Source organism: Colletotrichum lupini, chromosome 8 (assembly GCF_023278565.1).
Source record: "Colletotrichum lupini chromosome 8, complete sequence".
Taxonomy (NCBI): Eukaryota; Fungi; Ascomycota; class Sordariomycetes; order Glomerellales; family Glomerellaceae; genus Colletotrichum; species Colletotrichum lupini.
In genome coordinates, this window is record NC_064681.1 from 1,234,046 (window position 1) to 1,337,299 (window position 103,254).

At 47.4% G+C, this 103,254-nt stretch overlaps 22 protein-coding genes across 22 annotated transcripts; 12 read left to right on the forward strand and 10 right to left on the reverse strand.

Annotated features, from left to right (window-relative positions):
* Positions 1-7,954: 7,954 nt before the first annotated feature.
* CLUP02_14853 (uncharacterized protein) lies at positions 7,955-10,492 on the reverse strand (the record flags this gene model as incomplete). The annotated part of the gene is made up of 1 exon (XM_049293779.1): positions 7,955-10,492. The coding sequence occupies one exon, from the start codon at positions 10,490-10,492 to the stop codon at positions 7,955-7,957; it is 2,538 nt and encodes an 845-aa protein (XP_049150925.1).
* Positions 10,493-11,399: 907 nt separating this feature from the next.
* On the reverse strand, positions 11,400-13,247 carry CLUP02_14854 (uncharacterized protein; the record flags this gene model as incomplete). Its single annotated transcript, XM_049293780.1, has 10 exons — positions 11,400-11,488; positions 11,572-11,679; positions 11,744-11,803; positions 11,857-11,978; positions 12,036-12,073; positions 12,125-12,350; positions 12,507-12,586; positions 12,655-12,798; positions 12,828-12,916; positions 12,989-13,247. 10 exons carry the CDS (start codon positions 13,245-13,247, stop codon positions 11,400-11,402), a joined length of 1,215 nt encoding a protein of 404 aa, XP_049150926.1.
* A 2,024-nt stretch (positions 13,248-15,271) lies between these two features.
* On the forward strand, positions 15,272-15,946 carry CLUP02_14855 (uncharacterized protein; the record flags this gene model as incomplete). The annotated part of the gene is made up of 2 exons (XM_049293781.1): positions 15,272-15,483; positions 15,547-15,946. 2 exons carry the CDS (start codon positions 15,272-15,274, stop codon positions 15,944-15,946), a joined length of 612 nt encoding a protein of 203 aa, XP_049150927.1.
* A 1,329-nt stretch (positions 15,947-17,275) lies between these two features.
* Positions 17,276-18,532, forward strand: CLUP02_14856 (uncharacterized protein; the record flags this gene model as incomplete). The annotated part of the gene is made up of 3 exons (XM_049293782.1): positions 17,276-17,909; positions 17,981-18,273; positions 18,368-18,532. The coding sequence occupies 3 exons, from the start codon at positions 17,276-17,278 to the stop codon at positions 18,530-18,532; spliced, it is 1,092 nt and encodes a 363-aa protein (XP_049150928.1).
* Positions 18,533-19,940: 1,408 nt separating this feature from the next.
* CLUP02_14857 (endonuclease/Exonuclease/phosphatase) lies at positions 19,941-23,663 on the forward strand (the record flags this gene model as incomplete). The annotated part of the gene is made up of 3 exons (XM_049293783.1): positions 19,941-21,109; positions 21,169-22,850; positions 22,915-23,663. 3 exons carry the CDS (start codon positions 19,941-19,943, stop codon positions 23,661-23,663), a joined length of 3,600 nt encoding a protein of 1,199 aa, XP_049150929.1.
* Positions 23,664-24,097: 434 nt separating this feature from the next.
* CLUP02_14858 (Exo70 exocyst complex subunit) lies at positions 24,098-29,548 on the reverse strand (the record flags this gene model as incomplete). The annotated part of the gene is made up of 16 exons (XM_049293784.1): positions 24,098-25,803; positions 25,866-26,241; positions 26,307-26,442; positions 26,494-26,547; positions 26,632-26,661; positions 26,733-26,831; positions 26,900-27,355; positions 27,423-27,676; positions 27,747-28,096; positions 28,146-28,615; positions 28,711-28,932; positions 28,996-29,078; positions 29,138-29,251; positions 29,315-29,339; positions 29,420-29,440; positions 29,505-29,548. The coding sequence occupies 16 exons, from the start codon at positions 29,546-29,548 to the stop codon at positions 24,098-24,100; spliced, it is 4,440 nt and encodes a 1,479-aa protein (XP_049150930.1).
* Positions 29,549-31,121: 1,573 nt separating this feature from the next.
* On the forward strand, positions 31,122-33,965 carry CLUP02_14859 (MCM2/3/5 family protein; the record flags this gene model as incomplete). Its single annotated transcript, XM_049293785.1, has 3 exons — positions 31,122-31,194; positions 31,269-33,873; positions 33,932-33,965. The coding sequence occupies 3 exons, from the start codon at positions 31,122-31,124 to the stop codon at positions 33,963-33,965; spliced, it is 2,712 nt and encodes a 903-aa protein (XP_049150931.1).
* Positions 33,966-34,017: 52 nt separating this feature from the next.
* CLUP02_14860 (uncharacterized protein) lies at positions 34,018-35,567 on the reverse strand (the record flags this gene model as incomplete). The annotated part of the gene is made up of 4 exons (XM_049293786.1): positions 34,018-34,100; positions 34,163-34,205; positions 34,259-35,361; positions 35,462-35,567. 4 exons carry the CDS (start codon positions 35,565-35,567, stop codon positions 34,018-34,020), a joined length of 1,335 nt encoding a protein of 444 aa, XP_049150932.1.
* A 2,232-nt stretch (positions 35,568-37,799) lies between these two features.
* On the forward strand, positions 37,800-39,716 carry CLUP02_14861 (uncharacterized protein; the record flags this gene model as incomplete). The annotated part of the gene is made up of 5 exons (XM_049293787.1): positions 37,800-37,843; positions 37,977-38,247; positions 38,311-38,633; positions 38,698-39,202; positions 39,273-39,716. 5 exons carry the CDS (start codon positions 37,800-37,802, stop codon positions 39,714-39,716), a joined length of 1,587 nt encoding a protein of 528 aa, XP_049150933.1.
* Positions 39,717-40,290: 574 nt separating this feature from the next.
* On the reverse strand, positions 40,291-42,665 carry CLUP02_14862 (choline/Carnitine O-acyltransferase; the record flags this gene model as incomplete). The annotated part of the gene is made up of 4 exons (XM_049293788.1): positions 40,291-40,417; positions 40,496-42,158; positions 42,277-42,331; positions 42,585-42,665. 4 exons carry the CDS (start codon positions 42,663-42,665, stop codon positions 40,291-40,293), a joined length of 1,926 nt encoding a protein of 641 aa, XP_049150934.1.
* A 2,984-nt stretch (positions 42,666-45,649) lies between these two features.
* Positions 45,650-47,860, reverse strand: CLUP02_14863 (SWIRM domain-containing protein; the record flags this gene model as incomplete). The annotated part of the gene is made up of 3 exons (XM_049293789.1): positions 45,650-47,053; positions 47,109-47,668; positions 47,746-47,860. 3 exons carry the CDS (start codon positions 47,858-47,860, stop codon positions 45,650-45,652), a joined length of 2,079 nt encoding a protein of 692 aa, XP_049150935.1.
* A 754-nt stretch (positions 47,861-48,614) lies between these two features.
* CLUP02_14864 (electron transfer flavoprotein domain-containingprotein) lies at positions 48,615-49,718 on the forward strand (the record flags this gene model as incomplete). Its single annotated transcript, XM_049293790.1, has 1 exon — positions 48,615-49,718. One exon carries the CDS (start codon positions 48,615-48,617, stop codon positions 49,716-49,718), a length of 1,104 nt encoding a protein of 367 aa, XP_049150936.1.
* Positions 49,719-49,780: 62 nt separating this feature from the next.
* On the reverse strand, positions 49,781-51,475 carry CLUP02_14865 (uncharacterized protein; the record flags this gene model as incomplete). Its single annotated transcript, XM_049293791.1, has 3 exons — positions 49,781-50,602; positions 50,665-51,123; positions 51,185-51,475. The coding sequence occupies 3 exons, from the start codon at positions 51,473-51,475 to the stop codon at positions 49,781-49,783; spliced, it is 1,572 nt and encodes a 523-aa protein (XP_049150937.1).
* Positions 51,476-52,785: 1,310 nt separating this feature from the next.
* Positions 52,786-54,677, forward strand: CLUP02_14866 (uncharacterized protein; the record flags this gene model as incomplete). Its single annotated transcript, XM_049293792.1, has 3 exons — positions 52,786-52,943; positions 53,033-53,228; positions 53,298-54,677. The coding sequence occupies 3 exons, from the start codon at positions 52,786-52,788 to the stop codon at positions 54,675-54,677; spliced, it is 1,734 nt and encodes a 577-aa protein (XP_049150938.1).
* A 333-nt stretch (positions 54,678-55,010) lies between these two features.
* Positions 55,011-58,276, reverse strand: CLUP02_14867 (DNA mismatch repair protein MutL; the record flags this gene model as incomplete). Its single annotated transcript, XM_049293793.1, has 3 exons — positions 55,011-58,024; positions 58,097-58,193; positions 58,244-58,276. 3 exons carry the CDS (start codon positions 58,274-58,276, stop codon positions 55,011-55,013), a joined length of 3,144 nt encoding a protein of 1,047 aa, XP_049150939.1.
* A 3,736-nt stretch (positions 58,277-62,012) lies between these two features.
* Positions 62,013-66,196, forward strand: CLUP02_14868 (uncharacterized protein; the record flags this gene model as incomplete). Its single annotated transcript, XM_049293794.1, has 4 exons — positions 62,013-62,786; positions 62,839-65,665; positions 65,814-66,026; positions 66,084-66,196. 4 exons carry the CDS (start codon positions 62,013-62,015, stop codon positions 66,194-66,196), a joined length of 3,927 nt encoding a protein of 1,308 aa, XP_049150940.1.
* Positions 66,197-66,800: 604 nt separating this feature from the next.
* CLUP02_14869 (major facilitator superfamily transporter) lies at positions 66,801-68,676 on the reverse strand (the record flags this gene model as incomplete). Its single annotated transcript, XM_049293795.1, has 4 exons — positions 66,801-67,285; positions 67,344-67,477; positions 67,535-68,499; positions 68,587-68,676. The coding sequence occupies 4 exons, from the start codon at positions 68,674-68,676 to the stop codon at positions 66,801-66,803; spliced, it is 1,674 nt and encodes a 557-aa protein (XP_049150941.1).
* Positions 68,677-70,820: 2,144 nt separating this feature from the next.
* Positions 70,821-72,386, forward strand: CLUP02_14870 (serine incorporator; the record flags this gene model as incomplete). Its single annotated transcript, XM_049293796.1, has 3 exons — positions 70,821-70,871; positions 70,949-71,028; positions 71,084-72,386. The coding sequence occupies 3 exons, from the start codon at positions 70,821-70,823 to the stop codon at positions 72,384-72,386; spliced, it is 1,434 nt and encodes a 477-aa protein (XP_049150942.1).
* A 516-nt stretch (positions 72,387-72,902) lies between these two features.
* Positions 72,903-76,833, reverse strand: CLUP02_14871 (cystathionine beta-lyase; the record flags this gene model as incomplete). Its single annotated transcript, XM_049293797.1, has 9 exons — positions 72,903-72,974; positions 73,031-74,503; positions 74,589-74,648; positions 74,701-74,994; positions 75,176-75,324; positions 75,399-75,895; positions 75,945-76,317; positions 76,378-76,660; positions 76,720-76,833. The coding sequence occupies 9 exons, from the start codon at positions 76,831-76,833 to the stop codon at positions 72,903-72,905; spliced, it is 3,315 nt and encodes a 1,104-aa protein (XP_049150943.1).
* A 1,011-nt stretch (positions 76,834-77,844) lies between these two features.
* CLUP02_14872 (chromosome segregation protein) lies at positions 77,845-79,310 on the forward strand (the record flags this gene model as incomplete). Its single annotated transcript, XM_049293798.1, has 3 exons — positions 77,845-78,595; positions 78,647-79,045; positions 79,096-79,310. 3 exons carry the CDS (start codon positions 77,845-77,847, stop codon positions 79,308-79,310), a joined length of 1,365 nt encoding a protein of 454 aa, XP_049150944.1.
* Positions 79,311-79,583: 273 nt separating this feature from the next.
* Positions 79,584-84,289, forward strand: CLUP02_14873 (phosphatidylinositolglycan class N; the record flags this gene model as incomplete). Its single annotated transcript, XM_049293799.1, has 11 exons — positions 79,584-79,683; positions 79,878-79,885; positions 80,049-80,255; positions 80,352-80,760; positions 80,829-82,384; positions 82,437-82,624; positions 82,678-82,789; positions 82,853-82,961; positions 83,014-83,826; positions 84,002-84,045; positions 84,158-84,289. 11 exons carry the CDS (start codon positions 79,584-79,586, stop codon positions 84,287-84,289), a joined length of 3,678 nt encoding a protein of 1,225 aa, XP_049150945.1.
* A 762-nt stretch (positions 84,290-85,051) lies between these two features.
* Positions 85,052-99,295, forward strand: CLUP02_14874 (uncharacterized protein; the record flags this gene model as incomplete). Its single annotated transcript, XM_049293800.1, has 18 exons — positions 85,052-85,061; positions 85,120-85,187; positions 85,267-85,480; positions 85,556-85,617; positions 85,739-85,984; positions 86,069-86,203; positions 86,364-86,493; positions 86,597-86,779; positions 86,884-86,936; positions 87,024-87,181; positions 87,288-87,557; positions 87,655-87,925; positions 87,994-88,107; positions 88,164-88,210; positions 88,329-88,428; positions 88,532-88,593; positions 88,653-89,667; positions 99,284-99,295. 18 exons carry the CDS (start codon positions 85,052-85,054, stop codon positions 99,293-99,295), a joined length of 3,150 nt encoding a protein of 1,049 aa, XP_049150946.1.
* Between the last annotated feature and the right edge of the window lie 3,959 nt (positions 99,296-103,254).

Consider the following 103,254-nt stretch of genomic DNA (forward strand, 5'->3'; position numbering starts at 1 on the left):
ATATCCTTATTTTTTTTAACGACCTGTTATAATACTACGAGTATATTATAAAAATACTAAACTAACTATAAAAAGCCGGGCTATAAATAAATATTAAGAAGTGCGAATTTAGTATTATTATTACTAAGCACCTCGGATTCGTAGTTAGTACTAATAGTATATAACTAGACGAGGATAAGGTCTTAGTAATACGGAATTAAAATTTACTAATATTATTAAAAAAATCTAATTATTTCTTAAGTTCTATAATTTCTATAAGCAATTTATAAAGGACTACGGGCGCCTAGTTAAGTTATTAATAAAGCTTATTAATAAGGGCGTACCTTTTTAATTTAATAAAGATTATAATAGCGCGTTCAAAGTACTAAAGCTAGCCCTTATAATAGTACTTATACTCTAATACTTTAGGCCCGAGCTATTTATATATTTAAAAACCGATATATCGGACTTAATATACGCCGGGGCTCTAGTTTAGTAATAAATAAACAACGGCTTATAATACCCCGTTATATTCTATTTTAAAACTATAAATAGCATAGAGCTTAACTATACTATATATAATAAAAAAATATTAATAATAATAATTTATTTAAAAAAATAGCGCGCGGAGCTAGTTAGTTATTATTAAAAGTTTAATATTATTACGGATTATTAGCTATTTCTATTTTTTATAATAAAGTACTTTTTAAATTTCTAATAAGCCCGCTAAGCCGGCGCCCTAACTAACTTTAATTTTTAAATATAATATAAGCTAGGGTAAGAAAATATACTTACCGACGTATTATTAAGGAAAATAAAAGATATTAAGACTTAATAAGTACTAAAAGAGGTAAATCGTACTTAGGTCCTATTATTACTAGAGCTATTATTATTAAATATTATTACTAAGCTATGAGCGCTACTAAAGGCCGCGGCCCGGTAGCCCGAGCTTATTATTAACTCCCTTATACCCGAGGATAAACTTTAGGAGTACTTATTTATTAAAAAAGTACTTAAGCTAAATCGTAACCTTACGACGCTATTACTAACCTTAATAAGGGCACTAGCCGTTGAGGGCTATAAGTAATAAAAAATATAAAATAACGGCCTATTTATAATAAATAATAAGCTCGTCGTCTTAAAGAAAAATAACCTCTATATTATAATAATCCGCAAGGTATATAAATAAAAGATCTTTACGTACTTAAGCTAAAATAAAATAATTAAGATAATAAAGTAGTAATATTATTAGCCTAGTTTTACGGCAGACGTATACTAATATATTAAGAACTATTATATATACTATCGCTCTTAAAAACCCCGTAATAAGCCCTCGGGAGAGCTAAGGCTTTTACTAATCCCCGATTATTTATAATAATATATCTTAATAAACTTTGTAATAATACCCCCTAATTAAAAAGGCTATAATATAATATATATAGTAGTTAATAAGTTAAGTAAGAGAGCTATCTCGATCCCCTATTTTAAAACTATTATAGTACGAGATATAAATAAAATATTTTATAAAAAAGTACTACCGATCTTTAGGTTATTAAAAACTATTACCTTTAACCGGGGCCCTTAATTTATATTAGACTTTTAAGAGGAGCTTTATAAACTTTATAATATTGAACTATAATTATTAATAGTAAACTACTTATAAATAAATAGTTAAACCGAGGTCCTAAACTAGTATATCCTCTAGTACCTAAGGCCCCTAGTTAATTATTATTAAGATAATTAGAGCGATATACTCCTTATTATAAATTTCGCTTATATAGCCTAGCTAAGTAAAACTACGGGACTATTATTTTACGAAATTAAATTTAGTTACTAACCTAGACTATTTTTTAACTAGGCCGCTAGGACCCGGCGCTTTAACTTAACTAAAAAAAAGCTTAATTATACTAATACTTAATAAATAGCTTAAAATATTTATAAAGCCTAGGAGATTACTAAGGGTAATATAAAAGTCGCTTAAATAAGATATTATAAATACGCTAACTATTATTAATAGCTAGACGACCTAAAGGTTAGTAATAGGGTATTTATAAATATATCGTATTAAAAAATAAAAGAGGTAAATAAACTATAATAGCTATAAGCTAGCCCGTAGCTTATTATTAATAAAGGCCTAGGTAGTATATAAATTATAAAATTACTTAGGGGAAGTAGGGTATACCCGGTCTTCTACTTAAATAAGTTAAAAAAGGCTATAGAGGACCCTCTACTTAGGTAATACTAAGACCCCCCGCTACTGATCCTTTATAATTTTAATAAGCCCGAATATAAAGTTTTATAAGTAATTAAATTAAGAGTATAATATAATAAGCTATAATACTAAGCTAATTAAAAAGAGTATAATAAAGATCTTATATAGTATAATATAGAGAGCTTTTATAACGCGCTAATAGCTTTATAAATATTTTATAAATAATACTTAACTATTATAAGGCTACTAAAGAACCTCTTATTATAAATAAAAATAGTAGTTAATAATAGCCTAGCCTAGTTATAAGCTAACGATAATATAATAGTTACCCTTATTTTAAGCTTATAACAAGTAATTATAGAGGATTTAAATGAGGAATTAAGCACTAGGGATAGCGCCTCTTATACTAAAAGGGGGGGTAATATTACGGTACTAAGTACTAGGCCCTATAGTACTTAGGCCTTAAGTACTTAACGGACCCCCTATAAGTTACGTAACTACTAAACTACTAGACTTAAAAGCTTAGTACTTTAGATTTTACTTATTAATTTACTTTTTCCCTTTTTATATTAAGTTACGTTTATTAAGTTAATATAAGTAGCGTTTCGACCTACTTTAAGTTCCCTTTTATAATATAAGTAATAATATAAACGCTATAAATAATTAGGCTAATATAAATATTAAGATCTAATATATTAATATTAACTTAGAATTTATATTTTATAAAGTTAAAAATCCTTTTAATATAAGCTATATTATAAATATAAAGGAATATATAAGGGGCCCCCTAACCCTTAATAAAAAAGAGTATATAATATAAAATCTAGTTACTTATATAAGCTAGTACTAAGAGGTTTTATATATATTAAAATAAGTATAGCTCGCTTTTTAAATAGCCGGGGGAAGGTCGGGAGCTATTTTAATTAATAATTAGGTATAGAGTATAATATACTTAGTTTTCCTTAATACGTAATATATAGTACGGTCCTAGCGGATTACTCTATCGGGGGGATAAATTTACTATATAAGTTTACTAAATAAACTTATTAATATATGAATTACTACTTAAATAGCTAATTAAATAATTAGTTAAGAGGTTAATTAGTTAAAATACTACCTTAATAAGAACTTAAAAATACTTATTAATAAGTTTACCCCTCTTAAGCTAAGCGCCCTCTTTAGCTAGCTTAATACTATAACTATTATAATTAATATAAGTATACTTAAGAAATAATAAAGTACTTTTTAATAATACGGAATTTAGCTAAGTAATATTTTTTTTTTTTTTTCTACCTTTGCTAGCTGCTCGGGCGATTCTCGATATTAGCTAAGTAATATTATAAGTATTATAAATAACTAAGCTAGTACGAATATTAAGATTTAGTATATTAATATTAACTTAGTTATAATAATTATAATAAATAGGCTAATAGTATATAAAGTTAAAATAATAAGTTAATACTTTAAATAGCTCTTATAAGACCCCCTAATATCGCCGTTAATCCGTAATTGTAAACTTTGTAAGAGGGAAAGTTCAAAAAGATAGAAAATCTAAAAGAATAGTCTAACGAGACAGTGTGAGTATCCACTAATACTATATATTAATACCGTATAACCGATATTGAGAATCGCCCGAGCAGCCAGCAAAGGTAGAAATAAAAAAACAAATAAGACCCCCTAAGTAATAATAATGCTTATGTAAAAAAAGAGATTATATTAAACCTAGCTAATTACGTAAGCTAGTATTAAGAGGTTTTATATATATTAAAATAAATAAAGCTTACCCTATAGGTAGTTAGAATTATATAATAAAAGGTTAGGAGCTATTAATAAAAGGGAAATAATAGTTAAGTTAGTTAATTATTATTTTAATTAGTAATTAGGTATAGAGCGCAATATACTTAGTTTTTTTTAATACGTAATATATAGTACGGCCCCGGCGGATTACTCCGTTAGGGGGACGAGATAATATATATATTTATTTAATTATATATTCTGCCTTTACTAGTTACTCGGGCGGTTCTCGATATTAATTATACAGTATTAATATATAGTATTAGTGCATACTCTCACTGTCTCGATAGACTATGTTTTTAGATTTTCTACTTTTCTAACTTTCCCTCTCATAAAGTTCAAGATTATTAAGATAATATATATATATATATATAACTTAAAGTTAAAAGTATTAAGGTAAATATTATAAAGTCGATATTATTTAATAATAATAATAATAATAGCATTTTTAATATTATTATTATTTAATTTTATATTCTGCCTTTACTAGTTGCTCGGGCGGTTCTCAATATTAATTATATAGTATTAATATATAGTATTAGTGCATACTTTTACTATCTCGATAGACTAATATTATTATTATAAGTTATTACTACTTAGCAGGCCGTAAACTTAATTACATAAGTAGCTTATAAGGTAATAGCATTAGGCGCTTAATATTACTATTGATAATCCGTAATTATAAACTTTATAAAAGGAAAAGTTAAAAGAAAATAAAAAAAAATAGTTTATTAAAATAGTAAGAGTATTTATTAATACTATGTATTAATATTATATAATTAATATCGAGGACTGCCTAAGTAGTTAGTAAAAGTAAAATATAAAAACAGATTAAGAAATACTCCTATTATTTTAATAGACTATTTTCTTTCTTAGATTTTCTACTTTTTTAACTTTCTATCTTATAAAGTTTATAACTATAATAAATACTATATACTAATACTATATAATCGATATCGAGGACTACCGAAGTTATTAATAAAAATAGAGTATTAAAATAAATTAAAATTTAATATATTGATATTAACTTAGTTATAATAATTATAATCCCTTTGGGGTCCGGCCCGCCTTATTAGGGGCTATCTTCGCCTTTATAAGCAAGCTAGTTTATTAGGGTTAATATTAAGTATTTTTATTACGTATTTTAATAAAACTTTATAACTAACTATAGCCGGCCGTAGCCGTTATTAAATACTAACGACCCCGCTATTCTAATATATTAATCGCCCTCTAAATAACTAAAAACTACTCCCTACTTTCTACTTTTTTTAATAATACTAGAATTTTTTTTTAAATCTTTCCTAATTTATTTTTATATAGTAATTCTAAAGTATTAATAATACTTAGGAATTAGTTAAGTATTTCGAGGTTATTATATTATATTAGTTAAGTATTAATAAAGGTAATACTTATATTTATATACGTATTTTAGATTTTTAAGTTAATAATATCTAATCCGTATTTTTTAAAATAACCTTATTATAGTTCGGGGTCTTTTAGTATAATACTTATAAAATCGAACTTCCAACCCTTAGAATATCCTTATAAATTAATAAGTTAGTATCTTGGTATTTTAATAGTATATATTTAAGAGTAAGTAGATAATTTAATAATAATAATAATAGCGTAATAATAATAAATAGTAAGGGAAGTAGTATTTTTTAATTTTAATAAAAAAACGAAGTAACGAATATATATATATATACGAGTCGAAGTTGAAAGCGTAGTAAATATTAATAATAAGACTTATAGAAGTCGGTATTATACTTAATAATAGTAACGAGGATATCTCCGATACTATACTATTATAAGCTACTATTACTTAGAAAGTAATAAACTTAGTTAAGTAAGCGGCTTATAAAGTAGTAACGTCGGGTACTTAATATTACCGTTAATCCGTAATTATAAACTTTATAAGAGGGAAAGTTTAAAAAAGTAAAAAATCTAAAAAAATAGTCTAACGAGATAGTATAAGTATTTACTAATATTATATATTAATACTATATAACCGATATCGAGAATTGCCCGAGCAGCTAGTAAAAGTAGAAAAAAAAAATTTATTCTTAATAATAGTAACGAGGGCATTTCTAATACTACTATTATAAGTTATTATATTTAGAAGGGTAGCTAACTTAGCTAGGTGTGTAGTAAGTTTATAAAGTAGTAATATTAGGTACTTAATATTATTATTAATAATCCGTAGTTATAAACTTTATAAGAGGGAAAACTAAGGAAAATTTTTAAAAAATTAGTTTATTAAGATAATATAAGTATTTACTAATACCGTATATTAATACTATATAATTAATATCGAGAACCGCCCGAGTAACTAATAAAAGCAAAAATAAAAAACAAATAATAATTATAATAAATAGATTAAAAATATATTAAGTTAAGAAAATAAGTTAGTATTTTAAATAGATTTTATAAAACTTTTTAAGTAGTAATAATATTTATATAAAAAAAGAGATAATATTTGTTTTTTATTTTTTATTTCTACTTTTACTAGTTACTCGGGCGATTTTTAATATCGGTTATATAGTATTAATATATAGTATTAGTAAATACTTATACTATCTCGTTAAACTATTTTTTTAGATTTTTTACTTTTTTAAACTTTCCTTTTTATAAAGTTTATAATTACGAATTAACGGCAATATTAAGTACTTAACACTATTATTTTATAAGCTTACGCCTACTTAATTAAGTTTATTACTCTCTAGGTAATAATAGCTTATAATAATATAATATTAGAAATACCCTCGTTACCGTCGTTAAGTATAATACCGACCTTACTAATATTTACTATATTTTTAATTTTAACTTATATATATATATATATTCGTTACCTTATTTCTTTTATTAAAATTAAAAAACGCTACTTCTCTTATTATTTATTATTATTATATTATTATTATTATTATTATTAAATTATCTACTTATTTTAAATATATACTATTAAAATACTAAGACGTTAACTTATCGATTTATAGGGATACCTTAAGGGCTAAAAGTTCGATCTTATAAGTATTATATTAAAAGACCCCGAACTATAATAAAATCGTTTTGAAGAATACGGATTAGATATTATTAACTTAAAAATCTAAAATATATATATTAATATAAGTATTACCCTTATTAATACTTAACTAATATAATATAATAACCTCGAAATACTTAATTAACTCCCGAGTATTATTAATACTTTAAAATCGCTATATAAAAATAAATTAAAAAGGATTAAAAAAAAATCTAGTATTATTAAAAAAAGTAAAAAATAAGGGGTAGTTTTTAGCTATTTAAAGAGCGATTAATATATTATAATAATAGGGTCGTTAGTATTTAATAATAATTACGGCTAGTTATAGTTAGTTATAAAGTTTTATTAAAGTATATAATAAAAATACTCGATATTAACTTTAATAAACTAGCTTATTTATAAAAGTAAAGATGGCCCCTAATAAGGCGGACCGGACCCTAAAGGGAAAGAAATAATATTAAACTTAGTTATTTATATACGTTAATATTAAAAAGTTTTATATATATTAAAATAAATAAAGCTCGCTTTATAAATAAGTAATAAAAAGTTAGGAGCTATTAATAAAAAGGAGATAATAATTAAGTTAAGTAATTATTTTAGTTAGTAATTAGGTATAGAGCGTAATATACTTAGTTTTCTTTAATACGTAATATATAGTACGGCCCCGGCGGATTACTCTGTCGAGGGGACGAGGATACCTATAGTATAGAACTTTCGTACATGCCGACTACTACCCGTTTTGTACCTGGTGATTTTGCGTACCCGAAACGGTGAGTTATAATTACGAGAGAAAGTTAGAATGCGAATACGGTAGAATGTCTCCGAATTATATAAATTAAAAAGTTGCCTGCCTGAATCTCTATATGTCTCCATCTCATCCCATATGTAGCTATTTCAATTATCATACAGTGAACATCCCATCCTATCAATTACAACGGAGGCGCATCGGGGTCCTCCATACACTGATCTACCCGCATGAGTTGCTTTCCCGTGGCCTTGGCCATCTTGATGAAGTCCCTCAAATAGCTGACAGTACTGGGATACAAGTAGTGCATGACAACGAGACTGCCGCCCTTGTCCAGGTCGCGCTTGAAAGACACCTTCTGCTGTTCGGGAGTGTCGGACTGGGCGTAGAGCCAATCCTCGACATCGATGTTCCAGTTCACAATGTAGGGGCTGTTGCTTTGCGTCGCCGCAACCAGCTGCTGTCTCATACGAGCGCCCTCGTTACCGAAAGGAGGGCGGAAGTACTTGGTCGTGATGCCGAACTGCTCCTTAACAGCGGCAATGTCCTGGCTATACTCCCACATGATAGCGTCGTTGTTGGGGAGCCCCTCCATTCTAGGGTGGGTGTAGCTATGAAGGGCCATTTGGTGGCCTTCCTTCATCATGTCCTGATAGATGGTGCTCAGATTCGTAGAGGGGTCTCTCAACGGAGCACCGACGGTAAAGAAGGTGACCTTGATGTTCTCCGATCTGATGACCTCCATAACCTCCTGGGCGTACTTTGGGTCACCATCATCGATGGCAAAGGCAATCGAATTGGGTCGCTTGCAAGCAAAGACCAGGTTACCGCTGGGCAGCTTGTTTGGGATAAGCGTATTGGCGGGAACAGACGAGACGATTTCAACTTTGGTCAAAGTGACCGCCTCATTGGTGTAGAAGCCTTTGAAAGCCAGGCCAACAGCACGCTTGCGTACGATGTTGAAGTGGGAAATGGGAATGTAGATGTCGTTGCCAGTGGCATAGCGAGCCGCCTCCAATGAATCCCAGGTCTCGGGGAAAGGTGCTACAGTATCGCTGCATTGTGTGTTATGCTGCTGCATCGCAATGGTGAACTTATTGCTTCCCGAGTATGCAACGTGCAAGTAAGAGCCATCGTACATGGTCATGTCAGTGCAGCCATCTCCGAATTGCGTGTAGTAAGAGTAGTCGGCGTCTGGTGCCTTGATAACAACCTTTCCCTTGGTCCACTTCGCTGCAGTGTCGACATCACCTCCATGCCAGAATCCAAGGGCGTTTTGGCTCTGGCTTGCAAAGTTATCGATGACCTTGGCCGGAACTGTGGCGCTGGGCGCAGGGACAGTCGAAGCTGTAGCAGAAACGGACGGCTGAGTCTTGACGATATACTCAGATGGTGTGCTTCCGCAGTAGAAGGCCATGGGACCAAAAGTCACAGCCCCTGAGAGTGAGCCGAACAAAATTGAGGATATCTTGGACTGGTCGATGGTAGGAAACTTGGAGAAGGGAAAGCTGTACAGCTTTTCGGTGCCGTCGAATGTCCATCCGAGATCAGCCGTGGACTGAAAGCCAAAGACTGTATCGTCACCGCCACATGTCGCCGGCGATGCCATCTGGACTTGGAACGTCGTACCCTTGGTGGCCTTGATGCGCAGAGAGATACCACCATAAGTCTGCGTCTTGGCATTTGTGCAGGCAGTCTTGCTGTAGAAATAAGAGTCCTTGTTGTTTGGTGATAATGTGACCCTGTTACCGCTCACAGCGATGCTCTTCATGGTACCGTCATCGCTGCTTGGCTGAAGCATGGCATTATAGAAGAGGAAAGTCAGCCGTGACTGGGACTCCCAATCGTCGATGAGAAGATTGCTGCAGCTCGACGAAGCAGGTGACAACTGGGAAGTGGCGGAGCTGGAGGTAGCTGACATCCTGACAGAAGATATGGACGGGGATGATGAGCGAACACTTGAAGCTACCGAAGATGTACTGCTGGCCTGGGAGTTTGCCGCGGACGAGGTAGCACTCTGAGAGGCGCCTGATGGCCTGGCTGACGTCGAGAAAGAGGAGGAGGCAGTACTCGAAACCGTGCTTGCAGCTCGTGCAGTTCCGGATGTAGATGATATCGAAGTGCGAGTTGTAGCGCCCGAAAGAATGGGGCTGGACTGAGAGCTGCTTGAAATTGGTGTTGCTGGAGTAGATGGACTGGTAGCATCATTGCACAGGAATTGCAAGTTGTCGAATGAATACGAGGAGAATTGAGAGTATGTGGACCAGACGAATCCGGTGATGGCGTCAAGGTTTGCCTCCGTGAATGAAGATAGAGAGATGGTAACCGTTTGCTGTGAGCCAGTGAGGCCCGAGATGGTGACCCATTGGCTCTTGTATGTTTTGTCGCTACATGATGTTCTTGACTGGATTTCCAACAACATGGAAGCGTCTTTGGGCCCCGTGATCGACAGCGACAGGGCCTTGTAGCCCTGAGTAGCTGCTTTGACGCACCCCAGAGTCTCGTAGAAGTATGAAGTGGTATCGGCTTTGGGAGTGAAGGTGAGTGCTCCGTTGGTGATGGCGATCTTTGACATGGAACCGTCGTCACTGGTCCACGAATTGAACTTGTTGACTCCGCCAACGGATGATCTTGAAAAGTCGTCTATTATGAAGTTAGAGCATGCTGCCTGAGCAGTTGCTACAAGGCTGAAGAGCCCGAGGAATTTGCTGGCAGGAGACATGGTGGCGATGCTCAGCCCGTCCGCTATGTCGTTTATAAAATAATGACTCTCAAGCAAAAAGATATGTGAAGACTTGGAGATAAGTTAAGGTGATGAGGACAGAGACAAGAGAGAATCCGGATTGAGGGAAGAGACTCGTGAGAGACATATATACAACTTGACCACGCCATTATAGCACCTCCCTCAAAATCCACCTAGATGGTGGCGCCGAGGAGGTTTGTTCGACCACACGCTTGTGGATGTCAAGAAACTAGCTGGGAGTGTATACCTGAGAAGCTACCGCATCACCCAACAACACATCCTGGGTTCGCAGAGTGAGCGGCTGGTCAGTGGCTCGGACGGCGATCCATCCTATGTGGAGCCCTTACCGGACGAGCAACTCAGGGACCTTGTGCGATGGACAAAGCATGGAAGCTCAACCTGCCACTTGGAGGGCCAAGAACACACTAAGTCAGCCTCGCTAGCAAAGGCATAGCAGAGCCTTCAGTTCTCAGGTGGAATGAGGTTGTGGAGATGAACCGAGGCCAAGGAAAGACGACACTCGACCGAGCATCGTCGGGACGAGGCATTGTGCCTACCAGCGCCCGAACGCTTGGGAGTGGCGTTCATCGTCGAGACAGAATTTAAAAACCGCCCTGTGTAACCGTTAGGATTGAAAGACATGGGCGGATGATGCGGTTGAAGATACAGCCGCTCCTTTGTTTGTTTCGAGCTTGACATCGGTCAGCTAATTGACGTTCAGATGAGATAAAAGAATCGCCGGGCCAGGTATAGCTGGTAGAGGTGTGAACAAGGGTGAAAGAAGCCACTAAACCAGCAGACGGTGGGCCAAGAAGATTCGAAACAAGACAGTTCGAAACATAACAAGAAAGAATGGGGCTCTATTTACCATCTTGGTAGCTTCCTTCTAGCCGTAACCGGCGTCTGGGTAGTACTCGCGTGGTGTATAGAGTTGAGGCGCTCCTTGAGTTCTTCGGTAGACGAGCCCATAGGTGCCTTGGTGGGTCGAGCGGATAGGCGAGTGGTCGCAAATCAGTTGATAATGCAACCTACTAGGTAATGGACATCTGCAAAGTTACCGTTGTAGCCTTCTGTCGTGCTCTTCTTTGTCCTCGTATCCGCGAGAAGAAAGATCTCCAGCAGCAAAAATATCCGACGACTCCTACGCTCCTTCATTTGCCATGCATCTCGCAAGTGTGGTTAGCGTGGATCTTTGCCACACTAGGTCATGATTTGCCCCGAAACGAAGACAAAAAATAGACTGGAAGCGGGAAGGACAGAGCGCTAGCTCGAGGGCGTACTTGGCAGTACCTTGAGCAATTTAGGAGTCAGAACCTTTTTACTTTGAGATACGCTGGCCGAACAAAAGCAGTCAATAATATCGAGACAACGGGGTTCGGCTCGTGCTTGATCAAGTTCGTTGAGCTGTGATGCAAAAGTCTCGGCCATGAAAGGGAGCAGTCGGCCAGCAGCGCCCGTGTAGTAACTGCATGTCGTCGTTCAGAAAGACGGATACAACGGGTCTCTGTGATTTTAGAGTGACGGGTAGGATCGTGGGGATTGGCTGTGCTCTGCATATTGCTCGATGCTGTATTCGTAAACGATTTAAGGATGGCCTTGAGATGCGCGCACTGAGGTCTGAAGGGCCACAACCGATAGTTCACCGGCCACCCCGGTAGCACGATCCATCGTGGGCGTTGACCTCAATTCAAATACATGGAAGATGGCAGTGAACTGACTGCTCAGACGTCGCGCATCCCCATCGCCCTCTGGTATCGTGTTGTCCTCGACCTGGCCTCCGTATCGTATGCTGAAGTCAGGCACGGCGGGGAATAAGGTTATGTCAAGCCATCCCGACCTGAATCATGCAGCTAGAACGGGGAATTCCCGGACCCAAACATAGCCCGTCGGCGACGGAGAGAAAGGGAGCCGGAGAGTAGGACACGAGAGAAAGTCCCAGCTAGGTATTGAAGAACTTGATGAGTTATATTACATTATGCTACTAATCACTCACTGCAAGTGGAGAAGTCGCACATCTTGGCAGGCACGGTCTAGATGCTGGCAATGACGGAGGGTTTCGTCCTTTGCATTCTGCTATCTGGTGTGGTTTTTCTAATTGTTCAGATGCCACCACATTCGTGATGGTTGCCAAGCCGGTGGACGATCAATGCGAGAGAGTTTGCAAGTGTCGAGGTTTCATGGCATGGGCCCGTGAGCAGTTGGCAGGCCGCAGCAGCGTCCACAGGTAGTAGGTATCCAAGTGGAGGTCGAGCCCGTCCCGGGCATTGCGGTGAAATGTCGACTGGCTCGTGCGCTGAGCGCCAAGTCTTCTGACTAAGCCCGAGCACAAGCCGGGCGGAGGAGCAGGTGTCGTGGCGTCCGAGGCATTCACGAGGGTCCCGCCCAGTCCACCGGTCCACGGGTCTACGGATGTTTGCCATAAACAAACAGATAGACTCGGGATGGATTACGGGAGTTATAGAAAACAACATCGACTTGAGAGGGTGAGGTAATCACCCATGCGCATGCGCAATCTGTTCTGGGATGTGGGAGTAACAAGCAGATACTGCAAAAGCGAGTCTCTAGCACCTTGCGATTCAAATCTCTTAACTGCATTTTCTGATAATGAGCATGTCAAAAATCTCCAGCCTAGATTTCTCGTAGGCATTTGCAGTTGGACAATTTTGAACAGGCTGATGACAACTCTAGCCCGTATCAAATCGACCATGACGTCCTCCTGACCCGGTGATATCATTTCCCGGCAAAACAATCAAAGGCAATAGTCACGCCCAAGGCTCTCAAGGTATGGGGACAGTGTTGGCCCTTCCATGGCAGAAAACCTGCGAAATCTACCCGAGTAGCTACCTACTCGGACTGAGGTGGAGGGAAAAGGTGGTTACTGTCGTAATAGCACTTGCCTACGTACTTACCTAAGCTAGTCAATGGAGAAGGAGGGTGCCAGTGAGGGAGGCCATATGACCTGAGCAACCACAACCGAGCTGAGTTGGCAGCCCTCCAGCGGCAAGAGGCCAACTTCACCCAATAGTAAATCGCCAATGCCAGGCACATAGCCCTTCGAAAGGCAGGCACGGGCAGGCTACGTTAGTTGTTTAGCTGATGATGGGGGGATTCGTGAAGGATGAGGACCTTACCCAGCGTACCCCGGGTGTCACAGTGTGCATGTTGCAAGTTGAATACGGCATTTGTCGTCATTTTGCGAGCACGCCGCATGCATTGAATGACATCAACCAGTAAAAGTAAGGTAGGTAGGCGCGGACAGGACAGGACAAGGCCTTTCTCTATCGAGGAACCCCGAGACAGCTAGCGGTAGCAGCCGGCTTCTTTTTGGGGGGGGGGGGGGGGATGGCGAGACCGGGTGACTCCTTCCAGTCCACCAGTCAGTCTGCAACGCCGGATGACTGTCGCAGTGTCCTCCCCACGCCACGCCCCTTCCAGATTCCCTCTGATTGGGAGGAGCCATGGGTTTCGGCCCAAAAGCAGAGGAAAGTGCAGCAGGGACGGGGGGAAGTATTATCTGCTTTTGACTCCGCACATTCTGCATTCTGCAGCACTCGCAGACTTGCAGTCCCAAACAATGGAATTCGCGATTCGTCATACCTTATCCGTACCTATCCGTAGGCCATTCATCAACAGGTTCCACGTTACCTTGCCTTAAGGTACACCCCCCTCCCCCTCCATCCATCGCATCCACACGCCCCGAGCTTTATCATGGACCGTACCTACCTTATCAACGTATCAAGTGCACTATCATCCAGCTTTATCGCCCGTCTGTTCGCTAAGCCGAGACGATGAGCCCCCTTCCCGGTCAAGAGGCCACCACCAGCGCGTCTGACACTCATCTCGCATTACCTACATCATCTTGCTCGCGCCAGGTCCTGCCTTTACAGCCCAGGCGTGCGGTGTGCCTGCATCGCGACCAACCCACTCCGTCACGCCCTTTCCGTCTCATCTGAAGTTGGAACTCAGCCTGGCAAGCTTGGCTCCAGTCTCCAGATCCAAAAGTTGGGACACGCGCGCCTCCCCCATCCCCTTTGAACCATGCGCACTGTGGCTCGTCCAACCTACCTTACCTCCCATTGCCTTATCTGTCTTCCTTGCCTTACCTCGATGGAAGGCGCCTTACTAACCGTTGCCAACTATATCACATCCGTCATCCCGCGACCTTTGTCCATGCGAATTCCGTCTTTCTCTACCTCTTCATCTGTTTCCTGACAACTCCAACACGAACCTGGTTCTACCTTGCTACGAAATCTGTATCTGTATGCTCACCCCACTCTACGTGTACCTTATTCGACATTACCTGCGTCCGTCCAGAACTCGATCTCGACGCTACCTTCCGTCTCGAATCCTTGTTATCATCCTCGGCAACTCAGCCCTTCAGCTTTGTCCGGTGACTCACCCGGCCACTTCCGTCCGCCTTGGTGTGATTACCTCATCCAACCTGCCTCCTACTGCCCGGACCCTCCTCCTTCCTTTGGCCTCAGTCTACTAGTGCTAGGTAGCCACCTCCCCCGAGCCAGTCACCGAAGCGCTCACTGCTCCTTCACTTGCCCTCACATCGACTATATCTACTTGTCCCCTAGCCCCTTCCCCAAACTCTTTCGACACCTACTCCATATTCAAGGCTCTCTCCAGCCAGGCAAACGTTACCTTCACCCAAATCGGAAAGCGGTTTGACGACTGCTTACCTATTACGAATATCGATACTTCTTCCTCATCTACCTTTTCCACGTACCGTGCTCCGTCAACCTAGACACCATGGCCGCTTCAATCGAATCTCCGGCCCAGTTCGAACGCGACCTGCGAAGCGCCAACCAAGATTTCAAAAGATCAAAGGATTCACGGTCCAAGTGGTCCAACGGAGCTCGTCCTCTGGCCGGGTGCCATCTCGACTGGTATACTCTTGACGCTGTTGGCGGAACTGAGCAACAGCGAGCCATGACACGGCCTCGGGCCAGAAACAGTGAGACGTACGCTTCCCCCTGAACGCTTGTAACCGTATATTCTAGCAGTACACCTAATACTCGCAATAGTTCTCACTACAAGAAGCATATGCAGAACTTCAGCAAGTTCCGGTCACACTCGGAGTTCCCGCAAGGACGGCTGCGCTCGGCAGCTCGCGCCAAGGAACAGATCAAAGATCCTCTCAGCCGTTCCGTCATGAATATGGCGCCATCGCAAGACTTGTATGGAGACATCGCTGCCACTGAGGACTGGAAGTACAGCTTTGATCGTGTTGAAAGCCCCGGCCGACCAATGACTCTGGACATATTTGTCAAGACGACAACGGGTCGCGAGACGGAGCGTATGGTCGAGAAGGAGTACGAAATTCTCAATGAGAATGGTCAGGTTCTCAAGGGCCGCAAGGCACGCCAAAACCTACGCCAGGAAGGCGGCCGCGTTTCTGAAGAAGATGGTTTCCAGCTCGTCTAAAGTCGGCAGATGGACGAATCACGCCCGTGAGTGACTGTACGAGACGAGGACTGACTGGCATTGTTTCTGAGAATTCGGTTACCTAGGCGTTGGTGGATTGAGCTTGGCATGCATACTACCTTACCTCGATCACCAAGCGGATCAGGCGGTGCCTCAATACAATTTGGGCGTGTAAGGGCGTTTCTACTCGGCGTTGGGTTGAGGGGATAGCGATATTGGCATCACCTCGGTTAGTAGGCATACGCATCGCAATGATGACAATGATGAATATTAACGCCTTCGAATTGTGCTCCTGTAGACAGCTGCCGCGCTTCCGTGATCCGTTGTCTTGTGGCTCTATAGTGCGGCTCTGTACACTTATGGATCAACTCACCCGGGCTGGGATTGGGATGGGAGCTCCCGACTCTGCAGCCGGCTCCAAGGTCTGTAATCAATTTTGGTTTGCCCCAAAGGCTGTAGGATGAGGGTGGGCAAGGCGATTCGCAAGTTCGGAGTTGGCCTTCCATTGTTTATGATGAGATGGGGCTGTTGGTGATGATCCTTCGAGGCAAATTGACGCCAAAAGCGGCTTGGTGCTTACGAACCGAGGTCCAATGGAAAGGTAGGTTTTCGTACGGATACAATACGGTAGTTATCTTTGTACAGTTACGCGGATACGTGAGCGGCAACCCACTACCCAGGACCGGCCGAGGACCGTGAGCCGTGGCTGATGCATGCGGCGGGCAGGGGCAGGCTCCATTCGCACTCCGCTGCGGCATGGGGGCTGGAGAAGAATGGTGGTGCCTAATTCAAACCCTAGTCTGACATTTCCGAGGTGATTTCTTTTTTCAGGGACTTTGGTCTTCACCTCTCGTCGGGTTCTAAAGGTAATACTTAATAGCGAGGCCCGGTGCGGGCTACTTTTGTATTCAGAGGGGAAAACTGATGACCATGCAGGTCTCTTCGTCACCATTCCCCTCTCCCTTTACCGCCTTATTGTTCTACTCCCAAGTCTTCTCTTCACCGTGCCTCTTCCCTTTATGAACCAATTTCGAATAGTCTCTAATTACCCTAACGTTGACTCTGGCTTGATCAACCGCTGCCACACAATCGGCCACCTTCTGCGGTTCATCCGATCTAGCTGAGTGACCAGGTTACGCCTTGTACCGACCCACGCCCAAACCCACACCCACGAGCCATTACAACATTCCGCAAGACTTGACGATGGCTTCAACGCTGAGTGATGGGCGATCAGTGGTGTTGCATTCTCGGTCACTACCAGCGCTGCCAACAGATTTTTCGGGCCCCTCGGAGTTGCCAGCAGAGCTTCCACCATTGCCACTGCCCCCAATGACAGTGAGAGCATCGCCGCCGCCTCCGGCACCGGCGTCGACATCTAGCATGAACGCAGCATCGTCCTCTTTTGTAACAGAAAAGGCATTGCTGGCAAATCGTTCTATTGATGATGACCTGACAACCGACAGCGCCAGTACCTCGGAGCCCCCACCATATTCAAGCCCCTCCAATAGCTCGGAGACGTCTGTTTCACACGATTCCCAAGGGATACACGGAATTCACAATTATACCGGTCTACCCAGGCTGGATTACAAGCTTTACTCACCACCAAATTTCACTCTATCGCCCGATTGTACCACCCTGTCGTCCAAGGCAGAGTATCTGACAGCGAGCGCTAGCGCGCTGATAGGGCTCGTCAGATCCCAGGCGAGCATCCCACCCAAGCCGTTGATACATATCAAAGGCAACCGTGGTCGCACTATTGATTTTGACTTCAAAATGAACCTTATGGGCCTGTTGGTGGCAGACGACATGGGCAAGCGTCTGGACTACATTCGGTGTGTTGCGCCGGGCGAGGTCGCGTTCCGTGGCGGCGCGAAGCCCGATGTCCTCCCCGAGGTGGGTGATAGGGAGCTGGATGAGTGGTGTCGCCGATTCATCGAGGATCCGGCGCCCATCAAGAGTTTTGGTGAGTTCGCCTTGCGTTACACGGTATGCGATTGGTTGAACTATGTCTAACCTGAAGCCCTCGCCTTGAAGCACTCGAACGAGTTGTTGCCAATCTAGACACGCTCTACATTGAGGGCCAGATTCGTAGTTTGATCGCCTCGACTCAGTACAAGGGGCAGATCAACATCTCGTTTCCCGTGACGCATGCCAAGGTCAAGGTCAAGAGTGCCGAGAAGCCGAGCAAGCTCTACATGGGCATGAAGAACCTTTTCACAAGCAAGCACAAGTACGAAGTGGTACAGTCGGTGTGGCCCTTTGCGACGGCCAGGAACGGCGAGGAGGGTCGGAGGTGCATGGTGCAGAGTGAAGAAGTGTGGTGGCGGGTAAGTGCAGCTTCCCAAATGACATGCAGTGCCCTTGTAGAAGCTGTGGTCGCAACTATTGTCAACCTTGAGTTATTGACGATATTTCTCGCAGGAATGGAGAGACTCAATCAAGTATGCCATGGCGCAGAAAAGGCAGAACGGGGCGTACGTGACGAACGAGGACAAGCTGGAGGCACTCATGGAGGGCAAGGGCAAGGGCGTGGCGTCCATCGACTGGGGAGGGACAGGACCCGAGCTTGAGGAACACGTCGTGTGAGACTCTCGCAGGAGTCGTGACGCATGATATCTCGCTTGGCCGGGGAATTGAGTGCGATTTTGTATGAATGATGATACCCAAATTTGGCGTTTGAGCCATATGGAGATTGTGTACTGCATTGCCTAAGAATGGCTGATCTGTGATTAGTTCTCGCGGTCTAACTTGATGCTGTACAAAGTCGAATGCAGTAAGTCAAAATTAGAACTGAATAACAGGCTCCGGCATCGATTTTGTTTGGCACTTTCAGGATACTTCTATTTGGGAAATTTTCAAGATAGCTATATGAATGTTCATTAGGCAGAAGGCAGAAAGTGAGAAAAAGAAAGAGAAGGTTAACGAGTGCAAGAAAGACACGCGCGCAGTGACATGAGATTGGTTTTGATCAAGTTTTTTTTTTTTTACCAGTGAGTATCCTCGCAGTAGATGCATAACTTGGCAAGTCTTGCCATGGTATTTAGCTGATATGAGCCTCATTCTACGCCAAGTACGAGGTTAACGATAAAGCGTTACTATGTACATACGGGGCAGGTGTGGTAAGGCAGAGAGGGCTTGCAAGGAAGCAGCAATTGGCAAATTGGCAGGGTCTCATGCAGCTTGCCTCTTTCGGATGGAACAACCGACGACAGTGAGTCACCGCCCCGCATCGCCCCAGACCTGCCGCCTGCGCCTCTTAGGCCCTTCCGAACAGGTACCTACAGTAGTCTTGACGCTCCGGGACATGGGCAAATTTGCGATCCCAGTTTTTCGATCCATTGACTTGGGATCAACCCATATGCTTACCTCCTAGTCAGCGCATCGAGACCAAAAGTCTCGGCAAACGGATGCATGGTAGAGGTGAGTGGAAAGCGGGACGAGACTGCCCGACGCAGTGACACACTCGGCCAGTGACTCCCACTCCCCGCAATTACCTTAGCCTTAGCCCCGGTTACTCAATGAAGACATTCCCACAGTAATGCGTGCTCCGTAAATGGGAAAGCTATCGTATAATTGCAGGGGTAGCCAGTCTCGTTCCATACTGAATACACCAATGGGATGCGGCCAAGAATCGGTTTGATTCAATTGCCATGTTGGACTCAGCCTGCACATCTACGCAGTAAGCATACACACCTACACTTACACGGACCTTGCCTCTGGCTGGAAGAGTCGAGTTTCTCACTTGGGCCGCTCAATACAAAAGCCATCGCAAGTCTTGTTCCTTTTTATTACATGTAGGCAATCTCGATCGTCGAGTACACATAGCATCCTCGTATAATCCCGCTGGGCCCATTACCAATCGACACAAGAATTCTACTCCTTTCCTATCAGATTGGGCTCGCGGCATTTCAAACCATTCACTATCTACACATCTATCCTTTTACGAAAACTACTGGCAATCAAAGCCATTACGGAAACCAAGAGACCAACGCCCATGGAGTTCAGCGTCTCATCCACACACGACACGGCTCTTTGCCTCATTCCACCAAGGGAACAGTGGCCATCAATTGACCGTCTTCGTTTCCAAAATGACAAGGCCTACGCAAAATGGCCACCTCACGTCAACCTCGTTTACCCATTCACGAGGTCTGCAGATTCGGAGTCTCTGCATCAAGCATCCGATGCCATTGTCAATTCCCTCAAGGCTCTTCAGGAGACTGGTGATCTTGCTAGCATACCCCTTTCCCTCGACTCACCAGACTATTTTGAGAATAAGCACGGCAGCACTCTGTTTCTGTGTGACAAGGACGAAAAGAGGACTCGTCGCCTTGCTTCTTTACGCACCACGGTTCTCACGGCTATCGGCCAGACGCGCCTTGCTCCATACCACATGCACATGACGATTGCTCAGTGCGAGGATACGGCAGGACCATCTAAACTCAGTTTCCTCCTTGGGAAGCTACGACGCCTACAACCGGTCAGTTGGGAGGTAACCCAACTGGCCGTTCTAGTTCGTCTTTCTTCCGGTCAAATGAGCCTCTGGGGTCTCATTGACCTTGTTTCGCCTTCGCTTAGTCAATGCGATGATTCGTTTGGATTATCTCCTAAGTTGGCCTCTGCCGTTATCCCTCAGCAATCATGGAGATTCTCCAGCCAGGAGTTGGGGTGGCGGCCGGCCTCTTCAAACACATATTCACATCACCCAGAGATCAAGGCAGTGGAGAACCTCATCGTCGCCAGCTGGAACGTTTTGGCAGAGTTCGAATGGCCCCCATCTCGTAGCAGATACCCCGTCATCATTGACAACCTACTCGCACGAAATGCCGTTGCAGACATCTTGGTACTCCAAGAAGTGACGGACGACTTCTTACCATTCTTACTCAATGACGACAGAATTCGCAAATTGTACCCCAATGCCTCCCACGGGTCTCCTGACGACCCCAATGCAGGTCCATTACCCAGCATACTCAATCATGTGGTCCTCAGCAAGCACCCATTTTCATGGGAGTATCTTCCCTTCCTACGCCCGCACAAGGGATCATGCGTAATCAGCTTCGGTGATCTGGCACACAGCGAAGGAGAGGAACCTACTTCTCCTTTAGTACTGGCAACTTGTCACCTGAGCCATGGTCTGACAGACGGCGCTGTGGTTACAAAGGAAAGGTTAGCTATAGAATACCGCCTGACCTGATCTTCTACCTGTACTAAAATGTCCTCTTTAGAGAACTCCAGGTATTACTAAGTCACCTCAAGTCCAAATACGCTTCGCATCAATGGATCATCGCGGGTGATTTCAATATCACAACATCTTCCTACACTATCGACGCCGCCGTCAGAAAGGGGGCCATCACGGTCCAGACAGAGAATGTCCTCCGAAGCATCGAAACAACTTTGGCAAAGGCCGAACTCCTCGACGTATGGATGGTCTCGCGCATCGAAGCCGGCGTGAGTGATAACTTCAAAGGGGACCTCAACCAGATGTTCGAGGGCGAGCAAGGAGCAACTTTTGACCCTACTGCAAACCCCCACGCCAGCAAGATGGTTGGTACCGGATTGGGTAACCGACCCCAACGGTACGACCGCATCTTGGTCAAGGGCACCTGCTCTTTCCAGATATCTCGCTTCAACATGTTCGGCTTCGTCACTGGCGACAGCGAGACCGGACAAGAGCCCCTGTACCCGAGTGATCACTGGGGTGTTCGATGTCTATTGCAGCGCTCTCACGCAAAAGATGCCGCCAGCGATGCGCGGGCGATTCCTATCAATATTAAGAGAGCGCCAGACGGTTTGTCAGATACCACAGAACTTACTAAGTGCCTGGAGAATCATGAGGTGTTTCCCTCGGCGGAGGATGAGACAGCTCGGAATGAGGCTGTTCAATTGCTTCGTCAAATTTTAATCGAGTCCGACCAGCCACTCGTGGACAACAAACGAGGCCGTCCGACAATTGTGCTCGTCCCCGTAGGATCCTATGGTTTAGGCACGTGGTCCAGGAACTCCGATATCGACTGCTTCTTCATCGGATCCATCAGTCCCCGTGTCTTCTTCACTCTGACCAGGCAAAGACTGAAAAAAGCAGGTATCCCTGGTATTCGGCTTCTAAGGAAAGTCAAAGCCAAGACCGGCACAATGCTCGAGGTGGAGGTTCTCGGCGTGAGATGCGATCTCCAGTATTGCCAGGCACCCAACATCGCGGACGAGTGGCCTGACGTTCTGAAGCGTCCCGCGTCAGATCCAGCCTTCAGCTTGTCTGCCCAGACACTGCTGAAGCTGAAGCCCGCGAGAGATCTATTCTATCTCCAGCGATCCGTTCCAGACTTGGCCCAGTTCCGGTTGAGCTACCAAGCTATCAAGACTTGGGCCAAGGCGCGCGGAATCTACGCTGCCAAGTTTGGGTATCTTGGGGGCATCCACTTGACCGTCATGTTGGTTAATGTCTGCAAGGTGCTTGTACACAATGGCGGCACCGTTTCTGCTGCTGATATCATTACGACCTTCTTCGAGCATTATGCGCGGTTTGACTGGCTAAAGGACATGGTATTCGATCCATTCTTCCACAAGAACCTTAGATATCATCGAACAAGCAGAGAAGCCCTGGTCTTGCTCGGGTGGCACTCGCCAACGCTTAATACGGCACTCAACGCCTCCGTCCCGACCGTCAAGATTATCTCAACAGAACTCCGCCAAGCTAACAAGTTGCTATCTGCTGACGGAGCAACCTGGGAATCGTTGCTACCGGTGCTAGAGCCCGGCCGAGATAACGTCATGACGCCTAGCGCCGCGAACTTTCTCACGTCGTTCCGGTCCTTTGTGGACTTGCGTGTACATTACTGGGGGGCATCTCTAGAGCGTGGAAGTAGGCTCATTGGCTGGCTGGAGTCTCGATGTGCCTCTCTCCTTGTCGGTAAGTAGCCTGCGAACCCTGTCCCCATTTCTACGTGCTGCTTGTTTGCTGACAACACCCATAGATATCAACAGAAGAGTCCCGCAGCTTTCGGCGAGAATTTGGCCCGCGAGATTTGTCGACGCATCTACGTGCGATCCCCAAAACACCCAAGGCGATTATCAAGGCTCTTACCTCGTCGGTCTGGAATGGATGGAACCGGACGAGAAGCCAGGACGGGGCGACCTGGAAGTTGCACAAAGCAATCTCAGGGCTGTTTTGCAGCAGTTTGAGAAGATGATTCTGAGTGACGAGAAGTACTTCGATTCCACTACATCATGGTTCTGCGCGAGCATTGTAAAGACGAATGAGCTAGGAAATTTGCGATTGGATGATCGCGAATGGGGTGTGTACATCGACGGCGATGACGATTCGGATACAGAAGACGAGGATGACACCGAGGACGAGAATGAGGAAGAATTGGCCGCGCAAGAGAGGCTCGCCGCCGGAAAGCTGAGCAAGAAGGCAAAAGCAGCGAAACAGCGCTCAGGAACAGCCAATCCGAAGCCCGAGGGGATAGGCAAGTTTCGCACGGCGCTTGATGTGCTGAACCGACTGCGATGGGATCCCGATATTGACAGCAATGACTACGTCATCGGGTACGAGGACAGATTCCTGGGACCACAGGAGAAGGCACTGTCGGCCTGGAAGAGCGAACAGACGCACGAGGAGTTCATCCCTCAGCATCGAATCTTGTGGTTCAAGCGCGGCAGCGACGGGGTGATTGTGTGGCACAGGTCAGAGCGCATCGATTTGCTCTTCAAAAAGACTTGATTTTGGCGCCTGAGCTTGTGCTGAAGCCGGTAGCCAGATTCGGGGACATATGGATATGGTGCTTCCTACACAATGTAAACCCTTCGTGTGAATAGTGGCATCGTTAGTCAAAGCTGCCTTCGGCAGAAAATAACCATACTTGTCAAGGCCTTTCGTGTTCCTCATAAAGCTCTGTGCCTTCTCATTGTACGCTGATATAGTTGAAAATGCTAACACCAAGGCCGCTCCGATTCATCTTCGGAACGAGAGGTGAGATGCAGTATAATGTTTTGAATGTACGAGAAGCATTGCCAATCCATGACTTGGTATCCGCCACCGAAACGCCCTGCCAAACTTCCAGAACAATGCTAAATAAATGAATGGCCGATAAACCAGCCAGAAACCGCAACCGTGAATAACTCAGCGGGTGACATGTAAGGATACACAAGGTCCTTTCAATAGAGCGTCATGAAGACAGCGGCAATAGCAGACTTGTCGTATTTGACATATTTGCCCTTGCCCTTGTCAACCTCGTGGTAACGGTCCCAGAACCGGTTGTAAAGGGGTTCGAGCATCTGCTGAATATCTCTTGCAAGCATCTGGCGCACCTCCCTTTCCATGTTGTACGTCTTGTGCCGGCTCACCATCTCATCAAAGGAGGCGTTGAATGCCTGGAACTTGCTCTTGATGTTATCCTTGTCCTTGCTGCTAAGGCCCTTGAGAATTGAGGCAGAATCAGCCTGTCCGGACTGAGGTCTTGCTTTGCTCGTGTGGATGACATCGAACAAGTGTGTTGAGACCTCTTTGCAATCCATCGTGTACATGCCTGTTGCTTTCTTGCGCCATTGGTCTAGCATGCTCATCCGACCCTCAAGGAGTGGCGCAAGGTCAGAATCGCGAATCATTCGTTCAATGATGACAACGCTGTTAGCTAGGAAGACGCCGATGACAGCTCGGCCACCCTTGAGGACCATCTTGGCCTTCGAGTCCAGTCCTGCCATGAGCATCTCGACTGTGTCTGAGCAGTAGTGTGAGAAGATTTCTTTTCCGTCTGCGCCAATATCAAAGGAAGCAAGACTGGGGATTGCGTCGGTCGATCGTCCATCGGCTGCAGCATTCGACCTCCATCCTCCGTCGCCTAGAGAGAACATGATACTGGAGACAGGCCGCAGGAATTCGACCATGGTCTGCAATCGCTGCATTGTGGCCGATACAACGGGTATCGGTGCACCGTCTTGTGGAAGTGTCTGCATGCCAGCAATCTTTCGTTTCGTGTCATCCAACAGCTCTCCCAATGAAAGCTTCGCAGTCTCTCGCACAGGCCTAAGGGCTGAGGCAAGTGAAGACTTTAGCTCGCCTGTACGCGTCTCCAGGTTGCTCGAGAGACCAGACATGATCTCGGTGATCTCGTAGGCGAGGTAGCAGTCTGTGTCCAAATGCCCCTTGATGTGGTTGTTCAGTTCGCGAAGAGTACGTGCAAGTTCGGCCATAGCGCTCTGGCACGTGGCTTGGAAAAGGGGGCCCCAATCTTCACGGGTGAAGATGCTGCAGATGTTGTCGTACTCGGCCAAAAACGCGCCTTCCATGGCCTGCGCGTATGTACCGATGCCATTGGTGCCTGCGCGGTAGATGGCGTCGGGGTTTTTCTTCTTCGTCGTGTTGACGCTGGCAGCAGCCAGGTTGGCCAAGGTAGAAGAAAGATAGGGCCCTCGTACTTCAGCATAAATCTTGGCAATGGCCGAATCTTGTGGGGCAGCACCAGCACCAGCATTCTGGCGATGGGTGCTTGAGATGTACGAGTTGACTAGGCCGAGGCGTGTCACCTTGTCTTGTGACAGTACAGGGAATGGCATGTCTTTGGTGATGTAATGTAGCGGTTCAATCGATCGTGGGGTTTCTCCTCGCAACAGTCTGTCGAAATGGCCCTCGAGTTGAGAGTTGCCTGACTTGATTAAGCGGACAAGCTCAGCCATTGTCTGTTGGTTTGCCCGGAGGTTGGAGGCCTGCATGTTTTCAAGTGACTTGGAGAGGCGCTTGATTGAGGCGAGGTAGTTGGAAAGACCAGCCTTGTCCGGGCCGGCACGTATGATCTGTTCTTCGTCATTCTTACTATCGGCGGGCTGACGGAGGCGTTCGATGGCTGCGAGGACAGAATCGATGTCTGCGAGTGAGGGAGCTAATGTCAGCTGAAGCCCTGCTAGGCATGAGCGAGAATAGACTTACTGTTGCTCAAGACCTGGAGCTTCTTCGTTTCTCCACTGAGAGGACCTGCTACTTCTTTGACGCTCTTGCCGGTGGACTCCAACCTTCCCATGCATGCTTGGATCTTCTTGGTCAATTGAGCCGTCTTCTCGAGTCGCGAGTTGAGCACATCAACCTCTGCACGAGCTTCTTCGTCGGCATGGCGACTGGTCGCCGGCCCGACAGACATGGTGTGCGTCCTATCAGCTGATACTGCTATAGCACTTGCAAGTTGCGGCCAAGCGTGGTGAAGCAAGGAGTGTCGGAATTGGAGACCGCAGGGAATTGAAGTGTAGGACCGGACCGTCGTCAAGCGCTGTGGGAGTCGTGGGAGGTCGAGAACCGGACGAAGTAACGACTGCCGAAATTGTAATATCGCGTCACCGGTGTTCAATTCCGCGTGCCTTAGGAAGGATTACCCACGAGATCGTGAGATGGCTGGCTCAAAGAAGGTCGAGTGGTCTTCGAGGATACATTGGCAGGCGGCTGGACGGGCGGGGCGAGAGCTTGGTGCGGGAGTGGGACGGTAAAGGGAAGGCGCGTTGTACTCTTGCAGGCACTGGCTGTGTCAGACGCACCCGAATGCGCGCAAGCTGATCAGATGAGGTACGTGTGGTTCTGATATGCTGTCGCCTGTGTGTTGAGAGCAAGTAAGTTCAGGAACCTGGGGGTTGGATGAACAGTTGGGATGGATTATGTCATCCCATGTTTGGAGTGCCGCCCTTTCATGCCTCCGAGGCCCCGATACCTTATCGAGTTTCCGTACTTGACTTCACCTCTGCAACTCCAAAGAAGGTCCACGAGATCACCATGCGTCGCGACTTGTTTCACATCGACTTCTCTCATGACCGGCGTTGAATTTCAATACCTTCATCCAGTTCCTCTGTATTATCATTCAGTACCCATGTGGGGTATCGTACGTTGCCATAGAAGTCTTTCCTTTCTGCTCTCGCAGAGTGCACATGATTCGCAGAATCCGTAGCAGCAACAACGACCAAGTCAATCAGACTGCTGACTCAGACTGCTTCAGTCTTGCGAAGTATCCCTTGATCAGCTTCACCACCGTGTCGGCAATGAACTCAACGTCGCTCCGTGTCACAGTATACGGTGGCGCCACAATGATGTGATCGCCTAGAACGCCGTCCATAGTTCCCGCACCAGGGTAAACCACAATGCCGTATTCCTCGGTGCGCCCAAGATCGCTCATCTCCGTTGCCACCTGTGCTTCTCTGGGCCAAGGTTCCTTGCTCACCTTATCCCGCACAAACTCGATGCCCCAAAAGAGTCCCTTGCCGCGGACATCTCCCACGCAAGGCTCGTCCTTGAGGCCCCCTCTCAAGAGTTCTGAAAGCAATTGGCCCATGGCTCGTACGTTGACTAGGAGACCATCCGACTCAATGATATGCTGTACTTCGAGTGCTGCTGCGCATGCAATAGGGTGACCTTGATATGTGTGTCCATGAACGAAGCAACTGTACTGCGTCAGTGTGGCCCCTTTCACCATCGGGACACTCCCAGACACCACCTCATGGACCTCACCTGGAACCCCTCTCCAACACATCAGCTACTCCCTTGTTGACTAGGACGCCGGCAATCGGCTGGTAACCCCCGGCTAGGCCCTTGCCAATAGTCTGGATATCGGGTACTACCCCTTCACCCTCCCAAGCATGAAGAGTCCCAGAGCGGCCCATGCCGCTCATGACCTCATCCATAATAAGTAGAGCACCATGTCGATCGCAAACTGCCTTAACAGCCTTAAAATATCCGCTCACTGATGGGACACAACCCAGAGCCTATGCAGAAATGTCAGTCGACCTCATCATGACTGACGCTACTTTGCGCTTCTTTGGCAGATCGTCTTACGGCCCCAACAACTGGTTCTGCTACAAAAGCGCACACGTTCCCGGGTCCTACCCGGGTAAACTCATCGTCAAGCTCCTGGGCAAGACGGGCCACATATGAGTCATCTGATTCCCCAGGCGCTTTGCCTCTGTACTCGTAACATGGAGACACATGAGAAACGATATTGTCGAGGAGCATCGGCGTAAAGTTGGCTCGACGAGAAACGTGACCACCCATAGAGAGTGCGCCGAGAGTTGTTCCATGGTAAGACCTTTCTCGAGCAATGAACAGATGCCTCTGCGGTTCTGGCGTATCCTTCTCTAGGAAGAATTGCCTTGCAAGCTTCATCGCTGCCTCCATAGCCTCGGACCCTGACATGGTTAGCAATCAATCGGTACTGACGGAGTTGATCCAACATACCACTGCTGACTAGATAGGCTCGTGACATCCGACCGCCGGTCGAATCGACGAGGAATTGGCAAAGTTTCTCGCAGGTGGGGGTTGTGAAGAATGTCGAAGGACTATATGCGATGCTATTGATCTGCCTCACCATAGCGTCTGCCACTCTCTTGTCACCATGACCGATACAAGCGACGGCAGCGCCTCCAGAAGCGTCAAAGAGTTTCCTGCCGCCTTCTACAACATAGTGGTGACCTTCACCGCCAACGATGCGTGCGAACTGACCCCGTAGATCTCGATGGAGCACTGGTGAGTGGCTCGCATCAGTGAACTCTATGGTATCCAGGGGTTTGAGAACCATTGCGAGTGAGGCACGATATACGTTGAGGCACGGCGTATTGGTAGAGGTCCGTAAGCAAGATCTGGATGATAAAGGGATTAGAGCGGTGTAAGCAGAAGACAACACAGGCAGGCCAAGGTTCGCGTCGAGCCTTTAATACTGTTCACCTCCCATCTCACGAAGCTCCTCTTCACAGTTGCTTCTGTATCTGCAATTAATAATGTGTAAGATATCGGCAAGCCGAACCTAGGATCGAGTCCGCCTTTCTGCACTAGGGTCCAAGGTAGCGTACCAAGACCCCGTCGTGGGAGGAGGGGGACGCATTGGCGCATCCACCGTGGTGTGGAGAGGGGGCGTGGACATGGAGAATAGAGTTCGGAGTAGGTGAGCGATACAACTTGGAGAACCATGACGGAAGCCTTCCACCGAGGCAAATACCCCCGACCAAGCGAGCCGTGATAGCTTGATCTGTCCCCGGTCGTGAGCACAGTGCTCCGCCCCCGTCGAGACGGAGGCACACCATCGGCTTACCCAACGGTGCTCTCTCTCGATGCGTCCTGCCGCTCCAGTACGAAAACGGATAGCCGCGAACCGACGTGCATCAGATGACACTTCTGGTGCCAACCTAGCACTTCAAATAGAATAGAAGATGCAAGAAGATCTCCTTGTGAACCAGTCCAACGGCGTTCTGAAAAATTTCACCCATCGATAAGCCCCTGGGTTTCCCAGTGTCTTCGCAAGCTGCGAGTATCCGTTGAAAGAGACCGGACCCACGAAGGTGGAGCAGCTAACAGTAACAGTGTCGGATCATTCCGATGTCGTGTCACCCCTCATCGGGATGCCGACATACTTTCGGGCCGGTCATTTCGGTGTCACTATCCCGTTCCCAAGACTAGTTAGTACGGGCCATAGACGCTCTCGTCGCGAGAAGTTTCCTCCCGCCGTAAGTGTGTACAGGTAGCTGGCAAAGTGGCAACTATACAGGCGTCGTTGCATTGTGAACTTCACGTACGAGGTAAGCGCATCGGCGATATCTTTACACCCTCGTCTCACCCGACGATGCCCGGCCCCCTTGGATTCTCATTTTCGCACTCTACCCCTGTATGCATACAGAGCCGGCTGGGAGTGACAAGGGTTGGCGGATGTGACTCGTCACTAGTGAGATAAAGCCCGAACTTGAGCCCAGCAATGGAGGAAGAGATCCTTTACAGAGGCGACCGACTGGGCTTGCAAGATGCAACCCATGTTGGCAAAGCATCGCGCGCTATCCGCCTGGTGCCGTATTCGGCGATGAACAGCACTGCAAGGTACAAGACACCTCCCTTGGCCTATTGTTGCCGATCGGCTATAAATGGACACGTGCTTACCGGAGGTTAGAGAACCTTAGAGTCTCAAGGGATTCCATTATTCGTACACTCAGTCAATAGAGTGAAATCAGTTCACGAGCTTGACGACCACCAAGCGGATGGCCAACGTTTGACAGCAGACGTTGTATTAAACGATATTGACATAAGTGGGCACCAGAGATTCTGCTTCGTATCTGCACGAAGCCTGTGGGAGCCTGGCTTGCCAGGGTGGCCCAGACTGTCGGGTCCTGGGTACGTGGCTGAGATTATTTGGTGGCAAGTCTGTAATTATTCTACGATTCGGCGGGTGTCCCGTCAGCCGGCCGTCATTGAAAATGGCAAGTCCAATCCTGTAATAAGGACAGATACTTTTGCTCGGCGAAGGACATCGTCGAGGTAACGTGTTATGCGCAAGGAAGGCACAGCATTGATACGGGTGTTATCGGCCTCCCGTGGATAGGGTATGTGAGAAGCCGAGATGTTCTAGGCATCTGGAGTGGTCCGAAATGTGCAAGGCGTAAGATGCGAAGGGTGAGCTGATATCGTCATGGTGGTAGCGGCAGCTCAGTTGCCAGGATGATTGCCCGCAATAGGTGCGAGTCGAGTAACGACGGGACGATGATGGCGTGCCGGAAACCGGGTACCTAGTTTGGCCGTGGCTGGGAAACAACTCCTCATACTGTGATGGTGCCGCAATAGAGAGCTGCATTTTGGGGCCAACCGTCGTGGGAAGAAGGCCAGATTCTCGAACTCTGAAGCAACGCGGGGTTAGGAAAAAGCTGTGATTACCTACCTATCTCTGTCCAAATGCAAGCTGAGCGCGCGACGGATCATTCTCGGCTTATCTTCAACAATATGATTGATTCATCGGTCAATCCTTGGCCGGGGTTGGGGCTGATTTCAGGTGGTGACAGTCTGCGTTGAAGTGTGTGACGGTTCAAGGTTGATAATGAATTGGGGAACCTGGTACACCGTACGGTATCAGCCAATAATTGTTGGAGAATGGGCATCAGCCACATGCCTCCAGGGGCAAGCCACGGTTGCCTTGCCAAACCAAAACCACTTTACGCGTCCCACCTTGGGGCGCGTCGCCTCGCGTTTTTGGATGGCATTTGGTCCCCTCCTTTTTTTCCTTGTCACTCACACTCTCTGCGGCCGATTACATTTCCCCTCCCCCCCTCGACACTCCAGTATTGACGCTTCTGCACCCTCCCTTGTACCTCATGTTGTCAATTACTTTTGCAAACCTACGCCTTTGATACCCTTTTCTCCCAGTTCAACCAAGTCTCGACTCTGACGACAATTACCGCCATGGATTCCTTCATGCTGCAAGATGCAGCCGCCTTGGACCGCGTGCGCGCAGCCCAGGAGTTCCTCGATCCCCGTACGTCTGCTCTCGCATCACCGTAGGGGTCTTTGCGCCTCTGAATGTTGCACACTAACCTGGTGTAACCACAGAAAATGACTCTCAAGGACGCAGTTACAGATCAGCCATCATCTTGATGTTGCAAAAGCAGCAGAGAAGACTGGTCGTCAACCTCGACCAACTACGTGCCCATAATGCCGAGCTTGCCTCCGGAATTCTTCAAGACCCATTCGACTATAGTCTTGCCTTCAATCATGCCCTGAAACAAATCGTCAAAACACTGCCCCAGTCCGGCGATGCGGAAAAGTTGAACGAGATCTCCTACTACTGCGCATGGGCTGGTAGCTTTGGCATGAATGCCTGCAACCCTCGCACGCTATCCTCTCAGCACCTAAACAGCATGGTGTCCCTCGAAGGCATCGTGACGAGATGCTCGCTGATCCGACCCAAGGTTGTCAAGAGTGTGCATTACAATGAGAATAAGGATGTTTTTCACTTCAGGGAGTACCAAGACCAGACCATGACCAACGGAGTCACCACATCGAGCGCCTACCCGCAGGAGGACGACGAAGGCAACCCGCTTACTACCGAGTACGGCTTCAGCACGTATAGAGATCACCAGACCGTTTCTATTCAGGAGATGCCCGAGCGTGCCCCGGCCGGTCAGCTGCCCCGTGGCGTGGATGTGATTCTCGACGACGACCTCGTCGATAAGGTCAAGCCTGGCGACCGCGTGCAACTCGTCGGTATCTACAGAACCCTCGGAAACAGAAACACAAATCATAACAGCGCCTTGTTCAAGACTGTCATCATCGCCAACCACATTCTTCTCCTGTCATCGAAATCGGGCGGTGGTGTCGCCACTGCCACCATAACCGACACGGATATTCGAAACATCAACAAAGTAGCAAAGAAGAAGAATCTTCTCGACCTTCTTTCCCAGTCACTCGCGCCCAGTATTTATGGCCACGCATACATCAAGAAGGCAATTCTTCTGATGCTGCTCGGTGGCATGGAGAAGAACTTGGAGAATGGCACCCATTTGAGAGGTGACATCAATATCCTTATGGTGGGAGATCCCTCTACAGCCAAGTCCCAGCTCCTTCGATTCGTGCTCAACACGGCGCCACTAGCAATTGCTACCACCGGTCGAGGTTCATCGGGTGTCGGTCTGACAGCCGCAGTGACTTCGGACAAGGAGACGGGTGAACGGAGACTAGAAGCCGGAGCTATGGTCATGGCTGATCGTGGCGTGGTATGCATTGACGAGTTCGACAAAATGTCCGACATTGACCGTGTTGCAATTCACGAAGTCATGGAACAGCAAACCGTCACGATTGCCAAGGCTGGAATCCACACTTCGCTCAACGCCAGGTGCAGCGTTGTTGCAGCTGCTAACCCCATTTTTGGCCAATACGACACCCATAAGGACCCTCACAAGAACATCGCCCTACCAGACTCCCTCCTGTCTCGTTTCGATCTGTTATTCGTCGTTACCGATGATATCGAGGATACCCGGGACCGGCAGGTGTCGGAGCACGTTCTGCGCATGCACCGTTACCGTCAACCCGGGACAGAAGAGGGTGCGCCGGTGCGTGAGAACGCCGGCCAAGCCCTCGGCGTTGCCATCAATAATCAAGCCGATACCCAACGCCCGACCGATGTGTACGAGAAGTTCGATGCGATGCTACACGCTGGTGTCACTCTTACCACTGGACGCGGCGCGAACAAAAAGCCTGAGGTGCTCAGCATTCCTTTCATGAAGAAATACATCCAATATGCCAAGACCAGAATTCGGCCTGTCTTGACTCAGGCCGCATCGGATCGCATTTCTGACATTTATGTTGGCCTCAGAAACGATGAAATGGAGGGTAACCAGCGCAGAACCAGTCCTCTGACCGTCCGTACTTTGGAAACTCTGATTCGTTTGGCAACCGCCCACGCCAAGTCCCGACTATCTAATCGAGTAGACGAGCGCGATGCCCTTGCGGCCGAAGCAATTCTCCGTTTTGCTCTGTTCAAGGAGGTGGTCGAGGACGAGTCGAGAAAGAAACGTAGGAAAACCCAGACTACCGAGTTTGCGTCATCAAGCGAGGAAAGCTCATCCGATGATGATGGCGATGATGGAAACTTCAAGAAGACGACAACACGGACACCCGTCCCGAGATCCTCGCGATCGACACGAGGCGTGGCCCGGCCTCGGCGAGCCGCTGCTGGTGCCAGCAGCGCCAACGAAGATGCCCCTGAAAGCGACGCGGATACCCCTGCTGAGCCTGATGTAGTGGAAGACGCAGGAGAGGATATCTACGAGGCGACGCCACGGAGATCCCGTCGCCGCGGTGATGGCACGGCCCCTTCAAGTGCGGCACCCCAAACGCAAACATCGTTTGCTTCATCCATGCCCGCTTCTCAGCTGCCTTCTCAATCGCAAGACACTGGCGAGGATGACGACGAGCTGGCATCGGGAGCAGCTGGCCTCGCCATTGTTGACGAGCCCATCAGTCCCCAGCGGCTGACTGTCTTCAGAAGCGCCCTTGGCCAGCTACTCAACTCGGCCCTGTTCGACGACGACTCTGCCAATGTCAATGCTGTTCTTGAAGCCGTGAACACTAAGTTGCAGTCACGTAGCGGTAGTGCCTTCAGCAAGGAGGAGGCCGTCAAAGCTCTTAAGAAAATGGATGAAGCCAACCAGATTATGTAAGTTCCCCCACCTGATTTCTCGTCTTCTGTTCTTACATGACTAACCGAGAAATAGGTACACCGATGGAGAGCTTGTCTACAAGATTTAAGGTCCGGTGGCATGATGTGGGATTGTTTGTGATATGACATCTGGCGTTGGTGTTATGACGGGAAGGCGTCGTCCCTAAGAGACCTTGCCATGTAACGAATGGAAAATCCATCTGTCGTAGTTCTTGCGCAGTGGTCTGTAAGGTGTCAGATCTAACGAGTCGCACTTGACGTAAATCTTTTGTCATTATCCGTCTACCTGGTTCTATGTTTATCACCACAGATGTAGCATTTTCCGTGAACTTTACTGCGTTGTTTGGAGACGGGCTCGGAACTCCGCAACCCGGTCCTCTACCCTCTCGCCGTTCCATGTCTCCTCGCCGTCCTCATTTCTGGCTAAGATTGGTACGCCAACTTGCTCAATAGCGAAGCTGGCAGCTACACTGCCCCATACTGCAGCTTCCTCGACGCACTTACCCCTTGCAAGAGCAACGGCGAGCCCGCCCAGAAAGGTATTGCCGCCACCTGTTGGATCTACCACTCTCGCGCTGTCTTGATGAACGGCCGGGATCCACTGTTCGGTACCAGAATCTACCTCGATCTCCTCGCGAATAACAGCACCTTCGTCATCTTGAAGTAGACCGGCGAAGAGTGCTTCCATGTCGGTGTCCGGCTGAAGGCCGCCCCTCGTATAATCCTTCTTGCGACGCTTTGAGCCTGCCCCGTCGCCAGTAGCGGGATGGCGTTTGCGGCCGCCGTTGCGAGCAACGTAGCAGCCCTTTTCCCCGGCGCGGACAACGAGCGTGAAAGACGATAAAGGCATGCTTGCGAGAAGTTGCTCGCAGGATCTCTCTACCGCCGCTTTCGAAATCTCTCCTGTTTTTGGGTCCAAGCCGTCGTCACCCATGAAACCCGCCAGCTCCGAGTGATTTGGACTGAGGATGTCAATTAGGGGAAGGCAATTTGTACAGTTGAGAAGTTCATCCGGTGTGCACAGGTCAGGTACGGGTTCCCAGATGAATATTGGTTTTATGTACGAATCGGGCGGGCACACGCGTTTGCGGGCTGAGGTGATTTCGGTTACCAAGTCTCTGCACCTGGCCGGAGAGCAGATTAAGTGAAAGGTCTTGGAAAGTAACAGATGAGGCGTCAGGTCCTCTGCAGTGAGACGCTTCTTAGGGGTGGTGTACTTGAAGGCGCGCTTCTCTGCGTTCTCGTATCCGTTCCATCCGCGAGTGGTTAGCCGCTCTGGGTCCTCGCGGAACACGACTGATGTCTCCCAGCTGTTGATGAGTTCAGTCAAGGATTGCGGAAAGTCGGAACCCTTGTCGACGATCCAACCGACCGATGAGGCATCCGGGGCCGGCGAGAAGAGACGGGCTCCGAGGGCACCGTATGAGCCGGCACCGCCGAGAATATCATAGACGGACGGCGTAGGTGGCAAGAAGTGTATCTCGTCTAGTAATTGTCAGCTGGGAATCATGCAGTGAGGGTGCACAGCGGGCTGATGTTGAACTCGTAGAGACGGGACATCAGTGGAGAGGGGTTTCTAACTCACCTATGATGAACATCCCTAATGTCACAAAGTCAATGGCAGGTAATGCCTTGAATTCTTCGTCAGTGAGTCGCTGCTCCTTCGGCGACTGTGACTCTTCTTCGGCCATGGTCAAAGGTTCCCAGTGAAAAGGATTATTGCAATGACGGATCAATGTCAGATACGCAATGAGTGGCGTAAAGATTCAGACTGTACGGAGTATCAAATGAGATATATTCCGTTAGCGGAAATGCTGTGCTCCGTGACAGTGGCCACTATTGTGAGAAGGTAACAATTAGACAACTGAGTAGTATCTTTGCAACCAGCCGAAATGCCGTAGTAGGACAGGTGAATCTGAGTGTGATTTTGGGAAGTGAAGGGCTTTTTGAAACTAGGTTACACCCACTTTGCTGTGTGCTATGGGTTATTGGTCGCATCAGTATCGGCGAGAATGCACAATGCAAGCACGGACGAAGCGAGGTGGCTCTGACGGGCCGATATGTTTTTCGGGGAGGTGAGGTGCGGTGAGAGGGCACCTCCCTCATGAGACTTTGCGGGCGATAAAGGTTGGGTTGAGAGACAGGCCCGAATTTATGGCTGCCAAGGAAATTGGAGATGCAAAACGAATTGTGGAATTGTAGCTCGAGTGAGCCTCAAGATCAACAACAAACAGTTGAGTAGCAGCGCCATCCATCTTCTCTTCTAATTTACCCACCCTCTCTAAGCAGATGCTATTTTCGACCCGTACACTAGAGACCGCCGTCTTCTACCTTATGGGCGGTTGGTACCTGAAATGATCTCATGTGAAATCCTGCAGATAAGGCAGCAGACATAACCACACGTTAGACCGGCACGTGGCAAGGTGCCTGTGGTAGAAAGGGAGAAAGCTTCCAGAAGCTTATCTTGCCTTACTCAACTCACTTGAGCCAAGAGGGGCAGCCCATTATGGGCCCTGATTCCGGTCTCGGCACACATGGTGTGACTGACAGCCAAATAGCGTCGCAAGTTGTGACCAGGCACATACAGAAGTTACAAGGTGACAAGAGGAGCTCTTTATGAAATTGGCTAGTCGGTCCAAGTCTATTGCAAGACCTTTCCGAGGTTGAGGCGAGGCAAGGTGAGCCATACATGTGTAGCTGCCCACACATGCTGCCTTGGCGTGACGATGTACTGAGCAAGCTGTTAGTGATTTTAAGTGACACTTTCTGTTGCCGAACGACTTTGCTCGACTATCGCCGTCAACAGCCGCTTCTTGGTTACGTATTCACGGACAAAGTGTTGACTCTGGCGACAGCCTACAGAGTATACGTAAGCCGGAGTTCGTTTACTGAGCAAGCTGATTCCGAATCAAACGGCCTTTTCAGAGTTGCCTAGCATGCTGACCACCGTCATCTCATGGTATGCAAGTGCAGATTGCACTGAATGAGCGAGACTGAGCAGATGAACGGGAGTAATCCCATGCGCAGGAGATGTAGGATTGATCTTAAGTTTCAGCAGACACCTAAGCTTGGTCAATGGGGTGAGATTTCTTCCAAATTAGAGGTTGATCTGTGAGATATCTTGCGCAAGCTTGGGTAGCCAAGCTTGACAGACCTACGGATAGGAATAGATGGATAGGCTTGGGACCGGGTGCCTGAATGGAGGTAGGAAATGCCTTAGGCAAGGAACTCAAGGCATCCAAAGTGCGCAAGGCATCCGTTCATCAGCTCTGAACCAGCGTGTGGAGCTACCTTACCTGAGGTACCTTGTCCTGGGACCCCAAGCACAATCAGTTGGGTGTAAGGTACTCCGTACCTGAGTTTCCTTAAGAGGTACAGTGTCTCTAGAACAAAGATACGTACTGCCGCGTCTGTTCCCCCCATCTGGCATGACATTGGATGCTTGCGATAATACCCATTCAAAACACCTCTTCCGCCAACCTCGTAGCTCTCTGCTCAGTTATAACATCTTCAGCGACAGCCGACCCGTTGCTCTTTGCCAGGTGCATTTCGCCCATCCCAGCAGCTCCGCACTAGCTGAAACTTCACGCCCAATCTTTTGGCTCTCCCCCAATCAACCTTGCAATAGTGGCTTTGCTGTGTTGAGCTGTTTCGACAGACATCCTGCACGAAGCTTCGGTTGCATTGAGCTCACTACGCGTTGCAACAGCCCACCCTGCTATTGCCCTCGCTGTCATTGTCGATTTTGTTCTTGCTATTGCATGTCCACCGCGTCTCCCGCTACCGATCTCCGTTCTCTGACGCCCTTCGTCACACCGTCTCTGTCCGTCAGTGCTTACCCCCGGCCCATCGCCGCCGTCCTATAACCTCTCCTGTCGACCTTCTCCTTGCACCAAGCTTCGGCTCCCCCTCCTTTGCCCAACATGGCAACGAACAACATGCATAACCTCACCACCCTCATCAAGCGGTACGTCGACCGAAATCCCATCAGCCCGGACTACTCTGCACCCAGCTCTACGGCAACATCGACGGGCTTCAGCTTGCTGTTGCTCCTATTCTGGGCCCACTGTCAGCGCACTCGTTGCTAACCTCGAAACAAGGCTCGAAGCTGCTACGGCTAGGCTCGAAGATATCGCCACCTCTACCATCGAGCTTCCCCAAGCCGTTCCTGCCCTCAATCAATCCGTCGCCTCGCCGCCTGCTGCTTCCAATGCTCCCGCCCCTCCCCCGCCGCCGCAAGCCGCCGCCGCCCCCCAAGCTCCCCCGGAGCCAGTTCCAGAGTCCATTGAGGAGTTCGATCAATTTATTGCCACATCGGTCGAGAAATATGTCAAAACCAGTCAACAACTTGGAGGCCTTGTTGCTGACCAGGTCAGTCATTTAAATACACTCGCGAATCATTCGTTATTTGGATGTTGACCAGGGTCTCCGTAGGCTGCCAAAGTTCTGCAAGGTTTCCAAGCCCAGCGCAACTTCCTGCTCATCACCACGAAGGCCAAGAAGCCTGATTTGAATGGCGCCGAAATGGCTGTCTACCAGGACCTCCTAAAGCCCATTAATGAAGCTCTTGTAGCTGTCAACAATATCAAAGAGTCCAACCGAGGGTCGCCAGTTTTCACCCAGCTGAGCGCTGTTGCTGAGGGCATCATGGTTCTCGCCTGGGTCACTGTCGACAACCGTCCTTACAAACATGTCGAAGATTCGTTGGGTTCTGCCCAATTCTTTGGTAACAGGGTGTTGAAGGAGCAAAAGGATAAGTGTGTCTGCGCCAATGATCCGATGTGATATTGAAGGACCCATGGCTAATGCGGTATACCATAGGGATGCGCAGCAAACCGAATGGGTGAACGCCTTTTACCAAGTCTTCCGTGACCTTGCCGACTACGTCAAGCAAAACTTCGCTAGCGGCATCCCCTGGAACCCGAAGGGTCAGCCAGCTCAGGAGGTTGCTAAATCGTTGTCCGCATCTGCAGCTTCTGCCGCTGCTCCTCCTCCGCCACCCCCGGCCGGCGGTCTTCCGCCTCCACCCCCGCCTCCCGGACCTCCCCCAGTACTGGATATCAAGGAAGAAACCCCCGGTGGCAAAGGTGGACTGGGTGCCGTGTTCTCCGAACTCAACAAGGGCGAGGCTGTGACGAAGGGTCTTCGCAAGGTCGACAGATCGGAAATGACGCACAAGAACCCGTCCCTTCGTACAAGCTCGAAAGTTGATGGAGAGGCATCAGCACGCGGCAAGAGCCCAGCTCCTGGCAAGAAGCCTAAGCCAGAGAGCATGCGCGTCAAGAAACCACCAAAGAAGGTGCTTGAGGGCAACAAGTGGACTATCGTATGAAAGCCCCCTATTATTATGTTTTGAATGGTATGTCACAGATGGCTAACTTTCATATAATATGCAGGAAAACTTTGAGAAGGAGCCTCAGCCCATTGAAATCGAGGCGTCCATTTCGCACTCCATCCTGATCAGTAAGTGCAGCAACACTACCATCATTGTGAAGGGCAAAGCAAATGCTGTGACCATTGAGAACTCAACTCGTCTGTCGTTGATCGTGGAGTCTCTTGTGTCTACTGTGGACGTCATCAAGTCCCAGAACTTTGCATTGCAGGTCATGGGTGCTGTGCCTGCTGTCTTGATGGACTCAATTGACGGCGCTCAAGTCTACTTCAGCAAGGAGAGCACAGACACCAGGATCTTCTCGAGCAAGTCTTCAGGCATCAACCTCAACGTTATCTCGGGAAAGGACGAGGACTATGTGGAAGTACCGCTTCCATCGCAGATTTGCTCCTACTATGATGAGAGCAAGGGCGAACTCGTCAACGAGATTGTCTCTCACTCAGGTTAAGATGAGTAGTTTCAGCTGTAGCCAAGGAAGGGGGATTAGACTGGGAAGAGCTAGAGTTGGGTCTATTTGTAGGAGTAAACATGGCGGCGGCATCTTTTGTTCCCCACCTCACATAGCCTGCTTCAATCTGGAACTGTGCGGTTTCGATTTGCCTGTTTCAGTCACGTTACATTTACACATTGCCCTGCAACCTTCATACCCGCATGTTCAATAGAGGCAATAGAAAGCTGTCGAAATGATGTGCTTGGTACTACCACTCGAGTAATGGGGAGGTGCAGTGTACATAGGCCCAGAATGAGAAGACTGCGAAGGGGGAAATTCTTCAATATGATCGCGGTGGTGCCGACACCACCGGTCACGTCTATCAGGTTGCCAGAGACGCTTCTGCTGTATCGGTGCAAAGAACGACCGGTCATCTACATGTAACCATATATGAACACACATACACACCCTCACATAACTGACGGAGCGCCGGAGCACCCTTGGGATATTGGTCGACTTCTCTTCTCTCGCCCATATCGCCAACGACAACTCCTCTCTCATCCCCTCTCTTACAAAGGATTTCTATCACCGTTTACAGCTTAGCCTTGGCGGGCTTAATGGTAGGGATGAGCAGGTCGCGCATCTCGCCGGCGGCCTCGTTGAGGAAGAAGCTCATGCGCTGGCTGCCCAAGCCCTTGGACACAACGTTGAAGTTAATGCTACGCAGAGATTAGCTTGTTTCTTAGTTTGTTGGGGGAGGCTACACTGCAGCAGACGACAGCACACAAATCACGCACCTGTTCTCGTTGATCATGTAGGCAATTCCGAACCCGCCGTCAATGACCTGACTCCATCCGTATCCGTTGAAGTACTCTGAGCTAAGCTGTGATGAGGACAGGTACCACGAGGAGGAGTAGGAGAAAGCCGGGTCCTGGTAGATGGCAGGCAACTCCTGGCCGGGCTCGAGCAGCCTCTTCAGACCGAACAGGTGTCTGTCGACACCCTTACCGTCTGAGGCGGCAGTGATGTACTCGAGGTGGGAGTCAATGGCCTGGCGGAAGAGGTCGACCTTGGCCTTGTCCTCGATGTTGGGGTCGGCCATGGCGTTGCACCACGAGACGGAGGCGTCTGACACGGTTCTACATGTTTCGGTACGGCCTTGCTGGAAGCGGCGGGTGGCGGCCGACTCGTATGTAGGCCGGTTCTTGCCGTACATCTTGTGGTATGCCAACTGGATGATCATCTGAACGTAGGCATCGGGCGAGCACTTGAACTTCTTGATGAGTCCCTTGCCGTAACCCTGATACGCCTGAACGGCCAGCTCGTGTTGGCTAATGACATCATGGAAATCTTTTCTGGCGCGGTCGATCTCGGCCTGTACTTCCTTGGTAATCTCGAACTTGACGACCTGGGGTTCGGGCAGGTTGGAACGGATTGAGGGGTCAGAGAGGTCAAGCTTGTTGTTGAAGATGAGGTCGTTGATGAAGTCATTGAGACGGTGGGTAGGGGTTCCGTCCATCATGGAGTGCTCTCCCATGAATCCCGACGTAGCATTATCATTGACAATGAACTGGAGGGGCTTGTCGTACCAACGGTTGGCGCCGTCACCGTGCCAGTACTGATGCGCGCGCTCCTCGAGAGTGACGGGAGCAGCGTCGTCAAGGCACACGACAAAGGAGGATGCCTCAACGGCCTCCAGAGAGGCGGCGTTCTTGGGACTGGCCTTGAGAAGGATCTCGCGTGCATCTGACCAGACGTCACGGTTCTCACTGGTCAGAGCGCCCACGGGAGGGACTCTCTGGGCCAGCTCATATACCTTGTTGAATTGCTGCTCGAGCTCTGAGGCGTTGAGCTGCTTGCCGTCCACCTCGTGCAAAATCTTGAAGATTTGGTTTTTGCGGATCGCAATGATGTACTTGTGGTCCTTGTGGGAGAACTTGGCGGGGTAGTCGGCGGGTTTTGCGGCGACACGGCTGGTGTTGAACATCCATTTGTAGCTGTCCATGCAGATAGGCAGTCTCTTCATGTACTCGGGCTCGAGTGTGCCTTCGTCAACCTGCTTCTTGAACTCGAGGACAGCCGAGGTGATGGCCGCGGCCCTCTTGGCAGGGTTCCTTCTCCGGCGGTCGTCACGATGAGAGTAGAAATAGCTCACGTAGGGAACGACGGGGTCTCTGTAGCTGAGGTATGCCGCATCGTTCCACCACTCGTACAGCCAATTGCGGTGCGCGGGATCCTCTCTCCGGGCGAGCAGCTTCTCCTGGAGCTTGCTGCCGACACCACCGGGCTTGACGAATTCCTCGACGGCCTTTTTGCTGGTGGCGAACTCTGATTCGGACAGAAGGGGGTGGAGGGTCTTGATGTAGCGCGCGGCTGTTTCTTCGAGAGTCGGCACAGGCAGACGGGGTAGAGAGTCCTGGAATCTCAGCATGGCGCCCTTGGATTTGTCCTCAACATATCCTGTACGCAATTCACCATGTCAGTCGGGCGCGGATCAATGCGCCGAGCGATGCGCATCCTCGGTTATTCAAGGCGCGAGCGCAAACGGCTCGAGAACGGTTGGGGAGTCGCAATTTACCTGAAGGGAGGGAACTGTTGTTCCGCTTTGCTGCAGGAGCCATGGCTGCAAAGGTCTGGAGAGAAAGGAGACGTGGTTAGAGAGTGTGAGAGACAGAGCATGAGGCAGAGAAGATATGTGTTTTGTATGAGAGGATGTGAGAGACGGAAGAGAGAAGCTCCCCAAAAGTAATGGATGGAGCCGAAGAAGCGGAGCGGGGTGGGATCAAGGATGATGGCGTTGAGCCGAGGCCAAAGAGCAGAGCAGAGTAGAGAGAGAGAGAGGATAGCGGAAGGGAAGATGCAACAGCGTCAACGAACAAAACGTACCGGACGATTAAAGGTCAGATGTCTCAAAGAAGTCCTTGCCGTGGCAGACCTAGCCTCCAACGCTCGCAATGCGGCCGACATGACCAATTCTTGAAAAGGATTAAACGTGTGGTGGTGTGTGAGTGGTTGGGTGGTGTTAAAATAGTTGCAGTGCAGACGCAGTGGTGGCACGCACGAAAAAAGGTAGCCGCAGAAAGATCCGCGGCAGACGGCAGACGGGCAGGCGATTCAGTCGAGTGGCTTTTGGAGCCGGAGCGGGGGCTAGCCGGAGCGAGCGAGGGACGAGGACAGAGTGACAAGGTGATAGACTGACGGATACAACAGACACCTTCAGACAGAAGGGGAGACTTGGAGTGAAGTGGCTGCTTGTCACAAGCCAAAACGTAGGTGCCACGCGGGAATCCCTTTATTACCAGCAGCAACGTCGACCACAACAGGGATGTGCGGATTCTGGGCTAGCAGTGTGTCTGTAGGTAGGTACTCCGTACTCTGTCAGGTACCCCAAGAGGAGGCTGCTGCGGTTCGGTACGGGGTCCGGCTATGGGGAACAGCTGGGGTATGGGGTGTCAGGTTCTCTCTCGAAGCCGCCGTAAGCCAGGTGCTTCCGACGATGGGGCGGTGGGGGTGGGCTGGTTTGTCGATACCTCGGGCTGCTAATGTGGCAGAAGCGCCAGGTAGCAGAAGCGTCCCCAGGTGACGGGAATGGATGCTGTGTGAGGTTGACGAAGACACTGAGGTGAGGTAGTGAGCCTGTCCTGTTCTCAGAATACCTAAGGTAGGTAGGGCCGCGAGTGATGGCGTGGGATCGCGTCTTGTCGATAAGGCGGCTGGTACTCCGTAGGAGGATGGGCCGGTGTAGTCTAGGTAGTTCAGCGCCGTAGGGACCAAAGTAGTACAGGCTACCAGAGAGGATACATGTACCCTTTGCGATCCAGAAAAGAGCGAAAAGCTATAAGTACTGAGGAAGACCACCTATGTCAAGGGACTGATCAAGAGCGAGGTAGATGAAGCAAGAGGTGTTGAGAAAAGGCAAGAAAGGGAGAAAGAAAGAGCTGCGCTATCTGGCGTCCTCCGGGTAGGTATGTCCCTATGTTATTATGACAAGCCGGACGGGACCGTGGTCCGGAGCACGGTATCAGGCACAATTCATTCTTGACCCTCTCAGACACCAGGTCTCTGACCCTTTTCTCCCCTGGCTTCCGTTTTGCTCAGTTCTCATTCTAGAGGTTTTGTAGCACGATGCCCGAACGTCCGGCGGAGCGGCGGAGATGGACCTTGAGTTGGGGAAAAGGGCACGCGCGGCGCGCCATGCGCTACAGGCCGCATACCGGCGGCTGCAGCACCGCAGAACCCAGACGGCAAGTCTGCCAGTCTGCGATTGAGTCTCGGCCCTCCATACGTGCGCGCAAAATTTACCGGATTCCATATTGACACCATCTTGCACTCGTTCTCCAAATTCCCTCACTGGCTCATTGCCCCTCGGCGCATCGCGGTGCAGCCGGCAAGGTGTCTTCACTACCTTGGTCATCTGGAGTAGAAGCGGTGGATCGGGACTTTGAGCCGAGGTAAAACAGGGGTGAGCAGACGTTAGCTCCAGAAGCTAGGTAGCCAGCCCCATGCACGCAGCTTTTACCCCGTACTTTTCTTCTTTATGTATGTACTACGTAGTAGGTACGTACGATGGTGCCGACCCCCATCAGTGGATACGCACGATACGGTACATACGTAGTAGGTAATGAGTTGTAACTTGTACGGATACGGAGTATGCGCACATCCTTACCCCAGTATCCGTACGAAGACTCCAGTTGATCTCCATCTCTACTATCTGGAGAAATCCCCTCAATCTGTTCTCCTCACAAATAGTCTCCGAGGCCGGAGAATCGTCGGCTCTCTGCCATTCCTGAGCCTAGGCTCTCGGCTGGATTTACCTAGGATGCTCGGTCGAATACAAATGACTACCGGTGCTCATCGCATTCCGTCTCTGATAAGAGACATATCATGATATCAACCGCCCTATTCGTCAGTGCGGAACACACCTCCAATTCGATTCTACACCACTGGCTGAGGACGAAGACTGATCCGGTGAATATCATATGTATATTACCGGATAGGAGGGGAGCCCCAGACGATACCGGACTGGACCATCGGAGGATCGAACTGATCGATGTCCCCTTCCGTTTACCCGGACATCTTGGCATTTCGACAGCTACCTGAGGCGGGACAGTCAGATACTAGAATGCCTCGAGAAAGGGTGCTCCCAAACCTTGGCGGCAAGGCGCTTTCTCTTTGCTTTTACCTTTTTGCTTCACCGGCCGGTTCATGAAGCACGGCCCCACAGACCGGACGCATGCCACACCAGCCTAGGTCACGGCCACGGTCAGGGCCGCGGTCACACGGCACTTCATCTCACAGATTGCGGTTGACCTCAGCGTCCCTAAGCACCACTACCGCGCCGTACGCGCAATAGTGGAGTGGCTTGCTCAACGGCCACAAAGTAGATCACCTTGACTTGAGCTTACCCATGCAGCTGGATCTGACAACCTTATGCACCATGATTCTTTCCAAACATGTGAGACTAAGCTGACGTAGCACATCCATCAAACTACCAGCACTGCTTCACCATGAGATCAATACCAGGTACAGAACAACACATTAGCATGTGTCAGCGCCCTGTGCCCATGATGTGAGCTCGTAACTCATTTAGCAACCACATAGCTCGAGCAATCACACTGCCGTCCTCAGAGAAATGATGAATTCCCTTAAGGTCTACACTTCACACGATGTTGGCAAGATGGAAAGCAGGTAGAAAACCGGTAGTGCAAGTATCTAATACAATTGCGTAAACGACAAGAAGTCGTCCAGCCATAGGAATCCCTCCGACGCCTAAAATCATCCAGACTATTTCAATTCACCACAATTATTTGTGCCGTTCCCTGTTCATCACCAAACCAAACCCCTTGCAAAATACAGGGACCCCGTTCTCCGCCCACACGCAGAGCAATATTTGTCCCAATGGATCTCATAAATGTCTTCTTCATGGAAGAGACACCGTGCCATGAGCTGCATCAAGCTTCGAAGCTCTTAATCTGCCCTCCACTGCTCAGTGGCTGCACAGCGCCTGCTCCAGGCGCCGCCTGGAAGGTGAGGTTGGCTCCGTCAGACATCGCATCCTGGGCTTGCTTAAGACCTTGATCACCACCCGTCTCGACTGCCGCCTTGAGTCCATCCTGCACCTCGCGGACGCGACGCTTGAACGCGAGGCGATCCAAGAACAACTGTTGCCGTCCTCTTTCGAGCTCTCTTCTCTCTGCCTGCAAGATGGCCTCCATCTCGTTGAAGTACTTCAACTTCAACTCCAACTTCTGCAGAGTGAGGTTGGCCGCAGCGGACACTAGTCTTGTCATCTCACGTTCCTCGTGGGACACCAGGCCAGCGGCCCGGGCGCCCATGGTGGCCATAGGAATGGTGGCCAGCGTCGTCGTCGTCGTAGTAGTTGTCGTAGTGACGTCTTGGCGGATATCAATCTCCATTGAGTCACCGTCCTTGTCCTTGCCCTTGCCATTGGTCACAGCTTGCTCCTCTGAGTTGCCACCCTCAAGTCGCTTGCGAAGCTTACGCGTGAGCTCTTCGGCAGACTTGTTCGCCGCAGCCGCCGTACTGGCAGGGTCTGCGAGGCCGGCAAGGAAGCCGACGACGGACATGACCGGGTTATCCGCCTGACTGAAAGGCAAATGGCCGCCCTGCTGTCCAAGCATTGCAAGGCCGGTTGGTGCATTCACGGCAAGGTCCGAGTCCGCATACTTGCCCTCAATGTCCAAGGACAAGAATTGCAAGACGCACTCTTCGCGTGTTCGCGTACCCACGTGATCCGCAATTTCATTCCAGTCGTCGTCCATCCTCTCGATGCCCTCAAGCAACCGAAGGATTTCGGCATCGCTCCACGGTGCGTCTCTGTCAAGGACGGTCGTGTATGTAGGGTTTTCCATGCGGGTGAATTGAGCGCTTGTCTGGTTGCCTGGAAGATGACCCTCGAGGAAGCAGCTTGGGCAAACGTCGTACTTGGTCTTGGAATTCGGGTCGGCCTGAGAGCTGTGGTAGTATAGCCTGGTGCAGTCGATACCGCAAGTGTGACAGTTGACCTTGACAATTGGTGTCTTGGTGGCATCTTCGATACCCGAAACTCCGTTCGTCACTGGCGTTTCGCCATTGGTCTTTGGTTCGCTCTTGTTGAGTTTTGTACCCTTAGCGCTTGCTTCGTAGATGTTGCGGCTGACTTCCAAGTTAAGCTCGCTCTTAGCGACCGGTGTTGCCGCAGCCTTCTTTTCTGTATCGGCACTGGGCTTGCCAGCAGAGACGACGGCGTCGGCAGACGGCTGCCACGGCTGTAGACCGCGTGGGGTGTCGCAAATGATCTTGAAGTGACCAGTGAAGGGGGGGCCGACATGCGAGGGCCGTTGCTCTGCATCAACCTACATCGCTTCAGTCAGTTCACCATACAAGACAGCGCATCGATTTTGATCCTACCTGGTAGTTAATCAAACCCCACTGCTCGAGGAATGAGTGGACGCGCATGATAGCGCAAACATCTCCAGCCAAGTTTCGTCTGCAGGCCGTCACAGTAAGGTATTCCACGGGATTCAACCTGTAGGTGTTGATCATGAAATCACGGTAGTCCTTATAGACAGCTGGTGTTTTACTGCGGTTGCGACTGTTGAAGAACTCGGACATGGCCTTGCGCTCGATGTCGTTGATCGTGTTCATGTCGAACCAGGTACTGTAGCTCGGCAGAACGATAGCGTGCGTTTGCGAGATAAGATGTTCTCGAGCCGCGTTTTCGAGTGTCTCCTTGGTCTTGGAGTCTTGCCCCTCCGCATCGTTTCCAGCTGCAGCATCATCGCCGCCCTTTGCTGCTTGGCCATCCTTTGTTTCGTCGCGGGCACCGCCCATTTCCTCGTCCTGCGTAGCCTCGGGCGCGGGGCCATCGGGGGCGTCGAGGGCATTATCGGATGTGACGCCTGGTGCGGGTGTCGCGCTGTCCTGCTTGATGCTAGGCTCAGCGACCGGGCCTTCGGTCATCTGGACATCTAGAAACATAGTCTTGTTAGATGCCGTCAATTGTACCGATGAAAGCAATGCTAACGGGGTCGCCAATGACACGCACCTTCGGCTCCATCTCCCGGAGTAGGCGCGGCAGGTTGCAAAGGTGGTTGCGAAAGGATAGGATTGCTGCCAGGAGAGGCGGCGTTGGAAATTCCGTAGTTGGGTTGGTCCTCCATGATGACTTCTGATTGAATGGATCTTAGGAGGAGGCAGGCACCCAAACTCTTGTCGAGGCGCGCGGAAGCTCAAGGGCGCAACGCGCAAAATGGAACACAAATTGCACGGATAGGATGCCCTATGACATGCGACTGGTGGAATTGATTGATTGATGATGCAGCCTGTGGGTGTGCCCCTCCAAAAGCGCGTGGTTCTTGATGGGAGATGAAGAGGTGTGGTCGTTATGGAGTCGCGTCTGGATCTGGAGAAATTTTGGCGTGAAGATACCAGGGGAACTGCTCTGTCCTTGGGCTTCTCCAAGTGTACCTTTTCCCTGCGCAATCCCTCCCCCGTTGGAAGCTGAAGCGCGACGCCAGGTCCAGCTGATCACGTGGTCAAAGAGTGTCACGTGTCGGACTAGTATCGCTCACCATGACTAATCTTCTGGTGCACGTCCCTTGTTCAATGTCCTGAGTCCTGAGAAGCTTGGTGAGGCCGAGAGCTCGGAGCATAAAGCCGACTGGGTTGCTGCGGCTAATCTCACCCCCGGCCCAAGCCAGAGCGTCTCTACCTCTGATGACGGCACTTTGACAGCTGAGAAAGGCTTCATGCGAACTCGGCCTAGTAACCTCGGGCCGTGTCCAACCGTTCCTCTTCAACTTGAGATCCTACACATCAACACCCAAGCCCTCGCTCACGGTGAGCTTCGCCAATTGTTCCTCTAGACGAGCCCAGTAAAGTCGGTACTTTTCGCATTCGTCGTAGCCGCACAAAATGCTATTCCTTGCTCGAAGAGCCGCTGGCAGCGGGGCTGTCGCAGCGTCCAGGGGACTCTCGGGGTTCCGATCTGTATCGAGAAGAAGTCTGCTGTCGACCCTCGCCATTCTGGAGCAGAGAGAAGGTCAATTGAACCATGGCTCACTGAGCGCCATCACAGCAGCAAAGAAGCTGGGAGGATCCATCCACGGCTTTGTAGCGGGAAGCAACATCAAGGGTGTTGCCGATGAGGCGGCAAAGGTTGAAGGTGTTGAGAAGGTCATTGCAGTCGACAATGCCGCGTATGACAAGGTAGGCCATTATTGTAGAATATCGACAAATTGTAAGGTTCCGGAGCTGACATTTCCGTACTTGCAGGGTCTCCCCGAGAACTTCGCACCGCTGTTGGTCGAGAACATCAAGAAGGGCGGCTACACCCACATCATCGCTGGACACACTGCCTTTGGAAAGAACTTGATGCCCCGCGTTGCCGCCATGCTGGACACGCAGCAAATCTCCGACATTACTTCGATCGAGGGTGAGAACACCTTCGTCCGCCCAATCTACGCCGGCAATGCCATCGCGACAGTAGAGTCATCCGACGAGATCAAGGTTATAACCATCCGAGGCACGGCCTTCCCCGCGGCCGAAGTTGCTAGCGGCTCAGCTACGGTGGAGGATGGCGTTGATCCCAAGTCTGACTCTGCTACTGAGTGGGTGTCAGAGGATCTTGCCAAGTCAGACAGGCCGGACCTTGCTACCGCTGGGAGGGTTGTCTCTGGCGGCAGAGGCCTCAAGTCTAAGGAGGAGTTCGACAAGGTCATGCTGCCCCTGGCCGATTCTCTGGGTGCTGCTGTTGGCGCCTCCAGAGCCGCTGTTGATAGCGGGTACGCTGATAACAGCTTGCAAGTTGGACAGACTGGCAAGGTCGTTGCACCTCAGTTGTACCTGGCTGTTGGCATTTCAGGTGCCATCCAGCACTTGGCTGGTATGAAGGACAGCAAGGTCATTGCCGCCATAAATAAGGATGCTGATGCCCCTATTTTCCAAATCGCGGACGTTGGGCTCGTGGGAGATTTGTTCGACAAGGTGCCAGAACTGACCGAAAAGATCAAGCAATAAATGGCAATGTTTCTATAGTTTACAAAGAGGGGTATTTCTACATTTGACTACAGTGCCGTATTCTATGATAGGACCTCAAGCATGGCCTTGGTGGACGTGAATTTCTCCCGCTCCTTGCCCGCAGCCTGACCTTTTCCTTTCTCTACGCCATCAATTTTTTGCCAGTCTTCCCAGCTTGTTCTCTTATGAGCTGAGTCACCGATTTCTGAGCGGACTCCATCCCATCCTGCCGCGGGCTTCTCCTTACCCGTAGACAGGAATTGCAAACCAGACAGCCAATCTTGAATGATAGAATCGCCCGTTTCAAAGGCGTCCTGCATAGTCGAGGCAATGACGCCAGTCGGTCCTCGTTTAACCCAACCGGCACAATAGACACCGGGGGTTACCCCTGACTGCGTTGCTTCAGAAGCTTCTTCCTGATCTACAGCAACAACTCTGCCGCGTCCATCGTTCATAACGACACCTCGGCGGTCATCGAAGGCTACACCAGCCTCTTTCAACCCGGGCAAGGGAATGGACTTATAACCAATGGAACGGAAGACCAAGTTCGAAGGCACCGTGATAGTTTCTCCGGTAAGCCGAGCTTGAGCACCGGGATCAAATTTGTGAGACAGTTCCGTCCTCTCGAACACAGTGCTCCCAACATCGGTAGGAGAATTTTGGTTGGCCAAAAATTCAACAGGATTCAAGCAGAAGTCAAGTGACCATGATTTCTCGACATCGTGTGGACGAGACACGGAGCCCTTGGCGACCACTTCCATCAAGCGCTTTGCTGCTCTTGGAAGTGACTTGATGTCTGGGGGTATGAGCGTGCTGTCCACCGGATGAAAGCCAACACTTTGAATCTTCATCAACTCCCTGACTTCCTTAATTGTGAACGCGGCCTAGATGGGAGGATCAACTCGTCTGCTCTATTTGGACACAAGAAGTTGAGCGGTTTACTCACCTGCATTGGACCTCGTCTTCCAACGACATGAACCCTCTTGACGCGAGAGGTTGCAAGCTGGGCAAGGGCCTCTTCTGTGATATCTGTCCGCCGCAAGGCATCGATATCCTCCAGGAGCATTCTAGCAACGTCCAGGGCTACGTTGCCCTGACCAATTACGACAGCCTCATCTCCTTTCGTGAGATCGGGTGACAAATCGGCATATTCGGGGAGCCCATTGTACCAGCCCACAAACTGGCGAGCCGAGTAGACGCCTTGGAGATTGGATTCTCCAGGGATGCCGAGGGTTCTATCCTTTGCGGCTCCATATGCGAGTAACACTGCATCATAATTTCGCAACAAGGTGGGAAAGGGCACATTGCAGCTGTCGGGATGACGGCCTACGTCGCCTATGGTCACGTTACCCATGAAGTTAAATTTAGGCGAGGCCGCAACTTCTGTGAATTTGTCCTGACAGTTCTTGGGGTTGTGTAAGCAGCGTGCACCGGTGAAGCAGTCAACGAGACGGGAGATATCGAACCTTGACTTCGGGATGATCTGGGGCAACGCCGAAGCGGACGAGGCCAAACGGTACCGGCAGCGACTCATACATGTCCACCGTAGTCTCTGGGAGTTGGGACATCACTCGGTAGGCAGAGTAGAAGCCTGCTGGACCGGAGCCAACGACGGCCAGTCGGAACGGGGCGTTTGGTTGGCGGACTTGTCTCGCGGCGGTACTTGACGGGCGCGACCCGGAAACGCCGGTGCCCACTTCCATCCGAAAACGGCGGCAAGCTGGGCGCAGCCTGGCCCGGCATCGGGATAGAATCATGGGACTGGTGGAGGGTAGCGCGGAGTAGACTTTGGTCTGTTCTGATGGTTAAGGAACTTGACTTGTCCGAGGTGATACTGGACACCGCGTGTTCAGACAATAATAACTCGAGGTAGCCTGGTCAGTGAAATGGGAAGCTACCACCAAAGCTGGTTGATGCAGCCCGAGTATAGAGCACCGAGTGAGTCAAGTCAAAGAAGGCGTCGGGGTGGAAGCTTTCGGATTTAAATCGAGAATCCACAATCCGGAGCCGGGCCTAGTTGCGGTACCGATGTGAAGCATGGACTCGGCGTCCTCGGCCTGTGGCTTATAAAGCCACTTACTACCTTGACTTGGTTGCCGACACTGGGCTGTGCCTGGAGATTCGAAAGAAGAGTAGGTGCATGCTTTTGCCGCGGGTGAAGATGCCGCGGGTGAAGAAAAGCAGGCCTGCAATTGAAGTATCGATGTCGTGAACCATGAAGCTGTACTACCTTCTTGCAGCTTCTCTTGAACTACAGCTGCCGGTAAAAGTGCCCTGTTGCTTGTAATCGAGGCCTGGTCCAAGCTTTATACGTCATTTCGACCCTCTCAAAAGTTGGGGGGGGGGGGGGGGGTTCGGGACCAAGTGGATAGCATCTAGTGTACTAATTATGCTACCCATGATCCATGATCCAGACATCTGGAGGTGAGAGGTCAATGATCGTCGAGCCAGGAAGAGGTGCAAACAGACAAGGTAGACAACTTTGGATGACAGCTTTCTGGCGCGACAGGCTTCAAACAAACATTCCCTGAACATGAGGTGACAAGGGTAATTGGGCTTGCTATGGTGCAGCTCCCAAGGCATGCTACCTTAGTACTGCAGGAACGAGGAGTTGCCATAGCAACCGCCGCGCGCCAGCTGCAACACTAGACTCAAGATGTACCCAATGTCAATCAACCGATCCGGGAAGGCTGGAAAACAACTGGGCCTTTGAGCGATGCGGCTTCAATCTTGGCGAGGCCGGGCAAACACAGGATTTGCCTGTACCTTTGCGCATCTCACCCTGAGTTTGGCCTTTCTGATTCTGGTCCCTGTCTTGCTCTTAACCATCCTGCCTCGCCTTCCACCTCACCACCCATTCCCCCACCCCCCACCTCTTTCATTCATTCACATGTCCGTGGTAAGTGAGAGGAAAGCGAGACCTTAGCCACACCAATCCAACCACCGGATACCCTTCAAGTTGGCGGCATTCCAGCCGTCTGACCTCTGTTAAACTCTTGTCCCGCGCATTCCTCTCCTTCTTTTCTCGGAGGACACGCAAGGACAAGACCAACGCCGTGTCGCGACCATGGCTCACCAACCATACCTCTACAATGTCGTCAGCAACAATTCCCGTTTCCCTGAGCCAAAGTTCGACCCAAAGGCAGTGACCCGCGCAAGCTGGGAGCCGCAGCCGCGCAAACCGAAGCCGGATGGCCCTTTGGTAACCTTCAACCGTCATCCCGAGTAAGTTCGCTTGGTCTAGGATTGACAGCGAGGACTGTCTTTATCATGAGGAGTGAGAAAGTTAATACTGATTGCCGTTTCTGTTGTAGTGCTCATCTAGTCCTCAACCATCGATCCAACAACTATGTTGCCCTCGGTCCTAGAATGAAGAGTTGGATCAAGGCGATGCGCATCGTCCAGTTGTGCTTGAGGGTCCTAGAATTAATCGGGGCTGCTGGATTACTTGCTCTACTCATCCTGCTAGACAATATCGAGACTTTGGCTGGCTGGGTCATGCGTATTACGGTTTGTCCACTGCCCAGACTGCCTGCTCCAAGGTTTGGAGTACACGAAATCTGACTGACCTTCTTCCAGCCGGGTGTCGCCATGGTGCACTGCCTCTACGGCATCTACCATCTCCAGCGGCCTGCTGGAGGCCGTAGCCCTGCCTCGTCTACAGCCTACCAACTTTTCGCCAGCATCTCTGATCTTGGCGTTATGCCTCTTTACGCCTACGGTGCTCTTACCGTCAACAACAGCGGCGGCACCTGGAAGACGCGTCTTTCCGACCAAAGCCTACTGGACTATTTCCTTCCAGCCGTCTTCTATACCTTCATCGGTGCTGGGGGCTTGCACTTGATCTCTCTCGGCATCTCAATATGGCTTGGTGTCATGTTCCGCAAGATTACCGAACTGCCCCCCGACATGAACCCTCTAGAAGACAACCTCACCTCCCGAGCCAAACACAAGAGAAATAAGTCCAGTATTGCGACCTCCATGAGTGGCGACAGCGACAAGAGACTATCCACACCTCTCGAGGACCGTCGTCGATCAGGTGCTCCGTATGAGGATGTATCTCGACCACCAAGCATCCCCTTTCAACGAACCCGCGCCGGCTCCGACGTTTCCAGTTTCAACCGCAATTCCTTTGTTGATCTTCCCAGTCGGCAGTACCAGGTTCCTCCAGGAAATCTACAAAACCAGACAGCAGGCGTCAGCGAGTACGCTCGTACGTCCGGGCCTCGGTCCTCATACCGCGGGTCTTACACCGAGGTGCCGCTCCACGAGACCAACATTGCAGGATCCCGAACTTCTCTCTCCTCTGCAGTCCCAGCCCCTGGAGGCAAATTCACCGAGACATGGTTTGCGACAGACTCCATGATTTCTCGCACTCAGAAGCGAAATCGCGCCATGGACCAAGCCACGACAGCTGCGAACACGCAGCGGCAGGGAACGAGGAACAGCACTTACGAAGCTCTGTCTCAAAGATACAACGTCGCAGATTCCGATTCAGAGCACGACGAGAACGACCTTGCTGGCAGTGAGTTTGAGAATGATATCGGCAAGAGCCCGCACCCGAACCCATTGAAGTCCCATCCGACGCCGCCCAAGACCAAGGCTCCGTACTACTCGCTCAGGGATACGGCACTGTCGGACGTAGACCTCAACTCTCGTAGGGTCAGCGGTACCAACGACATTGCCGATGAGAGACCTTCATCGCTCGTCCCTCAACCCTGGCCGCGCAACCGCGACAGCTCCATTCAACCAGAGGCTGATTTCTACTCCAAGCCGTACGGTGAGCTGAAGTCGGCGACTCCTCCGGTCATGATCGGCGGTAACCGTCAAGTCTCATCCGGCAACGACTTCAAAGACAACAAGTACTCGTCAGCTTATGGAAGGCGTAACGTGAGTGGCAAGGTCGCTGAAGAAGGTCTCGCAGGGTCGAAGGGCGTTCAATATGGCGTGGCGCGGTGATGAGGAGGTTTTCGTAAGCAGCGAATGAGTACTTGTTTTGGGAGTTTGATACGAGAACACGGGTTGATTTTCACGACGTCCGGTGGAACAAGACTAGGAAGTGTATGGACAGCTTCATTAAATGTAAAGTAAAGTAACGAGAGCAAGCAACTACGCTGTGATACCAATGCAAATAACAAAAGTCATTTTTGGCATGTAAACTAATCAATTGCCCCCTTTCGCGGATATGTCTTGAGAAATAACGAACAACGTGAATGATAACATAGGAGAGTGAACCAGTATGTTATCAAGATCGACCTTTGACTTTTGCGTACCACGACATGAAACCCAACGTCATGCTCGGGCGTACTTGGCCCAGTCGACCCGAGGCTCGGTTTCCTTCCATCCCATGTCGTCCCAGGAACCCAGTCCGGTGAGATGCCTCATCGTCGGCCGTCCATGTGGACAGTTCCATGGTTTATCCAACTCGCCCATGTGACGGACCAGCTTCTCCATCTGTCGTTGTGCCAGAGCCTTGCCAATCATGACGCTGCTGCGGCATGCCCTCATTGCGAACATGGACCGCACCTTGGACGGCCGAGGGGCACTGCTGACTTCGGTGAGGTGGTGATCGCTGAGCAGAGAAATGAGCTCCTCGAGGTCGGACAATGTGAATGTCGTCTCGCGGCTGAGGGGTAGCGCGAGGAGCTTGCACCTCGCTCCCACGGGTTGGTCACCCGAGCTGTCCACGCTGACCTTGAAGCCGTTGACGTCCAGGGCCGCGACGTTTTCCATGACGATCTCTTCCTCCAGCGCTGTGAGTTCCAGCTGCTTCGGGTGCACCAATCTCTGAGACTGGACCACCGTTGTGGACTGCAGTCTCTCAAAGTTGTACTTTTCGTCCGACGCATGTTGGTCGATGATGAAGAGCTCGTCGTCCCCGACTGCGTCACCGTTTTGGTCCCGAGCCGCGTGTCGAACTGCGATGATGAAGCCAAGATTGAACTGGCCGACAATGGTCATCTTTGCGAAGTCCGACTTTGATATGATCAAGGACAGGGCTGCTTCGGCATCCTGGGCCTCGAGATCCTCGATACCGGAGGTCTTGGACTGTCGGCTTAGGTTTTGGGTGGTGCGCCGTAGCTCTGCCTGCCAAGATTCGATGCGAGACTGTAAATCGTTTGTGTCAATCTTGACATTTTGCCTCTGCTGTAGAGTTGCGTCCTTTCGCCTGCCCCCCCCTTTGAGGGCATTCGACCGAGCATCTGCGAGCATAGTCTGCGCCGCTGCTTCATCCTTTAGAATGTCGTCATTCGTTGTGGCCGGCACCGGGGTCTTGACACGGCTCGATACGTTCGCATGGGGTCTATGTGTTGGACTTGACAACGCTTCGGCCCTATCGAAAGCAGACTCAAATTCATCATCCTGGCTGACCATGGTCTCATCCGCAGGTGCCCTCTCCTCTGAGCTGTCATCGCTTTCTCTACCATCATCTGTCTCTGCGCCAGCATCTTCGCTGGGGTTTTGTGGCAGATCTGTGCTCGCCCTGCTGACACCTTTCTGCCTCGCTGCATTACTCGCAGAGAACATCTGGGTCAGCCTTGAGCCAAAGGAGGATTTTGCCGTGGCTGAGCTCAATGGTAAATGAGCAGCCTTTGACGTCGGCGATGAGGTCGGCTCGTGTCTTATTCTCTTCGAAGCTGGCTCTACGGAGCTGGTGATGATACTCTCTCCAATAGACACGGTTGCAACTTCTAGGGCTGACCGCTTAGGTAGCCGTGAAGTAGATGAAGCCATGAGAGGGTCAACTCTTGGTGTTCTAATAGGTATCATAGCAGGAATCTGGGCTTGTCTACTTTCGGTGCCATCGATAGAAGACTGCGAGACACTCTCCCCCAAAGCATCAGCTTCGTGGTCTTTATGGGCGTCTGAAAGCCGAGCGTTGAAGTCGAGAACCTGTCGCGGCGTCTTGAAAGAAATGCTTTCGGCAGCCTCCGCCGCTGCCTCGTTCTCTGATTCGGACGTTCCAGGGTCGTATTCAGTAGCCGGAGCCTTCTCGCCACTATCTTCAGCGACAGGCTCTTCGGATACTATATCCATTCCCCGATGCAAAGCACGACTGTCGGCTGCTCGTCCAACCCACCTGCTCATTAAGCTCTGGGACTGTAGTTCTGCTGTTGTGAGCTTTTGGGGTTTCCTCTGACGAGGTTTGCGTAGTTGCTTAGTACGTGAATGAGATTGTTCGTCATCGTCTTCGGAGCTAACGTCATCTTCGTCACTTGAACTCGTCTGCTTCGCCGGGGCGGCTGGTGCTTGGTTCGAAGGTTCATCATCATCGTCAGAGCCGTCGCTCTCGAGAACGGGGGCCGCCCTGGCTGACTGTGTTATCTGTATTGGCTGCTGCGCGGACGGAATGGAGTAATCTTGGGATTCGAAAAGGGACGACAAGGCCTCCTTCATATTCTCCAACATGCGATTCTGATCATGCAGCATGATCGTGCGCTTATCCGGACTGACGTTGACATCATATAAGTGCGTATCAAGCTGAATATCAGCCAGTATGAAGGGCGACTGGGAGGCATTGTAAGCCCTGTAGACCTCATTGAAGACCTTGGCGAACTGAGGAAGGCCGCATGGTCTGCCATTGACGAAGAACATTTGTCGATCAGGGGTCTGACGGCCCTCTCCGTGGGCTGGACGACTCACGTAACCCTGGACTTGGACCTTTGTGGAAGTTTTCTCGTCTTGATTAGTGGATTTCAAGCCCGGCCTAGCGGTGGGCTCAAACTGGAGGGAGAGATCGAGTTTCACCAGAACCGTCATCGTCTTGGCGCCGAAGATGTTGACCAGATTCTCTCGCGTGGTGGGATTGCCTTTTGTAGAAAAGAGGATTATACGTTTTCCCTTGGTAGGTTGCTGGGAAACGGAAAACTTGACGCCAGTCTGGATGCAAGCATACTGGTTCAGCAATGCGATGACCTTATTCCATTCTCTTTTGACGTTGCGTTGAAGCTCGCGGCGGCGTACAGGAAGGTTGTGAAACAGGTTCCCGACGATGACGTTGGTGCCCTTCTGGGCGGCGACCACATGAGCTTTCTTGAGCTTCCCCGATGACTCGAACTCGAGTCTTGCGCCTTTGGGAACATCCTGTGCCATGCAGGTGACAATGCTGAATTGAGACAAGGCACATAACGATGACAAGGCTTCGCCGCGAAAACCGAAGGTCTTGAGAGTAGCCAGATCGGAGTAGGTTGCAAGCTTCGAAGTGTAGTGCTTTAAGGCAATTGACTCGTAGTTGTCCGGCGAGACTCCCTCGCCGTTATCCTGGACCTCTATGGAATCCAGTCCCTGGTTCTTGAAGCGTACATCTGGGTGCAGATGTAAGCAATCGAGTCTATCCACAAATCACATGGCAGAGATGGATGTCCGGATTTGCGTACCTATGCTCGTAGCACCGGCGTCAATGCTGTTTTCCACAAGCTCCTTGACGACAGAGCACAGATCAACAATGACTTGACCAGATTGAATCTGGTGAATCTGCGATGTTGTCAGTACAGGACGTGGACGACGGTTTGCGGGGAGTTCACTGTGCGGCCCTCGATGGGCTTGATTGTGGCCATGATTCCTCAATCAATTGTGATTTGATGCGTAACCCGATTTTTCCTATGTCCGTATCTCCTGCTTGTTCTCACATGACGTCTTGACTAGGTGCTTGGTCGTCGCTTGGTGTATGCGCAACGCCATGTCTATATTATATCCATCGGCAGCTGTCGTGAAGTGCTGGGGTGCCTACGAATTGGAAGGGTAGACGCGTTGACCGTGCTCAGACGCGTAAAGTGGACGGATACCCACCACAGGTAGGCCTACCTTCAGTCGGTAGTGTGGTAATTAGATAGGTAGGCACTTTACCTCAGCAGGCTGCTGGCGCATGGGGACCCGAGAAATAGCCGTCGGGTGTTGCCCACCTCAGACCTATCCTTTGACATCTGGTAATCAGGTATCTCAAGGTCCCTAATACATCATACTGAATACAATATGGCGGATTTACTATTCTTGAGTACCTTGGCAACTTGGATGAAGAGGAATATGGGTAATCAGGCGAACGAATATGCAAGGAGCCAACGAGGAACGTCGATGCGGGTATGCTTGTTCTTTGAATGTTGGCAATGTCGGCCTTAATACGGTACACCATGCCCTGGACCCCGAGGGCTCCACGTCCTCCCAGGGCGCTGTGGTTGCGAAACAAATCAAATTAAATCGAAAGGCTTGACTTCACGGAGATGTCAATCATGGAGCGCGGGATGGGGCTATGCATCACCCCGCCAATCTAATCCGTATGCGTTCCTGATTTCCGTGAGCATCAAGTCCAAGTTTCCCATACTTCCACATCCTTCACTGCGCGCTTTAACATCTCCCCGAAGCCATCCAACCCTGTCGTGCCTGCCAAGACTGGCTCTTCCACACTAAACGATGTTTTGATTCTTCGAAATGATGTGTCATCAGGGAATTGTGAATGGCTAAAACCAACTCCCCGGTAAGGGTGGGGGAGGAGAGCACCGGCCAATATCCGCTGCATGCACTTAGGTATGAGGGAATCTTGAAAGTTAAAAGCAGATCTCCATGCGTACGGACAACCAGATGGACTTGGATGTGCTTCTGATGGGGAAAACTTTGTGTTGGCACATGTCGTTGTTCGCATTCGTGACGTCTCTAAGGAATTCAGATATCTACAAGATCGTGTTCGCCAGAGGCCGGTAATTCGGAGAATTGGAATGGGTAGCATTGCACATTTACGCAGAGGCATAATGTAATTGTTCCATTGGCCCACCGCAACTGACTGCACTGCAACATCGAATTTCACCACACCCCACGCCTAGAGGCTATTGCCATGCTTCAGAGGCTGGCATCGAGTTGTATGTGGGTAGGACGAGAACATCTTTGTCGATCCCCTTTTTGCCAAGTCTTGTAGCCGTTGCGGGTTAAGAAGACGAAGCCGTAACTTCTCAATAGATCCAAACAACTGGGTGGGCCTTTTTCTCTCTTTTCCTTGCTTCGGTAAAGCTTGGCAACCGGTAAGTGAGGGAAGTTGTTCGTCGCTGACAACTTCGGCGTTAGCGATATCAATTCGACCGAAGGAGGCAGGATGCGTAGCAGCGCAGCATGGTAAGCTGCAGAAAGCATGCACTAGCGCTTCGATTTAGATTGCTGGGATGGATGTTGTTGGGGAGATTGAGCATCTCAATCTTTGTCATCAGTCGAGGGGGTATTCGCTTCTGGGTACGGATATGAAGCAATCGGTACCGGCAAGGTCGGGAAAATTCCAGCACTAACACGTAGTAAGAGGTAGCCAACGGCGACGCAGGATGAGCCAACGCGAGACGCGAATGATGGGCAAGCTCAGAGTTCGAAATGTATGTAGTAGTTAAGTTTATGCAGGGTGCTACCTAATACATACTGATAGGAAGAAATTTGAACCAACCAAACCAGATATCTTGTTTGCACTCGCTGGAGAAACGACATGAAAACGTTTCACGTCACATTCGAGAAACCATGGGAGGTCAGGGATGCCCGGCTAGCTCGAGAAATTGGGCGAAGGAGGGGACAGTGAAGAGAAAGATGTTAGATTCTTTGGAAAGCACTGGTGATACGGGGGAGAGAAGCCGGAGAATGTCAAAATGACGGGAAAGACGGGAGGCTGGGAACAGAACTTAGAAGGTTAAGCGTGCCGAAGCCCGGGAGACCAACGTTGGTTTCTGAGGTGAGCGAGCTGCAGAGCTGATGGAATGTGAATTTTCCTCATTTGACAATGTTCAAATCCAGGCCCAAGGTAAGCTAAGGTGAAGCAGGCTGGCAGGGTAGGCTGGCAGGGTAAGCGGGAGTTCCTAACCAGTTCTATCTGCTGGGCCGGCGAATCTGGTCGCAGCAAATTGACGCTATTGAAGCACAACATGAGTCGAGCCGGGCGCTTCGGGCATCGAGGACCACGCAGCTTGCCGCGAGAGCCATTTTATTGCTTGTTTCTGCAGCATTTCTTAACCTTTCTTAGCTATCGCTCCCGCCTCCGCTACGTTTTCATGTGGGATTCCTCTGGACGTTTGGATATACCGGCCAACCAGCTTGAGTTGCAGCAGTTTCATGCCATGTGTCTACTTTGGTACTACTTGCTGTAGACTCTACCTTGCCTTATGCTTCAGTGCCAGTCAGCGTCTTGTACGGAGTAGAAGGGGCTCACAAAGGAGCAGAGAAAGGAGGCGATGGGGCTGAGACATTGGAAACCCAATTGCATGTGGATCGTACAATTCCACGTTGCGTGGACGGACGAGGCGCGAGATGAGCCAAAGGGGTTTGAGAAAGGGTCAAATGCTATGTGGGATATCACACAAATGTGTATGTAATGCGAGGTACCTATGGCAAGGGCACGTGGGGACCGACCTTCAGAAACATGAGGTACCTACGAATACGTAGGCAACGGGAAGAACAGCGCTCCACGCGGACGTGACGTGAATTGAGGCTGGAGTGTATCATCAGCTGCCTGCAAGACACTTAGGTAGTGAGCTTGCAGCAGTCTCACCAACTACGGTCACCCTTATCTCTCTGGTCTCATGAAGGTAGCTTGGCTGCATACTTCACAAGTGACCAAGATACTGCACTGTAGTGTCTGGGTAACCATCATCTTCTAGTCCTGGCTGCACACATCAATGTGCGTGTATCTATAGCAATGGATTCGTCCATTCGGATGCTTTGCGTAGGTATTCTTCACCGAGTCCCTACTAACTTAGGGAGATAGGTACCTACCTACAGTATCTCACTTACAGGTACCTCTTTGGAAATGAGGAAAGGTGGTACTTCGGCACATGTCCTTGTCGTGGGTATCTTATCTCTCCTTCCATTGTCTGATAGGTTAGTGGTGACGGAACGGGGGACGGACGCGAGACTCGACTCGAATCCGTGGGTCGGGACCACCGTTGTAGCAGCAGCACCCCAGCGGCACCCTCAGTGACAGACGCACAGCCAGTGGAGGAACCCTCCAAAATTCCAGTACCCCTAAGTATCTCTAGCATCCACTAAGGTGGTAGGTAGTAGAGGCCCGGACCCGACAATACCAGTTCGCGCCCAAGGAAAGGCAGGTCGAGGGCACGTTCTTTCCAGGACAAGTCCTTTCCTGTCGTCTCGTCCTACCACCACCACAGCCTTCTGCGCGTCTCTCTTCCTCGAGACGTCGCTGTCGTCCATACTTTCGTTTTCTTCTACCTTTCCGCCTTCTCTCACCTGGCCAGGAAAACAACAGGTTCCCCAACGGCTCGATTGAACGACACGCTTCCTTTCTTGGAAGACTCGATCGAGCCCTCTCCACCCATGAAGAGGCGCTCGTCGGGTTCGACCGACGACAGCGACGAACCTCTTGTCGATCCTCCAGTCGTTCAGCAGCCCGCCCAAAGTCGCAATTCTGCACCTCTTCCAAAGCAACCCGCTGCTGTTACTGTTGCCGCAGGAGCCGCATCTAGACCGTCGTCCGCAAGGAGCAGACGGTCAAACAATCCCAATTGGAAGCTCGAACATGGCCCGAACGTGAATTCGATTCTCGACAACCACCCTATAACTGCCTTGCCATCGTCACCCCTCTCAGTTCCATCCCTGGCCACGCCATCGCCGGCCTACCGAAACCACACACACCAGCTGCCGAACCACAAACTTCACCACCATTCCCAAAGTGTCGCCGACGAACTTCAGCCTACGCCGAACGACAAGTATTTCGATAGCGATCACCACGACGGTAGAGGCGACGGGGACGGCCTCCACGACGACATCGTAGACACTCGGCGAGAGGATCAAACCACCATGGCCGCAGAGAAGATGCCCGATGTGCGCTTCGCCGGTCGCCGCTCTCGATTCCGAAGCCCTTGGTCCGTTACCATATTTACGCTGACTGTCACCGTTCTTGGGATTACTCTGCTATGCGCTATATTGAACTCGTCATGGACTCGCCAGCTCGATGCCAAGGGATGCCGCATGTCGTACATGCGACCTTCCTACATTCGTCTTCGTGACTTCGATACCGAACACACCCGGTTTGCGACCAAATACTCGCTATACCTGTATCGTGAGCAGGGCGTTGACGACGAAAGAAAGGTGCGTCTTGTTTCTTGCGCCGGGGCTATAGCAGATCGCTGACCTTTCACAGCTGAGAGGCGTTCCCGTACTCTTCATCCCAGGTAATGCCGGAAGTTACAAACAAGTTCGACCCATAGCCGCTGAAGCTGCAAACTACTACCACGAGTCTCTTCAACACGATGAAACTGCTGTTGCAGCCGGCGCCAGGAATCTCGATTTCTTTACAGTTGACTTCAACGAGGATATCACCGCCTTCCACGGACAGACCATGTTGGATCAGGCCGAGTACTTGAACGAAGCCATCAGGTACATCTTGTCGCTCTACATGGACCCGCGCATGTCAGCTCGAGATCAGGACTTGCCAGATCCAACCTCTGTCTTGGTACTCGGTCATTCGATGGGTGGTATCGTCGCGCGCACCATGCTCATCATGCCAAACTACCAGTCCAACTCGATCAACACCATTGTAACCATGTCTGCGCCACACTCACGTCCCCCTGTTACTTTTGACGGACAGATTGTCAAGATATACGATGATATCAATGACTACTGGCGTCACGCCTACTCACAGAAATGGGCCAACAACAATCCGTTGTGGCATGTTACTCTTGTCTCAATCGCCGGAGGTGGCTTAGACACGGTCGTTCCGTCCGACTACGCAAGCATCGAGCCGATAATCCCCGAGACGCACGGCTTCACTGTCTTCACCACCGGAATTCCAGGTGTTTGGACTAGTATGGATCACCAGGCCATTCTATGGTGCGACCAATTTCGGAAAGTTGTTGCTCGCGCCATGTACGACGTGGTCGATGTCCACAGATCTTCGCAGACAAAGCCCAGGGCTGAGAGAATGCGTGTTTTCAAGAAGTACTTCCTCACTGGCATGGAGTCGATCGCCGAGCAGACTATGGCAGTTGAGGGGCCAAGCACACTTCTGACACTCGAGGACAACTCGAACGCGATCAAGGCACAAGGCGAACGCCTCGTCTTGCGACAGCTCGGCCACGACCCGAAAATCACAGCTCACCTGCTTCCTGTACCCCCCCAAGGATCCCCAGAAGGAAAGCGCTTCACCCTACTGACCGACAGCGCATTGGACAAGCCAGGAGAACATGGAAAGCTCGAGGTCCTGCTTTGCAGCGTGTTCCCTTTGCAGCCTGGACAGTCGACGACGCTGTTCTCGACACACATGGACCTCTCAGGCGATAGCACTGGGTCTACTAGATTGGCCTGCAAGAATGCTGCGACCGACGCCATTCTGCTCCCCCCTTCGACGAGAATGCTTCACCAGCCCTTTGCCTCGGAAAATGAGCCAGTGACAAGACCATTCTCCTATCTCCAGTTTGATATCGAGGACATTGCGGACCACCAATTCATAGCCATCATAGACAAGGCGGCGAAGCCAACTCCAAACTTCGTTGTGGCCGAATTCAGCGATCATTCGCAATCACACAGAAGGCGTAACATCAGCCTGCGTCGAATTCTCGCATTTGGAATGACGCTGCGACTACCTGCGAACCGTCCCTTGGCTGCCGAGATCAACATTCCTACCATTCAATCGAGTCTACTGGCATACAATCTGGAGATTGGCAATCAGGCTTGCGGTTCATCCTCTGGACTGTTCTCGCCTCTCATACGGCAACACCTGGCTCAGCCATACGAGTCCAAGTTTTTCGTAAACGCTAGGCATGCTAGCATCAGTTTGCATGGCGTGGCCCCGTTCGTTCCGCCCCCTCTTAGGCACAAGCTTCAACATGAGCAGGGACTTAGCCTCCAGTTTTGGACCGATCCAACCTGCGAATCCGCAATCCAAGTTACGCTGACGGTCGACCCGTTGGGGAGCTTGGGAAAGCTGTACATGCGTTATCGGACTGTATTTGCGGCCTTCCCATTGCTTGTGGTGGCTCTCGTGCTTCGCAAGCAGTTCCGGATCTACGACACGACCGGAGCCTTCATATCTTTCTCGGAAAGCTTGGATCTCTGCTTACGGCAATCACTACCGCTGATGTTCCTTTCCTTGACATTCCTCTCCTTGTCAATGACTGGATCGTGGTCATCCGGCCCTGGCGTATTCTGGCACTGGCGCAACACGACTTCAGCGGAAGGCGACTTTCACAGCAACGATCTTCTTACAGGCACCCAGGACCCCTTCTTCTGGTTTATTATCCCCCTAATCGGAGTCGTCTGTGTAGGGGTGTGCGCCTGTCTTCACTTTGTCACCCTGGCATTGACTCAGATTCTCGGCGTTCTCTACGCTTGGATAGCTCTGCGACCATTCGCAGCCGGGCGTGATGAGCGCCGAAGGCCGCAGTTACCCATCTTCGTTGCATCCTCTCCTCGACGTCGTATGATAACAACTGCCGTCCTGCTATTCCTCGTATCGACGTTTATACCCTATCAATTTGCGTACTTGGTAGCATGTCTCGTTCAGCTATTCACCGTCGTCCGTGCTCATCGGATTGCCTCAGAAGTCAAATCTGGACTGACCCAAGATTTTTACCAGTACGCCCACTCCATTCTGCTTCTCATGCTCTGGGTCCTCCCTATCAATCTACCCATTCTGGCAGTGTGGATTCGCAACCTTGCCGTCCACTGGCTCACGCCCTTCTCTTCGCACCATAACGTGCTATCGATTATGCCGTTCATATTACTGGTGGAGAACTTAACCACCGGTAGGATGGTTCCTAGAGTTACGGGTAGGATGAGATATCTCACAAGCGTGTTACTCTTTGGCACAGCCATCTACGCTGCTGTTTATGGTGTTTCCTACGCCTACATGCTGCACTATCTCGTCAATTTGATAGCTGCTTGGCTGGTTGTTATTCATTCGACTACAGACAACTGGCCCCTTGCTGGGTTTAGTTCAATATTTGACGGCCATCAAGAAGACCGTAAACGTGGCAAAACTCCATGAGGACGAGGTTGGCACTCGATTCTCTTCACTTGGTGGGATATCACTGTTCGTGTTGGCTCTGTTCAAGAACTCGATCGGCGAGAACAGTAATACCCATTCGCTCTAATCGCTCCGCGCTGTACATATTACAGTCTCAGTTGACTCGTCGGCGAACGACGTTCAACTCACACGGGAGTCTTCTCTTTTCTTCATCATAGATGGTCTCGGATATTCCCATCTAGAGCTCGACAGACACTGTCTCGGTAGTACGCTGATACCAGTCTTTAGTGACAATGGTGTCGCTACAATATTCCGTGTTGTCATCACTGTTTTTCCATCTGCATCTTGCATCGGCTGGGAGTTTAGTACGATTCACACTTTTTTTTGGTTAGAGGAGTTGGGATGAACATATTTTATTCCAGAGGACCGGGCTATGAGGTGTCAGGAGGTATCCTTGGCTTTTCTTCCTCTACCTATTCTCCGCCCGGGCACCATTGCATTGCAACCAGCGTCCGCCGGAAGGGTGATTCGATGAGGTGGGACAACAGTTCCTTAAATAGGGGACGAGGTGGAGCTCCGCTTCAAACGATATTGTGTAATGTCGCGACGCGGTTTTTTGTTTGACGTTGGGACACCGTGTCTCGTTTTTAATACGTTGACGGATGAAGTTCTCTTTGGGTTTACCCGTGTAGAGATGTAGTGCCCAATAAGGGGCCCCCTCACTAGTCAGAAAGGAGGAGTGCAAACGAGGCGCTCAACGTAAAGGACGACCGTAGTATAGCACCCACCAGCAATGATGGATGCTCCCAATACTGAAAGTGAATTTCACCGATCCTATAGTACTTGATTCCGTGAATGAAGTTGGGTATACAATAGGGGTAAAGATGAATTACAATTTCTCATTGATATCCGCTGTGGTAGCGAGTGTCGATACTCATGAATCGAAAAAAATAATCAACAGCTGCCCCAAACGCCTTTCCTCTATGAGTTATCTATGGCCGTTGACGTTGAATCTATGTTGAGGACTTGACAGCCAGCCGTGTTCGCAGAGACGACTTTGTGTCAAGAGTTGTAAGGGACAGTCGTGGACTTCCCTCATCCCCCTCCTATACTTTTGGTTTCACCGTGGGCAATGTACCTCAGTCATCCTGCTCCGCCTTCATCTTCTCCTCTTTCGCCCACTTCACTCGCTGGTGACGGATGACCCATAGGGTGAGCACCAGCCCGATTGAGCATGCGCCAAGTGTCATCAAATACGCCGCACGATAGCAGTCCAGCCCGTCGTGGCAGACGCGCTCGCCATCCGGGCCCACTACGCTGTGCCTGTCGTAGATCCTGCCGTAGAAGATGTTGAATACATTACCAGACACCACGGGCGAGAGCGTCATAAGCCCCCAGTTCTGGCTCAGGCCGTGAATGCCGAAGGTTTCGGCCACGATGGAAGGGAAGACCCCGAAGAGAAAACCGTACGCGATACCAGACAGGCCTGAAACCAGTCCAAGCAGATGAGGGTTAGTGACGTGGAGGGCCATGAGCTGCGCCACGAAGAACACAGCACTGGATGCCACAAGGCACCACACCCGACTGCCGTGAAGGACCTTTACGATAAAGTCGGAGCCGACACCTATTGCAGTCCAAGTCAGCTTGAATCTTTGGATGAATGATAGACTAAAGCATCATACCGCTGAGAAGTCTGCCTGCGAAGCTACCAATCGATAGAATGGACACGTGCATCTGCTGCTTCGTGATGAGGTAGGCCTCATCCACCGACTCGTCATAATGACGCCAAAGGGCCTTTACGTCGTTTCCAATGTTGCTGAAGATTTTGTTAATGCCAAAGAATATCACAGGTTAGCCAAATACTGATACTCACTTGATTGTCATCAAACCGATGCCAGTAAGAATGCCCATGATGAGGAAGAATTGCCAAAAATCGATTTCACGCAAAAGAGCCCAGCCACGAATATCTACTCGATGAGAACGATCCAGATCAACACTGCTCTGCACAAAGACATCACCGGGCATGGAAGAGGAGCTCGATACCAGCGAGGACGTCTCGTCGGGCTCATAATCATCGGCTTCGACGGCTTCGATTTGCGCCTCATCAGCCTCGCGAGACGGCGCGGACGATTCGTACTCGGGATGAACCGGCTCGTGGTCGGCGGTGGAGTTGATTGTGGTAGTGGTATTATTAAGTTTGGGCGACGTACCAGGTTCAACCGGAGCGCTGCGGTGCCCATAGCCGGGTCGGTTGGGCTTGGCCTCTTCCGAAGAAGTGCGTCGAAGCTGTTGCGAGCCGGAAAGACCATCGCTTGCTGGCAGACTGTGATAGGTGGCATGAGGATAGACGCGCAGGAAGAAGAAACCGAAGAAGGTTAAACCGCAGGTCCCGATGGACAGTAAGGCCAGGAAGGCGCTGGTGTTCCCGGGGAAGAATAGACTCCCAAACGTCGAAAAGAAGAAGGCACTCAGACCAAAAGCAGCCAAGGGAAAAGCGGTGGCAGTCCCCCGATGATGAGGCCAATTGAGAGCGGATGTCTTAACAGAGGCGGCGAAAGCCAGACACCCGCCGAGGCCAGACAGGTATGAAAAGAAGCAGAGAAGCGGCACGGGGCCAGCCGCGCGATCGTAGGCGATGTGGAATGGGAAGTATCCGAGGGCGAGCAGGACGGAGCCAATAATGACGGCGGAGCGAGGTCCTTTGTGATCAACGAGCATGCCGACAGGAACGCCCAAAGAGTACATTCCCAGATTGGCGGAAAGGCCAATGAGATTCGTTTCGGTCGAGGAGAGCTTCAATCGCTCGGCGAATTGAGGGGACCATGCCGAGTAAACGTACTGTAAAGCAGGGACATATCAGCTCATGATTCACGTTGAGAGTGACGATAGGTCTGGCAGGGATGTGATCCGATCGCGCCAACTCACGTTGGTACCGCATGCTAGAGAAATGACCGTGGCTGCAACGCTGGCAACCAGCCGAGCGCGGTGCAGCTCTTTCTCCCGTGGACCTGACATTGCTTCTGCAGACTGGGCGACGATGAAATGATGTTCTCAAGATATCATGCTTCGGCCGGTTTGTGGCGGAAGGAAGATTGCTCGTCAGCGAGGGGCGGCAGCGATAATCGGCACCGATGACGGCGAAGAGTCGGGGAGAGGGGAGGGCCTTTTGCGACGGTTGGGGTTATGGTAGGTGTTTTGGTGTTTTAGTGTACTATCGGAGGAGCAGTGTTCATATCGATATTGACGAAGCCAGTAGCATGCGACATGAAGACTTGGGCGTTGTCTTAAGACTAGAGGAATCGGAATGGTAGGAAGGATGCACAGTGAGGTAAGGGGAAAAGGAAGGATAGAGGTCGTCGAGGGGCAGCGGGAAGCTTCGTTGAGTCGGAAAACGAAACGGGAACGATGCCGGATCGGATCCCTTATCTACGGGCAGGAATCACGAATCCATTCTTTTGGGGCCGCGCATGCACTTCAACTGGGAAGGTAATGGGGAATAAGGTAGGGATTCGGAGCCCTGGAGGATGCCCCTGAAGGCTAAGCTGCTGCAATGCCGTAAGATGCCGTAAGTGCCCTGCCGAGAAGACAAATACACTACGTAACGAGTACCAATGACGCTGTGCGTATTACATATTGGCTACGTAAAGGGTCTCGTACCCGGTACTTCTGTCCTCCTCGGCATCTTGGCCTGCCGCTGGAGTGCCACGAGTGCGCTGCGTTTCTGTTTCCCTAACTTCCTTTCAGGCGCGGCAGGGAAGGGTGGTGGCGCGTGCATGTGTCAACTGCGCGGCTGGAATATGGAAACCCGTGTGCCGCCGCCCTTCATCATGCCTGCCTGCTTGAATCAACAGTATATTACCTATGTGTGTGTGCCTGGTCAGTTGGGCTGATTGTCTCAGCGGGTTTTGTGTCAATGTCGGCAATTTTGAATAAGTCAGCCGAACATGGTCGCCTGTTCTTCCTCGGCGCTGGAATAGTTCGCGCGACACATGGGGAACGCTCAGTCACTTGATCTTTTTGTAAGACATCATAGACGCTACGCTAGGAGAGAATACAGTTCTGGTGAGTATCACTTCGCCCTCCGCCGGCCTGAGACCTGGAGTGGTGAGGCCACTGCAGGTAAATCCACGAGGTCGGTTCGAGCCCAGCAAGTGAATAGAGAGTCTAGTTGCCATTTCGACTGTCGAAGTTCTCAAAGCCAAGTACAGCTAGGTCCATTCTACGTAGGACGTTTTGATGTGTGGGTAGTATGACTGGGACAAGATGGATGATGTTCGGGTTGCGCAACACTGACTTGCACCATATACAACGAATCAGACATTAAGTGTGGACTCCACCGATGGGGATTGTCGCACGCAATACAGCACGACTACGTCGAATGTATGTAGCAACCCCGCTCCCCTTGCGACAGGCCATCTGCAGCTTCACAGTATTGTCTTCTTACTGTTTGGGAATATTGTCCTCGTTCTATGGGCCATGGTACACTCGGGCGGATATAGTAAGCGGTTCAGCCTGAGGAAGATCCGGATCGCAAATCAAAGGTAAAATTTAGGTACGCAAGTGTACTGGGTAAGACGAGATAGTTTCTGGTTGAGGCAGCAAATCATTGATTTGAACGATGAGCGGGCTGGTTTCCAAATGAGAAGCTTGCATTTGAGGCTGCTTGGATAGCGAATAATGGGTGATATGGTAGAGCTAGCCAGCGGCTTCTCAGATGTCCGCGTCGGGATCGTCGCGATAAGGTAACTGAGGTTGAGCAGGAAAGGCAGGTGTAAGTAGCTTCACTTCACTCGGTGCCAGGTAGACGAAAGATGTCGGGAATCGGTGCAGAATTGCCGATAGTGGATGGCCGACTTCGGCGGAGAGTTTTGGAATCCGGGGTTCGGATCCGGGTGGGGAGCCACAGTAGAGACTACGTAATCTCACGTGTATCCCAGCCTCCACAGATGGACCCACCCTTTGTGGCTCGTTACCAAAGGTACCTACGTAGGTCCGGCCTCCAAGCTACCTCTCTACCTGATCCATACTGCGCCGCGCCGACGTAAGGCATCTCGCAAAGACATCAACGACGCGACACCTCCATCTTTCCAGCGCGACCCTCGCCGAACCGACGTTTGTACCCTTTAGATCGATAGTACATACCGTAGGAAACCGGCGCCATGGGTGCTTTGCTTTCGTTGCCGCTGATGGCGGTGCCGAGCATGGGCACGGTACGACGAGTCCCCTCCCATTCCTTTCTCTACGGCTTGTAGAGCCTATCTTCACTTCACAAGCTAATACTTTACAGCTCATCGGCTTCGCTGCCAGTTGCTGCGGTGCGGCAACTTGCTCTGCAGTCTGCAGCGCCTGTGGGAAGTGCGGCAACAGGTAATTCTTCCTCCACCCCGTGAACACACCACTCTCGGTACTGACTTCATTGTAGTGTCGCCACCCGTATCGGCTACGCAGTCATGCTTCTCGTCAACTCGATCCTGTCGTGGATCATGCTCACCCCGTGGGCTATCAAGAAGCTGGAACACCTTATGCTCGACTACGTCAAAATCGACTGTCCCAACGGCCAATGCTACGGGTGGATGGCGGTCCACCGCTTCAACTTCGCTCTCGGTCTCTTCCATCTCATACTCGCCGGGCTTCTGTTCGGTGTAACATCTTCCAAGAACCCTCGCGCCGCTATTCAGAATGGCTACTGGGGACCCAAAGTCATTGTGTGGCTTGCCTTCATCGTCCTCTCCTTCCTGATTCCCGACGAATTCTTCCAGTTCTACGGCGCCTATATTGCCCGATTCGGCGGCATGTTGTTCCTCATCCTCGGCCTTATCTTGCTTGTTGATCTCGCCCATAACTGGGCTGAGTATTGTCTTGAGCAGATTGAGGAAACCGACTCCAAGGTTTGGCGGACAGTCCTCATCGGCTCTACATTGGGCATGTATCTTGCTTCACTCGCCATGACCATCGTCCAGTACATCTTCTTCGCCGGATCCGGTTGCTCCATGAACCAAGCAGCGATTACGATCAACCTCCTGCTGTGGATTGGAATTTCTTTCATCTCGGTCCATCCCACCATTCAGGAATACAACCCCAAGGCTGGTCTTGCTCAGGGTGCCATGGTCGCCGTATACTGCACCTACCTTACCATGTCCGCTGTTTCGATGGAACCCGATGACAAGCAATGCAACCCCCTGATTCGCGCTCAGGGAACTCGCACCACATCCATTGTGATTGGCGCCGTCGTCACCATGCTCACAATTGCGTACACTACGACACGGGCGGCGACTCAGAGCCTTGGACTTGGTTCTTCCGGCGGCATCCGTCTCCCAGAGGAAGATGAGCACGATCTCGTCACTCACCAGCCCAGCGCCCAAAAACAGATGCGGGCGGAGGCATTACGTCGTGCCGTTGAGGAGGGAAGCTTGCCGGCGGACGCTCTCTTGTCCGACGACGAGAGCGAGGCTGGCGGCAGTCGTGTCCACGGTGACGATGAGCGCTCACAGACGCAGTACAGCTATACCGTCTTCCACATCATCTTCTTCTTAGCCACGGCGTGGATCGCGACGTTGCTAACCCAGAGCTACGACGACCAAAATGCCGATGGCAACTTTGCTCCTGTCGGCCGGTCGTACTGGGCCAGCTGGGTGAAGATTGTAAGCGCTTGGGTTTGCTACGCCATGTATGCTTGGACGCTGGTAGCTCCAGTCGTCCTCCCAGACCGCTTCGACTTTTCCTAGATATCTGTACAAATAGCATTGTGTAGTTTCTCAGTCTTGTCAGAGCGGAACGATTTTGGGTTGCATAGTTTAAGAGGCAATAGTGAATAGTTAGTTGAATGGCATTGTACTACTCCGTTACTTTATACATGATCCGTTGGTATGATGCTGGTCTGTTTACTTCCAGCGCCATGAGCACATTTAACGGAGTCAGAAACCGCAACGCCTCATCTGGTCAGATGGACGCATTCGCTGTCAAAACTTGCGAGACATACGAGGTGCGGCAAAGGAACGATTCCGTTTCCGGGTAGGTCAGGTCGACAAGAAGTAGTCGAATTCTCTAAGCTATTCACGCTTTTCGTTGCCCCCCTTTTCTTTTTTGATTTTCCAACGCATATCGAGCGTACCAAGCCCCAACGCCGCTGTGTTCCGAAGGTGGTTTTTCTTCCACTCACTCACTACGCGTGCGGTTGACTACATTTTGACCCAATCAACCCAGGCCTCGGTACTCAAGCTCCAGCCTCTACAGGGAGTCCTTCAAGCCTGCTGGACAGCCTCAGTCGCGTGAAACCCGTCCAAGGTCACGTTGACCGCACCGGCCTGAACAAGCTACGACAGAAGTCAGTATTGGTGCCTTAGGGGCGAATCTAGTTGACAGCACTTACAGCTCGCGAGAGGTCTTCAATCAAGTCCGTTGCGTCCTCGATGCCCACGCACAAGCGAATGAGGTCTTCCGGCATCTGCCTCTCCTTCCGGGTCTTGGCGTCGATGCTGGCGTGGCTCATCTGGCAGGGCATACTGATAAGGCTGTTTACACAGCCGAAGCTAACGCTGATACTATACAGCTTAGCGGCTTCGACGATTCTCTCCGAAAGCGCCGCGTCGCCGGTCTCGAACGACAAAACAGCACCTGCACCTCGTGCCATAGACCAGTGCAGGTCGTATTGGGGGTGCGACTTGAGTCCCGGGTATCGGACCTTGAAACCATGGGACTCAAGGAACTCAGCAATCTGCTGAGCGTTGGCCTGCTGCTTCTCCATGCGGATAGCAAGTGTCTTGATGCCTCTCATAAGCAAGAAAGAGTCATTAGGCGACAGGCCGCACCCAGTGGAGTTGATGGTGAAGTACAGCTTGTTGCCAATCTCGGTATCGTTGACACCAATTACACCAGCCATGATGTCGTGGTGTCCAGACAAATACTTTGTTCCGGACTCGTAGACGATGTCTGCACCAATATCCAGGGGGTTCAGGAGCATTGGCGAGAGCATGGTGTTGTCCACGACAACCAAAGCCTTATCGTTGGCCTCGTGAACAAGCTTAGCAATGGAGGGGATGTCGACGACCTTGATAAGAGGGTTCGTCGGGGTCTCCAGCAGAACCATGGCCGTCTTTTCAGAGATGACAGGACGAATGTTCTCCACATTGGTAGTGTCCACATGGTGAACAACAATACCCTGGTTGGAAGCCAAGTAAGTGAGAAGGCGGTTGGTGCCTCCGTACAAGTCATCGCCGGTGATCACCTCATCGCCGGGGCGCAACAAGCGGGAAATGACATCCAAAGCACCCATGCCGGAGCCGACAGCCAGAGCCCTCGTGGCATTCATGATCTTGGCCAGGTGGCGCTCAAGATGAGTGCGAGTCGGGTTGCCGGACCTGGTGTAGTCGTACTCCCCACCACCAGTGGCACTGGTCTGCTTGAAGGTGGCGGACTGGTAGATGGGGATGCTGGATGCGCCATACTGGTCGTTGCTGTCAGTGTAGACCAGCTCCGTGGCGAGGGCATAGCGACGACGACCGTTGCGAGGACTAGACGGCGCGGGAGAAGGAGGAAGATCGTGTCCGTCAAGGTCCACCCGTTTGAGGGGGTCGCTGGACTTAGATGCCGCTCCGTTGTTAGGCGGTGTAGACATAGTGAGACAAAGCGTATGTAGCAATGGCGGGGTAGCACTAGTATCGAGGAGCTGCCGGCTGATCTGGTTGACAGCGGCAATTGAACGAGTTTTTCTTGGATTGAGCGATTCGACAAATGGATCTTGGCCAGTCGATGCCTGTATGTCGTCGCACTTGATGGTCGAGAGGGACGATAGGACGAAGGAAGGATAGGAAGGTCCGGGAGGCGTTCGGGATCGAGTACAGTACTACCGCTGGTCTTTCTTTAAGAGCCAGACTTGTCGCCGCGGACAGACTGAATTGCTCAGCAAATCAATTGTCCAAACGCAGCACCGGCGTACTCGATTGAAAAGCAGAGGCAATTGACGAGAAGGTTGAGAGAGCTGATAGGAGCTTGCAGGTGTGTACAGGAGAAGTTTTACAGGGACGTTAAGTGAGGGCCGACGGCGGGCTTTTGGGGGACGGAGCGTGTGACTCCAACAGCACTGGACGACCCAAGGTGTGGGCCCTTGCCGATGACGTGATTTGTCGGTGTGCACAGCGTGCCCCGAAAGTCGGCGATGGCGGGGCGGCATGAACCCTGGAAACGGCGGGGGCGACGTGGTCCGAGTGGAATGTTGGCTGGGGAAAAGGCGCGGCGTTGAATTGGCACACTGCGCTGGCGCGCCTTGATGGTAACAAACCAACGTCGGCGCAACATGCTTGACACATCTGACTGCCGTCTGTACCTGAATTTGCTCTGATGCGGCATGCCTGTGTGCCTGGCCTAGTTCTCACCTTAGGGCTATGGCGTCTTCTCAACAATACTGAGGCAATGGGCAATTCAAATCAAAAGTCGTTGCAGCCTTGGTTTACAAAATAGGGAACCTAAGCCGCTGCTGGTAGGGCGACCAACGCTTAAAATTGGCAAGTTCTCTCACGTAAAATGATGGTATTTCAGTATTCGTTTCCTCCTTGTATCGGTACATTTCTTTGTACAATCGTCTCATTATAGCATGGTTTGCGTAAGTTGCCCACTTGTAGGCAATCATGTTGTATGGTTGTTCCCGACATATCGAGTAAAAGTGCACTACCCTTTCAGAGCAGACCTCTGCCGCGTCTTTCATTTCCTTTCATACAATCCAAGTTTCTGGCCAAATCAACCCAGCTCTTCGACAATATCTTCGTACTCGTCAGCCGATGACCTCGACGCCTTGGAGTGTTTTGCATGGTTATCCATCAAGATTTGACCTCCACCCTTGCGACCAAAGAAATCCTCTGTACGGATACCTCTGAAGTTCTCTGGTGTGATGCTCGACATGGAGTTCCCGCTCGCCCGATGCTCTCGCATGTATTCACGGACCGGTGCCATAGCAGCATCACGGCATGCTTCTTTGATATCGCTGCCTGACATGCCAGCTGTGACTTTGGTAATGTACTCCACACTGAACTCGGGGTCTGTCTTTGTATCCTTCAGAATGAGCTGCAAGATCCGTTGTCGCTGCTCCTTGCCAGGAAGAGACACCGGGAATTTCTTGGGCATTCGCCTGAGAATAGCCTCATCGATGTCGTGTATTCTGTTGGTGGCACCGAGAACGACGATCCTTGCTGGCATGCCTGAAGAATTTGACGACGTCAATCCATCCCACAGGGTCATGAACCTGAATTATTAGTGACGGGAAACGATAGGATTTCTGATTCAGAACTTACTCAGCCTTGACCATTCCGCTGGCCTCGTGCTCGCCGCTCCTTCTTGTGCCCAAGACCGCGTCGATCTCATCAATGAAGATGATGGCGGGCTGCATTTTGCGAGCCAACGAAAATACAGCTCGGACCAGCTTGTTCGAGTCACCGTACCATTTCTCTGTCACTGTCGAAATATGGAGGTTGATGAAGGAAGCACCGCTCTCGTGGGCGACTGCCTTAGCCAGCATAGTTTTACCGCATCCTGGAGGACCATAAAGCAGCACACCAGAGGGTGCAGATAGCAGTGGCGCCGCGTGGGAATACAAGTGCGGCATAGTCAACGGGTAAATGACGGATTCCTTGAGTTCATCAATAATGTCCTCCAAGCCACCGATGTCTATCATACGCCGTTAGCAATATCCCTGGTGCTGATCCACCAGATCAGTAGAGCACTTACCAGCGAAGCCGATTGGGATATCCTCCGGAGCCACCATCTCAAGTGCAATGAGGTTCTCATATTCATTCAACACCAACTCTTCCGGCTTTGGTCCGCGACGGGAGACGCTGCCGTCATCTGATGGTTCTTCGCCAGGTTTCCCTACATTCTTGCCTTTGCGCAAGCGCTCTAGATGAGCCTTGGCCTGTAGCCGTGCTTGCTCGTGTTTCTCTCGATCGGGGTCGGCGAGGGTATTCGTGAGGGAAGAAAGGAAGTTTCTTGCGAGGTAAACGCCGGTTGCCATCTAGAGTGCGGTTAACATTCGGAACCAAACATGTGCTTCTGATGAAGCTGTCTACCCACCATACCAGCAACCAACAGCAAGTCCAGAGCGAAATCGCCCAGGCCCTTCTTTCGGTCACCCATGCCGAGAAGCTTTCCGACGGAACCCAGCCAACGGTCAAGGTCGCCCGTCATCAGTGTTGGCGTTGCGGCAGAGGGCCGACACGGTACGATCGGAACGGACTAGCTTGATAACTCTCGGTGGTTTATTGACGCTTGTTGGAATGTGTTCTAAGGCAAGTATCGTCGGAATCGTGAGCGGGAGGAGATCCTTTCTCACTCTCGGTGGTTCGGCAAGAGCGTGTCCAAGTGACGGGATAGAGGATTATAGCCGGCAACGAAATAGACGTGTCCAACGCCCCAGAGAATTGAATCGAGCCGACAACGCCACCCGCGGTTCACAAGGGTAGCCAGTAAATTTTCAAGCCACATTTCGCTGTGCTCCGCTGGAGAGCGCACCGCCACATGCAAAATTGCACTGAGGTGTCTTGACTCTTACCTAAGGTAAGGTACCTCACCTTACCCACCTTAGCCTTCCTAGATAAGCCGATAAGCTAGGTACCTAAGGTAAGATATGTACCTACCTTAGGTACCTACCTACCTTGGGCAAGGTAGTGGTCAGGTACCGGGATAAGCATGTCCCCCTAGGTGAGTTGAGCACCTTGCCGCGGCCCGCCTAAGATCGCCTAGGAGCACCCAAGGTGAGGTACCAATTCGGTGGCTGTCGCACCGCGGCGGCTTTGTTTACTTTTTTATCGCAAGTTGTAGTTCCTCACTTGCGCTTGCCCCTCAGCTACAACCTTGGTATTTTGACCCTGCTATCATGACCAACGCATCCGTCTGACATCGATCACCTCAGTCTAAGTGCAAAACCAATGTTATTCGATATTCTCAATACACGCCCACTTCCTCCGAGCCGATAGTCCACGAACCCCTCCCGCGCGACACAAAACGTTTCTCTCGGGCGCGTTGGCTATCCTGGCGGCGTTTGTGCTGCGCCGGTACACCCTGCCTATTTGCATCAGCCTCCGATTCAACTAGTGGTGTAAATATCGCGTACTGCGCTTTTATCTGAATCAGACTGGAACACAGATTTTGACGACCTCCTCTCCCAGCGCTAAGATCATTACCTCGAACCCAATTAAGATGTCGCCGGCGAAGAAGGCCAGGGGCAGGCCACCAGCTGCCAACAAAGTCGCAAAGCCTGCCCAGAAGGCTACAAAGGGTCGCGCGGCTGGGAAACTTGCAGCGGCGATTAGCAAAGCTGGAGAAGAGGCCATCAACGACATGTCGAGCAAGGCGAGCGGCAAGGTTTCGAAGCGAGGCCGTAAGGCTGCCGAGAAGGTCGAGATCCAAGAGGAGGATGTTGAGGACGAGGACGAGGTGAATAATGCGTCGAATGTCGACAGTATGGCCGAATCAGAAGAGGACACTGCTCCGGCGGTGAAGGCGACTACAGCAAAGACGAGAGGGCGACCGAAGGCAGCAGCTACGATAGCGACGACTACCGACACACCGAAAGGAGTGCCGAATTCTACTACGAAGGATACCGCAAAGTCGACTAAGCGAGGGCGTGGTGCAGGAGCAAAGGCCACCCGGAGTGATGAATCTGAAATTCCAGAGACGCAGGCTCAAGATGATATGGACGTCGATACGGAAGGTGATGACCAATTCGATGAGCTACCGGTGCCAAAGCCGTCAACGCATCGCCTTAATCGGACAAGCGGTAATCCAGACTTGGATGCTAGTGATGTGCAAATCCGGAGGCGCTTGGGCGACACAATCAGAAAGTACGATAACCTGGAAGCGAAATATTGCGATCTTCGGGACATTGGGGTCAAGGCGGCAGAACGCAACTTTGATAATCTCAAAAAGGAGAGTGAAGAAAGAGCCAAAAGTGAGTACCAAATGCCAATTGTAGGGGTAGCACATTGCTAATGGGATGAAGCTGCGAACGAACTCATTGCGCATCTCAAGGCCGACCTTGCAGAGCAACGTAGCTTGGCCAAAGAAGGGCAACAACGCAAAAAGCAACTGGAAGAAATGGAGGCAAAGGTGTCAGCTCTGACGACTTCCCTAGCCGACGCAAAGCAGGAAATCAAGACCCTGACGACGCGCCTAGCCGCGAGCAGGTCTGCTGAAGCTGCAGCTAGTGCCAAGGTCATACCTGGGAGCGCCGTCAAGGGTTCAAGCGCAGCTGCCAGAGCCATCGCTAGCGCGGATGTTGTGCAAACGGGACAATTGAAAGAGGATCTTTATGGGGATTTAACCGGCTTGATTGTCAGAGTCACCAAACGTGACTCGGCGGGCCAGGTCTTTGATTGCATACAAACGGGGAGAAACGGAAGTAAGTCATCGTCTTTATCAACAGTTATCTCATCATATTGACTTCCGCAGCCCTTCACTTCAAACTTGAAGTTGAGAACGAGAGCTCCGGCGAGAATTACGAGGAGGCTCATTTCACGTACAAGCCACAATTGGACTCTAACAGAGATCGCGAACTCATCGACATGCTGCCTGACTTCCTTGTTGAAGAGATCGAATTCCCTCGGCCACATGCGGCAAAGTTTTACGCGCGTGTCATCAAGTCTCTGACGGAGCGGCTGGACTAATGGGCCTGATGTAAGGACTGTTCTGGTGGTCAGAAGCTAGATGAGACGGGTGGGCGGGAAGCCTTTGAAGTTGTTCGATATTATACCCCTTAGAGACGGTGTTGATTTCTCGCGTGTGATTTCGGGACGTTCAAATGCCGCCCAAATCTGCTGAGAATTTTGGTTTTGGCGGATACATTGAGGCCGAGGCGGAATAGCTCAGTAGATAGTGTGTCAATCAACTGGTCCAGCCCCGATTCGCGGAGTTTGTTGTTTCCTTGCCGGCTTATGAATATGGAACATCAAAAGCCAAGAGCTGTTCTTGTGATTTCCCAGCAGGGTTTCCGTACCTTATCCAAAGAGGTTCTCAAGGAAAGCAGCTTGGTAGTTACCAGTTGACTGGCCTGTAAGAGGGTGCATACCTTGATGTCCCACTAGCAAATTACACCTCAATGGTCATGTGAAATCCGCTCTTAGCAATACGGAAAGTTGCAATGCTCAATAGAGGGGGTGACTAACAGGAATTCTTCAAATTGCATACATGTCTGAATATATCTGTGTCTAGCCATGGTTTTGACAATGATATAGACACGTGGGTAAGACCAGGCACTTCCAATCGTGTTATGCTGCTACTACCAGGCAGGCAATAATTAGTAAGGTGTCTTTAAAGTCGCAGACACTGCCCCTGGGCTAAGCTAAGGAACTTCGCAGTGTTGTATCCAGGATGGAAGCTGTAAAAGCCCCGCTACATGCACACAGCCGTTCCCGCTCCACGGCATGGGGCTAGATGTCAATGTGGGTCCGTCATCCCTACACGTCGTCAGTTCGGGGGTGGGAGACGTGTCGCGAAAACCAATAATTTCCGCGTCGATGCAACAAGCGGGACGACTGTCAACCCTGGAGTGGAAAGCGATTACATACATTGAGCTAGACGGGACGGCTGGGTTCCCATTTTCTATGAATAAAGTCCAGCGTTGCGCATCAACATCATTGTATTATATCATTTCTTATAGGAGCAATGCGCGAGCCGTGAAATGACTGCGCTTTCCCTCTCTTTCGTAGAGCTCTCGAACATTTCCCCTTCATTCTTTTGATCCGTCATCCACGAGACCAATCGACTCTGGCGCTGAGCGAGTGGATTCACTCGCCTATTACCCACTCTGGGCGTGCCATACCCCAGATCATCGTCGATTGAGCTACTCCCACTCCTTTAAGCCCACAGGAGAAGACAGACATCGCAAGAGACACAACCCACCAAAGAGAAGACGTTGCTTCATCACCCCTTCGTCTGTGATGGCAGTCTCCTCGCGCGCCGGCTTTCTAGCCGTCGCTGTCATCTTTCACCTCGTCTATATATATTCGATTTTTGACATTTACTTCGTCAGTCCTATTGTTTCGGGCATGAAGCTTGTTCAAATCGAACGACCCGAAAACTCCAAAGCCCCTGCAGACCGTCTGGTTCTTTTCGTGGGTATGAGCTCGCCCACCTTCTCAAATACCATGGAGTAGCTGGTGCAAGATGCTAACATTCTCTTCCAGGTGACGGTTTACGAGCAGACAAGGCTTTCCAGTCCTTTCCCGACCCCTACCCCGAATCTGAGGATGACTTAACCCCGCGACCCCTCGCCCCTTTCCTACGATCCCGCGTTCTTGAACATGGCACCTTTGGAGTGTCACACACGCGCGTGCCGACTGAATCTCGCCCTGGCCATGTTGCGCTCATCGCCGGTCTTTATGAAGATGTCTCGGCCGTGGCGACTGGCTGGAAGCTCAACCCCGTAAACTTCGACAGCGTCTTCAACCGAAGCCGTCATACCTGGAGTTGGGGATCCCCCGATATTTTGCCAATGTTCGAACAGGGTGCCGTCCCCGGCCGCGTCGATTCCTACACATACGGACACGAGTTTGAGGATTTCAGCCAAGATGCGTTGCAATTGGACTTCTGGGTCTTTGACCACGTCAAGGAGCTTTTCGCCGATGCAGCCAAGAACGACACTCTTGATGCCGCTTTGCGCCAAGACAAAGTCGTCTTTTTCCTCCATCTTCTCGGCCTGGATACCAATGGACACTCGTACCGTCCCTACTCGAAGGAATACTTGCATAATATCAAAGTTGTGGACCAAGGTGTCAAGGAAATTACAGAAATGATCGGGAACTTCTACGCCGATGACCGGACCGCTTTCGTCTTCACTGCCGACCATGGCATGAGTGACTGGGGCAGCCACGGCGATGGCCATCCTAATAACACTCGCACCCCCTTGATCACCTGGGGATCTGGGATTGCCCCGCCGGTGCTTTCCTCCGATTCTGTTGCTCCTGGGCACGACGAGTACTCTTCTGACTGGCATCTTGATGAGATCAAGAGACACGACGTGGCGCAAGCTGATATTGCTGCTCTGATGGCATATTTGATCGGTGTGGAGTTCCCTGCCAACTCCGTTGGTGAGCTACCCTTGTCCTACGTCTCATCGAGTATCGAGGAGAAGGCTCAGGCAGCACTCATCAACGCTCGCGAGATTTTGGAGATGTACAGGGTCAAGGAAGAACAAAAGAAGGCCACGGAGCTCCGCTACCGACCATTCCAGCCCTTGAGTGATGCAGGTTTGGCCCCTGAGCGCCGAGTGGCCGCTATCCAACGTTTGGTCGACGCTGGCAACTACGAAGAGGCCATTGAGGAGTCTGCAGCTCTTATGAAGATCGCCCTGGAGGGCTTGAGATACCTCCAGACTTACGATTGGCTGTTCCTCCGCACGCTGATCACAATCGGATACCTTGGTTGGATGGCGTTCGCGCTGACGATTGTCGTTGATCTGCATGTTCTGCGTGGCAGCCAGCTTCCTTCACGTACGACTCTTGGCACGACGGCTTTCAGCTCCGTCCTTGCAGCGTTGTACGCATCCTTCATCATTTCCAAGTCCCCGGTCACATATTATGCCTATGGTTTCTTTCCCGTCGTCTTCTGGGAGGAAGTCTGGGCTAGACGTAGCTCTCTTATCGAGGGCCGAAAGGTTCTCTTTGGGCACATCAAGACTGGAGCGAGTATTTTTTCGTTCCTGCTGAACCTCGTGGCTTACATCGGCATTATCGTGTCTTTGGTAAGATGAATCTTTGCTTCGACCGGTGGACACTACTAATCCAGGTACACAGGCTCTGGGATACATTCATCGCGAGGTTCTCACCGTGATCTACGTTCTCGCGGCTTTCTGGCCAATGACGTATGGCCTGAGATTCCTTCAGTTGAACTCTCTGCTGTCTGTCGTCTGGTTCTTCTCCTGCTTGGTCATGAGCGTGTTTACGTTGCTCCCCGCCATGAAGTCAGAGGATATCCCTTTAATGTACGTTCGCCCCATGCCATTCATACTGGGACTCACATTTTAACGCATGGTAGTGTGGCCGGTGGAATCGTCATGGCCGCCATTGGTCTGGCGTATCTTATCTGGGAGGACAGACTGTTGGCGAAGCCAGCTCTGCCCATATCCAGGGCTCTGACAGGTATTCAGGTGAGGAATTGTGCTCAGGTTGAAGTGCTACGAAACAACAAAGGCTAACTAGAGACCTTGCAGATCGGCTTGATCTTACTTGCGATCGTGGTCACTCGGTCCAGCGCTATCTCTCTTCAGGCGAAGGCGGGGTTGCCTCGGGGAAATCAAGTTGTAGGCTGGATTGTTCTGGGTAAGTGTTCGAGGGCAGGATAACTTCGTGGCATTGCTAACCATCTGTCCAGTTATTTCGCTGCTCATGCCCTTGGCTCAACGTCTGCAGCCCAACAGCCACTACAAGCACAGTCTGATGACCATGTTCTTGACCTGTGCACCGACGTTCGTAATCTTAACCATCTCCTACGAAGGTGTCTTTTATGTGGCTTTCAGTGCCTTGCTGGTTGCCTGGGTCGGTCTGGAGCATCGCGTATTCGTCTTTAGCAAGGGCACTGAGGAAGATCGACGCTCTTCCTCAAAAGACACTGCCAGTAAGCCACAGGATGCGTCCACGTCACGCTTTAGAGCCTTGACTCTCGCCGACGCGCGAGTATGTCTGTTCTTCTTCGTCTTGCTGCAATCAGCCTTCTTCAGCACTGGGAACGTAGCGTCGGTTTCATCCTTCAGCTTGGACAGCGTGTACCGCCTAATTCCCATCTTTGATCCCTTCTCCCAGGGGGCGCTTCTCGTCGTCAAGCTCATGATTCCGTTCGCCCTCATATCGGCGAACCTCGGGATCCTTAACGTCAGACTTGGCGTGGCGCCCTCCTCTCTCTTCATGGTTGTAATGGCCATCAGCGACGTCCTCACTCTATACTTCTTCTGGGTGGTCAAGGATGAGGGCTCTTGGCTGGAGATCGGCTCGACTATTAGCCACTTTGTCATTGCCAGTCTGTTATGCGTCTTCGTGGCGCTCCTCGAGGGTGTGAGTGCCCTGTTCATTAGTGGCATTGAAGTTGAGGGGTCTGAACCAAAAGTCGGACAGAACGGAACGGCTGCGGCGGCGTCTGCCTCCGCCGGAGGCACAATTGCCAACGGCAACGGAAAGACATCGGGTGCTGGTACAAGGCTATAAAGGGGGGGGGGGCTTTCCAATGGTTCCGGTGGAGGCGGAGGACAATGTACATATGATGGCATCAGATACTGATTTATTACTACAATGCCTGGTGATACCCCGGGTTTTGAGCTAAATCGAGACGTGTGGAAACAAAAGCCGCAGGAATCCCTTGGAATCAGAGACTCGCGGTAAGACCCGGAATGAGCCCGGCAAGCTGTGTCCTGTGAGCTTGACATTTCTACGTGCCGTTTGTTGACCGGCTTGAGTGCCCAATGACATGTTTGAACCCCACACTCTTCGTAACTGGGGAAAGCTCTTGGCTTTCAAAGACGTAGTCATCGCTGTTCAGTGACGAAACTTTCTCGGCTTTCAACCTCTTCTTCTACAACCACCAAATCAACGTGCCTCGGCATCGCCCAGATAGAAGAAATTGTAGTACATATTTCAAGCCCGTGAAGCCCCGGTGATCTCAAGGGCTGTCGCGGGACATAGGTTAGTCACATTCGTATATCGGCCGTATGGAAGGGGCGGGAAGCTGGGAAAAGGAGGGGGGGGGGGCAGGGGTGGAAGGGAATATTGCGGGTTGAAAAGGAAATTCGGGGAGCTAAGGCTAACTGGTCATTTGGCCCTGCAAGAAACATAACACAACGCGGCAATGACAGAATGTCTAGTCTAGTGTGCCGGCCTAGTCATTGGTGATCTTACGTGGAGTTGAGTGATCTCGGGGAGATAATGCGGGGAAGTAAGTAGATATAGATGTAGCAGCCCAAACCAGGCCCAGGCCTCACTCCATACTCTGGGCCTGTTTGTATGCTTCAATACGTCAAGTACTGGGTGATTAGTACCCCTTGGTTGGGCGTTTCATTATCTGTTTGCGTGTGTGATGTGGTTACAGCAACCTTGAATTTCGTATACTAGTCCCACAAACGTATAGATTGGCTCTCGAATGTTGTCGAGGAACCGGAGAATCCCGTTTTGTCATCTTCATTGGGCTAGTTGTATTGACATGCAATTCCCTATTGCCCGCCCCACGATCCTGCCTGCATATGTGAGGGTGATATGGCGGGGAAAGGTTGCATGAGCTGGGTTAAATACGTCGTGAGACGGAAGGACGGGCATGTTACTCTTAACCTGTCGAGACACTCGTTATCTGAAGCAAGACGGGGAATAAAACCGGCAGTGAAAGTTGAAAGAGTAGTAGCGGTCTACCTACAAGGCTACATGCCAAGATGAGAGCCCGTATGATGTAGGCTTCTCCAGCTCTACTAGCACAAATACAAATGATCGACCCAGACAGGATCGGGCATTGAAAGTAAATCGCACGATACGGTACGCACGCGATACAGCTGTACAGCTAATGAGACAGTGTGCTACAATACCAGGAAACTCTAGTTATGTTGGGAACAGATCCAAGCATTCAATGCAAGCTGGCAACCTCTAAAAGCAACAGCCCGTGGATGAAGAAGAATCAGAGGAGCAATATCGAATGGAAGAAACTGCATTACCCAAAAAACATGCCAAATTGGTAAACAGCGCGGGGATACAGATCCTATTCAGTTGTCGTTCCTCCGGACGATCGTGGACCGCGGTCATCCCAAGTTCCCAAGACCAACGCAGTAACGGCCTGGAAAGTTTGCGGCGTCTAGAATCCCAATTTTGTAAGAATCATTTGTCATTTGCTGTGCAACACTTACAAGACATTGGCACACTTTAACACTCACACAGTCCACTAGACTTGGAGACAGACACACGACACACACCAAAGAAGTTCACCGGCGGCACACTAGACAAAACCGTACAGCTAGTATCCCAGTCACCTTGGTACCATGGACTGCTCGGGTTCCGCGCGCGGAAATCATCATGAGCAGTTCGACTACGCAGTGTGTAGACTAATAAACTTTCTGTCGCAACGTCAGTGTTTCCCATCCCGGGGGAGTGCCGTGCGGCGCGCCAACTCTCGAGTCCACCACTTAAGCATATCGCCATGGCAGTTCTGGATCTTTAACAACCGTAATGGTGGTGGTATTGGTGGTGGTGCCGTGTGCGCCGGTACCCTTGCCATGGCCAGGGAAACACTGCCCGGCAATCGGAAGAGCCCGGCGAGAAGTGAGCTCATCTACGCAGGTATACCTTTTCTCTCTGATTTCCTTTCCCCATTTCGAGTGATCATATACAAGCTAGACGGTTCAAAGGAAGGCACTCTTTAGAGAAACTTGGAAGAGGTGACGCTGCGTGACGGACACCAGACGCACAGAGAGCAGGGCGGTCATGCAGTCGAAGTCGAGGTCGTGATCATATGCTTTTTCTCGGCACCTCAGCATTTCTGGGCGCAGCAAAAGAAGAAATCCACTTTGGAGAGTCGAGACGCACAGCAAAGCGTGGTCCTTGCCTAAAGAGGTAATACATGCGCGGGCCAGCACCGTTTCGGAGCACCCCCCCCCCCCCCGATCCATACCCTTACCGCGACTTCGGAGTACGATTCCTTCAGGCACTATCCGTACGTACTTACCTTACTTTTGAATGCTCTATCCAGTCGTGCAGCTGCGAATAAGCAGGAGCTCATCACCAACAACTGATCACCGTACCGCTGCCCGCACCGCACCGTTCCTGCTCCTTACCCTACCCGCATCTGCGCGCGCGCGCGCCCAGCCTGCACCCCGCCCCTTCCGCAGTCCTCCATACGCTACATCCCTTGATACCTACCTTAGGTAGTATACGTAGTACCTAGCATTTAGTATATCATTTTACGGGCCTGCGCCTGCGCCGTTGCCTAGCCCCTGCAGGCCCTCACCTTCCCTTCCCTTGCCGTGAGCCTGGCGGGGTGTCTTCTGCAACCACAATCCCGCAACCCGCACCCTTAGCAGTCCATTCCCCGTACATCACGGCCAATTCCATCTCTTTTACCCCAGATCTAGCGGGTTACGCCCAGCCTCACCCTCGCCCTCACCCTCACCCTCGTCCACCCCCCATACCGTACCTATCCGTTCCGAGGAGGGCTAAAAGAATCATGTTCGAAATGGATGGCCGGGGAGGAGCGGAAGGAGTGGATTCACCTCCTCAGTCTCCGTCGTTCTCAACATGGATTGGCGCATGACTGTTCAACCAGTGGCGTGGGTTGGATTCTGAATGACTGCCACCTGCGGCAACAGACACTGCTTCATGTCCCGCTGCCTCACTTTCTAGCCCCCCTGCGTACCCTAGGCATTCTATACTACATATGGACTCTGGGCGGGCCATGGCACACGATCATCCGTCTTCGCCGGAAGCCGGGACCAGGAAAGACGTTGGCGGGGGAGGGGCAGCGATCCTGCGAGCACTGAATACCTAGCACCGTTTGAGAAGTCTCACATGCTTGCCCTGTAAACGTTTGTGGCTTTCTCTCTCGCTCCATTCCACCGGCCTTGGGTACACACTCCGTCGAGGCTGTCACACTTACCCACAAGACCATAATCTCGGCGTCAACAGCCAAGGGGACCATCGAGCTAAACCATTGGCGGCGGCAGAGGCGAAGCCTGGCACTCGACACTGCACACTGATCACTAGTCACTCGTCACGTAGAAACTACATGCTAAAGCAAGGATGGAGACGGTGTGATTCTTTTCATGCGATGTACCTGGGGACTTGGTATTGGCGTCAGCTCGAGGAGCCGGATCCTTTCTTCCAGACTCCAGTTATCATCTCCGATGTCTATAATAGAAGATGGCTCGCTCCCGTTCACGGGTATCTTGTCTGGGAGTAAAACACCCAAGCCTCAAAAGCAAGCATAGCCGCAGGTTACCAAGGAAAGAAACGCAAGATAACGCCTGTTTTGCTTCCGCTGCGGTCTTCAAAGTGGGAACACGTCGAGCCATAACTGGATCCGATATTTGAGAAAACGAAGCTGGGGCCAGACGACCAGCCGGACCTCCCTCCGTGATACCTGCCTAGCCTTACAACTCTTGCCTTGTGATACGGACACAAGGCAGATCGTCCCGGGACAAGGGCAGACGAGTTTGCCTTACTTACACGGGAGCCGATTGCGAGATATCGAGAAAGTAGCGAGTCAACGTCGAGAAAAGACTGCAGCGCATCACCACATACCACAACAGTGGATCTCCTACAACGTTGAACCTGGGAGCTAGACGACAGCAAGCGATAGAAACGCCAAAGGCTCTATGCTGTGAAGCTAAAGCTGATTGCCTTTTCTGTCTTTGCTGGTGAACAGACCAGTAATGTGAAGAGGGGGCTTTGCTCAACAGGGAACCTGAGCAGCGGCAAACCGGCAGATGCAGCGGGAATTGGTTGGGTTTCTGATTCCCCGATCTATTATATCCCGTCATCGGCCGAGCTTCAAACCTACAGGCGACAACTCTGTCCGATCTTCAGACCAAGAAACCTACCTCAGTAGCGTAAGAAAAAAAAAAAGACAGCAGGGTATCTGAGTAGGAAAACAGGGTTCTAGACCAACGTACATGACAGCAGCTCCAGCTCTGTAGGGATATCGTTTCTTGGTATGTCATGTTGTAGTTTACTTGAAAGGTACGCGACCCTTCCAGAGTCGCCCTTCGCGGTGATTGTGTTGGTTGTTGAACTGCGTCACCATTTATCTTCGTTCTTCTGTTTTCATGTCCCTTTCTTTTTGCAAAGCAGCTTAGAGTCTGGGCAGGCAGATGAGATCCTTCCTGCGCAAAGCCACAACACGATAAAGTACTGACCGTTATACACGGCAGCTTATTGCCCGAGTTACACGACAGCAAGACACGCCGGACAAAGCACAAACATCCTCACAAAGGTCAGGAGGTCATTCATCTCCTGAGGCCAAATTTGGATGGCTGTGCTCCAGTGGCCAAGTGTGCCGAATCTTGAAGAGGACGGCGACCTTGAATTTCCCGGAGTTGTGCTATTGAAGCAGCAGCAGCAGCAGCAGCAACAAGAAACCGATCAACACTACCATCGAAACGAGCAACTATCACAGCAAAACTACTTTGGATTTGAAGAAGAGACAAAACAAGACACCGGGTTGCCAGAATTAGGCAAAGAAACCGACAGTGAGGTTCGAAAACACAGCCTCGACCATCACGTCAGCCGCGACCTGGACTTGAACTTGACATTCAGCCTTGACCTCGGCATCGACGGTGACATTGACCTTCCAGCGGCTCATGTTGATGCAGCCGAATCTGGGATTCTGACAGAGAACAATTACAACGCGATTGCCGGTCTGCGGCAACAAAGCGAACCCAATCTAACGTCAGTGCTCTTCCCATTCCATCAGTCGCAGCAGAGACAAGAAGAAGAAAAAGAAGAACGGACGGGGCAACATCAGTTGTTGTTTGATACGGGTACATCAACGGATATAAGCTGCAGTGCAGGAGGAAGAGAACAAGAAGAAGGAAGAAGAGAGGCAAGAGTTGTAGAGGTCCCCACGTTTGGATTGCACCTTCCCGGACCTCAACCTGTGTTAGGTTCCGGACCTACTATTGACCCATCTTTTTCTCTTTTGGAATCATCCACAATACCAGCAACAACATCAGTAAGTAGAAGAACGACAGGAACAACATCATCATCAGGAGTTGCAGGACACTCGGCAGAAGTGCATTTTCCGAATTCCATCTCATCAATCTCCAGCCCCAGCAGCTCCGGCACTAGCAGCTCCACCGCCCCCGGTTCCACGTCCCGCAGGCCCATCCTCTTCTCATCAGCATCAGCACCGGCGCCAGCACCAGCACCCGCATCAGCATCAGCATCAGGGGAAATACCATTTGCCCACCCCCACTCCCACCACTCCTTGTTCTCGCTGACCTCACCTACGGCAGACTGCAAGAGGCACTCCGCCAAAACCGTTCTTTCCAATAGACCTACGGCCACCGTAAATTTTAGGCATTAATAGCGCGACTTTCTTATATATATAAATAAATATTATAATAAATCCCGTATATTATTATAAAGAATTACTTACGACTATAGGCAGTAGTAGTTACGTAAGGGCGGTTATGCCGCCTAGCGAAAATAGGGTAGCTAGGGGGCATATTCTCTTTACTAATTTCTATTACTAATTAATTTCTCTTTCTTCTTAACTAACCTAATATTCTTTAAATAAGGTAAGTAATCCGCTTACGCCCCTATAGTTACTTATTAGCAATTATATTTCGCTTTATTATATTTTATACCCTTTTCTATTTTATTTTTATTACTATTACCTAATTATATATATAATTATAAGTATAATATTCGCGATTTACTAATTAGAAATATTAATTAAGTATAATTAGGTAATTTTATACGTAATTACTAATATAATTTTTACCAATTAGTAATTATGCTTTTTTTAGGCTAATATACGCGCAATTATAAGTATAATTACGCATATATACCTATTTATAATTTAATTCTTTTTATTTTTTTTTTCTTTAGTATTAACTATTTACGTATATATATTAATAATTTCGTATAGGATACTCCCTTTTTTAATAATTGTATACGCTATATAATACTTATAATAAGCGCTTAATATAACGTTCCGGCCCGTATTAAGGGTATATAGCTCCCGACGGTCCCCGTATACTAACCTACGTAATACCCTAACGACCTTACGTCTTATAAAATAACCTTTTACCTCCTTATTAATACGTATACCTCTATATAATAACTTCCTTATTATATAAATTCTTATATTATTTATAAGCTCTTTATTTTCCTTTTTAAAGACTTTTTACTAAATCTATAACCTTAGTATTATATAAGTTAGTATATACTACCTTATATTATTTAATATTACTATATTAACTTATATAATCTAGCCTTAGTATTAAATTAAGCTTAACCCTAAGATTATTAAAAATAGCCGTTATATACCCCTAGATATTACTATAACTCGTACTTAGGCTACCGATATTATTATAATAGATTTAGGATGCGGCTAGCGATAGGATACTAATAACTTAGCGACCGGTATACGGATCTTATTATAAAAGAACTTTTTAAGAAGTAGAGCCCTTATAAAGGACTTTATAAGCTTTAGTCTTATAATATACTTATATTTATATTATAGCCTCGCTAGTTAAGTACTTATAGCCTTATTTCTTATAATTTTAAAGCTTTTATTTTTATAGAGTAACTAATATAAGTAATAATAAATTACGAAAACGAACGGAACGTTAATAAAACGACGCTTAGCCGTTAGTAAAAAGCTATTAGCGCCGACGAGCTATAGCTATCCGGAGTTAACTACTCGACCCTATTCTATTTAAAAGAACGAGCCTATTATAAGGCAAGTCCTACTTAAATACTAGCGTTTATAAAAGAGCTAGACGAAGAAGATAATCGGGGTAGATTACCCTTACGGGCTAGTTACCTTATTAATACCCTAAAGACCCTATTTATTATAAATAGGGCGTTTATTAATAACTAATTACTAAATATACGAAGTTAAGGTGCGTATAAAGGCACAAGTAGTACTAAAATAGCTAGTTTAGTAAACCCTATAGGCCTAATAATAACCTATTTTTATAAAATAATAGAAATAATAGTTAAAGATCGAAACTAAAAACGGCGTCGATATAAAGAGCTCGTTTAATAGCTTACTAAGCGGCCGGTAACGCGTTTAGGTTAACGAGAATACGAAAAGCCTCTTTTTTATAACTATAAACCGATTAGAAAAGAGTCTACGAGTACTTAGGTAGTAGATTAGATTATTATTATAGAAGTAAGTAATAAGCTTTGCGCAAAAAGTATTATAGAATAGTATATCGAATAGGCCCTATTTAAGATATCCCTATTACTATAAATATAATAGCATAATTACGAAAAGAGCTTTTAAGATCCCCTTTCCTAGGGCGACTTTTTAGCGTTTATTTATTAATAATACGTAGACCCCGAGACTTAGGAATAGGAATACCGTAAAGAGCTAAGGATAAAGAGGCTAAAGGAGGGCTAGACCCCTATTTAGTTCTTCGCTAAGTAGTTAGCGATTTATTATAACCTAAGTATAGAAAATATAAAGAATTTAAAAATAGAGATATATTAGTTTTTCTTTAGACTACTATCTTAGCTATAGGATAATCTAATTCGTTATAAGGTTTTAATTAAGAGAGTACGCGATATAGCTTACGAGGCTAATAAATTATAGTTATTCAATTAGTAAAAGGGCGGCAACTAGTTATAAAAAGACGGTAAGAAGAGGCTATATTTATTATTAAAATAACCGCGTTAAATATCCCCCTTTTATAAAAAAAAGAGTAGGGAGAGCTCTAAGGGGCTAGGCTCTAGGGACTCGCTAGGAATAATATTATAGAAACTATATAATAAGAGTGCTCGTACCGAGCTATTATAGAAGCGTTATAGTAGTAATATTAAGTACTTTATATATAATAAAATAGGCTATATATTTAGTAAGTACTAGAAAAATAAGTTAAGAAGTAGGGGTAACGATAAGTTAACGTACCCCCGATCGAAGCTAACGTTAGTAACTATTTAACGGGTTACTACCGAGCTAAGAGTTATAGAAGTCGACTCGTTAGAAAATGAGTAAGCGTAGGTAATATACTTAATACGCTTATATTAAGTATTAAGAGGGTACCGATAGGAATAATTACGAAGAGTAGGGCAATAGTTTTACGAGGTATTACTAAAAGGCTAATAAAAGTTAATATAAATATATACTTTAAGATAGATATTATTAGTACTAGGCTCGTAACCTATTTAGGGTTAACCCCGGCTATTACTATAGCTCCCTCGTTAAAGGACTTTTAGGGTAAAGCCGTAGGCTAAGGAAAAGCTTACTAATTAACGCTCTTCTTTATTAACTACTATAAGTAGCTAAAAAAGATTCGGTAACTATTCGCTATAGTCGATAGGGATAAAAAAATAGTAAACCTCTTATTATTATAACTATTAATAGGCTAAGAGGGCATTCGTATTAATATAGTAATAAATATATAGTTATATAAGCTTATCTTAGTTACCGAACTAAAGGTAATAGCTTATAATATCGTTAAGAATTATAAGAGGGCGTATATATTATATATTACTACTATAGGAAGTATTATGGGGGTAACGGAGACTAAACTACGAGGGGGTCTATTACTAAAACTTTAATTAGAAGTAGAGACGTTTAATAAGTAGTTAGTAAAAGGACTATAGTTATATAACGGGGTAAAATACTTTATTAACTTAGTTCCGGGTACTAAACTACCGTATAGTCCTATTTATCCGTTAAGCGAGAAATAACTTAATAAGCTTTGCGCGTATATTACTAAGAACCTAGCGAACGGTTATATTATATTTTTAGTTAATAAGGCTAGGGCACCGATCCTCTTTATATTAAAAAAGGACGGCACGCTACGCCTTTATATAAATTATTACGGGCTAAATAGGGTAACTATAAAGAATTAATACTTACTACTACTTATCGGCGAGCTCCTAAATAGGCTTCGTAGAGCGAAATAGATTTTAAAAATAAATATTAGGGATACCTACTACCGTATCCGAATTAAAAAAGAAAACTAATAAAAAATAGCGTTTTAGAGCCGATACGGTTATTTTAAGTATATTATTATGCTTTTTAGGCTAACGAACGCACCCGCGACGTTCTAAGTATATATTTACTAAGCGCTCGCTAACTTACTAAATACTTACTATATAGTATATATAGACGATTTAATAATTTACTTAATAATAAAGGAGTAGTATATAGAGGATATTAAGAAAGTCTTTTAACGTCTGCGTTTATATAGGCTTTTTACTAAATTATTAAAGTACTCGTTTTATTAAAAGAGGGTCGAGTTCTTAAGTTATATTATTATACTAAAAAGAATTAAGATTAACTTATTACGAGTATAAACGATCGCTAATTAAAAGGTACTAAAGTCTATTAGGGATATCTAAGTGTTCTTAGGGTTTTATAACTTCTATTAAAAGTTTATTACTAAATACTTGGGTATTATTATATTGATAATAGTATTACTAAAAATAGAAAAGGGGTAGATAAGGGACTTTTAGTAGACTAAGGAAATAGACGAGGTATTTAATTAGCTAAAAGTCGTTTTTATTTTAGTAACCGTATTTACGTATTAAAACTTATAACATATTATATAAGTAAAAACCGATATTTTAGTTAAAGCTATTACGGTAATTTTATTATAATAGGCTAATAAAGAATAGCGACCCGTTACTTATTAATTGCAAAAGCTTATGGATACGGAGTAGTAATAGGCTACGGGCTAATAAAAACTACTTACTATAGTAAAAGGGCTAGAGTACTAGGCTTATTATTTCTAGGGCCTTTTATAAAAGTTTATAGTCTTAACGGATTACTAAGTACTTAAAAAAATAATCGGCGCACTAGCGCGGGACCTTTAGGGAAGGCTCGCGAGGTAGGTATATAAATTATTAATATTTAACTTTAACTTAGAATACTAACTAAGGAAAACGAACCCGGCGGACGGTCTATTTAAAAAGCTAGACTATATAAAGGGGGAAGTGCTTTATAAGGACGTCTTCTCTATACTAGCTTAGAAACTACGTTTTATTAGCGAACTACTACCCGACGTTTAGTAAAGGATAATTAGCTTAAAAGGATAAAATAATATTACTAAGGTATATATTTAAATAGTTAAGGCCTCCCTTTATAATCCTAGCTAGATATTAGCTAGCTTTAAGGATAGGGAATCCTCTTTTTTATATTAGTAATATATTATAAGGCGTACTAATAAAATAGTAATAATTATTACTATAACGACTCGAAGTAAGAAAGTAAAAGAGTTATTAGTAAACGCTCGTTAACGGTTTAGTAAGGATAAAAAGGAGTTAGATAGAGCTAGAGTTATTATACTAAAATAGTATATCTTATGCCCCGTTATAAAAGAGCTTATAAAGGGTAAAACGGTATTCGCTTCTTATTTTTCGCTAGAAACTAAGGAGCTTATTAAAGGATTATAAATTAAAAACGAGTTTTATATATTATAATTAGTAAGAGTTCGCGCTACGGTTAGTAAGCTAAGAGTATATTTACTTAATAAATAGGGTATACTATTTTTTAAAAAAAGACTTATTATTCTTTAAGTAAAGTTTTTTTAAATAGAGATCCTTTGCTAATACTACGATAATTATAGGGTAGGTTATATAAGAGCTACGAAAACTCTCGAGCTAATTTAAAAGAAGTTCTATTAAGAAGATATCTAATAAGATATTTAAGAATACGTTAAGAATTATGAGTATTATTTAGGAGTTATAATTTTAAGATATAAGCCGTATAAGTAGCTATAGTTACTACTACTACTCTTATACTTATTTTAAAAAATATCTATAGACTTTATTACGGGGTTATTACTAAGCGCTCGTAATAACGGCATAGAGTATAATAGTATTATAGTTATTATTTATTATATAATAAAGTTTACGAAGTTCTTATTTATTATTAAAATACTTAACGTAGTATAAATAGTAAGTATTTTATATTAAGAGGTTAAATATAAGTTCGGTACGCCTAAAGGTATTATTACGGATAGAAATAAGCTCTTTATAAGCGTATTTTAAGAAGAGTTCGTTAAGGAACGGGCAATATGTTACTAACTATTTACCGCATACTACTTATAAACGGACGGCTAAACGGAGCGAACTTATTAAATATTAAAAAAGTATCTAAAGATTTATACTAAGGGCTCGCTAAATAGGTAGGTAGCGTAGCTAGAGGAGGCCGAGTTTATATATAATAATAGTTAACACTTCTTTTTATTAATTTAATAAATAATATACTTAGCGACGTAAGCGCCGGCAATATAAATAAGCTCGTTAATATTATAATATAAACTAGCTAAGTAGCGCATATAAAGAGCACCGCTACGGAGACTATAAAAGCCCTTTTTAGGATTATACTTTATATTAAGTATATCCTAAATACGCAAAATAATAGATATTTTAGTAAATACTTAGTAATAGTATAGCGAGAGAGTTATAATTAAGAAACGATACGGAATTAGAATATTGTAAAAAGAAAAGTATAGTTATATAAAAAAGAATTCGTAGAACGGTCGCCGAATAGAAAGAGGGAAAAAAAAGTAAACACGCGACTAGTAACGGACGAAAAATCTTTTATTATAATTAATAGCCTAGTAATAATAATAACCGCGAGGTTAGGCGGGCTCTTATATATTACGATAGTCAGAATACTTTATTACGAATACATACTACTAACCTAGTAACTAGTCGGCGCGCTGTCACTAAATAATAATAATAAGGTATCTATTAAATAAAGAGATAAGAGCAATGCTTTGTTCTTAGGTAAAAAAGGATATTATTAACGTCTTACGGAATTTATTACGAATAACGACGTTAATAGCTTTATTATTAGTATTAAAAAAAGATATTACGTAATAACTTTAGGGACTAAAGTTACGTAAGAGGGGAGTAATTATAATAGATTTAGGATGCGGCCGGCGATAAGATATTAATAACTTAGTAACTAGTATACGGATCTTATTATAAAAGAACTTTTTAAGAAGCAGAGCCTTTATAAAGGACTTTATAAGCTTTAGTCTTATAATATACCTATACTTATATTATAGCCTCGCTAGTTAAGTATTTATAGCCTAATTTCTTATAATTATTTAGATAACCGTATATAGTAATATTAAAACTAGTACCGAGTTATGCGCCCGTTATAAGGCCGGTAAAGGTACTTTTACTAATTACGTTACTTTTATAAGTAAGGGCTGCTTTAGTTATAATTATATATTTATTATATACGAGTATATACTTATTACGCTTCCCGTTATTACTCGTACGTTACTTTATATTACTTTATATTTATTTATAGTTTATTAACGGTTCGTACTAGCTCGTAATACGCTTATTAAGGTTATTAAGCGCGGTTATAACTATAAGGGCCGTAGTAAAGTCCGTATTAGCGCTCTACTTAAGTCTCTAAGTACTATCCCCGCTATATACCTCTATATAATAATAAAAGCCTTTAAATAAGTAGCTAAGTAAACTAAAAATAACGAAGAGGGTATATATAATAGTATATAGGATTATAAGGAGCGTTATTAACTTATATAAACTCTAAATAAGGAGTAATTAATTCGATATTTTTATATAGTATAGTATAGGAGTTTATATAGGTATATATTAAAATATAGTATAGTTAGGCTTAATACCTAGGTAATAAGGCCCTTACGGAGTCGTAGGGTACTTATTAGTTATAAACTAGAGTATATGCGCTTAGTTTAGCCTATAAGAGGCCGTAATTAACTATATAAAAGCTCCCCCTAAAGTTTAACGTTTCTAATAAAATTATAGAACTTTTATTTATTATATATTATTATTATATACTTTTCTATCTTTTTTAGCGTTATAGATCCCTATAAGCGTTTATATTTCTATATATATACTTATAAGACCTTATAAGTAAAAAGATACCCCTATATATTGCTATAATTATATATAAATATTTACCCCTTACTTAAAATTTCTTTCTTAGTTTTTTACTTTATATATTATTATTATTTTAAAATAGTACGACTGCGTATTAATCTTTTACTATATTGAACGATAATTATTATAAAGTTAGAGAGTAATTAGACCTATAATACAATTATTATATATATTTTTATAATTTTTAATATTAAAATTATAAAGCGAACTTTCGAACGTTAACTTACGAAATAGGACTTATAATAAGAAGAGCGTACAGTCTTTTCTAAGGATCTATTAATTCGTATCTAAGAATTATTTTTCTAATAATACTTAAATAATAAAAATATCATTTTTTAATTCTAATCTAAAAGATTTATAATTACGGCTATAAGATTATTAATACTTCGTTAATAAAATTAGCTTTAGTAACGATAAATACTAGAATAGCTCGTAATTATATAATAATAATTAAAAGAGTTCTTTTTTAGTATATTAAAGGTTACTCGCTATACTAAAGGGTATAGTAGAGAGTATTTTTATATATAAGTTCGCTAATAAGCTTATATTATTAGTCAAAATGAACTATATTTTATATATTATAAAACCTTTTTATAATAAGTTTAAAATTAGTTAAGTAAGATAAGGTACCGTTATAAAGGGTTTACGACTCCTAGACTAAATTATATTTAGTTTTTAGATATATACGATAAGCTTTTAGTATTTGGATTTGAGATTTATATTAGTATTAATACTTATTTACGGTTTATTATATAGTTCTATATAAGGGTTTCTACTTATACGTCCCGGAATATACTTATATAATATCTTATTATTATTTAATAACGGGGATTTATACTATTATAAGTTCGTTTAGACTAAGGAAAAGAAACCGTTCTTATGTTTAGTATTTATTACTACTTTTTATAATACCGTTTAATAATAAAAAGTCTAATTATATTCTATAATTACTAAATCTTTAGTAAAAGTATTTATAACGTTAAGATTAAGAGTTAGTAAAATCGTTTTTATTAAAGTAGATTAGTATATTAATAAGTAAGTAATATATATCTTAGTATATATAAGTATACTTACGTTCATAAAAATACTTCTAACTACTTAAGTTCTAAGGGCTATTCTATATAAATATACTCTCTAACTAGATTATATTTCTGTTTACGTATATACTACTAATTCGTTCTAATTTTATTAACTTCGTATAAATTTAGAACTCTTATCGAATTCGTTATTAAAAAGGTCGCCCTTACGTTATTTTTAGTTAGTTATAATAACTATATTATTAACTTATGTTACGAACTATATAAGACTTTATATAGCCGATTAACTAAGACTAAGTTTAATAACTATTAAACACTATTTAAAATAGTAATAATCTAGACGTATATTTTCCTTAAGCTACTTTATAGATTTATACCTTAATTATTAAGGGCTCCTTAACTATATTAGCTAAAAGTACGAAGTTTAGCGAGGCTAATTATCCTTATTTTAAAGCGTATTAATATTTTCGTATTTATTTAAAGTAATATATACGTAATAAGCTCTAACTAAAAATTACTTTACTTAGTAAACTATAGGGCGGTATTATATAAGTTAAGTAGAGATTAGAAGACTTTAGAATTAATCTTAGAATATTAAATAGCTTCGTAATTACGAGTAATACTAAGGACGAAGAGGAATTATAAATATAATTATAATTTATTCTAAACTATTTATTAATAAGAATACTCGTTTTTATCCTTATAGTATACTAGGTTATTTACTATCGTAAACTTTATTTTCTTATTAAACTATTATAATCTCGTCTTTCTTATCGTTTTTATCCTTTTTAACCTTTTTCTTAACTTTTACCTCCTTTTTAACGATCTTCTTTTCTTACTTAACTAATAATTCCTCCTTAATCTTTATCGTTAGTTTAATACTAATACTTATTAAAAGCTATGTTTTTAGAATATTTTTATACGTCGTTTTGCCTAAAGTTTTAGTTATAATTAGCTTTATACGACCTTTTCCCTTCTTTACTAGCTAAGGTTTAATAACTAATAACTTAATTTTAGTTTGAGAAATAATAAAAAGTTAGTAATTATTTTTTTTATATAAAATCGTAGCTTTAAAAAGGAATCTCTTTAAACTTATAGCTTCGTATATTACTTTACGGTACTCTAAAATATTATAAGGATTCTTTATATTAATTAGAAATACTATTATAATAAATTCGGGATGCGGCCGGCGATAGGATACTAATAACTTAATAACTAGTATACAGATCTTATTATAAAAGAACTTTTTAAAAAATAAAGCCCTTATAAAAGACTTTATAAGCTTTAGTTTTATAATATACTTATACTTATATTATAGCTTTATTAATTAAGTACTTATAGCTTAATCTTTTATAATTCTAAAGTTTTTATTTTTATAAAATAACTAATATAAGTAATAATAAATTACGGAAATAAACGGAACGTTAACGAAACGATACTTAGTTATTAATAAAAAGCCGTTAGTATTAACGAGCTATAGCTATCCGGAGTCGACTACTTAACCCTATTTTATTTAAAAAAACGAGCTTATTATAGGGTAAGTCCTATTTAAATATTAGTATTTATAAAAGAGCTAGATAAAGAAAATAATTAGGATAGATTACCCTTATAAGCTAGTTACCCCGTTAATACCCTAAAGACTTTATTTATTATAAACGGGGCGTTTATTAATAACTAATTACTAAATATACGAGGTTAAGGCGTATATAAAGGCGCGGGTAGTACTAAAATAGCTAGTTTAGTAAACCCTATAGGCCTAATAATAACTTATTTTTATAAAATAATAAAAATAATAATTAAAAATTAAAACTAAGAACGGTATTAATACGAGGAGCTTATTTAATAGCTTACCGAGCGGCTAGTAACGCGTTTAAGTTAATAAGAATACGAAAAGCCTCTTTTTTATAATTATAAACTAATTAGAAAAGAGTTTATAAGTACTTAGGTAGTAAACTAAATTATTATTATAAAAGTAGGTAATAAGCTTTGCGCAGAAAGTACTATAGAATAATATATTAAATAGGCCCTATTTAAAATATCCTTATTATTATAAATATAATAATATAATTATAAAAAGAGCCTCTAAGATCCCCTCTCTTAAGGCGACTTCTTAGCGTTTATTTATTAATAATACGTAGACCCTAAGACTTAAGAACGGGAATATTATAGAGAGCTAAGGACGAAGAGGCTAAAAGAGGGCTAGACCCTTACTTAGTTCCTCGCTAAGTAGTTAGCGATTTATTATAATTTAAATATAAAAAATATAGAGAATTTAAAAGTAGAGGTATATTAGTTCTTTTTTAAATTACTATTTTAGTTATAAAACGATTTAATTTATTATAGGGTTTTAATTAAGAGAGTACGCGATATAGCTTACGAGGCTAATAAATTATAATTATTAAATTAGTAAAAGGGCGGCGACTAGTTATAAAAGGATAATAAAAAGAGGTTATATTTATTATTAAAATAACTGCGTTAAATATCCCCTTTTTATAAAAAAAAGAGTAAAGAGAGCTCTAAGGGGCTAGGCTCTAGGGACTTACTAAGAGTAATATTATAAAAGCTATATAATAAGAGTACTCGCGCTAAGCTATTATAAAAGCGTCGTAGTAATAATATTAAGTGCTTTATATATAATAAGATAGGCTATATATTTAGTAAGTATTAAAAAAATAAGTCGAGAGGTAGGGGTAACAATAAGCTAACGTACCTCCGATCGAAGTTAATATTAGTAACTATTTAACGAGTTATTACTAAGCTAAGAGTTATAAAGGTCGACTTATTAAAAAACGAGTAAATATAAGTAATATACTTAATACGCTTATACTAAGTATTAAGAAAGTATTAATAAAAATAATTATAAAGGGTAGGGTAATAGTTTTACGAAGTATTATTAAAAAGCTAATAGAAGTTAATATAAATATATACTCCGAGATAAATATTATTAGTACTAAGCTCGTAACCTACTTAGGGTTAACCCCGGCTACTATTATAGCTCTTTTATTAAAGGACTTTTAGGGTAAAGCCGTAGGCTAGGGGAAAGCTTATTAATTAATACTCTTTTTTATTAATTACTATAAGTAGCTAAGGAAGATTTAGTAACTATTTACCGTAGTTAATAAGGATAAAAGAATAGTAGACCTCTTATTATTACGATTATTAATAAGCTAAGAGGGTATTCGTATTAATATAGCGACAAATATATAGTTATACAAGCCTATTTTAGTTATTAAACTAGAGGTAATAGTTTATAATATTATTAAAAATCGCGAGAGGGCGTATATATTATATATAGCTATTATAAGAAGTACTGTGGGGGTAATAGAGACTAAACTACGAGGGGGTTTATTATTAAAACTTTAATTAGAAGTAGAGATATTTAACGAGTAGTTAGCGAAGGGACCGTAGTTATATAACGGGGTAAAATACTCTATCGACTTAGTTCTGGGTATTAAACTATTATATAGTCCTATTTATTTATTAAATAAGAAATAACTTAATAAGCTTTGTGCGTATATTACTAAGAACCTAGCGAACGGTTATATTATATTTTTAGTTAATAAGGCTAGAGTACTAATCTTTTTTATATTAAAAAAGGACGGTACGCTACGCCTCTATATAAACTATTACGAGCTAAATAAAGTAATTATAAAGAATTAATACTTATTACTACTTATTAATAAGCTCTTAAATAGGCTTTGCAGAGCGAAGTAAATTTTAAAAATAGATATTAGGGATGCTTACTACCGTATCTAAATTAAAAAAAAAGACCGATAGAAAATAGCGTTCTAGAGCTAATACGGTTATTTTAAGTATATTATTATACTTTTTAAGCTAACGAATGCACCCGCAACGTTCTAAGTATATATTTATTAAGCGCTCGCTAACTTACTAAATACTTACTATATAATATATATAAATAATTTAATAATCTACTTAATAATAAAGGAGTAGTATATAGAGGATATTAAGAAGGTCCTCTAATATCTACGTTTATATAGGCTTTTTATTAAACTATTAAAGTACTCGTTTTATTAAAAAAGGGTCGAGTTCTTAGGTTATATTATTATATTAAAAAGAATTAAGATTAACTCGTTATAAGTGCGAACGATCGCCGATTAGAAAGCACTAGAGTTTATTAGGGATATTTAAGTATTCCTAGGGTTTTATAATTTTTATTAGAAGTTTATTACTAAATACTCGGGTATTATTATATTAATAATAATATTATTAAAAATAGAAAAGGGGTAGATAAGGGACTTTTAATAAACTAAGGAAGTAAACGAGGCGTTTAATTAGCTAAAGGTTGCTTTTACTTTAGTAATTATACTTATATATTAAAACTTATAACGTATTATATAAATAAAAACCGATACTTTAGTTAAAGCTATTATAGTAATCTTATTATAGTAGGCCGATAGAGAATAGCGACCCGTTACTTATTAGTTATAAAAGCTTATGGATATAGAGTAATAATAAGCTATGGGCTAATAAGAACTACTTATTATAATAAAAGGGCTAGAGTACTAAGCTTATTACTTTTAGGGCTTTTTATAAAAGTTTATAGTCCTAATAAATTATTAAATACTTAAGGGAATAATTAGCGTACTAGCGCGGGACCTTTAGGGAAGGCTTACGAAGTAGGTATATAAATTATTAATATTTAACTTTAATTTAAAATACTAACTAAGGAAAACGAACCCGGCGGACGGTCTATTTAGAAAGCTAGATTATATAAAAAGAGAAGTACTTTATAAAGACGTCCTCTTTATGCTAGTTTAGAAACTATATTTTATTAGCGAACTACTACCCGATATTTAATAAAGGATAATTAGCTTAAAAGGATAAAATAATACTATTAAAGTATACGTTTAAATAGTTAAGGCCTCTTTTTATAATCCTAGTTAAATATTAGCTAGCTTTAGGGACGGGGAATCCTCTCCCCTATATTAGTAGCGTATTATAAAGTATATTAATAAAATAGTAAT